Here is a 144,179-nt window from a genome sequence, read left to right on the forward strand (position 1 = left end):
ATACGACTTGACCACCTTATTACATATAAAAAACACTTTACTGCCACAAAGGATAAAACACTGCATACTTTTAGTGCCTCTACAAGCAGCGTGGAGAGGCTTGGCAAAGAAGCTGGGGGGTAACCCGAATATATCTGAATTGCTGTCTATAAGGGGAAACCCGATGTTCCCACCAGGGCTGGAAAATCCGGTCTTTATACAATGGGAGGAAAAAGGCCTTAAACGATTAGAAACAATATTAGATGGAGAAGGGAAATTGAAATCCCCAAGACAACTCACATTAGAGGGAAATTGGAGGTTCACTTTTAGCTATAATCAGATGAAGCATTATATTCAATCCTTGGATAAGGAGGCGGTACAATTTCATTTAGGGGAGAAAATCCAAAAATTTTTTGATGATATCTCTGATGAAGCCCCATCAGTCTCGCAGCTTCAGAGGACATTGTGGACCCTGACGCCGCGAGTGGGGTTGACTCAGCTCCGTCAGCGGTGGGAGGCAGATATAGGAGAAGATTTATCTAACTGGGATGTTGACGCCTACATAAAAAGTATTCCCCGGCTAGTCAGTGGAGCTAATTATAGGGAATGTGCATTCAGGGTATTACATAGAGCCTACATCACACAAGCTCAATTGTCCCGAATGGGAGGAATCCTTACACCAAGATGCTTGAAATGTAATCTTGTAGAGAACACTTTTTACCACGCATTCTGGGAATGTTTAAAGATTCAGAGCTATTGGCGGAAGATAGTACACTTTATGATTTCACTGACATCACGTAGAATAGTGGGTACTCCTCTGCAATTGGTTTTGGACTACCCAGGAGCATTCCAGGGTTTAACAGCAGACGAGACACTTCTATGTCGAAAGTTATGTCTGGTAGCAAAAAAAATGCATATTACAATCTTGGACGTCAGATAAGCCTCCAGACTATTGGCACTGGCGAAACCAGACACATCAACTAATGACATGGGAAGCAAGGGAGGCTAAAGGTTCATGCCGCCGCAAGGCGCGTTTTCTAAAACTTTGGGGGCCATTATTAGACATATTAACTCAAAGAGGACGGAGTCTTATACTTAACACATTATAACCGAGAAGCAGTCGAGAGTACATATGTATGACCTTATTCTTAGAAACACACATTCGATGAGATTTTAGGAGGAAGGGGGTAAGGGGAAGGATAAAGGGATGGGGGGAGGGGGTATGAGCATTACAAGGAATGTTCACTTGTTAATTGGTCAATAAAGTTCCTTTGAGTGTTGGTTTAGTTGGATGATGAGAACATTAAGCTGCTCGCAGCATACCATGTTCATTAAGGTTGACAATCACTGTTGCAACATCCAATGAGGCCAAAGGTTGATGCATACTCCAACTACATGTAAATTGATGGCATACAGGTGGAAACAACACTATGCACAGATTGAAGAACAACTGGCTATTAGAAAACCTGTTGTTTAATTATAGATTCGCAATAGACTTACTAAATAACAGTTTAAAGACTATATAAGACACAGTTTCGTAGTTGTCAGGGTATATGGATTATATACTGTCCATACAGCGAGCAGATAAGGATAACAGCCACATAATAGTTGATTATACGGAACCTCTTGTATTGACTGCACGGAAAACATGTTAAATATTTACCTGAGGTTCAGACCTAACATCTGTAGGAGAACTCTATATATAGTTAATACTAAAGCAAAGTGTACATGACATGGGGACATCTTTCCTGTTAAAGAAGGGGAAGGGGATAAAATGTGATAATTGTTTGGCACTCTGTACTAGCTCAACAAAAAAAAAAGTTTCTTTATGAACATCTGTACCAGTGAGGCTGTATGCATATGGTCAAGTATGTATTTTATTGAAGTGTCAATAAAAATGTTGTAACTAAATTTACTTTTAAACCACTTTGGTGGCCTGATCAATAACGCAGTATATCAAGTTTAATAAACATAAACATACATGCCTGCATGCACTCTTAACTCTTCAGGCAAACACATTCAAATGGACACTATTACTTTTCAAAGAGAAACCCACCATCTCCATCCTAATGTTGTGCCAATGTTCATGTGCTCATTCGGTGGCCACCTTCCCCCCCCCCCCAAAAAAAAACAGGCTTTGCCCACTAATACATTCTTGTATTTGCTGCCAGCTCTTTCAGACAGCAGCACTTCCCTTAATCCTCTTACATTCTTATCCCTTATCAACAACCCTTCCCTTTTCTCCACACAGTACACTTACTAGCTCCTGAAGAGCTCAGTCAATGCCCGCCCCCGCCCTAACACACACACACACACACACACACACATATACATCCGATAGGCCCACAAAATGCAATCAGAGATCCTCCATATATGGAAGGCTGACCTCTAGTAGTAGTAGTGCAAGATTCCCACTAGAGTTTGTGGCAGCCATTTTAGCATATGGAGCCGCTAGGGGCAGGACAAATAGGGATACAGGTGGGACCCGGGGGGGGGGAGCAGTCTCAGGGGGAGCTGATCTTGGAGGGAGCGTTTAGGATGGGGGTCGCAATAGGAGGAGGAATTCAGGATCATGAGGGGGGAGAGGAAAAGGAATGCATCCGACATCAGCCAGAAACTATGCAGGTGCCAGCCGATATTCAGTGCTTGCATCTACACAGCTAAGCGACCAGCCTGCTTTTTATGCAGTCCTATCTGGTTGCTTAACTATGCAGGCTCCAGCACTGAATACTGCAGGCATTCGCTTAGCTTCCAGCTCCTCCCCAACTCAGTCTCTATCCAGCCCACATTGTAAATGTCCAGTTAGTGCCAACAGTGACAGTAAATTGAATATCAACAGCCAAACCCAGAGTGCAATTTAAGTATAAAATTAACCCATTTAGAGACATGGCTCCATAAACCTTTGAGTTCTATATCTTAAAACAGCCTTGCATATTTATAAAGAAAAAAGGAACAATTTTTGAAACATGTTTACCTCCCTCTTTTTACTTATTTCATCTCACGCTGTACTATCCATCCCATTATTTGGAATCTCTGAAGAAAGAGATTTTTGGGAGGCACCAAAATTCACATTACTAGACAGCCTCCTGTCAATTAAGACTGGCTGAGACAATATTGTTTTTTTGTGCCTCTAATTTGAACAGAGAAATCATCTTTATAAATTAACTGTTCATCAAATCCATTCTAAATTTCTCAAGGTGACGTCTATTGACAATTTACGTAAGTAATCACAAGCTATTAAATCTCAGCTGATTGCTATTCAACTCCAGTGGCTGTGGATGCTGGTAAACAAAGATGTTTATAAAATTCAGTTATCAATACTATAGGTCTACTGGCTGGATTACTCATAATTCACTGCTTACTTGTTCACATTTCAAGCTTCCACAGATGCAACCTTTTTATATATATTACCATCAGGCTTATTTTTGAAAGAGAAGGGCCCCCATCTTTCGACACAAATCTGGAGATGGGCGTCCTCCCAGGGTCACCCAAATCGGCATAATCGAAAGCCAATTTTGGGCATCCTCAACTGCTTTCCGTTGCAGGCATGACCAAAGTTCCTTGGGGCGTGTCGGAAGCATACCAAAGGCAGGACTGGGGCATGCTTAACACATGGGCGTCCTCGGCCGATAATGGGCGTCCCTGACAAGCACTTGGCTGACTTTACTTGGTCCATTTTTTTCTTGCGACCAAGCCTCAAAAAGGTGCCTGAACTGACCAGATGACCACCAGAGGGAATCGGGGATGACCTCCATTTACTCCCCCAATGGTCACTAACCCCCTCCCACCCTAAAAAAAAACCTTTAAAATATTTTTTGCCAGCCTCAAATGTCATACCCAGCTCCCTGACAGCAGTATGCAGGTCCCTCGAGCAGTTTTAGTGGGTACTGCAGTGCACTTCAGACAGGCGACCCAGGCCCATAACCCCCCTACCTGTTATGTTTGTGGAGGAAATAGCGAGCCCTCCAAACCCACCAGAAACCCACTGCACCCACATGTAGGTGCCCCCCTTAGGGCTATGGTAGTGTTGTACAGTTGTGGGGAGTGGGTTTTGGGGGGCCTCAGCAAGGTAAGGGAGCTATGCACCTGGGAGCAATTTCTGAAGTTCACTGCAGTGCCTCCTAGGGTGCCCGGTTGGTGTCCTGGCATGTGAAGGGGACCAGTGCACTACAAATGCTGGCTCCTCCCATGACCTAATGCCTTGGATTTGGTGATTTCTGAGATGGGCATCCTCGGTTTCCATTATCGCTGACCATCTCTAAGGACGACCTAAATTTCAAGATTTGGTCATCCCCGACCGTATTATCAAAACGAAAGATGGACGCCCATCTTGTTTCGATAATACGGGTTTCCCCGTCCCCTCGCGGGGACGTCCTGCGAGGAAGTCCTCAGCAAAACTTGGAAGCCCCGTTCGATTATGCCCCTCCACATGTTCAAAATACATCTGAATACTTTTTTTCTCTGTAATTCACTTTAGGTAAGCAGTTAGGGGACCTTTTACTAAGCCACAGTAGGCATTAGCGTGTGTCTAACAAACACAAAACATTACTGCCACCTAATGTGCTGAAACGTCCTGTGGTAATATGCTGATCAGTGTGTACTAATCCTACACTGAAAAATATTTTTTATTTTTCAGCATGAAAGGTGTGACTATGGGCAGAGTGGGCATGGCCTGTGCTAATCAGAAAGTGTGGGCACATTGCCATATACTGCCTGATTATGGCGGGGTTAGCATGGGAGCCCTTAGCGCCTACAAAATGAGGGGTAGTAAGGGCTCCTATGGTAGTGGCCAAGTCGGAAATTAGCGCATGGCCATTAAACAAAAATATACAAATGTGGCCATTTTACCATCTCACTAAAATTGGCTGAAGTGCGTGGGAAATCCACACACCAACAACAGTGCTGGCCACTTTTTAGCACAGCTTAGTAAAAGGGCCTCTATATAAGGCCAGGGTTTTTTTTTTACTTTTTTATTTATGCAAATTTAACATTTACAAACACCCAAGCATCAAGAAAAATAAATAACTCTCTAAATCAAAGTTTACATATGAGGCAGAGCAATCGATAAGGAGAGTTCCAAAAAAACAATTATAAAAGCAAATAATAATAATGCTAACCATCAACGCAACCAAAATAACAGACATTAAGATGGAGCACTACGTACAGGAGCCTGGGCATCACCTTCAGAGGAAGAAGATACAGGGCTTTGACTCGATGATTAAAAAAAAACACAATTCACATTATTATACCATATTGCACATTTACAAAGAAATTTCAAATAAAACTGAGACCTGATTTGTTGGACCCATGGTCTAAGCAGTAGAAATTGTATCTTGTGTGTGGCCCTGGCCACATCTGGAAAAAAAACAAAACAGAATTTTACAAAAAAAGCTCCCGCCTGTACTTGAAAAAACACCTCAAAATCAAATCATGATCAGATATCAAAGCAAATGCGACAATATCCAGCTCATTTTCAAAAGAGAAGGGCGCCCATATTCCGACCCAAATCGGGAGATGGGCGCCCTTCTCCCGGGGGCGCCCAAATCGGTATAATTGAAAGCCAATTTTGGGTGCCTCCAACTGCAGTCTGTCGCGGGAACGGACAAAGTTGACGGGGGCGTGTCAGAGGCATGGTGAAGGCGGGACTGGGGCGTGTCTATCGGCCGAGGAGAGATGGGCGCCCTCAGCCGATAATGGAAAAAAGAAGGGCGGCAGAAGCGAGAATTTGTGCCACTTTTTTTGGACCCTTTTTTTTCACGAATAAGTCCCCCAAAAGTGCCCCAACTGCCCAGATGACCACTGGAGGAAATTGGGGATGACCTCCCCTGACTCCCCCAGTGGTCACTAACTCCCTCCCACCAAAAAAAAGAACTTTAAAAACTTTTTTTTGCCAGCCTGTATGCCAGCCTCAGATGTCATACCCAGCTCCATCACAGCAGTATGCAGGTCCCTGGAGAAGTTGTTAGTGGGTGCAGTGCACTTCAGGCAGGTGGACCCAGGCCCACCCCCCCTACCTGTTACACTTGAAGTGGTAAATTGGAGCCCTCCAACCCCCACCCCAAAACCTACTGTACCCATATGTAGGTGCCCCCTTCACCATAAGTGCTATGGTAATGGTGTAGAGTTTTGGGGAGTGGGATTTGGGGGGCTCAGCACCCAAGGGAAGGGAGCTATGGACTTGGGAGGTATTTTAATGTTTTTTTTTTACTTTAAAAGCGCCCTCTAGGGTGCTCGTTTGATGTCCTGGCATGTGAGGGGGACCATTGCACTACGAATCCTGGCCCCTCCCACGACCAAATGTCTTGGATGTGTTCGTTTTTGAGCTGGGCGGCTTTCGTTCCCATTATCGCTGAAAACTGATACCGCCCATCTCAAATCCGCCCAAATCCGATGCATTTGCCAGGCACCAACCGTATTATCGAAACAAAAGATGGACGCCCATCTTTTTCGAAAATACGGTCTGTCCCGCCCCTTCGCGTACCCGTCCTCGGAGATAGTCGCCCATGGAGATGGGCGTTCGCGTTCGATTATGCCCCTCTATGTGTAGCTGCTTGAAGATGGTCTCTAGATGAGACGTAGCTAGACAACAGATTTTGGGTGGGCCTAGGCAAGAAGTGGGTAGGCACCAAGTGTTCTTCCCCCCCCCCCCCCCCCCCCAACCACCACAAAAAAAAATCTCAGCTGGCGGCAGTCTGCAGCAGGCATGCACTGAAAACTCAGCATGCACAGGTGCCGGTATCACAGAGACTATTTTTGTTACCATCAGGTGGAAGTCTTCAGCTGGCCGAGCTTGGGATCCCCACCGGCTACCGCTAAACTTGTGCTATTGTTGGGTGGACCTGAGCCCTAAGTGGGTGGGCCCATGCCCACCTGTGGCTACGCCACTTGATGTCCCAAATAAAAAATATTTAGGCTATCGATCAGCTCCAGTGAAATTTCAGATTGATCTTCAATTTTCCACTTGACCAAAAGAGGTACATATGTAGGAAGGAAGAAGAAGAAAAGTCTAAACCTCCTTCACATAGCTTTCCAACATCTGTCTAGGAGACACGCCATTCTGCTGTGCAGTCTCATTTTAGACAGGTTGCAAAAGTCAGAATTGAGACATGCAGGCCAGTGCATCTGAAGTTTCACCAGTATTTTAGTACAGAATCTGCTGGCATAGATCCTGTTCTGAAATATAGAAGAAATGGATGTTTATGAACTGGGTGTTTGCAGCATAAACACCCATTTTAGAAAAATAAATGCATAAAAAACTGACGGGTTCAAAGCCGACACATAACCAGTTATGTTGAAAATTAGCAACATAACCGGTTATGTCCGGCACATAACCAGTTATTTTGCAACCTAGGAAACATAACCGATTATTCTGACACTGTCACAGTGACTGGTTTATATTGCCAGTCTGGCATTTGGGGGGGGGGGGGGGGGTGTCAAAAACCACTGGGGGACTAATGGGGGCAACCCCCTCCCAATCTCTCCAATTCAGTGCTCCTCAATAGCAGCTCTTTCCCAAATCCTAAATGTGCCTGGTAGCAGGTCTAACTCCCAATCTCGATGTTTTAGAACACAACATTTAGTCCCCTTACGAAATGGGGAGTAAACATCTGTGAACTTGCTATGCCCTCATCCCGCCAAGACATCCCCAGACCACACCCACTTGCCATGTGCACACACTTGGGTTTGATTCTACCGCAGTACGGTGATGCTGCCATGAAGAGGTTGCGGCAGTCATTTTTAGGTTGCTGCCACTAGGGACAGGAGCAAGGAGGGGTTAACTCCTGCCCCTATTGCACCACCAATGCTCGGAGGTAGGCTCAGGGAGCCTATCGAGTCCTTCGGGGTTAGGGGCAGGGCTGTGGAGTCGGTACACCAAACCTTCAACTCCAACTCCCTCTATTTTTCTACTGTCCGACTACGACCCCCAGTGATGTTAGGCAAAAAAAAAAAAAGGACTTTGAGAAGAAATTAGCGTTGGAAGCAAAAATACATAGTAAAAATTTTTTTAGATACATTAAAAGCAGGAAACCGGCCAAAGAGTCGGTTGGGCCGCTGGACGAAAATGGTGTTAAAGGGGCGATCAAGGAGGACAAAGCCGTAGCGGAGAAATTAAATGAATTCTTTGCTTCGGTCTTCACCGAGGAGGATTTGGGGGGGACACCGGTGCCGGAAAGAATATTTGAAGCGGGGGAGTCGGAGAAACTAAACAAATTCTCTGTAACCTTGGAGGATGTAATGGGTCAGTTTAGCAAGCTGAAGAGTAGTAAATCACCGGGACCTGATGGTATTCATCCCAGAGTATTAATAGAACTAAAAAATGAACTTGCGGAGCTACTGTTAGAAATATGCAATCTGTCCCTAAAATCGAGTGTAATACCGGAAGACTGGAGGGTAGCCAATGTTACTCCGATTTTTAAGAAGGGTTCCAGAGGAGATCCGGGAAATTATAGACCGGTGAGTCTGACGTCGGTGCCGGGCAAGATGGTGGAGGCTATTATTAAGAATAAAATTGCAGAGCATATACAAAAACATGGACTGATGAGACAAAGTCAGCACGGATTTAGTGAAGGGAAGTCTTGCCTCACCAATCTAATGCATTTTTTTGAGGGGGTAAGCAACATGTGGACAATGGGGAGCCGGTTGATATTGTATATCTGGATTTTCAGAAGGCGTTTGACAAAGTGCCGCACGAAAGACTCCTGAAGAAATTGCAGAGTCATGGAATCGGAGGTAGGGTAATATTATGGATTAAGAACTGGTTGAAAGATAGGAAGCAGAGAGTAGGATTGCGTGGCCAGTATTCTCAGTGGAGGAGGGTAGTTAGTGGGGTCCCGCAGGGGTCTGTGCTGGGTCCGTTGCTTTTTAATGTATTTATAAATGACCTAGAGATGGGAATAACTAGTGAGGTAATTAAATTCGCCGATGACACAAAATTATTCAGGGTCGTCAAGTCGCAGGAGGAATGTGAACGATTACAGGAGGACCTTGCGAGACTGGGAGAATGGGCGTGCAAGTGGCAGATGAAGTTCAATGTTGACAAGTGCAAAGTGATGCATGTGGGTAAGAGGAACCCGAATTATAGCTACGTCTTGCAAGGTTCCACGTTAGGAGTTACGGATCAAGAAAGGGATCTGGGTGTCGTCGTCGATGATACGCTGAAACCTTCTGCTCAGTGTGCTGCTGCGGCTAGGAAAGCGAATAGAATGTTGGGTGTTATTAGGAAGGGTATGGAGTCCAGGTGTGCGGATGTTATAATGCCGTTGTATCGCTCCATGGTGCGACCGCACCTGGAGTATTGTGTTCAGTACTGGTCTCCGTATCTCAAAAAAGATATAGTAGAATTGGAAAAGGTACAGCGAAGGGCGACGAAAATGATAGTGGGGATGGGACGACTTTCCTATGAAGAGAGGCTGAGAAGGCTAGGGCTTTTCAGCTTGGAGAAGAGACGGCTGAGGGGAGATATGATAGAAGTGTATAAAATAATGAGTGGAATGGATCGGGTGGATGTGAAGCGACTGTTCACGCTATCCAAAAATACTAGGACTAGAGGGCATGAGTTGAAGCTACAGTGTGGTAAATTTAAAACGAATCGGAGAAAATTTTTCTTCACCCAACGTGTAATTAGACTCTGGAATTCGTTGCCGGAGAACATGGTACGGGCGGTTAGCTTGACGGAGTTTAAAAAGGGGTTAGATAGATTCCTAAAGGACAAGTCCATAGACCGCTATTAAATGGACTTGGAAAAATTCCGCATTTTTAGGTATAACTTGTCTGGAATGTTTTTACGTTTGGGGAGCATGCCATGTGCCCTTGACCTGGATTGGCCACTGTCGGTGACAGGTTGCTGGGCTAGATGGACCTTTGGTCTTTCCCAGTATGGCACTACTTATGTACTTATGTATATAACTTTAGATCCTGGACAAAGATATGTATATATAAGCACAAAATGATTAATTTGCCGTGTGTTATGTTATTTTATTGTTTCTGACTCTCAATCCACAGTCCTGGTTAGGGAGTTTGTGAAGTGGGGGGAGGGTTGAAGGGGATTGCTTAGGTTGTGGGCTGGGGAAGGGGGAACAGGAGAGTATCCTTACTTGGCCGGATTAGCTGTATGGGTCTCGGCACTGTATATTGCCAGCACCTGCATAACTGCCAGTTCCTCCCCAATGCTGCCGCCTGTACTGCTCCTAACTTGCCCACTTTTAACATGGGCAGTCAAAGCCGATATTCAGTGGCACTGCCTGGTTTAATGCCATTGAATATAGGGGGTTAGGCGGCCACTGGAGATTTAAGCAGACAGGAGTCTCTCCTGCCTGTTTAAATCATTTTGAATATTGGCCAGATTTAGCTTTCCTTCAAACCATCAATAGCAAGCCACAATTTTTCTAAGGTCACTACTTGCAGTTTTCTAGGTAATAAAAGAACCACCTGAGAAGAAGGCAATTGATGCTCCATAGCTTCACCTAAGGCCAATCCTCCAAACGCCAACACTGCAAACCTGCCAGATATCCTGGCTGCTGCACCTCTCCCCAATCTAATGGTCTCAGGCTACTACTGGATAGAACCATCTGCTGTTCCTCCTGCCCCTCCACCAGCATAAGGAGGTTGTCTGTGTTCCTCTGGGCTAAATGTGACATCCAAGGCCTGGGGGGGCTGCCGACTCTCCATTTTCCAACAGAGATCCCAACAACCTCCCTGCCAGCGCCTGAGTCGGAACACTGCTGCGCAAAAACCATTAAGCTGATGTACGACCAAAGCTGAAGGGATAGCACTTTCAGTTCCTTGGTGTCATCCTTTCTTCTTACCCATCTTAGTGGAAGGTAACAATAAACAAGCAAACACATGGCTTAAATGGTCAGTACAACTTCCATCTTGCTCCACCCCTGAGCATGATGCAGCAATTAATAACACCAGTTTGATATCCTCTCTCAACAATATTGACATGTTCTTTAATTGATTTTTAATTTAAAATAGCATTGTTTGTCTGGGCATATTCTTCCCTATTCAGAATAGTAATATTACCACTTATTCTATGTAATGGCAATCCATTAAATTCCTTTAGTCTGACATTGTGAGCCAATGCATTTAAGATATCCAGATATGGTATTGCATGCTTTGGAGATGTAATCTTGATTCTCCTATAAAAGCAGAACTGAATGAACATGTCTTTGACATTGAAAACTCTTGAGTCTCCATTTATATTCCAGATGGAATCACTAAGGTCTTAAAATCAGGTGAACTAAATCGGGGAGGGGTAAATTTGAAATGTTGCCAGTATCATTAAATATATTTGGGGTATGGTAGTGTTTCAAGGAAAACTCTGATTACGTAAATTGTTGTTATTCAGCTTTATGTTATGTGGAATATCAGCCCAGTTCTAAGAAACCATGAGATGCTCTCACTGTAGAGACCATATCAATAAATCTGCTTCCTGAGCTGGAAGTCTTGAGGTTGAGATATTAAAAACAGCCTCAAAAGTGGGTTATCAGGCTGGATTTGAGTCTAGTAAGAGACAGCGTCTGGCTAAACCATCTCATTACAAGAAAAAATGTGTAGTATTAAATCATGCTTCATGGTATATTTCAAAGTGATATTTTATGTAGCAGGTTCTTTTGTCCAAGCATATTTTCAGTGAAGCACAGTTATTTATAGCTTTTCCTGATATTCAATGGGGGGGGGGTTCTTTCTATGGCAGAATTTCTCCCACAGCTTGCTGATCTTCTCCCGTTCTCATTTGCTGTGATGACATTGTTCATGTGGTGGGGTTTTCAATGGATCACTTCAAGGTCTGCAGTGTTTGCTGCCTTTTTGAATACTGTCAGCCCCCTTTCAAAGCAGGGACTGCTTGTAATGGCCTGAGATTGCTGATCCTGCTACAACTACATACATGCATGTACGCATTTGTATGTTTTCTCCAGAGTCCATACTGTTGTATCCCCAGTGAGGGTCAAGTAAGGAGCTCCTCTTGCGCTCAATCTCAGCCATCCCCACCAGCTCATAGCCCAGACCCTGTGCTTGACCTAAAACAAGAGAGCATGAAATGGGCAAAGGAGAGCAGACACCTCATGCACATATTTGGGCGTGTGCTTTGAAAGTTCAGAGAGCAAAACATCCAGGTGTTACCAGTTGCCGGCAACTGCAGTCATAATAAAGTACTTTGTCTTCTACTGGCCAAGGGCTTTGGAGCAAAAAGCCAGCAGTCTTTTGTCAAAATTATTGGAAATAGCCCCTGTCTGGACACATACAAGGAGTTTTCTCAATTTTGGCACTCTCAGAGTCGACCTTTGGGGTCCCTGGATCCAGCACATCCTCTGCTGCCTGTGAAACACTATTAGCACCTCTCTATAGCGAAGAGGGGACGAAGAATTCGTTTTTATTTTCCCAGCTTTTCACTGGCAGCTCGAGGTGAATTAAATTCATGGGCAGCGGGACTTTCCCTGACTGAACTCGAGCCCTGGGCCTTCTCCCCGCGTCTCTGGCGGCCGGCAAGGACCAGCTCTGCTCCTTCCCTGCCCTCCACCGCCCCCTTCTCTCTTCTCCTTCCTGTTTTTCCCTTTCACTCTGAATTGTGCTCCTTTTCTTTTCGGTTTCCTTCCCGGAGGCCGCGACCGCCCTCTCCTCACACAACATCGCTCCCTCCCGCCCTCCAAACAAAAGGCAGTGTCTAAGCCCGGCGGAGGATGCTGACATTCCCCGCCTCCTAAGTCCTGCCTCCTCTGCCGCTGCCCATTGGTCGGCCCGAGCGGGCTCTCGGTCTCCCATTGGCCTCGGTGCCCGTCCGTCCGCCGGCCGCCTCGGCTTCCCGTCGGGATTGGCTGGGAGGGAGGCGAGCGAGAGGAGCGGTCACGGTGGGATGAGGAGATTCTGTGTGTGAGAGAGAGGGACGGGAGCCGCGTTTGGCTGAACCACAGGGATAAAGGTAACAAAATAACAAATCTACCAACCGTCAAACTTTCAAAATAGCGGGAAAAAGAAGGAGGAGGGGGAGAGAGAGACGCTGAGAGAGAAAAGGGAGAGAGGCTGAGCTGTGGGAGACAGGAGAAAGGGAGAGAAAGACTGAGTGTGAAAGAAAGGGAGAGAGGCTGAGTGGGAGAGGAGGGAGAGAGACTGAGTGTGATAGAAAAGGAGAGAGGCTGAGTGTGAGAAGGAAGAGAAAGACTGAGCGTGAAAGAAAGGGAGAGATGCTGAGTGGGAGAGGAGGGAGAGAGACTGAGTGTGAGAGAAAGGGAGAGAGGCTGAGTGGGAGAAGGAAGAGAGAGGAGGGAGAGAAAGACTGAGTGTGAAAGAAAGGGAGAGAGGCTGAGTGGGAGAGGAGGGAGAGAGACTGAGTGTGATAGAAAAGGAGAGAGGCTGAGTGTGAGAAGGAAGAGAAAGACTGAGTGTGAAAGAAAGGGAGAGACGCTGAGTGGGAGAGAGGAGGGAGAGAGGCTGAGTGGGAGACGAGAAAGAGACTGAGAGAAGGGAGAGACTGAGTGGGTGAGAGGAGAATTGGTGAGGAGGGAGAGAGACATGAGTGTGAGAGATGGTAGAGAGGCTGAGTGGGTGAGAGGAGGGAGAGAGGCTGAGGGAGACAGGGAAGAGGCTGAGAGAAGGGAGAGGCTGAGGGGGTGAGAGGAGAATTGGTGAGGAGGGAGAAAGGTTGAGTGGGAGACGGGAAAGGAGGGAGAGAGACTGAGTGTGAGAGAAGGGAGAGAGGCTGAGTGGGAGAGGAGGGAGAGAGACTGGGTGTGCGAGAAAGGGAGAGAGGCTGAGTAGGAGAGAGGAGAAAGGGAGTTAGACTGGGTGTGAGAGAAAGAGAGAGAGGCTGAGTGGGAGGAGAAAGGGAGAGAGACTGAGTGAAAGGGAGAGAGGCTGAGTGGCAGGAGAAAGGGAGAGGAGAGAGACTGAGTGAGAGACAGAAAGGGAATGAGACTGAGTGGGAGAGAGGGGATGGAGAGATTGAGTGTGAGAGAAAGGGAGAGGCTGAGTGGGAGAGAGGAGGACAGGAGTGAGAGAGATTTGAATGTGAGAGGAAGAGTGGGAGAGAGGAGGGGAGGAGAGGCTGTGAGAGAGAGAGAGGGATGGCTGCGTAACCCTAGTAGCGCTCTAGAAATGTTAAGTAGTAGTAGTAGTATGGCAAGGAGGGAGTGACTCAGTATGAGAGAAGGGGGCATATGAGGGGGAGAGGCTTGAGTGTGAAAAAGAAAGGGAAAGAAGAGTGGGAGAGGCTGAGTGAGAGAGAAAAGGAGAGGCTTAAATGTGAGTGAGGAGGAAGAAAAGAAGTGAGAGGGAGGGGTCTCAGGAGGAGAACTGGTGGAGAGGAAGAAGGGCTCAACTTATTTATTTATTTATTTATTTATTTGTTTGTTTGTTACATTTGTATCCCACATTTTCCCACCTTTTGCAGGCTCAATGTGGCTTACATATAATCATTAAAGGCGTTAGCCGGTTACGGTTTGAACAAATACATGGTATGAATGAATACAAAGTGATATTGTGTTATAATGAGATATATGTATGGTAGGAAACATTTGGGGGGAACTTAGAGAGGGAAAGGGGGAAGAAGAGTCAGGTAATGTCCATTACGGTCTTTGGTTATATTGTGTCGCAAGTGACTGGTATTTTTATGTTAGGTCAGTGGCATATGCTCTTCTGAACAAGTCTGTCTTTAGTGCTTTCCGAAAACTTAGGTGGTCGAGCGTGGTTTTTACTGCTTTTGGCAATGAGTTCCATAGTTGTGCGCTTAGGTAGGAAAAGCTGGTTGCATAGGTGGATTTGTATTTGAGTCCTTTGCTGCTTGAGTAGTGGAGGTTTAGATATGATTGTGCAGATTTTGTGGTGTTTCTGGTTGGCAGGTCAGTGAAGTCTGTCATATATCCCAGTGCCTCGCCGTAAATAATGTTGTGAACAGTCGTGCAGATTTTGAAGGTGATGCGTTCTTTGATTGGTAGCCAGTGCAGTTTTTCTCTGAGTGGTTTGGCGCTGTCAAAATGTGTTTTTCCAAATATAAGCCTGGCTGCTGTATTTTGGGCGGTCTGAAGTTTCTTTATGATTTGATCCTTGCATCCCGCATAGATTCCATAACAGTAATCTGCGTGGCTTAATTCCATGGATTGAACCAGGTTATGAAATATTTCCGTCGGGAGAAAGAAGGGCAGGGAAAGAGGAAGGATTTGAGATGAGAGAGGAAAGATTCATAGTGGATGAGAGGATGGGGTAAATGGGGAGAAAGGACTCTAGGAAAGAGGAGAAAGAAGGGCTCATGGTGAGGAGAATGCTCTGTGAGGGAGGGGAACGTGGATGATGGGGAGGATAGGAGTAAAGGAGTGAGATGGAGAAAGGTTCAAGGTGTGAGGCAGGACCTGGGGATTAATGAGGGAAGGATAAGGGAAAAGGAGAAAGTTCAGAGTTCAGAGTTGGGAAAGGAGGTGGGTAGGATGTTTTTTGGGGGAGGACTAGTGAATGGGGGGGAAAGGAGGAGGAGGAAGAGAGAATGGGCAGTGCGAGATGAGGGAGAGGAAGGGATCAGAATAGGGAGAGGAATGGGGAGAATGTTCAGTAGGGGAAGACAGGGTGAAAGGGGGAAGATGGTTGCAAGGACTGTGTATGATATGGGGAGAGGAAGAGGAAGGACTCTGTATGTGAGGGGGAAGGAGGTCGGGCTCAGTAAGAGAGAGAGAGGAAACAAGGAGAAAGGGCTGAATGTGAAAAGTGAGACAACAGACAGCCGATGTAATGAAACCACTAAAAAAATCAGTTAAAAAATTTAGTGCAGATTTTGAAATTACTATTAATTTATTTTTTAATTTTGAATATAATATTATGGTGCTTATTTTCCAAAGTTACGTGGAGACATATTTTCAAAGCACTAAAACTTTCAAAGTTCCATAGCTTTGAAAATGACCTTCCAAGTGTTCTGCATCTCATTTTTAAAAATGTGTTAAAATTGAAGTAAAAAAAATTTATTTCAGATGTAGTGCAGAGTTTTAATGTTCAAAGAAGACATCATAACTGTCACGCTAACAGTGCAAATCAATAAGCAGTCACCCCCGTTCTAAAATACTCTCTACCTACCTACCTAAACCTTCTCCTCCCTCTCCCACTACCACCACACACCCTTTGGATAGGTAAATGAATGGGGTTCCAAAACTCAGGATACCCAAGTTGTGAATTTCCTTGAATCACAGACCTGGGGCCCATAGGTCAAGGATTCATTAGAGTGTGTTTCCTGTCTCCAGGGGGTCCATAACTTAGGAATCTCAGGGCTTTAGCTGATTATTATTCAGTTGTGTTCCTGTTGAAGGCACTTGGATATTAAATCTTTACTACTGGTAAAATTAGCATACTTTTCTGCATCAGAAGTAATTTAGTAAGCAGCTTTTCAACAAGCATTATAATGCCCATTGCATTAAGATTAGTACTGCAGTTTACTTTCCTGTTTTAGCACAGACTTTGCTAAATCTCTTCCTTTTATGCCCCAAACTCTGCTAACCCTAAAATAAACCACTGTACTAAGAATAGTTTATGGGGTGGGGAGGGGGAAGGCAGAAAGGGCTTAATATTTGAGAGATGGGAGGGATAAGGGCTCTAGTAAGAGGGGAAGAAAGGAAAGGCCCTCTCACACTGAGGATGTGTCTCCAGGAGCTTCTGCCCAAAAAGGAAGGGTTAGAACAGCTGTTGTAGTTGGTGATTTAATCATTAGGCATGTAGATAGCTGGGTGGCTGGTGGGCGTGAGGATCACCTGGTCATTTGCCTGATGCGAAGGTGGCAGACCTCACTCATCACCTAGATAACATTTTAGGTGCTTCTGGGGAGGAGCCTACAGTCTTGATACATGGGGGTACCAAATACATAGGAAAATGTGGGAGGGAGGTTCTGCAAGCCAAATTTAGGCTGTTAGGTAGAAAGCTGAAATCCAGATCCTCCAGGGTAGCATTTTCGGAAATGCTCCCTGTTCCGTATGCAGGACCTAAGAGGCAGGCAGAGCTCTGCCGTCTCAATGCATGGTTGAGATGATGGTGCAAGGATGAGGGATTTTGACTTGTTAGGAACGGGATAACATTCCGGGGAAGGGGGAGCCTATTCCAAAAGGATGGACTCCACCTTAATCAGGATGGAACAGGCCGCTGCTGCTAACTTTTAAATAGGAGATAGAGCAGCTTTTAAACTACAATGGAGGGGAAAGCCAGCATTTGCCCAGGAGCGCATGTTTTGGTGTAGAGTATCCTCGAAGGATACTATTAAAACAGGATGTTTAGGGAATCCTGATAGGTTTCAATAATGGTGAAAGAAAGCCAGGAGTGTTTAATGGGAGAAAAGAGTAAAGGATGCAAATTATCCCCGTCAACTTCAAAGCAGCTTGTAGATGCTAGGAAGAAACACAGTTTGAAGTGTCTATATACAAATGCTAGAAGCCTAAAAAATAAGATGGGAGAGTTGGAATATATAGCACTAAGAGGGTCTTTTACAAAGCTGCACAAGCGTTTTTAGCTTGCGGTAAAAAGCAGCTGGCGGTAAACCACGAGCTAAAAATGCGCGGCTTTGTAAAAGACCCCTTAAATTAAGAGATATAATAGGTGTCTCAGAGACCTAGTGGAAGGAGGACAATCAATGGGACACTGTGTCAGGGTTCAAATTATATCACAGTGATAACAGTGGATCAAATTAGAGGGGGGTTGCACTATAGGTTAGAGGGAATTGAGTCAATCAGAATAAACATTCTACATGAAACAGATAGCAGCATGGAATCCTTGTGGATAGAAATTCTATGTGTGAAGGGAAAGAGTATACTGGTAGGGCTATATTACCATCCACCAGGACAGAATGGACAGATGAGCAAATGTTTACAGAAATGAGGAAAGCTGGCAAATTGGGCAACATTATAATAATGGGTGATTTCAATTACCCCAATATTGACTGGTTAAGTGTTGCATCAGGGAGCACTAGGGAGGTAAATAAATGACTGCTTCTTGAAGCAACTGGTCTAAGAACTGACAAGAAGGGGAGCTATTTTAGATCTGGTCCTTAGTGAAATACAGGGCATAGTACGAGAGGTAACAGTGTTGGATTTGCTGGGAAACAGTGATCATAACATGATCAGATTTGAGCTGATATCTGGAGTGAAGTCATTAAAGAAATCTACTGTAGTAGCATTCAATTTTCAAAAGGGTGACTATGACAAAATGAGGAAAATGGTTAAAAAAAGCTGAAAGGGCCAGCCGCACAGGTTAAGACTTTAAATCAGGCGTGGACGTTGATTAAAAATACCATTGTGAAAGCCCAGACCAGATTCATTCCACGTATTAACAAAGATGGAAATAATAGCAAACGACAGCCAGCGTGGTTAAAAGGTGAAGTGAAAGAGAGCCAAAACAGCATCCTTCAAAGAATGGAAAAAAGATCCAAATGAAGAAAATAAGTACCATAAGCAGTGTCAAGCACTGATAATGAAGGCTAAAGGAGAATTTGAAGAAAAACTTGCCATGGAGACAAACTCATAGTGACACTTTTTTCAGGTACATCAGAAGCAGAAAGCCTGTGAGAGAATCCATAGGACCATTAGATTGTGAAGGCGCAAAAGGGGCACTCAAGGAGGACAAGGCCATAACAGAGAGATTGAATGAATTCTTTGCTTCGGTCTTTACGTAAGAAGGTGTAAGAGATCTACCTGTACCGGAAATGGTTTTCAATGGTAATGATGCGGAGGAACTGAAAGAAATCTCAGTGAATCTGGAAGATGTGCTGAGCCAAATTGACAAGTTGAAGAGTGATAAATCACCTGGACCGGATGGCATACACCCCAGTGTACTGAAAGAACTCAAACTTGAAATTGCTGATCTGTTGTTAGTGATCTGTAACCTGTTGTTAAAATCATCTTTAGTACCTGAAGATTGGAGGGTGGCCAATGTAACGCTGATTTTTAAGAAAGGTTCCAGGGGTAATCCAGGAAATTACAGACTGGTAAGCCTGACTTCAGTGCTGGTGAAAATAGTGGAAACTATTGTAAAGAATAAAATTACGGAACACATAGACAAACATGGTTTAATGGGACAGAGTCAGCATAGGTTCAGCCAAGGGAAGTCTTGCCTCACCAATTTGCTTCATTTCTTTGAAGGCATAAATAAACATGTTGATAAAGGTGAGCCGGTTTATGTAATGTATCTAGAGTTTCAGAAAGCTTTTGACAAAGTTTCTCATGAGAGACTCCTGAGAAAATTAAAAAGCCATGGGTTAGAAGGCAATGTCCTTCTGTGGACTAGGAATTGGTTATTGGAAAGAAAACAGAAATAAGGGTTAAATGGCCATTTTTTCTCAATGGAGGAGGGTGAATAGTGGAGTTCCACAGGGATCTGTACTGGGACTGGTGCTATTTAACGTATGTATAAATGATCTGGAAAACGCAACAGCGAGTGAGGTGATTAAATTTGCAGATGACACAAAACTATACAAAGTTGTCAAAACGCATGCAGATTGTGAAAAATTGCAGGAAGACCATAGGAAACTGGAAGACTGGGCATCCGAATGGCAGATGAAATTTAATGTGGACAAATGCAAAGTAATGCACGTTGGAAAGAATAATCCGAATCATAGTTACCTGATGCTAGGGTCCACCTTAGGAGTCAGCACTCAAGAAAAAGATCTAGGTGTCATTGTAGAAAATGCGCTGAAATCTTCTGCCCAGTGTGCAGCAGTTGCCAAGAAAGCAAACAGGATGCTAGGAATTATTAGGAAAGGGATGCAAAATGAGACCAAGAATATTATAATGCTTCTGTATTGCTCCATGGTTCAACCTCATCTTGAGTATTTAATTCAATTCTAGTCGCCGTATCTCAAAAAAGATATAGCGGAAGTAGAAAAGATTCATAGAAGATCGACCAAAACTCTTCCTGTATGAGGAAAGGCTAAAGAGGTTAGAGCTCGTCATCTTGGAAAAGAGACGGCTAAGGGGGAATATGATTGAGGTCTATAAATTCCTGAGTGGTGTAGAACGAGTAGAAATGAATTGATTTTTCACTCTTTCAAAAAGTACAAAGACCAAGGGACACTCAATGAAATTACATAGAAATACTTTTAAAACAAATAGGAGGAAATATTTTTTCATTCAAAGAATAGTTATGCTCTGGAACTCACTTATGGTAACGGCAGTTAGCGTATCGGTTTAAAAAAAGTTTGGACAAGTGCCTGGAGGAACAGTCCATAGTATGTTATTGAGATGGATATGGGGGAAGCCACTGCTTGCCCTGGGATTGGTAGCATGGAATGCTGCTACTGATTGCATTTCTGCCAGGTACTTGGGACCTGGATTGGCCACTGTTGGAAGCAGGATACTGGGCTAGATGGGCCATTGGTCTGGCCCAGTATGGCTAGTCTTATGTTCTTTATTTATTTATGTATTTAAAGTATCTATAACACTCTCTATCCTATAATTCTAGGCTGGGTACAAAATAAAACATTCACATTATCAAATCACATAACAAGACTAACAAACATAAAATCTCCTGTAAATCATGACAGACTCACAAGCTGCTTTGTGCTCCACCAGACACCAAGGCATCTATTAATCAAAGGTCTGCACAAATAAGTGAGCTTTTCTGGAAAAGGGCATTACATAGTGTTTTAACTAAATTTCTTCTAATGCATATGTATTGCTATAAAACAATTTTGTAAGTAATTAGATAATAAAGTTTGGTATGCCAATGTATTGTTGTTTTGTTGGTTAGAAATTTTATATAACCTTGCTTTTCATCCTCCTGGCTTAATATGCAAGAGCTGAAATCTAATTAATATACCTCTTCATCATTTTATAAAGCCGCGCAGTAATGCCGGTCACTATGAATGGGCTGTCTCAAAATAACCGCACCAGCAGCCGCTAGCGTAGCTTTGTAAAAAGGGGGGATAGTTGCCTACCCAGTTTTCATTGCAAGTTCTCTTCAAATGCCACATCTGAATTTTTCTCTTCAATCTTGTCACTGATTAAGAAAATCATCAGCCTGTGCTTGCTCATATGGTCAGAATGTGGGAGTCATTGATCTACCTTTTATTTAGTTTCTTGGTCACAATACGCTCTTGTCTAGTGTCTCTAATGTTTGCTGACTGATGCATGGCCAGTGACTGTGCTGTAGAGCGATTTGGGATTCCCCACTTCAAGAGCTGAATGAGAATGCTCTGTGTGCCACATTTCTTCTTTATAAGACTGAATCCGGGTAGTGTATCTAGCTGGCTTCCCTACCAGCTAAATCACTGAGCACTGGAATTAGCTTTGGAACACAGAGCACATTATGAATGTTCACAGCTGGGCAGTAAACATCTAGAACCAAGGCAGTAAGAAAGGTCATACTTTTAAGATTAGCAAGTCCCTAATAGGGTAATGTGGCAGGACATTAACCCCCCCCCCCCCCAATATATATTCTACAGGTTCTCAGCCTCAACCAAGGACCTTCCTTAACTTGTGTGTCTTCCCCTATACTCAAATGCTGAGCAGTGATCATGAGATGTGTGAATTTTTTTTTTTTTTTTGCATTGTTAGCTGATTTCCTTAATCTGAATTAGACTGGTTCCTTCTACTGGTACCATCCTGTGGTTTCCTCTTGTGAAAGTAAGGAAGGACACTCATTTTATGGACAATGTGATGCTAGGCATTTACAAAGCCAGAAAAGTGAGTGTAAAAAAAAGCCTCCCCCCCCTGATATTCAGCCTGTAGCAGTCAGTGTTTTAGACAGCTCCAGGAAATGCAGTCACACCCTATACGACATGCCCCCAAGCGCTCCTGTCACACTCCCATCCCAATCACTTGCATGATGTCAGCAAAGGAAGCCAGTGAATGGGCGCCCTGACTTCCCTTGTGCCCTGGGTGGCCTTACTGGCCACATATAGGGTTTCTTTTGCATAGCCGCACTAGCTATTCCTGCGCAGCAAATGAGAAGAAGCCCATAGGAATTGAATGGGCTTCCTCTCATTTACCGAGCAGGAATCACTAGTGCAGTTTTGTAAATGAAGCCCATAGCTAGCTGCAGCCCTTGACAGTGTTGACTTCTGCAGGTTGATTTAGATCTGGATAGTCAGTACTGAGCCTTCTGGGTAGTGGCACTGAATATCTGAGTATTTGCCAGCTCCCAGAAGTTTTCCAGATAATGGCTGATATTCAATTTTGTATCCAGATAGATAACCATTCATAGATTGCTTTATTTATGGTTCAGCATCCTCGGTTGGTTAGCTGTTCAGGCAGCAACATTGAATATCTGCAGTACTTGGATAACTTCTAGTCCTCCCCCAAACCACTCACGTACTGCTCGGACAGTGCTGCTGTGGTCTGCTCGGATATTCAGTGGCACTGTTTGGGTACAGCCCATTTAGCACAATTTAACTACTACTACTTAACATTTCTAGAGCGCTACTAGGGTTACGCAGCGCTGTACAAATTAACAAAGAAGGACGGTCCCTGCTCAGAGGAGCTTACAATCTAAAGGACGAAATGTCAAGTTGGGGTAGTCTAGATTTCCTGAGTAGTGGTTAGGTGCCGAAGGCGACATTGAAGAGGTGGGCTTTGAACAATGATTTGAAGATGGGCAGGGAGGGGGCCTGGCGTATGGGCTCAGGGAGTTTATTCCAAGCATGGGGTGAGGCAAGGCAGAAAGGGCGGAGCCTGGAGTTGGCGGTGGTGGAGAAGGGTACTGAAAGGAGGGATTTGTCTTGAGAGCGGAGGTTACAGGTAGGGACGTAAGGGGAGATGAGGGTAGAGAGGTAAGGAGGGGCTGCAGATCTCTCCTGCCCAATTAATCATTTTGAATATCGAACTCAAAAGTGTTTTAAAATCCTTTAAAGCGATTGTAGGTCAAGAGGAATGAGAGACTTGTATTTTGCAGTGGTTCAAGAACATAATTCATAGATCTTGAAAAGACAGGAAGATTACTAATAATAAAGTGAACGTGTAAAATACAGACTGTGCTAAAAGAACAAAAGCACAGGGCGAAGGATACTTAAGTGCCATCTCTTCCCCTGTTCTTCCTCATTTTTATCCTGTTTTCCAAAGGGAGGAAGGGTTTTGAGATCAGTATGTCTGATAGGGTATGCATGGCAAGCATTCTGATTTCATTTAGTATTTTGCGTTCTTTCAGCAGTTTTGCTAAAATGCAGAAAGAAAAATTTGTTGGTTTGAATGATAAATGATAGAAAATTAAATAGATAAATGGCAGCTAAATTTACATGCTAGTTGACCATGTAAATTTATAGAATCACTAGCACTTATCTATATACTTTATATATATATATATATATATATATATATATATATATATATTTATCCTAATTACTCCCTTCTTTCTTCCTTTATGTAATCTCTACACATCACTAACTGTATCTGATATCCTGGAACGACAATGTAATAAAACTATGTAAGCCACATTGAGCCTGCAAATAGGTGGGAAAATGTAGGTTACAAATGTAATAAATAAATAAATATACTTATGCGCGTAAGTCCTAGCTGAGTGCTCAACACTATTATATAAATGAGGGGCCCTTTTACAGAGCGGCATTTCCACTCGCTGTTTTGGGACTGCCGTCAGCCCATCGCAGCTGCCGGCGGTAGTTCCACCCGAGTGTGCTCCATTTCTAGGGGAAAAAGAAAACCCCCCGGAAATGGCTTGAGCCCGGGAGCCCATATCACCACCTCGGTGCGTGGTGGTAAGGGCTCCCCATCGCATGGCCATTCAGTAAGAATTCTCCTTCTGCATGGCCATGTGCGCTGGGGGCTTTTTTACCCGCTGCGGCGCGGAAAAAATGTCCCCCGTCTCCAACGCAGGGCCTTTATTTCCGTAGCTTGGTAAAAGGGCCCCTTAGTGCATAGATGTAGGGGACGTTCACAGGGGAGTAGCATAGGCAGGGCCTGCGCAGTACCAACATTTATATAGGAATATAACTTACAGAATACATAAGTTATACCCTAAATTATTGCATTTAGGCATGCCCATTTTTTTCTGCTTTTGACGTGACAGAAGTGGTTGTGCCTAAATATAAGCGTGTTGATGACAATTTATGCTTGTATTTTATAATGGAATCTTGGCGCCCATATTTTATTACAGAATTAGCACTTGCCCCCAGATTCTATATATGGCGCTGAAAATTACGTGCACCCAATTTCCACGTGCAGTTTAGTTGAATAACGAACCAATTAGTGCCGATTATTGGGTGCTAATAATGAATTAATGCTAATTGGCAACAATATGAATTTATGCGTGCCATCTTGTTAGGCATATTCTATACAGATGTGTGCGTAAATTCTAGTGCGCGGATCTGAAAAGGGGGCATGGCCATAGGAGGGACCTGGGCCTTCCAAGAATTTGCACATATTGTTACATAATCCGCCTGATCCATGCTTAATTTAGGTGCAGGGATTTACACCAGGTTTCAGCTGGTGTAAATCCTTAGGTGTGGCTCCTGGCAGTATATGCTACTCTAAAAACAGCACCCAACTCTGAGCGCTCTGTATAGAACAGCATTTATTTTCTCTGACACCATATTATAGAGTCTAGTCCTCTGTGCACAGCATCTAGGGAAAGAGGATGGGATTTGATATACCGCCTTTCTGTGGTTACAATCAAAGTGGATTATGTATTATATACAGGTACTTATTTTGTACCTGGAACAATGCCCGATTACTGCCGCTCAAGCCATTTCCGGGGGTTTTCTTTTTCCCCTGGAAATGGAGCACACTCGGGTGGAACTGCCGACGGCAGTCCCAAAACAGCGAGTGGAAAGCCCGCACTGGGCTTAATGCCGCTCTGTAAAAGGGCCACATCACTTAAGTGACTTGCCCAAAGAGCTGCAGTACCTCTAGGTGCCTACATTTATGGCATCGACTTATAGAATTCACCCTTTGGGATTTTAAAAATGACAGCACATCCTTAATTGTGTGTGTGTGTTCTTCTGCACGCCTGTAACCTTTGTGTTGGGTCTAGCTACACTAATATTTTAGTACGTCATGTTCTCTAGGAGATCTTATAGTCTTATGAATTTCCAAGAAAAAACCTCCCCACAAATGTAGATATGAGTACACATGCATGTCCTGCAAAATAAGGCTCTATTAGTTCTCTGTGGTGGAGCTTCTTGTTTCTTACCCTGTTCTCCATCCATCCCTTCATTTTTCAGTGTCTTCAGAGTAGACATGAGTGCTTTGTTTCAATACCTTTTATAGCACAGTTAATCCACCGTTGCAGAACAGGGTCTTAAATTTGATAATAATATAGCTCCATGTTGAATGGAAGAGTCTGAACCGGTCCTGATTTTTCTTTCACCGCATGCATATAGATTTGTGGTTCCCAGTGGCTTAGACCCTTAGTTTAGTTTATTAAAATTTACTGCCTACATGACAGTTTATAAGCAAATAATAAAAATTTGGTAAAGAAAGCAGTGTTAAACAGTAAAAAAACAAAACAGAAAATACAGAGTAGCTAAGGTAAGTGATAGCCAGTAAAAAGCAATTTTTTTTTGGGGGGGGGGGGGGGGAGTTTTGCATGCCTACTGCTTTCATTGTATGCAGATCTATCTCATACATATTCATTAAGGATATCCTTAAAACCTGACTCATTGACAGCCCTTGACAATTGCACTTAGATTGTCAGACCCTTTACTAGGTTTTTTGCAGTCATTAAACAAGTAGGCAAATCCTACATTTTTTAAGCTTCTGACTATTGTTTTGAACTCTGCACTTGCCACAGTGCCAGAAAAGTGAGCATCACCAGTTGCTGATGCCCACTGTGTTTCAAGAAAGTCTAATGTTCTTATGTGCATAACAGATACTGTCAGAGTACAGAAATCCAGTAACAGAAAGTCAATTATCTATGACTCGGTACAGTGGAGTCCTAATATAGAGGGTCATTTACTAAGACCACATGTTAGCTCCATGAAGGCACTTATTTACAACAGGACCCGTTACAGAAAATGGAACATGTAGCAAATAATGCATGTTAACACCATTAGTGTACACTGTTAGTAAATGACTCCAGTAGTGCACTCGATTAAGCTGCATTTCCTAATACCACTAACGTGTCCTTAAATCAGATTTCCACCTCCAGCATGTTTCAGTGAAGGCAAACTCGATATAATGAATGAAATTCTTATTACTTTGAATCCCCACTGGATAGCGGAACTCATTTAATGAAGAATAATACTCTTCTAATTAATTTTATTATAATTTATCTACCACTTTGATAATCAATCCAAGTGGTTTAGTATAAAATAATGAAAATTTACAGAAAAACAAACAAGATTGTTGTTTATGATTTTGTAATGTATGACTTTATATAAATTGCTTTGGTTGAAATTTTTTTTTGTAAGCCACTGTGAATAAGTTGTTTTTGTGTGTGTTTTTATGTAAACTGCTTTGGATGAATTTTTTGGTTTGTAAAGTGGCATATAAGCTTTTAATAAAGATTAAAAAACATATTAAAGGTAGTATTCAAATGCTATCAGGGAGATAATGCAAGTCAGCATCAAGTTCATATAAACAGTAGTAGCAGACTTTTTATTTTAAATTGTAGTTCCTTTTCACGCTTTTATATTTGTTTATTGTACACCACCTAGATGGTACAAGTTGATGGGCTGTATATCAAATACATAATAAACTTAGACATTTTCTGACTCTCCTACCCAACTATAAATAAATCATATTGGATGTTAAGGATAAGCTCATATTTCTATGGCACAGCAGATTTACATTGACCTCTAACTCTTTTACCTATCGCTGCTAGTTGGATATTAATTTGTCTCTGTAAAAAAAAATTAAATGACTTTAAGGGCAATTCTATAAGGTGCACCTAAAATAAGATGACAGTTGTGCACCAGTGTTTTCAGAATACTGGCACTTGTGCATGAGATTGCTGCCCTTAATTGGCTAGGCACTATTCTGTAAACATTGGCGCACATGTCGCTTAGCATGCAACTGCGAATGGGCCGTACCTGTGGGCGAAGCATTGGTATGTCATGGGTGTTCTGTCTAGTGATGTGCACAACTTACACAATACTATGATCTGCAAGGTGAATTTAAGCACAACAACTTAACACCTACCATTGACATGGCATGAGCTATCACACCTAGATATCAAATTGTCAAGGCCACTTTGTGCTAGTATCATATAATGGGTTAGATGTGCCCTAATACTGTGTTAGAATTGGTTCAACACTCGCCCCTTTGTGGTGCCTATATTTTGCCATGACTTTATAGAATTGCCATCTTAGTGTTTTTTCCAGGCAATCAGAAGGAAACCTTCATTTCAGATTTCAAGCGGTAGCTATTCCATAGCATTGGAGCTGCTACAGAAAAGGTGGTAGCCTGCCAGTAAACACATTCTTGACCCCCTCCTAATGGGACAGTCAACACATATACTTGACTTATCGCAGTGCCCTTCATGGCAGGTACCACTGTAGGCTATTCTTCTGTAAGCTCAGTATGGAAGGAGTCTGCTGCATTTCTGGAATTAGCCATGTTTAGCTATGACCACTAACTCACACAAGATTCAACGTACAACATAAAGAATCATGTCATGTATGAGATGGGGGGAGGGGGGTCAGAGAGGAGCCACCCTTCACAAGAGGATATTGGCTTTTTTTGTTTCATACTAATAACTGCCAACATGTCTCCAAGTCACAGTGTTTTTTTCTGTCCTTATAACAAGCTACTGCTTAGATGCTCCATCTTGGAGAGGCAAGTGCAGTGTATTTTCATCTGGTAACACTGGAACTGAAAAACACCAAACCTTAGTTTAACATTTTAAATCCTTGGAGAACTGTTACCTTAAAATTTGGATTGGGCAAAACATGATTTTTCAAAAACTCCAGCAGGCAGAAGAAATAACGTTTCCATTTAGAAAATAGTTCCCTTTTAAGGTTGGAACTGTTGCTCACTATACTAAATCTGTTACAGACCTCAAACCCACACAGAAGCATTCTTTCCACCAAGCCAAGCAGGCTAGGTTGCATTCTTACTGACCTTTGTATGAACACTGGCTGGAATATTTTACCCAGTATGACAGAGTAAGCAGACACCAGTTCCTTTTTTTAAAAGTGTGTTATTATTTCTCATCATTTGTTTTCCATTTTGGGACACTTGAAAAACACTTTGCGACCCTTCTTCCTCCCCACCCCCCATACCACTCACCTGATGGCACTGTTGTCCTGTGTACTCTTTCTCACAGGTGTAGCTCTCTGCTTCTTTCTGCCGCTGCTGTTCTCTTCCTGCAATACAAGGTGACTAACTGTCACAATCTTATGCTGAATCTGCTGACCCTTGAGGGTTGGAGGAGACATAAGGAAGAATACAGCAGCAGAAGGAGGAATAGGATACACATCACTAGACAGAACACCCATGACATACCAATGCTTCGCCCACAGGTACGGCCCACTTGCAGTTCCATGCTAAGCGCCATGTGCCCATGTTTACTGTCAGGTGAGGGGGGAGAGGTGTGATTGTCGTAAGTGTTTTATAATACCTACTTTTCTTTATTTTTATCTTAGCTTCAGTAGAACTGAAAGGCTTATTAGCTTGTAGTAATATCTGCATATGCATCTCCCACAATCAAAACTGTACAAGTGTCTATAAAGAGTCTAGTTAAGTATAAGGAAAAGACCTCGTAGCTTAACTGTCGAAAACAAGAAACTTTTATCTTGACATCATAGTAGCATGCACCATGTAATTTTAACTGTTGAGCAGTGTCTTCATAGGTCTGAAAAACCTCCCTTTCCAATAACTTCACTTTAATGTAAACATTCAGACATTTTTGTTTATTTTTCTTTAAATATTTTTTAACTTACCTTCTTTACTTAGAAACTAAAGCTAAAACATAGTGACTTATCTGGCTCAATGGCCCCGCTCAATAGAGCGCTACTGTTTCTCTAAGGCTTCTTCGGGAGCTACATCAGTGTATCCGCCAAAAAGTCCTGTTAACTGCAAGTTCATCAAACCGCAGTCAGTCAGCACTCTGCAATTTTAGAAAGGATACATAGGTTAGAAACTGGCTGATAGCTATCCGGAGAAGAGGAATCAAGCGTAGGCTTTTTGAGCAGAGGACAAACCTCCCTTCTTCCAAACATGAGGGACAACCCCCATAGTAAGGCTTTGCAAAACCAAGTGCAGAGCCAGAGGTGCCAGCCTGTGAGAAGAATAAATCAACAGGAAGATAGAGGATCCAAAGCACTAGCGGTAAAATGCATAGAACAAAGCAAAAGAAAGAACTGAGTAAGGGAGGGAAGCGAAAAGGAAGGCCAAGTGGCATAGGCAAGAGGATGTACTGAACACTCAGGAACAAAAGAACATGCAAACCAGTCAGTCGCTAAGGGAGATAAAGGCAGGAGAGAAGTATGTGGCCAAAACATCAGCAGAAGGACATGATGAAGAGCAGTCGGAGGAAGGACGAGATGAGAGCTCAGAAACTACCTGAAACATCTTCCTAGAAGGACACTGAGACTGGGAGATAGTCTTGGATAAATAAGATTTCTTTGCCTTAATGAGCTGCATATGGTAGCACTTGCTTATGGATCGAAAAGAGTGAAGATTGGCTGCTGAGCGATTCTTCCACCAGAAATGCTCAGCTCAAAGAACTTGACAACAAAGAAGATGGAGTCCCTCATGGAACCATAGATGACTCAGCCGTTGAGAGGATGGAATATTTGGAACACGGGAACTGGGCTGATAAAATGGGGTGCAGGACATATTTTCCAAAGGAAGTGAAAGAAATCCATAGGGAACTGCAAAAAGAAGAGCGGGAACTAATTTAGGGTCCTTATAGATGAAATGGGAATGAGGAGTAAGTGAGGAGGAGGAATTAGCCACAGACACAGGATAGAGCAAATGTGAAAAGACAGGCAGAAAATGGTTGGACCACCCCAGTGGCAAAGCCAAAAGGAGGAAACAGAAGAGATAGCAGACTCACAAACTAAGACACGATCAAGATTGTGACCATGGGTGTGAGTAGCAAAATTAACCAGTTGTGCAAGAGAAACATCCTGAAGGTAAGAAAGAAATGCTGAAGAATGAGGAAGGCAAGGAAGATCGACATGAACATTAAAATCACCACAAATCACCAAGTTGTCAAAATGAATACTAAGTTTAGCAAGGGCAAGAAGAAAGGCATCCCATTCAGTATTAGAAATAGAAGGAGGACAATAAGAAACCACAATGTACAGAGAAGAGAAGAGTGAAAGTTTTACAATCAAAATTTTAGCAGAAAGTGAAGCAGGGAGACAGATGGCCAGACTTTCGCCCCTTTTAGTATGTCGAGCTATATGAAATGTAAAACCAGATGGGAGACTGTTGAGATAGGCCTCTTTGCCATCCCTCAACCAGGTAGTTTATTTACAAGATGAGGAACTTGGGACATTCTAAACTGGAAGATTCTACATGCATTTCCTTGTTGTGAGCTTTATTGTGCTTCTGAAATCAGGTGCAGCACGTTTCAGCCAGATCAATAGTTGATTCTGCAATTCATCCCTCGTTAGGCTGTATAATGTGAAAAGTTATGTCGCGTACATGTATGTGTGTGTGCACGCATGCTAAGCCATGAAGCTGTGCTTAATATAAAGGCCAACAGGTAAGGATCAACTGGTTGTGTCAGGACACACTGTAAAAATTTTGGTGACACATCAAACAGTTTTCTTTTACAACATTCGTGCTTTCCTTAACTCTAGTGTGACAGGTTGGGGAGAGTTGAGAACCAGGAAGTCCAGGGCCAGATTAAGTCCAACTGATGCCCTAAGCACAGCTCAACAATGATGCCCCCTTTTAAATCTTCAGTGCTAGCTGTGGTGTCATTAGAATAGCATCAGGTGATGTAGTTTGGAACTGAAATTATTTTTTTAGCCATTCAGTTTTCCTCCTACTTATTTTGGCTTCCAGCTCCCTTTCCAAGCTGCTGCAAAAGGCGACGGTAAGGACTCCCATGCTAACCAGGCAGCACGCAACACTGCCCACTTACCACCAGGTACACACCGGCACTACAAAAAACAGTTTTGTAGTGCCAGATACGATGGTGTGCAGGGGGTGGGAACTACCACCGGGCTGCTGCGGTAGCCCAGCGGTATTTCCTTTTTAGCGAGAGGTAAACCTGCATTGGGCTTTCCGCCACTTTGTAAAAGGGCTCCTCTGTTTCTCTGATAGGACTCAACTCAATCAATGAAAACTGAACCCATCTTGGAGAATCTGTGGTAAAAACCTGCCATAGCAATTATTATATAATAGAGCCCAGCTGAAAGAAAATAAATTAAGGTTCAGTATTAGAAAGTGTGGATGATGAAACCTATAATTTTATGTAGTACTTTGAGTATTACAGTAGCAGATAATTCACCTAAATGTAGACCCTCTAAATAGCTCACAGTCTAAAATTAAACATTAAGGGGGTCATTTACAAAGCTGCTCTACTGTTTTTAGCTCAAGGTAACAATCAGCTGGCGGTAAACGCTGAGACACCCATTATATTTCTATGGGCGTCACTGTTTACCGTCAGCTGATTTTTACCATGAACTAAAAACACTAGCGGGGCTTTGTAAAAGACCCCCTAAGAGTTGGTTAATGTTAGTCAGGGTGGTCTGTGCTCAAGCTATTGAACTGCATATCCAGATCCATTCTGATCACCACTTCTTTAATACATTTGCTTCCTGACATCTTTAATAACGATTTATATGCCTGGATATTTGTTTGGATTTGGCTCATGCCTTTTTCACATGGAGCTCAAGGTGAGTTACCTATTGTACCTGAATGTTATGAGATTCAGTGGAACAGAGAGGAGAGAGTCTAAGAATATATTTTTATGACTCTGTGTGCATTTACATAGACTAACTAATAACTATGCTATATGATCAGGGCAAACTGTCTCTAGTCATTTCACCAAACAGCAATCAGGCTGCTTGTTACGTTTCTCACGCTCTGCTTAGGGTCTACTACTACTACTACTTAACATTTCTAAAGCGCTACTATTGCTTGATATGCTCCCTGGGCATTAAAATGGTTGCCCAAAAAAAAATTGTATTTTTCAGCAATTGTACAAGGCCTATCATGCCATCTCCACCAAAGGAATGATGTATTTAATAAGCCTTACTTATCCGAGTGTGACCATTCAATGATTCTATTTTCCATGCCACCACTGCTTTGGATAGCCTAGGCCAGTTGCCCTAAATACTGTGATCCAGTGGCGTAGCAAGGAGGGCTGCCACCCGGGGCGGATCGCCGTTGCACCTCCCCCCCCCCCGGGTGCAGCACGATGACACCCCCCTCAGCGCATCAACAGCCCCCCCCCCCCGACCCAGTGCCTACCCTCCTCAGCTCCCTCCAACCAGTGCAATTTCGGAAGCCGTGGAGAGGCGCAGCGCCTCGCGCCTGCAAGTAAAAGAAGCGAAGATCGTCATAGGGCCTTCCCTCACGCTGTCTGTCCCGCCCTCTGCTGACGCAACTTCCTATTTCCGCAAGGGAGGGACAGACAGCGTGAGGGAAGACCCGATGACAGTCCTCGCTTCTTTTACTTGCAGGCGCTGCGCTGCGCCTCGCCTCTCCACGGCTTCCGAAATTTCTTTAAAGGTAGGGTGCTCAGCTGGTTGGAGGGAGCTGAGGAGGGTAGGCACTGGGTCGGGGGGGGTGTCATCGTACTGCACCCGGGGGGAAGAGCTGGCAGGGAGCACCCTCCCCCCCCCCCCCCCGAGCTGACACCCGGGGCGGACCGCCCCTCCCGCCCCCCCCCCCCCCCCCTTGCTACGCCACTGCTGTGATCTTTTCCCTCTCAGTCTTTGTTATATAGAGTTCTGCATGCAGCAGTTTCCTAAGAGAATATGCCTGGTTTTGTGCATGTTGTTGCTGTTTTTTTTTCCCCCTAACTTTCTGCAGAGCTGCCCAAAGGATTATAATTATTTGGGGAGGCTCCACTGCAAATAAGCAGGTTTTTCTGGCTTTCAGTTGCCAGGGCAATAGAGAGAGCCAGTTGGAAAAGCCCAAAACAGATTTCTTGTTTAAAAAGAAATTAGGAAAAGAAAACCAAAAATAAATCAAAATTTAAATATGGTTTAAAGGTTGTAAAAAAACAAAACACACAATTTTACTTGCCCAGTGTAGGAAGAGACCATGATTTCTAACACAGAGTCAAATTTACTAAAGCAGAGGTGGAAAATTACCAGATACCTGAACATTGGTGGCGGTTTGCTGCTGGCCCAGGAGGAGCCACTGCAACAGGCCTGGGCTGGAAGAGAGACACACTCCTTGCCTGTGATTAGCTTGGGAAGAGCCATTCTGATCTGGGGCTACCTTCTGCCTGTATAGAAAAAAAGGCCAAAATGGAGACAAAGATAAATAATTGCAAAACTAACAAAGAAAAATTGAACAAATGAAAATGCAAGAGACATAGACAGTGAAAACAAGAATCTGAAATACTGACAGAGTGATCAGTCCAGACAAGGTTTTGGACAAGTTCCAGAGGGAAAGGTCTATAGTCTACTTTTGAGACAGACATGGGGAAGCCACTGCTTACTCTGAGATTGGTAACTTGGTCCTTTTAATAAGGTGTGCTGAAAAGTGGCCTGCGCAGCTGTAGACGCATGTATTGGATGCACGCAGGTCCATTTTTTTCAGCACACCTTCAGAAAAGGCCTTTTTTTTTTTTGCTGAAAATGGACGTGCGGCGGTAAAATGAAAATTGGTTCATGTCTGTTTTGGGCCTGAGACCTTACCGCCGCCCATTCACTTAGCGGTAAGGTCTCACGCGTTAACTGGGCAGTAATCGTCAGCTCGCGTACAGTGCTGATTACCGCCCGGTTCGTGCCACTTGCCAGAAAATAAAATATATTTTCCAGCACATGTAAAAAATGAAATTACCGTCTGGGCCACACGGTAGCCGAGCGGTAGTTCCGAATTGGTGCTCGTAGGCACCTACACGGCTTAGTAAAAGGGCCCCTTCGAATTTTGCTACTGTTTGGGTTTCTGCCAGGTACTTGTGACCAGGATTGGCCACTGTTGGAAACAGGATACTGGACTAGATGGTTCATTGGTCTAACCTAGTATGACTATTCTTACGTTCTTATGGCATTTTCTAGTAGGTATTCACCATATCCTGATTTATGCTATGCCAGTAGCAAGCAACACAGCTTGTAAAGTTTGATTTAACCTTTCATAAGCTTAGTATTTACAAGGTAAAGCTGTAAAATGATATACATAAGGGGATACCTTTTTCAGAAATGGAATTTACATTTTATAGTGAAGAATGTAATTTACCTAATGGGATATGGAAAATGCATTTTGCTTTGGGGGGGAAGAGAGAACACGTGGTTTTAATTTTGAATTTTTCTTTTCTCTTGGTGTAATATGGCTGTTTAGACTGGTTCCTTATTAAAAAGGAGAGATTTCCACAGAGAAGAACGTGGCAAGGATGATAGCACAGAATCACGAGTTTACTAAGCTACGCTATGTCTGCATTAGCGCACGGCAGCCACTAGCACAGCTTAGTAAACGGGGGATTGATAGAGGAAACCTGCAGTAGCCAAGGCAGAAATTCACTGAAAAACACACAAACTGAAATTGTTTGAGTTGTTTCCTAAATCTTCCCTGTCTTAAAAATAAATAAATACATATTATTGCGTGATCCGAAATTAGGATCTATAAAACAGAACAAATACAGTCTGTTAGAATAATGAACTGGAAACAACAGTCTGCTTTGCTTATCACATCACTGTTCTTGGATAAATTGTACTATCTCCCATGGCCTCATGTATCTACTTAGGCTGTAAGATCTTCAGGACCTGAACTCATTATACAGTGCATTTTTGTTAAGTGCTGTACAAATGCAAAATGAATAAACACCTAAAATATGGTAGTAGCTCATAGAGCTGCAGTGTGATAAGACTGTGTGCACTCAAGGTTCGAAGTGAGAAAGGCATGATAGCAAGGCCTGGAATTGACCTGCTACAGACAGCCATTACTTATTGGGTTCATGTTGAATAATAAATTGCAAAATAGTCTCTTAGTTGGAGGGGAGTAGGCTGTAGTTTCACACCTTCTTATGCGCACCCGCACACAAACAGATACACACCCTGAATCATTGCTTGCATGATTCATATCAAGGTGTGTTCACATTTCTCAACTTTTGGCATCTTGCCAGGTCAGTATACATTGCTACAGTATTTGTACACCCTATCATTTTGTATTTTCTTTAAATCTCTTACTACTGAACATTTAATCTGCTTTATGTTCTAGTTTAAAGTGGCAGAATAACATTCCAGCATTTCTTTTTCTTATTTGGAGAAATGAGTAAATATTAAAATGTCTGAAATGTGGCATGCCATTCAGCAGTAAAGCTGTCTGTAGTGGCTTTTCCACTTAGCCATCCTGGTTCATTCAAAAAAAAATTTTCTTGGGATTTGTAAGGGAGAAATAACTGGAACTGTAGTGGTTTCCAAAGATAGCCTTGTTTAAAATCATGTCAGCATTACTTTATTTAGTTGTATTGCATTTGTTTTCTTTTCATTTATGGTATTTGGGAGGTAGTTATTAAGGTGCATTAAAGCCTTAATGTACAATATTTGCCCTTTCAGGAAGGGAAGAGGAGTGGCCTAGTGGTTAGGGTGGTGGACTTTGGTCCTGGGGAACTGAGGAAGTGAGTTCAATTCCTGGCACAGGCAGCTCCTTGTGACTCTGGGCAAGTCACTTAACCCTCCATTGCCTGCTGCATTGAGCCTGCCATGAGTGGGAAAGCGCAGGGTACAAATGGAACAAAAATAAAATAGATACTATTGGAGATTCTACATGGAATGTTGCTATTCCACTAGCAACATTCCATGTAGAAGGCTGCGCAGGCTTCTGTTTCTGTGAGTCTGACGTCCTGCACGTACATGCAGGACGTCAAACTCACAGAAGCAGAAGGCTGCGCGGCCACATTGGTGATCTGCAAGGGCCGACTTCTACATGGAATGTTGCTAGTGGAATAGCAACATTCCATGTAGAATCTCAAAGAGTAGCAACAGTGGAGGAGTGGCCTAGTGGTTAGGGTGGTGGACTTTGGTCCTGGGGAACTGAGGAGCTGAGTTCAATTCCCGGCACAGGCAGCTCCTTGTGACTCTGGGCAAGTCACTTAACCCTCCATTGCCTGCTGCATTGAGCCTGCCATGAGTGGGAAAGCGTGGGGTACAAATGTAAAATAAATAAATATTATGGGGGCATCAGGAGGGGGGTTTAGATATGCCTGGAATAGACTTCCTGAGCCAATATGTCAAGCTCCGTCTCTGGCCGTATTCAAATCTAGGCAAAAAGCCACCTTGTTGAGGCTGCTTTGAACTCTGAACTCCTATTTACTTATTCAGTTCCCATGTATATTTTATTAGTCCCACCATAAGTAGTTCCCTAATCCCTTATTTGTCTTGTTTGTCTGTCTTGATTAAATTGTATCATCATCAGAAACAGGATTATAACCTCTGTATTCCAGATTTAAAATGATTAAACAAGATAAAGTTATACTGGATTTTAGCTCTCATGTGAAAATCTGTGGATCATTTTTTTTTATTACATTTGTACCCTGCACTTTCCCACTCATGGCAGGCTCAATGCAGCTTACATGGGGCAATGGAGGGTTAAGTGACTTGCCCAGAGTCACAAGGAGCTGCCTGTGCCTGAAGTGGGAATCGAACTCAGTTCCTCAGGACCAAAGTCCACCACCCTAACCACTAGGCCACTCCTCCACTGTTGCTACTCTTTGAGATTCTACATGGAATGTTGCTATTCCACTAGCAACATTCCATGTAGAAGTCGGCCCTTGCAGATCACCAATGTGGCCGCGCAGGCTTCTGCTTCTGTGAGTCTGACGTCCTGCACGTACGTGCAGGACGTCAGACTCACAGAAACAGAAGCCTGCGCAGCCTTCTACATGGAATGTTGCTAGTGGAATAGCAACATTCCATGTAGAATCTCCAATAGTAGCAACATTCCATGTAGAACCTCCAATAGTTAGCAACATTCCATGTAGAATCTCCAATAGTATCTATTTTATTTTTGTTACATTTGTACCCTGCGCTTTCCCACTCACGGCAGGCTCAATGCGGCTTAAATGGGGCAATGGAGGGTTAAGTGACTTGCCCAGAGTCACAAGGAGCTGCCTGTGCCTGAAGTGGGAATCAGACTCAGTTCCCCAGGGCCAAAGTCCACCACCCTAACCACTAGGCCACTCCTCCACATATCAAGTGAGCATTTCCACTCAGCTTTACAGCATCAAATTATAAAGATCTGATCTCTTATTTAAGATATATGTTATGTATGAATTGAACTGCATATTGAATAAGAAATAAGAGAACTGGTTTATTTTATTATTCAAAAAAAAAAGGACCAATGAGGATTTGGGATGTTTGAGTAGATTAATACCACACTGAAAAGAAATCTTCCGTTTGTTCTGATGGCCCACAAAAATGTTATACAATATTTCAAGTGCTTGTTTAATCATTTTAGATCCGGAATACAGAGGTTATAATCCTGTTTCTGATGATGATATGGTATAGTGGATAATAATAGATTGTTTTGACCACGTATTGGATTCATTGGTTAAATTGTAAGCTCAGTCGAGCAGAGACTGTCTCTTACATGTTTAGTGTACAGTGCTTTGTACATCTAGTAGCCCTATAGAAATGATAAATAGTAGTAATAGCAGTAAGGTCCCCTGCTTGATGTTGAAGCAAACTCTGGATCCAGGGAAATTTGTCTTGAGCTGCCTGTGAAAATGCTTGCTATAAAAGGAAGATTGCCTAATACATAAGAGAATTGAATTCCAAATAAGGGCAGCCTGATAAGGAAAAGAAGATTCAATAACACACTTACATTTCACTTTAGCGTTGCCATACTGGGACAGACCAAAGGTCCATCAAGCCCAGTATCCTGTTTCGAACAGTGGCCAACCTATGTCACAAGTACCTGGCAAGATCCCAGAGAAGTACAGTACATTTTATGCTGCTTATCCTAGAAATAAACAGTGGATTTTCCCAAGTCCATCTTAATAATGGCTTACCTGGCTCCTTCTTCTCTAAACACATAATATCCAAACCTTTTTTAGATCCCGCTAAGCTAACTACTTTTACCACATTCTCTGGCAGCGACTTCCAGAGTTTAATTACACATTAAGTGAAGAATATTTTCTCAAATTCGTTTTAAATTTACTACTTTGTAGCTTCATCACATGCCCCCAGTCCTAGTATTTTTGGGAAGAGTAAACAAGTGAATTACGTCTACCTGTTCCACTCCACTCATTATTTTATATACCTCTATCATATCTCCCCTCAGTTGTGTTTTCTCCAAGCTGAAGTGCCCTAACCGCTTCAGCCTTTCCTCATAGGGACGTCGTCCCATCTCCGTTATCATTTTTGTCACCCTTCTCTATACCTTGTCTAATTCCACTATATCTTTTTTGTTATACGTTAACCAGAATTGCACACAGTATTCCAGGTGCGGTTGCACCATGGAGCCATACAAATGCATTATAAGATCTTCATTTTTGTTTTCCATTCCTTTTCTAAGAATGCCTAATATTCTATTTGCTTTCTTTGCCACTGATGCACACTGAGCAGAGGGTTTCAACGTATCATCAACGATGACACCTAGATCCTTTTCCTGGTATTGTGGATTAAGAACTAGTTTAAAAGATAGAAAACAGAGGGTTAAATACTGGGGATCAGTACTGGGACTGCTGCTTTTAAGACGTATGAGGAGAGACTTGTTGACCTGAACATGTATACCCTGGAGGAAAGGAGAAACAGGGGTGATATGATACAGACGTTCAAATATTTGAAAGGTATGAATCCGCAAACGAACCTTTTCCGGAGATGGGAAGGCGGTAGAACGAGAGGACATGAAATGAGATTGAAGGGGGGCAGACTCGAGAAAAATGTCAGGAAGTATTTTTTCACGGAGAGAGTGGTGGATGCTTGGAATGCCCTCCCGCGGGAGGTGGTGGAGAGGAAAATGGTAACGGAATTCAAACATGCGTGGGATAAACATAAAGGAATCCTGCTCAGAAGGAAGGGATCCCCAGAAGCTTAGCTGGTGGTGGGAGGCAGGGCTGGTGGTTGGGAGGTGGGGATAGTGCTGGGCAGACTTATACGGTCTGTGCCAGAGCCGGTGGTGGGAGGCGGGGCTGGTGGTTGAGAGGCAGGGATAGTGCTGGGCAGACTTATACGGTCTATGCCCTGAAAAAGACAGGTACAAATCAAGGTAAGGTATACACAAAAAATGGCACATGTGAGTTTATCTTGTTGGGCAGACTGGGTGAACCGTGCAGGTCTTTTTCTGCCGTCATCTACTATGTTACTATGTTTTATAAATGATATGATCTGGAGATGGAATAATGAGTGATCTGATCAAATTTGCTGAGGACACAAAGAGGGGCATAATCAAAAGGAACGCCCAAGTTTGCTGAGGTTGTCCTCGCAAAACGTCCCAATGGAGGGGCAGGGAAGCCCGTTTTAGTGAAACAAGATGGACATCCATCTTTCATTTCGATAATACGGTCGAGGACACCCAAATCTTGAAATTTAGGTCGTCCTTAGAAATGGTCGTCCCTAGACTTGGTCGTTTCTGATTTTCGGTGATAATGGAAACTAAGGACGCCCATCTCAGAAATGACTAAATGCAAGCCCTTTGGTCATGGGAGGAGCCAGCATTCATAGTGCACTGGTCCCCCTGACATGTCAGGACACCAACCGGGCACCCTAGGGGGCACTGCAGTGGACTTCAGAAACTGCTTCCAGGTACATAGCTCCCTTACCTTGTGTGCTGAGCCCCCAAAACCCACTACCCCCAACTGTACACCACTACCATAGCCCTTACGGGTGAAGGGCACCTAGATGTGGGTACAGTGGGTTTTGGAGGGCTCACATTTACCACCACAAGTGTAACAGGTGTGGTGGGGGCTGAGTCCGCCTGCCTTTAGTGCACTGCACCCACTAAAATTGCTCCAGGGACCTGCATACTTCTGTGATGGACCTGAGTATGACATTTGAGGCTGGCACAAAATATTTTTAAAGATTTCTTTGAGGGTGGGAGGGAGTTAGTCACCACTGGGGGAGTAAGGGGAAGTGATCCCCGATTCTCTCCAGTGGTCATCTGGTCATTTCGTGTACCTTTTTGTGCCTTGGTCGTAAGAAAGCTGGACCAGGTAAAGTCGTCCAAGTGCTCGTCAGGGACACCCTTTTTTTTCTATTATGGGTCGAGGACGTCCATGTGGTAGGCACGCCCAAGTCCTGCCTTCACTACGCCTCCGACACGCCCCCATGAACTTTGGTCATCCCCACGACGGAAAGCAGTTGGGGATGCCCAAAATCGGCTTTCGATTATACCAATTTGGATGACCCTGTGAGGACGCCCATCTTCCGATTTGTGTCGAAAGATGGGCATCCTCTTTCGAAATGAGCCTAAAAGTTATTCAAAGTTGTTAAATCATAAAAGGATTGTGAAAAATTGCAAGAGGCCCTTTGAGACTGAACATCGAAATGGCAGATGGCGTTTAATGTGAGCAAGTCACCACCCAGGAACAAAATTTAGAAGTCCCTTTTGAAACACTCTGTTCATTGTGCAGTGGCTGCTAAAGAAGCAGATAGAGTGATAGGAATGGAGAACAAAACTTTGTTTCACTCCGTGATGCAATATTGTTTTTTGAAAATTTTGGTCACTGCATCTCAGATATATAGTGGAATTAGAAAAGGTACAGTGAAGGGTGGCGAAAATGATAAAGGGGATGAGACAACTTCCCTATGAGGAAAGGCTAAAGCAGCTAGGGCTCCAGCTTGGAGAAGAGATGGCTGAGGGGAGATATGATAAAGGTCTATAAAATCCTGAGTGGAATGGGTAGACATGAATTGCTTGTTGTAGGGGGCACCATAAAGCTACGATGTAGTAAATTTTAAATCAGAATATTTCTTCACTCGACGTGTAATTAAGATCTATTTTGGGGATCTTGAAAGGCACTTGTAACCTGGATTGGCCATTGTTAGAAACAGGATACTGGGTTTGATGGACCTAAATCTGTCCGAATATGAAGCTTTCTGGAATACATCCCAGATGCCTCCACTCCAGCAAAACTCATTAGCGCCAGTGTGCTAAAGCAAAGCTTGTGTGACAACACTCTTCGATTAATGTCCCTCACACTCTTGGAATTTGAGAGCTTTAAAAGTTAATGATCCCAGTGGGGCAGGAAATGACAGTTATACCTCTTGCACCTTTGCAATAACTGTAGTGACCAATTTCTGATTGAATTACTGGTAGTCAAACCTTCCTGAATGGGTTATAAAAACAGCATGCATAGTAACACTTACTACTCCTCCTTACCTAAAAACGTGTCTTCTCAGAATGAAATCATAGTGGCATTGTAGATAAATGAGAATGTAAGTGTGGTACTGTAGTAAATATTGCCAGATTTGCAAGATTTCAGACTTGAAGTTACACAGAAAAAGACCGTAGTGTGCATTGTAGCTAGTGTGGTGAATCACTTATAACAAGCAGTGTTACCGCATATATGATGCCATCTTTTGTATTTTATAAATCACATTGGAAGTCCCTTGACACAGGCAACACATTTGTCAAAACACTGACATCAGGACACTGACCATAGAACTGTTGCATTTGCAAAAATGAAGGGGCCCTTTTACTAAGCTGTGGTAGACACTAGTACCTCTCTACAAGTGTGGCCAAAAGCACTTTCACAGGAGGTGCTGAGGCATCCCACGATAGTGTGCTCAAGTCCATGCTAAAAAACATTGCCATGAGCTGCCCGATTACCATGGGGTTAGTGCAGAAGCCCATAGCGCCAACAAAATAGGTGGCAGTAAGGGCTCCCGTGGTAATGGCCTTCGCTTATTGGGAAATTGGCATGTGACCATTAAACAAAGATACAGAAATATGGCCATTCCACCACCGCACAGAAAACCCACGCACTGACAAAAGCACCGGCTACTTTTTAGCTTGGCTTGGAAAAAGGACCCCTAAGTAAATAGTATTGATACGATCCTAAGTAAATTGAAAAAACTGATGTGAATGATTATACCATCCGCTAGATCAACCCTATTTGCAGATTCCTTGCAAGTTTACAGTATGATGCCCTGTGTTTATTAAATTTAGTTTATTACGTAATTACATCAGTTGCTTTAAGGTTGGTATGACATCTATTTCTCAACGGGTTTTTTGTAACGGTTTGTCTTTGGTGTTTGGGATTGTCACTTCTTTTATCTAATTACATTGAACAGAAATTAAAAACATGCAAACTAAAATTTAGGACCTGGACGCAAGGAGGGTAATTTTATAACAGGGCAACTAGGCTAATTGTGCAGTGAGGTGCCTATTTTTCACCTATTTTAAAGAGACACACTGACACCCAGGTGACTTCATAAAATGCTAGCACAAATCCCGCAGAAATTGAGCCTATGTTGAAGATGTAAGAACAGATGTAAGTGTTAACTCGTGCTTTATAGAAACATGCTTGTAAATCACTCCTCCTTTAATCTCACCTACTCTATAATACACATCTCCTTGCATTGTGCATGCTTTCAGGTGTGACCTAGTTTATAAGAGGCCTTTTATGCATGAAAAAGGTTTGTAAAATTTGCTCTGAGATGTCAGAAAAGTTATCAGGTAGCTTCTACCAATAACAACATTTAAAAATTGTCAGCAGTACTTGTACATAAGTAATGCCACACTGGGAAAAGACCAAGGGTCCATCGAGCCCAGCATCCTGTCCACGACAGCGGCCAATCCAGGCCAAGGGCACCTGGCAAGCTTCCCAAACGTACAAACATTCTATACATGTTATACCTGGAATTGTGGATTTTTCCCAAGCCCATTTAGTAGTGGTTTATGGACTTGGCCTTTAGGAAACCGTCTAACCCCTTTTTAAACTCTGCCAAGCTAACTGCCTTCACCACGTTCTCCGGCAACGAATTCCAGAGTTTATTTATGCGTTGGTTGAAGAAAAATGTTCTCCGATAATTTACTACACTGTAGTTTCATTGCATGCCCCCTAGTCCTAGTATTTTTGGAAAGCATGAACAGACGCTTCATATCCACCTGTTACATTCCACTCATTATTTTATATACCTCTATCATGTCTCCCCTCAGCCGTCTCTTCTCCAAGCTGAAAAGCCCTAGCCTCCTTAGTTTTTCTTCATAGGGAAGTCGTCCCATCCCCGCTATCATTTTAGTCGCCCTTCGCTGCACCTTTTCCAATTCTACTATATCTTTCTTGAGATACGGAGACCAGAATTGAACACAATACTTGGTACCTATTGTTTCTCTGATCCAGACTGGGAACACAGTATAGAACTAATTTTTTTCTAGAAAGATGCATTTTAATTAACAAGTAAATCAAATCGGATCAATTCTTGTATACCGCTAATATCCCCTTTCCAGGGTTCAGTGCGGTTTACATTCTAGGTGAGACAAAAGCCAATAATGTTAGTGTGAGGTGTGAGAACAGTAATGCATGAGACCAAAAACATTATAGGAAAGGAACATGGATGATACTAGGAGGTAGAAGTCAATGGATTGGTATGAAGCAGTCTTTGGGAAGAGAGAGGTTTTTAGCCTCATCCAAAAGGATGCCTAGGATGGTCATGGCTAAAGGGTTTTTCCACCCACTCTGTTTTGCTGTCAGTCTTTTCCAACCAGCCTTCTTTCCATGTTTTCCCTCCTACTCTGTATGATAACCCATCACCAGTTTGTAGTATTTTTCTTAGTTCTTCTACATTTTCTCCTATACTAGGATACTATATTGCAGGGACTCAGTATGACCCAGAGACAAGATCCTTCTAGAGCTAATTCCATTGTGACTCCAGACTTACCCCCCCCCCCCCCCCCCCCCCGGAAAGTACCACTAATGAAAATATTTGATTGTCCCTTTCTCCTTAGCTAGGAATGCTGTTCCAACCCAAACAAATGGAACTAGAAATGGGAGTGAAAATATACAGGTTCTTACTCAGTAGCACAATTCTTAAAAGTCTAGGCCTATATTCTGAATTCTTCTACTAAATGTGGTTTCTTTTGCACAGATACTGTTGCAGATCGATAAATCTTCAGTGTTTTGGCCAATGAATTTGAAAACTTCCCGCTACCATTTTTGTTTTTAGAGCAGAATAGGGCAGGATGCACGAGGTGACAAAATTTGTCCCTTTCCCCTTTCAAAACACAACATCTCAGTGGTGCCTATAAATGCATGTATTGATCTGAGCATAATTACATACTGGCTTCCTTTGACCAAATTAAAACTAGCCTCATCTGCTGTTGTCACTTTTTTTATACAAGCAGTGTGTCTGGAATTCATCCGGCCTACAGTGAGCAGATCAAAGAACTCCAATCTTTTTGCCCTATGAGCTTTCCCTCCCTTATGTCAGTGGGCTTGCATTGAATTTTTTTTTTTTTTTTTGTCAGTCTTATGTTTCCCTTAATCTGTCAGCCCTCATTTAAAATAGTAAGAGCCAAACATTTAAGGGGTTTATACATAAATGCTTATTACAAGGTCAGATTATTCCACAGACAGTAAAGCAGTGGTGTAATATGCCGCATTGTACTTGCTTGCATGCCAATAGCCTTTCAGTGGGTAGTTATCTTGCAATTTAGCTAAACCACAGTACCAGGGGAAAAAAAAAAGTATAGGAAATCCAGTGTTGCCAGAGGAAAGAACATGTGTTTATACTGTATGAATGAACAGAAAGGAACAAAACACAGCTAGCAAAGATACAGTGGTGCCAGTTCATTTGCTTACTATATCCGTAAACTGTTATTGCTTCAAACTTAAATATCAATACCTTCCTGGGCTTTTGTTTACTTCTCCAGATAACACGAGGGTTGGACATTTTTGAAAGGGTTTAAGTGAGGCACGCCCTCTGTTTTCTAGGATTCAGGTAATAGTAGGACATTTTTAAAAAGGCAAAATGTGTTCAGATCAGAAACTTTTATATTTTATAAATTGTGCAATTTATGTCCAAGCTAAGTGACTGAAACTATTTAAAAAAAAAAAGTGCACATAAGAGAAAATAGTAAAGGAAACCTGAACAATAAGTGAGAGATAACTTAAAAGAAGAAAAAAAAAGAGTTGAGGAAAACTTACATGTTGAGGTCCTTGAAGGTCTCTGGAAATCTGAAAGACAGGAGAAAAAGTTTAAAGAATCTAGTGTTTTGTAAAATTGAATGTGCTTAAATGATTTATGTACCTAATATTTATACTTATCTGAAAATGCTCCCAGTGTTTCTAAACTGATTTGTGTTGCAAACCTGTAATTGAAATACATATGTTAAATTTGCAAGTTGGTAAAATTTCATTAACATTTAAATATAATATAAATAATAAAAAAAAATATTTTCTTTTTATTGTTAAACTCCCTGGTTGGTGTTGAGTCATTTTGGGGAAACACTGTGACATATTTGGTACCATCATTGTTATACCTTGCTCTGCTACCAGGGGGTTTACACTGTTTCTGGAAGGGAAGAAATTCCACAGAAAAATGTATGCAAATAAAATCTTTTCCAAGGAGTGCTGTGGGATATCTGCCAGAACTTGCTAAGTGGGCAAAAGTATCACAGTTCTTTTTGTGCAAGTTAGTGTTTGAATTTTGTGTGTTCTCATTTTGCACCACTTTATAGCTCCATCCCTCTACTTTCAGCAGAATATTTTAGGCCCGGTTGGGGCTCTTGCTGGAAGGAAGTCTTCTGAGAGACTTTCAGTTCAAATGCAGTGCCAGCAAGAATTTGTACAGCCTTCTTCCTCTCTTCCCTCCCTGCATTCATCATAAGGGGATCCTAGCCATTCTGTTCCTCAAATGCTGTATGCATTATTCAGTGCAGAAAATGTGAAGAAGGGTGCTGTGTTGAGGAGGCAGGCCAAACGCTACAGACAAGAATCATTTCACACAGGCATCGCATTGGACACCACAAAGCCAGGGCAGTGGACTTCTTTCAAGATGGTTCACAGCAAGCATAGAAAAGACAAGAAACATCTGTAGATTCTGATAAAAAAAAATTGTTTGAAAAGGTTACTCATCTTGTAGGTAGCTGTGAAATGCTAATGGAAGAAAATTTCTATATGGACACAAAGTGGCACGTCTCTCATTCATTGTACACTTTGTAAACATTACATCACTATGCCAGAAAAACATTGGGATCATGACTCTGAGAATTGTGGAGAGTGAAGAGGCTATGATAACCTAGGATATCCCCATTCCAACTGATAAAAAGCTGAATGCAAGGAAGCTGGACAGAGTGGTGAAAAAAAAAATCCACCAGGATGGCATTGACCATAGAGGTACTGTATAAGTCCCATGCGATTACGCTGTGAATTGTGTGGGGAGACGGAAGATCGTCAAGTACAAATAAATGCAATCTGAGATCAAGAAAATGTGGCAGGAAAGTACAGAAATATCCTCCATGATTTTGGGTGCCACAGGCTTGATTTAAAAGAATCTTTCTAAGCATATCTGGCTAAGATGTCTATGGTGGTTTTATATTGTGTTCAGTGGCGTAGCCAGACAGCTGATTTGTTTTCTCCCCATCCTCCACCCTCCTCCCAGTGCCTCCCACTCCCCGCCTGAATGCAAAATATAAATACATGAGGTGGTGAGGATCCCCAAGCCCTGCTAGCTGAAGACCACCTCTTCCTTCCTTCCTTCCTTCCTTCCCTCTCCTCTGGTCCTGCGAACAGAACTCTTCAAGCTCTGCAGCAATCAGCCGTATTCCTGAGCTTGAGAATACTGCTGCCGGCTGCAGAGCATGAAGAGTTCTGTTTCGCGGACCAAAGGAGGAGGAGGAGGAGGTGGTCTTCACCTGGTAGGGCTTGGGGATCATCCCCACCATCCACAACAAAGGAGATGGCTAATTTGGGAGAGGGCCTGAGCCCAAAGTGTAGAGGAGGGATGAGCCCCCACCACACCACCACTTCTATGGTTATTGACTGTGTTCAGTACAAAATTAAGCTCATTTCTGTTTTTATTTCTCACCTTCATCCTTTCATCTGTATTTGGTGAAGGTCTGTCTGTGTTGTGTATGTGAAGAAGTCATTTAAAGTTGTTTTATGTGTGGTGGTAATGGCAGGTGGGGAGATTGGGGGGGGGGGCAGGGAAGAGAGGGGATTGAAGCTCCAGCATGTCTAACCGGCCCTGTTTAGATCTGGTTCTTGTCGTATCCAGGTTACAAAAATGTGCTCTGATTGAGCTACCGTCTACTGGAGGTATTAAGGCATGACCCTTTCTTAATCCCCCAATGGTTGCTGTCCCCACTGCTCTAATGATTAGGCTACCCCTCTGCTCTGCATGGATGGCTGTGTGGCCATTTTATAAGATGGATGTTCCTATCCTGTCACACAGACATTCATGTCCTTTTTGTTTTCTCTCGTTCATAGTAAGTGACGGCAGATAAAGACCTGAATGTTCCATCCAGTCTGCCCAACAGATTTAAATCAACAAGAACATGATGTTATATACTTGATCATGGTCTTTCTTTGGTGTTTCTGAGACATAGACCGTAGAAGTCCGCCCGGCTCTGTTGTTGCAACTACTGGAGTTGCCGTCAAATCCCACTCCAGCCTATCCAAATCTATCTCGCCATTTGTGGGAAAAGGACCATAAAAGTCTGCCCAGCACTGTCTTCACGTTCCAAATTACTGGAGTTTCCATCGAAACTCTGTCCAGCCCATCCTAAATCGAATTGCTATATGCTTGACTCAGACCATAGAAGCCAGCCCAGCGCCGGCCTTAGTTGATTCAGCCAGAGTTGCCATCTCTAAACACCACTTGACATGCAAACACATATGCAGCCCTTTAAGTTTTGTTTTATATATCATTCATTTTCTAATTAGAGATACTCTGTGCTCATCCCACGCCTTTTTGAATTCCGCCTCCTTTTTTTTTCTCCACCACCTTCCTCAAGAGAGCATCAACCACCCTCTCTGTGAAAAATAATTTTTTTGACATTACTCCTAAGTCTACCACCCCGCAACCTCAATTCATGTGGTCTAGTTTTACCATTTTCCCTTTCTGGAAAATATTTGTTTCTATATCAATACCTTTCAAGTATTTAAACATAGGACTTGGGGATCACATCTGGAATTCATTGCCAGAGAATGTGGTAAAGGCAGTTAGTTTAGCAGAGTTTTAAAAAGGTTTGGACGGCTTCCTAAAGGAAAAGTCCATAGACCGTTATTAAATTGGACTTGGGGAAAATCCACTATTTCTGGGATAAGCAGTATAAAATGTTTTGTACTTTTTGGGGATCTGGACAATAATTAGAAATAAAACAGGGATGATTACCTTTTTAATTAGACTGACTTGCTATATATTTGACTAGCTTTCAAGGGCCAGAACCTCTCTCTTCAGGTTAGAACAATATGAGCAAAAGATGACATCATAATACACAAGTGAAACATGAAAGCATTCCAGTGATAGTCTCAAGAGTAAAGGCAAGGGAGGGGTGGGAAAAACGAAGAGAGATTGATCAGAAGGTGAGAAAGCAGTATAATGTTATGGTTTATAATGTGATAGGAAACCCAGATCTTTGTTAAAATACTTGAAATCATTAAGAAAGAACTTAACAGTTTAACTTCAAAGATCGTATGTTCCTGGATTGTTTTAAAATTTCCTCTTACTCTGGTTCTAAAGTAGTTGGTACAGTGCTTTGGTACTGAGAAATGCAAAAGTGTCACTTTGGTTTGTTTGGGGGGGGGGGCAGTGTCTCCAAATGGGTTAGTTTTGCACATCCTGGAGGAGTAACCTACTGGTTAGTGCAGTGGGCTTTGATCCTGGTGAACTGGGTTCGATTCTCACTGCAGCTCCTTATGACTCTGGGCAAGTCACTTAACCCTCCATTGCCCCAGGTGCAAAATAAGTGTCTGTATGTAAACTACTTTGAATGTAACTACAGAAAGGCAGTATATCAAGTCCCATTCCCTTACCTGTGACAGTAATGAATCTCACTCCTAAGCCAGGGTATGTGGAGTATGATCTCACAAATTTAAAGTTAATTCTCACCCTAGTACTTGCATTTATTTATTAGGATTTATTTACCACCTTTTTGAAGGAATTCACTCAAGGCGGTGTGCAGTAAGAATAGATCAAACATGAGCAATAGACAATTACAGCAGTAAAAATATTTGAAAACAATACAAAGTATGGCATGGTATACTTATGACTATTGATACACTCAAGCTTACCAATAATTAATTTGAAACTCCAAAACCACAGCTTCACACTCACTGTGTATAACAATGGATATAGGAACCAGTATCACTCTGAACCGAGTAAGAAACAATCAACATATAAAGTGGAGAAAAAAGGGAGTTCAGTAACGCCACCCAGCCAGCCCAAGATCATCAGGCTATAAGGCATGGGACCGACGCAGCATCATATGGCCCAAAAAAACTCCACACTTAGTTGAATGTCCAAAAACATCAAACTTAAACCAATGCCTATATCCAAAGTGATATGAGATATATCTCTATTGTGTGCTTTACAATTCACACGTTACAAGTTAGTGCTCCAAAGACGCTACCGATCACTTATCTTAATCCCACCGCACTGGTGTTGCACTCTCGGTCTGTAGCTTCAGTCATAACCCAACAGGGAGTCCCCGTTTCGTTATTGCTGTCTCAGGGGTTTCACTCGCTTGTAAAATTTTAATTCCAATAGTCTCATCTGCTGCCGTTACAAGACCTCTACATATTTCTGTGTCTCGTTTGCTGCACTCCGAAGACGAGCCCGTCTACTTATGCCATAGAGAGATTTCCTCAGGGGTTCGTAAGATGTAACATGTATAGCATAGTCACCAATATTTCATAATTATTGGGGGTGCCAAATATAATACTAACCACCCCTCTCTGGACACAAAGGAGTTTGCTCAATATTGGGGGTGCTCAGGACCAATAGCATTCACAGAGCTGGCTCCTATGATATGTGGAGTGGCATTTTAGAAATGACATCCAATTCAGAATATGGACATCCATCTCACGCGTATTTTAGCAAAGATACATCCTATTCAAAAATACATGCGAGATGGATGTCCATATGTTGGAAACATCCAGCACGAACATCTATTTTACAAATTAAGCGGAGTGGAGGATCCATTGCTGCTCCTTGTGATCTTAGGCAAGTCACTTAACTTGAATGTTTGAGCTGTCCACTGTCTGTTGAAGGCATGGTGTGAGAACATACGGTAATTGCACATTCCATGAGTCCTGCAGACCTGAGCATGTCTGACATAAAAAGACAGCCAACTATATTACAGTCAGACTCCTATAGTGCTCCATTTCTATACCTTCCTAATCACAAGGGGACAAAAGTAAGAAAATTAATTGAAAATATAATATTGTTGGTAACTCATGATGGTCCCATTGACTTTCCATGGAACTTGGTTACAGAAATAAGAGACTTGTGTATTTGATTGTGGCATACTTACCCCACATTCTCTGTACATATTAACCGATTTGCCTGCCTAAATCCACAATCTGCAGTTTAGTCTGTGTATTCCATTTTCTGATTTATTTTTCCTAGGCATTCAGGATGAATCTGGACAACCTCAATAAATCAGAACTACTGACCCTATTCAGCATCCTTGAAGGAGAGCTTGAAGCAAGAGACCTGGTCATAGAAGCTTTAAAGGTACGTCCACTCCAAAACCCCAATAAAATTGTCTCCATGTAGACCTCATGTCTGAAACTAAACTGCTCTTACTGTCAGCTCCTGGAAAATAATCAGCTTGCTACGAAGGAACTTTAGAGGTCTGATTTATTATGGCATTTTAAAAAATGTGCATTACTTTCAAAAACCCACTTACCAATTCACAACCAGATTAGTGTAAACACAGTTTTGTTTATGCTTGGACTTTCTTCTGAAAAATTAGAGCTAGTAGTTTTCAGTGCTAAGAGCATTTTATGTTGAGACTTTTTTTGAGCCGGGGGAGGGGGGATGTATAAGGGACTTGATTTGGATCTTTGCAGAATAAAATAATAAACATTTTGGTCTCAGAAGAAGCCAGTGAGCTGAATGTGTGTGCCTGTAAAATTTATATTAGGCAAGATATGTACTATCATAATAAGTTCTCCACACTGATGCCAAGAAGTGACAGAGATCAACCGTAGCTTCTGAACATCATGCTGCAGTAATGTGATTAATGATTATACCTAATGTTACACTCAGAACATCAACAAGCAATCCCACCCCAAAGCACTACCCAAAAAAACTACTACTTATCATTTATGTAGCGCTACTAGACGTTTGCAGTGATGTACACTTGAACATGTAAGAGATAGTCCCTGCCCGACAGAGTTTACAATCTAATCAGGACAGACAAGTAAGGGAATTACTTAAGGTGGGAATGATAAAACAGACACGAGTACTGAACAAGTGAATAGGGGTTAAGAGTTAAAAGCAGCCTCAAAAAAAGTGAGCTTTTAGCCTGGATTTGAAGACGGCCAGAGATGGAACTTGACGTACTGACTCAGGAATACTATTCCAGGTGTATGGTGTAGCAGGATAAAAGGAACGGAGTCTGGAGTTGGCAGTGGAGGAGAAGGGTACAGATAAGACAGATTTACCCAATGAACAAAAGCTCCCAGGGAGGGATGTAGGGAGAGATAAGAGTGGAGAGGTACTGAGGAGCTGCAGAGTGAATGCACTTGTAAGTCAATAAGAGAAGTTTGAAGTCTGTGCGGAAACGGATAGGGAGCCAATGAAGTGACTTGAGAGGGCTAATATGAGCATAGTGACACTGGCGGAATATAAGTCGTGCAGCAGAATTTTGAATAGATTGAAGGGAAGAGAGAGATGGCTAAGTGGAAGACCTGTGAGAAGCAAGTTGCAGTAATTAAGCAAGAGATGATAATAATGTTGATAAGGGTTTTGGTAGTGTGCTCAGAAAGGAATGGACAAAATTGTGGTGATATTATAGAGAAAGAAACAACAGGTTTTAGCAGTCTGTTGGATATGTGCAGAGAGAGAGGAGTCAAAGATGACCCCAAGGTTACGAACTGATGAGACAGGGAGCAAGAGAGTGTTATCTACAGCTGACCCTCCAGCTCCTTCCCAATGGACATTCCACTTTGTTATGCCCCTTCAGGAGTGTTCTAACCTCAGAAGTAGGCTCTGAATTGATATCACTGGGGCCAAAACTGTAGTCCGTAGGGAGACAGTTCCTAGCATGGGAGCACCATAGGTTATGTTTATCTGCTGCAGTACACAAGCCATTATATCACACTGTGCTGCAGGTCTAAGAACTGAGTATTATGTATTGTCCTGTTAGCACTTCAGAACTGAATGTTCCTTAGCGCCAGCAGCAGATGAATCCAGAGACTATTGGGTTGTGACAATCTACCAGCAGGTGGAGGTAAGAGAGTGCTGAACTGAAGTGCCTCCTTGGCCAATCAGTATTCTCTATCACCAGCAGGTGGTTGAACGGTTTCTAACATGCTCCTGGCTTCATCAGGTGTTAACTCCTGTTCTGCTTTCAGTTCAGTGTAGCTTTTCAGTGCCCTTCTCCACCACCGCCAACTCCAGGCTCCGCTCATTCTGCCTCGCCTCACCCTATGCTTGGAACAACCTTCCTGAACCCTTACGCCAAGCCCCCTCCCTGCCCGTCTTCAAGTCTTTGCTTAAAGCCCACCTCTTCAATGCTGCGTTCGGCACCTAACCCTTACCGTTCAGTGAATCCAGACTGCCCCAATTTGACTGCCCCTATCGGACCGACCGTTCACTTGTCTATTAGATTGTAAGCTCTTTGAGCAGGGACTGTCTCTCTTTGTTAAATTGTACAGCGCTGCGTAACCCTAGTAGCGCTCTAGAAATGTTAAGTAGTAGTAGTAGTAGTAGTAGCGACTGAGCAGTGCCGCCTTTAGGGACCTGTCACCCGAAGTCCCTCTCCCACCCTGTGTCCCTTTCCAGCCCTTCCTTCCTTCTCCTTCCTCACAAGTTTTTAAAAAAGACTCTTCTCAGTCAGTGTTGCCAGTCTCTGGCTGCATCACTGACTTACTAGCAGGAGGAGGTTTGGTTTCCAGACTTTGGACACAGTGGGAGAGAGTTCTTTCAAAATTTGCAGCAGCTCCAAGTGCCATCAGGCAAGGCCCCCCCGACGACAGCGTTTGCTATGTGAGTGTGCCTTTAATTTGAGCTGTACTTCGATGCTCCGCTTTCGCTTTCATTAAAAAAAAAAAAAAGCAGAAATGGCAGCGGAGCTTGTTAAACGCTGCTCGCACTGTGGGAAGCGGAGAGCAGCATGGGATCAGTGTGCTGGAGGTTGTGCCGGCTCTCCGATGTCGGAGGAGGCCAGGAGTGCTGAGGCGGCGGTTGTCTCCTGCATGTGAAGCACGTGATGTGTCCCCTTTTTCTGCTTGCAGCCTCCCAGCAGCCATTTTACAGCGCGAATCTGGGACCACGCTGCACAGCTGACTGTGGGTTCTGAAGCTTCGGGGGTTTGCACTGGGGGAGGTGTTTCTGAGCCCTTCTCTCCAAAGTTTGTGTTGCTGCTACAATAAACCTATTTGTTAAAGATGTCTGGACAGAGCATAGGCAATTCCCTTTTGAGTCCCGTGTTGGATCAGGCAACCTTGTCACAGCGGTGAGGGTCTTTCACAAGGAAGAACTGGCTTTCTTCATCACTAAAGTCTTTCCAAGTTCTCCGTATTGACTCCCCTGACCATCCACTCTGTATATAGCCTTACTGCAGCGAAGAGTAGCTAAGATCATCTTTCCAAGGGAATGTTTTCATTAGGAATTAGGACTGTATTATTGGTTGTTTATTTGATTGAAGGGCTGTTTGTTTTACATAACTTCTGCTTGTGATTTGACGCACTGATGGTCCCACTTCTCTTCCCCTCTCAGTTATTAACACAATGTATTAGTTTTGTATATTGATGACCAGAGCTAAAAGCAGCCCTGCATCACTAATAGTATATGTCACTATATAATACACTTGAGGGTAATAAAGTTGATAGTCCCACGGTAATGTGATAACTCCTTGGCTTCAAGTACTGAAAGCCTACAGTTGTTTGAAGGGATCACAGTAATTATATGTAATGCAGTTTAAGGTGGTAATATATTGAATCCTTTATTCTAAGTTTGTAGAAAGAAAACTAAATATAACTTCACCCCTCTCCACCCCCCCCCCCCCCCCCCCCCCCTGATATTCAACCGGCAGTGGGCAGTGCTTTGACTGCAGACATTCAACCCAGATATTCAGTTCTGGTCTGTTTCCAGTGGCTGGTATAGAACATCAAGGTTTTGGTTAAGTCAAGGCCTGTTTTATATACAGCCTTTTTTGGCTGCAAAGCCTGGCCGGTTAAGTCACACCTTCAACATCGCTAGCTTTATTTTTGGCCACTGAAAATGGCTGGTTATCCACCGAGATGCAAGTTAACCAGTTGGCAGCAATTCCCGGCTGGTAACTCGCTTTGAATATCGGGCCCAAAGAGGACTAACATGGCTACCACACCATTTGTGAAATTTGCTAATGGAAAGCTAAAAGAAATCCATTTTGTCCTGATTTCCTAGAAATGTCACAGGTATAATAGGATTACATTTACAATTAGATCACATACGTCCCCTTTGTGTTGGGCTTTTATTGGTTGCCTGGGTATAGCTTGTTGGTCTTCTCTTCCATCTTTGTCACCATCAATACAATAGTAATATATTCCTTTCCGTACGTTTAAATAAACCCCTCTACCAACAACAGGCAAGGGTGACGTTCCTTTGCTGGCTGAGGGAATTGTTCAAGAGTGAAACCATGGTGCCATTTCAACAGGAATCATCACAGTAACTGGCCACCAACGTCCCTCCCTCCTCCATGCTCATTTGTCATTGCCATGATGCACCCAGCAAAAAGACTGTTGAGCATATAAATATCTCCATTTTAATGTTTTAATGGGGGTGGGGGTTAAATGGATTTTGAGCTTGTGAAGGGCAGCTGACCAGGGGTGCAGCCTGAACTCATGATACTATAATTAAGCCATTGGGCCTACCTGTAATTACATTATAAATTATATGATGGGTACTGTTTACATTTCCCAAGGTGTGTTTATAGTTTAACTGTGAGCACAGAAAGGTGGCATGTCTTGTTTAAGGTAGATGGAGGAGTGGAAAGGTGATCTCCAGATTTCACAACCTGGTGATTTTTATGCTGTAGCAGTGTTTTGGCTCCCTTCAGAGCTGTTGCACTTACAAGAAGACCTCATTTCAAAAATTGCACTTTTTTTTTAATATACACTGCTAGCAAGATAAATTCTCTCAATTTTCTTCTTACCAGAGGAAAGACTTCAGATACTCTGCATTCACTCCCTCTTTATATTCGTGTGAATGCCTCGTATCCCTTGCAGGCGATTTTCTGCTGTAGTAGGATACGATGCAGGCTCCTCATAAGTCTGAAAACCTCCACTTAGTAAATTTAATGCTGTTAGCTGCAGTTGTGTTTTAGCATAACTATTTTACAAATAGAAAGTTTTTTTTGTCACTTAATCGATTGGGTACGCTCGACAGAGAGCCCCTGTTTCTCGAGTGCTTCTTCAGGAGCTGTGTCCTCGGCTACTGATTCTGCCCTTCCTGAGCCCAGCTTCTACAGCCCTTGTTTCTCGAGTGTATGTATGTTCATTAGCAAGTTCCATATGCAGAATTAATTAACTTTTTTTTTTTGAAATGGGATATGATGGAATGGGAATGATTTGACTTGTTCATGTTTATGGTCTTTTTTTTTTTTTTAAGCAATTTTCTCGTTTTGAGTTGGGACAGAGTCTTCAACTGATATATCCCATTTGTTAAATGCAGAAATAAAGTTTTATTCACCAAAACTTACCCATACCCACTGTTCAGCCCTTCCAGCATGTAGACTGCTGACTACAGATCAGATTACATGGAGGCTTAGGATGGCCCTGTGATCAGGAGATTTAAAAAAAAAAAAAAAAAAAAAACATGCTTTCCTTCAGTTGAAAAGGTACAAATGAAAACAAGAAAAAATATTTTGGAACAAACTGTAGTTATCAGCACATTGTTGGTTTTCTCTTCCTTGATGTCTCTAGTTTACATTTTGAGCCTATCATATGTTTTCCAATCTTTTATGCTGGCTAAGTCTGGATTACAAATTAGTGCCCTGTTAGTTAAGGAAAGAAACAGGGGTTATGAAGAGAAGTGTGCTCATGGTAAGCAAAGGCAAATTTTCTGACAAAGTTAACTATAGTGTAGCTGTGTCCTCGGCAGGTCAGACTTTCATTGCTTTCTGAGTGGTTGCTTTCTAATCTTTCAGCTTCAAAAAACACAGAGGGCTCCTTTTACAAAGTGGAGAGATGCTGGGCTAGTAATTAGTGTTGCAACAAAGCCCATTCAATTCCTATGGGCTTTGTTGCATTTGGTGCACTGTAATCACTACCGTGGCTTTGTAAAAGGAGTCAGAGTGAAGAAAATCTTTTTTTTTTTTTAAATCAAAATATCTAGTTTTTTTTTGTTGTTGTTACATTTGTACCCTGCGCTTTCACACTCATGGCAGGCTCAATGCGGCTTACATGGGGCAATGGAGGGTTAAGTGACTTGCCCAGAGTCACAAGGAGCTGCCTGTGCCTGAAGTGGGACTCAAACTCAATTCCCCAGGACCAAAGTCCACCACCCTAACCACTAGGCCACTCCTCCACCTAGTTCTGAAACACCCCCCCTCCAATCCCTCCCAAGAGAATAAACTTCTTCTGTCTTGCTTTATTTTACACATTTCATTTTCAAAGCACTTAGACTTACAAAGTTCTATAGGTTACTATATAACTTTATAAGTCTAAGGGCCCTGTCGACTAAGCTGTGTTATAGGCATGTTAGCAGTATGACATCAGAAGTCTATATGTCAAGGCCATAAGGCTGTGTGAAGCACAAAATAAAGAGTTACTTAAAAATTCCACTTTTAGAATATGAGGAAGTGTGATTTAATACAAACGGTAGAGCCAGCATAAAGAGAAACCTGAGTGTCACCACTGATTCCTGTTCTTCTGCTTCTTTCAACCACTGTTGCTTTTTTAGTTAAGCTTGATTCTAGTAAGCAGTCATATGTTCCGACAATATAAAAGGGACTGTGGAGAAGAGGAAACTGGGGAGGGGGGGCCTTCATCACTGTGACTGAAAAGAAATCTCCAGAAAGGAAACGAGCATCAGCGTCTGTGGGAAATATCCAAGCATTGATGGAGACCGACAGGCTTATTTTCTAAAGAGAAGGGAGCCCATCTTCTGACACTAATCGGGAGATGGGCGTCCTTCTCTCAGGGTCGCCCAAATCGGCATAATCAAAAGCCGATTTTGGGTGTCCTCAACTGCTTCCCGTTGTGGGGACGACCAAAGTTCATGGGGGCATGTCAGCACCGTAGCAAAGGCGGGACTGGGGCGTGATTAAGAGATGGGCGTCCTCGGCCAATAATGGAAAAAAGAAGGGCGTCCCTGACGAGCACTTGGCCGACTTTACTTGGTCCATTTTTTCTTGCGACCAAGCCGTGAAAAGGTGCCTGAACTGGCCGGACGACCACCGGAGGGAATCGGGGATGACCTCCCCTTACTCCCCCAGTGGTCACCAACCCCCTCCCACCCTAAAAAAAACTTGAAACATTTTTTTTTTGCTGGCCTCAAATGTCATACCCAGCTCCATAACAGCAGTATGCAGGTCCCTGGAGCAGTTTTAGTGGGCGCAGTGCACTTCAACCAGGCGGACCCAGGCCCCCCCCCCCCCCCCACCTGTTACACTTGTGTTGGTAAATGTGAGCCCTCCAAAACTCACCCGAAACCCACTGTACCCACATGTAGGTGCCCCCCTTCACCCCTTAGGGCTATGGTAGTGGTGTATAGTTGTGGGGAGTGGGTTTTGGGGAGGGCTCAGCACTCAAGGTAAGGGAGCTATGCACCTGAGAGCAATTTGTGAAGTCCACTGCAGTGCCCCCTAGGGTGCCCGGTTGGTGTCCTGGCATGTGAGGGGGACCAGTGCACTACAAATTCTGGCTCCTCCCACGACCAAAGGGCTTGGATTTGGTCGTTTTTGAGTTGGGCGTCCTCGGTTTCCATTATGGCCGAAAACCGGAGACGACCATCTCTAAGGTCGACCTAAATGTTGAGATTTAGGCGTCCCCTACTGTATTATCGAAACAAAAGATGGACACCCATCTTGTTTCGATAATACAGGTTTCCCCGCCCCTTCGTGGGGCCGTCTTGCGAGGACACCCTCATGAAAACTTGGATGCCCCGTTCCATTATGCCCCTCCACGTATCCCAAAGGGCCAGGCTGCGTATCTGCACGCCGTAACAAAATCCCTTTAGCCATTCCAAACGATGCCCATCAGACCACAAAACCAGGAAAAATGTCTTTAAGCGAAAAACAGCAGGCTTTGGTTGCAAGATACTCTGATTTGACCTGAGCAAATCCAGCCAGCTGCTGGTATGACTGGCACAACTGCAGGAGCAACTTTATGTCCAAAGAGAGAGACATGAAGAAAAAACCACATGCATGGATGATGATGATTTTGAGCAAGGGGACTAAGCACACAGAGGATGCCCAGATCCATTTGTATCTATCAACACAAGCCACGCAACCAGCCGAAAAAAATCTGTGCTCTCCCTTCCCAAGTTGTATTGATGTCCAAAATAAAAATAGCCCACTTGGAAAGAATGTTAACCACTACAAACTGTGTAGTCTTAGTTGTTTAAATAGATTACATAACAAATGTTTTATTTATCACTCAAGGCGGTGTACAGTAAGAATAGATCAAACATGAGCAATAGGCAATTACAGTAGTAAATATATTCAAATTTCAATGCAAAGTATGGCGTGGAGGGGCATAATTGAATGAAAACGTCTATCTCCATGGGCGTTTATCTCCGAGAACGGGTCCGTGAAGAGGCGGACCGAACCGTATTTTCGAAAAAAATAGACGTCCATGTTTTATTCGACAATTTGTGAGCTGGGCGTTTTTGTTTTTCAGCGATAATGGAAAATGAAAGCGCCCAGCTCAAAAACGAATAAATCCAAGGCATTTGTTCGTGGGAGGGGCCAGGAGTCGTAGTGCACTGGTCCCCCTCACATGCCAGGACACCAACCAGGCACCTTAGGGGGCACTTTTACAAAAAAAAAAAAGGTAAAAGAGCTCCCAGGTGCATAGCCATTACTATAGCCCTAAGGGGTGAAGGGGGGCACCTACATGTGGGTACAGTGGGTTTGGGGGGGTTGGACGACTAAGCATTAAGCAGCACAATTGTAACAGGTAGGGGGGGGATGGGCCTGGGTCCACCTGCCTGAAGTCCACTGCACCCCCTAATAAGTGCTCCAGTAACCTGCATACTGCTGCCAGGGATGTGGGTATGACATTTGAGGGTGAAAATAAAAAGTTGTGAAACATCATTTTTTGTGGTGGGAGGGGGTTAGTGACCACTGGGGGAGTCAGGGGAGGTCATCCCCGATTCCCTCTGGTGGTAATCTGGTCATTTAGGGCACTTTTTGGGGCCTTATTCGTGAAAAAACAGGGTCCAGGAAAAGTGCCCTAAATTCTAGCTACAAATGCATACTTTTTTTCCATTATCGGCGAAAGGCGCCCATCTCTGTTCGGGTGATAACCACACCCCAGTCCCGCCTTCACCACGCCTCCGACACGCCCCCGTCAACTTTGTACGCTTCCGCGATGGAGTGCAGTTCAAAAACGTCCAAGTTTGGCTTTCGATTATACCGCGTTATTCGTTTTTGGGAGATAAACGCCTATCTCCCGATTTAGGTCGCAATATAGGCGTTTTTGTCTTTCGATTATAAGCTGGATAGTATACTACTTACAATGTCAACACAATACATAATAGAGCACTTTAATTGACAGTGAAGGGTATAAGCAAAGATGGAACATATAGATAGGTAAGAGAGGAAGAAGAGTTAGAAAGTAAGGTGGCTAATTTAACGAAAGATGCACATGAGGTCAGAGAGATGGTTAAATATTATCTCAGCTAGGATAGGCGTGGATAAACATGTCCTGCTGCAGTATGTGCAGCCCATGTCATTCCTTGTGTGTTTGAGTGAGATTAACATGTTAGTTACTTCTTCCATTAAAGGCGTGGTTGAAGGGCCAAGCTTTCACCTACTTCCTCCAGTAGAGATAGACTTGTGTTAAGCGGAGCCTTTCAGGCAGTGCATCTCAGAGTGTGGGGGCTACTCTGGAGAAGGCTCGCTTGCAGGTATCACATCATATAATGTCTTTTGGATAGGGTGTGGTAAGTGATAGTCCTTGAGAGGACCTTAGTGTCCTTTGCAGTGTGTAGAGGACCGTCCAATTCTTCAGGTACTCAGGGCCATTTCCTTTAAGGGCCTTGAAGATCAGACATAAGAGTTTTAATTTTAGCCCTGTATTATACTGGTAGCCAATGAGGTTTTTGCAAAAATAGTGTGATGTAATCACTTTGCTTGCAACCTTCTATGAATCTTGCTGCAGCATTCTGAATCAACCGGAGCTGGTGCATGGATAAGACTTATCTTCTCGATGCAAGTAAGTCTTTGACAGCCTACTTTCTAGGGCATTGGCACAGGTGGGTCTGGGTATACTCCGGCTTAACCTACCCCCCCCCCCCCACCCAACTTTAGAGTAAGACCCACTCAGTCAATAACAGCAGCGTACACTAGTAAGGGGAGAAATGGAGGCAGTCTCATCATCTGTATTGGCCTGGTGCTCACCCATGTTAACCTCTGGCCCTGTCAGAAAATCAGTTCTGGCTATGCCACTGCTGCTTCAGTAGTGTTCTCATTTGTTCAAAGACAAAACGGCTTTAATCACCAGGGACTTGATTTATTAAACTTCCTTTTCATGTTCTGTGAATATGGGAGAAAAAATGCAGGCCCCAAGTTTTATTCTTACCCTTTTGCATCTCTCCCTCTGTATGTGCTGCTGTACAATTTTTTTTTTAAGTCTCTTTCATACACATTCATACAGTGAACTCTCCCATGCTCCCATGCAAGTATTCCATTTCCTATTTACTGTTCTTCGTATCATAAAGGCCTTATTTATGCTCTGTTACGTGACATTTGACATTTTACAGTGCTTTTGAAACCCATTTAGTGTACAGTTCTGTGGGGTTTCCTGGACATGTTTTTCCTGTTGACCTCATGCACACAGAGGTTCTCTCTCTTCAATTTGGTCTCCTCTTGCCTGCATAAGAGAATTATCTTTCGGGCCAGTCACACTACCATGCAGAAGGACCTGGGTTTGAATGTCAGCCATGGCTGGGAATGTTGCAGAAGCAGCATTTATAGCTGTAACCTAGTGATTAGAGCAGCCGGCTGAGCTCAAGTGAAACCAGGGAAATTACCTATTATATCCTGAATATAACCTTCCTTTACTACTGGAAAGGCATGAGCTAAATCAATCATGTGATGCAGCACCCAGAAGCTGAATTTAGGTCCAAGTTTATTAATATTTGAAATGCTGCCTAACAAAAAGAAACTAAGGGAGTCTTTTACAAAGCGTCGGCAAGCCCAATGCGCGCTTACCAAACGCTAATTCGGGACTACCACCAGCCCAACGCGGCACCTGGCGGTAGGTCTGCCCCGAGCACGCACCATTTCCGAAGGAAAAAGTAAACCCCTGGAAATGGCTTCCGTGGTGGTAAACAAACGTCACCCGGTTACTGTGGGAGCCCATATCGCCACTTCAGTGGGTGGCGGTAAGGGTTCCCCACCACATGGTCACACAGTAAGAGTTCTTTTACTGCTTGGCCATGTTTGTCTGGGGGCTTTTAACTTACTTCAATAAAAAAGGGCCCCCGTCGCTAGTGCAGGGCCCTTTTTCCGCAGCTTGGTAAAAAGACTCTTAAGTGGTGTATAGTAAATATTCCAAAAATAAAACCAAACGTTCAATAATTATATGCATATCAGAATAACAAAAATAAGTTATCAGTTAATCAGAAACAGTGCTACCTGTGTTGCTGTATCGCAGGCCCGGTGCCACCCCTCCCCCAATAGAAAACTAGGGCAGTTGTTATAAAGACAGAACTAGTTCAGTTGAGTGGAATATAAAATAGATGAAAAATTCCCATTTGATTGCGAATGAAGGCTCATAGCACCAGATTTCAGCACTGGTTTCAAACAGGAGACTATATCGTGCAACTCTGTATTCCCAATACAGGTTTTGATCAGAAGGAAACTGTTACATCAAAGAAAACTAAAGAAAATAATCTTCTGTACCCAATATCCAAATCGCACATTCAAGGTGCATCTTTTAGTAGCCTCCTACTGATATGCCACTTTTATGAACCCTAACGTGGATACTTGTATCCTGGGGCTCTTGGGGAAATGTACACTTGACTTCCAGTTTCATCCTCCTTTCTTTTTCTCCAACCTGTCCCCCTGCCATGCATGACCCAATAGCTGAATTATGGTTCAGAAGGTCACAACGTTTATTATTTATTTATTTATTGCATTTGTATCCCACATTATCCCACCTTTTTGCAGGCTCAATGTGGCTTACAATTCAACATGAGTTGTGGAAATCTGTTTGAGAAAATACATTTAGTATAGCAAAAGGATCTTATGGTAAAGGTGGTAATAATAACACAAGATAATGTCTTAGCAAGTCTTAGAGTAGGACAGTTCTAGTTTCATAAGGAGGGTTCACGTATTAATCTGTGTGGTATGTTCTTTCGAAGAGGTGGATCTTCAATAGTTTGCGGAAGGTAGTCAGTTCATAGGCCGTTTTTAAGTTGCGTGGCAGTTCATTCCAAAATTGTGTGCTCAGATAGGAAAAGGTTGACGCATGAATTAGTTTGTATTTTAGACCTTTGCAATTAGGGAAGTGAAGGTTAAGGAATGTGCGGGATGATTTTTTGGCATTCCTTGGTGGTAGGTCTATCAGGTTATGCATTTGTAAGGAAGAATCATAAATGTTCCATAAACAATTCCAATGAGATCAGAGCGGTTTGGGTAATAGCAATTAGTTCATATTTTTTGTCAGAACTTCCTGGCAGCCTGCTAGTTTGTGTTTGCCCATCCTTGTCCTTTCATTTAGGGACCCGCATGTTTTGCTTCCTTAATTGTTGCCTGCACTTGCCAGTCAGCTTGTTTGTTATCTGAGGGTTATTTCTGTTAATCAGAACCCAATCACTTTCCTTCATCCTTCCAGGGACAGACCATGCAAATGAAGGTGTCAGTGTGAGTGAGTCACTCTCCAAGCAGGCCGGAGAGCAGCTTAATGGGAACCAGGCTGTTTCACCTAGCCTTCAGGCCAGTGCTGAGAGATGTAACATTAAGCCAAACAGTGGTTGTTACTTCTCCCTGCTGGCTTGGATAAATAACTCCATACTCTGTCCCCTGCCCCCACCCCTCTGCACTGCATTCCAGTCTGCTACCAGTTATTAGAAGGAAGGGTGAGCTGTTCTTCCAAGTGGCATTGGACCCTCAAGCCTTCATCACCCCCTCCCCCCAGAGCAGAGCACTGGTTGCTAGACATGTTAGGGCCAGCTCTGCTCAGTTTTAAAAAAAACTACATTGCCAGGGATATGTGACCATCTCTGGGAAAAGGTGACCTAAAGTTACAGAAACAAACAAAAAAAAAAAAGAATGAGGTTTTAATTCTGTTAGAGCAAACAATTTATAATACAACAGTCCAATCCCCATCATTTTATGTGGGAAAAAAAAAGTTACAGAAGTTCAAACATGTAACTTTTTCAGACTGCTTGTAGACCCATGACATGAAAAATCAATCATGCTCAACATTTTGGATCTGCTACTTCATTCACCTTTTCCTAGACATGGTCACATGTGTTCCAACTGTTAGCTGTAGATCGCCAGTAACTGTCCAGACTTACATGGAGCTCTCCAATACTTGTACTGATTGTCATATCAAAGGTGAGACGGTTGCTTTTCTGCCTCACATATGAATCTGAGGCTGACATACTGTCTTCTGGGATTGGCTTTAGGTTTTTTGCCACCCTAACAGGTTTTTCTAACTGCAGAAATTTCATAGAGTCGGTCAGATCAAGCAGAGTTTCAAACTGCCTCAGAGCTATCTATTCCTAAAGAAGAAGAAACAATGGAGATTGCCACAGAATAAATTGTGCCAGCAGGTTTGTAGTAACTGCACACCGAACACTGAAGGCAGACGGGCCGGACCGGGCTGATGGCACAGGATGAGCAGCAGGAGAGAGGAGACGGGTCGACATCCGAAGGAGCTGGAAGAGACGACTACACTGTGAACCACCGCTGTGGGCAGACTGGAGAGAAACCAGCATTCCTGGGGATTGGCACCCTGTGGGAAGTGGGACAGCCATCACCTGATGAGAGCATGCCAGCGCCAAGAGCAACGGAGAGCATCCGAGGGACAATAAAGACGTCTGTCTGCATGAGCAGCCAGAATGAAGGAGCAGCCAAGAAACTTCATCAACCTATTAACAGCCAAGGTAGATAACTAATAACTATCTAACCCACACACACACAGAAATAAAAATACACACACACCCTGACCAGGAAATATACCGAAATGGAGAAAAAACAGAGAGAACTGCCCCCCTACTCCTAAGGACCCATATCCCTATGCTCCCTGCATGATGGCCAACCTATGAATATGGGTTGTCTACTACATAATAGCATCATGGACACAGGGGATACCAGCTATGTCACCCAAAGAATGGAACAAAATTTCTATCACCACCAGATGACGCTCATACTAACAACTGGAAGAGCTTGATCACAATCCCCGCAACAACATAGAAGCCAACCCAACAACCAACAACACAAAACTAAACCAGTACAATAATCAACAAGGCCACAGCATCAAAATGGACAAACAACGCAGACAATTGCAAACAGTCAAACACACCAACATCAAATATGAAAAATACGCTCCGATACCCATAAGATATATAAATACAAGATCGACAGTAAATAAGGCAACATTACTCAGAGATTGGATAAAAACAGAGAAACTAGGTTTACTGCTCATAACAGAAACATGACTACACCTCAAAGATGACCCAGCACTGAATGAACTATGCCCACCGGGATACAAAAGAATACACCTCAACAGAACGAAAAAGAAGGGAGGCAAAGTTGCAATAATATACAAATCCTCCTTTAACTAGTCGCTAAACATATATCCCCAGCAATAGAAATCTTGGCATGCAAAATCACAGATACAACACTAGCTGATCAAATATGCATCACACTGTTTTACTGCCCACCAGGAAGCTGGTCAAACGCACAAGCACAAGACAGTTTCATGGACTTCATATTGAACATTCGCACAAATCAACCAAATGTCATAATACTAGGAGACATCAGCCTGCGTCTAGAAAAACAAAACAACATCAACACCAAGTCGCTAATGAACTTCATAAACCAATGAAACTTCACAACAGTGCAAGGCACCTCAACTCACATGAAGGACAACCTACTAGACATACTTGCGTACAGATTTGCAACAAACAAAAACCACATACTAAAAAACAACAAATGGGAAGAGGAGCCATGGTCAGACCACAGCAAGCTCACATGTACACTACAATGGAAAGAAAATGGCAGGAGCAGAGAACCAAGGAACCCAATCATGTTCATTACCAGAGGGAAGGTGGACAATCAGACCTTCTGGACAACAATAATGAATGAAGAAAGAAACATATCACCGAAGGACATTCATTTTATGAAAAACTGGGATGAAATAAACGAAAACACACAAAAGAAAATAGCACCAGTCAAAACGAAAACAAAGAACCAAAAACAACCACATCCCTGGTTTTACAATTAACTACTACAAATAAAAAAAACTATCTTACTGAAAACTCATGATTTTCTAGTATCAGCCGAAACACCACCAACGGCAGATGAGTTTGTACAATACTTTGAACACAAAATAATGAAGACAAGATCAGATTTAACAAAACCACAAACAACCATCATAGACTTCCTACAAGAATGCGAAACAAAAGACATCCAAACCACAGCACACAGAATATGACTGTCTTTCAAAACACACAAACCAGATACATATGATCACTACTAATAAAATATGCACACACACGATGCATACTAGATAACTGCCCTAACTACATATGAAAGACCCACCAGACTGGTTCATCAAATGCTTTACCAAACATATCACACACGTTTACAAAAAGGCAATTCCCGACAGACAAAGGAAACATAGTACTCGCCCCAATACCTAAAAACACAACTAGCAAAATCAGCGTCATCACAAACTACAGACTAATGTCCTCAATACCACTACTGGCCAAAACAATGGAGGGCCTAGTAGCACAGCAACTAACAGAATACCTGACACAACTCCCAATCAGGCTTCAGACCACAACACAGCACGAAGATGGTCCTAACCACCCTGATAATGAATTTCAGAAACCTAATAAGCCAAGGACAGAACATTTTGCTACTACAATTCGACATGTCAAGTGCGTTCGATCTAGTAGACCACACAACACTTATGACCCTCCTTGACAACATGGGAATATGTGGGGTAGTCGCGGCTTGGTTCAGTGGCTTCCTAAGAACCAGAACTTACATCGTAAAGATGTGCAATCAGTTTTCAGCTTCCTGGATCCCAGAATGTGGGGTACCACAGGGATCTCCAATATTGCCAATACAGTTCAACATAATGATGGCACCACTCAGAAAAAATTGGAAGTAAAGGGCTTTAACCTATTCATATGCACTGATGATGTAACAATCTACATACCTTTCAACAATAGCATCACTGAAATACTGGATAAAGTCAAAACTGGCCTGGACCTCATGGAAAACTGGGCAACAACATTCAAACTTAAACAGGGACAAAACTAAATTCCTGGTTCTAACCAATCTGCATAGCCCCACAACCTACCAAAAATTCACAATCAACAATCAAACTTATCAAATCGAAACATAAGTAAAAATACTGGGAATCGTTCTAGATAAACATCTATCACTGGAAAACCAAATATCAGCGGTAACATCAAAATGTTTCAAAACACCTTGGGGGTCTTTTACTAAAGCTTAGCTTGAGTTTTCTGCAACAGGGCCCATAGGAATAAAATGGGCTTGCTGCAGATAACTCAAGCTAAGCTTTAGTAAAAGACCCCCCTGTGGAAACTAAGAAGGATAAGTGACTACTTTCCCAGATAATCATTCAGGATAATGGTACAAGTGATGATACTATCCCACCTAGATACTGCAATGCAGCATAAGTGGAGGGGCATAATCGAATGGAAATGCCTATCTCAATGGGCGTTTATCTCCGAGAACGGGTCCGTGAAGGGGCGGGCCGAACCGTATTTTTGAAAAAATGGACGTTTTTGAGCTGGGCATTTGTTTTTTTTAGCGATAATGGAAACTAAAAACGCCCGGCTCAAAAACGTCCTAATCCGAGCCATTTGGTCATGGGAGGGGCCCGGATTCGTAGTACACTGGCCCCCCTGATATGCCAGGACACCAACTGGGCACCCTAGGTCAGTGCGGTGGACTTCATAAAAAGCTCCCACATGCATAGCTCCCTTACCAAGGGTGCTGAACACCCAACCCCTCTCCCCCAAAACCCACTACCCACAAATGTACAACACCACCATAGCTCTTAGGGGTGAAGGGGGCACCTACATGTGGGTACAGTGGGTTTTGGAGGCCTCCCATTTACCAGCACAAGTGTTACAGGTGGGGGGGGGGATGGGCCTGGGTCCACCTGAAGTGCACTGCGGTACCCACTAAAAGTGCTCCAGGGACCTGCATACACCCAGGCCTCTAGGACTGGTTGCTGCTATGTAACATTGGCACACCAGTTGACACCTGAAGACTAATCTCTCTGAAAACGTCCTTTATTGGAATAACTGCGTTTACTCACAGTTAACTGCAGATCAGAGGTTGTGCCCCACTGGCAACAAGTCTCCCTGGTACTGAGATGAGCAGTAGGTCAGAGCTGGCAGAATGCTGTACAATGCCCTCTTTCAGCCACATTCAAGGGAAGAACTAAGTTGTCTAACGTGGCTAACACAGGAAAGGGAACTAAAACTGGCTTACAAAAATGGTCACTACCGCATGGACTACAACAGGAAACACAACAGGGCACACTCTGACCCAGTAGGCAGGGGGAAAAGCACCATGGGAGAAGAGCCTACCAACACCAATATCGTGAGACTGTAACACAAGCTAATGAAATCACGGAGCCCAATACCCTACACCCACCACAATGCAATCCTGATGTGACCCTGTACTGCACCTGAGAGCCACATCTGACCCAGGGAAAGGCGGTGACAGGATCGAACACATTCTGCTGTCATGGAGATGGGTACGGCATTTGAGGCTGGCATACAGGCTGGAAAAAAGTTTGTAAAGTGGGGTTTTTTTGGTGGGAGGGGGTTAGTGACCACTGGGGGAGTCCGGGGAGGTCATCCCCGATTCCCTCCAGTGGTCATCTGGGCAGTTGGAGCACTTTTTTGGGACTTGTTCGTGAAAAAAAGGGTCCTAAAAAAGTGACCCAAAATCGCGGTAAAAACGCCTTTTTTTTCGATTATCAGCTAAAGACGCCCATCTCTCCTCGGCTGATAACCACGCCCCAGTTCCGCCTCCACCATGCCTCTGACACGCCCCCGTCAACTTTATTCGTTTCCGCGACGGAGTGCAGTTGGAAACGCCCAAAATCGGCTTTCGATTATACCGATTTGGGCGCCTTTGCAAGACAAGTCTATCCCCCGATTTAGGTCGCACTATAGGCGTTTTTCTCTTTCAAAAATAAGCTGGATCGGGTGCACGGAAAACGCACTACAACATTACAAACCATCCAAAACACAACAGTGAGACTAATATTCAAAAAGTTGAAATATGAAAGAGCAACTCCACTACTCGAAAAACTACACTGGCTGCTAGCACCCTCATTTTCAAGATACTATTCGGAATGGCACCAAAATACATGCAAGACCTGATCGGACTATCTCCAAGAAAAGCAAACCCAGAAACCAGAAGCTGTCTACTTCTCCACCTACCCAACTGCAGAAACACAACTTACAAAACCATTACATAGCAGGATTTAGCTACCTGGGTTCCAAATGATGGAACTCAATACCAAAAGTCATTAGAAGTATCACTGACAATCTCCTGTTCAGAAAAGCTATGAAAACCTACCTATTCAAAACATTTACAACTAACCACATAATCTATGGACAACCTTCCTATGTCACAAGTGTAATACACTAATGTAACTCCTGTAACTCCACCCAAATGTAAACTGCAAGCTACTTTGAACTGAAACTTGTTTTTGGATAACAGTGGGATACAAGAATGCATAAATAAAATAAATAAATTAGAACTTTTTAAAAGGACAAATTGTTTATATGCTTATTAACTTGCAGATTAACTGACATTAAATCAATTTAACATGCTCTAAAAATTTTTAAGGCATGCTAATATATGCACATCCCTATCCTTCACTCATTAAGACAATGGCCAAAATGATACTCCAGGAAATGTGCTGCCCAAGCACGTGTTTGCTTTACTGGTTCCTTGAGTCAGCGATGTTGTCACCCTTATAATCATCAGATATGGCGAGACATAACTTGCTGTTTCAGTAGATTTTCCTCAAAGTGATTGCTTAAGTTTATCACTAAGCTGTGGTGTTTTATTTTTAGGGTTAAATTTGGGAACATAAGTCTATAGGTTGTTTTTCATAGTTATGAGACAGTATCTTTCATAGTGGAAAAAATACTTTGGTCAACTCTGTGTGTAAGCTGCTTTGAATGTTTTTTTCTAGGAAGGTAGTAAATTTAAACATATATATGTGGGTGCTTAGCACCCCTAATATTCAGCAAGCTCTTTCATTGTGTCCAGGGAGGGGTAATTTGTATTGCGTTTGACATCCCCAGTCATTCTCAAATGGTAGTTCCTCTGTGTAATGTACAGTATAATGTATATAAACCAGGGCTTTTTTTGAGGGGGTACTTGGGGGTACCGGCACCTTTTCCATTGTCTGCTAAAATTGACCCAGTGACCCCAAGTTTTAATGAAAGAGCTCAGGTTCTACATACCAATTCTGCCTTGTCATAGATTCTGTGACTGGTTGCAGGGGTCCTGGCTATTGTGGGATGGGTCCCTCTGTGATCACCCCACCCTTGAAGGGTGGCCTGGCATTTGAGTACCGGCACCTTTTTTGCTAGAAAAAACGCACAGATATAAACACATAGGAGCCCTTTTACTAAACCATGTTTGGACCTTAATATGCATTTAGCTTGGGAAAACAGGCTACCGCAAAACATGTTAAAGTATTGTATAGCATTTTCCCCTTTTATGCACACTAAGTACATATTAATTATTTTTAGAGGGGCATGTCATGGGTGGAGAATGGATGTGGAAATGTTAACCATCTAGCGGGTTTAGATTATTATATACTAACCCTGGGATTCTATATGTGGCCCTTAATTTCCATGCAGAAATTGAAACATATACTATATCAATGCGCGTAACTTAATTGGTTAATTAGCTAATCAGCACTGTTAATTGGATGTTAACAAGCAATTCTCAGCACTAGTTGGCATTAAGATTTATGCACACAACTCGCTAAGCGTATTTTGTAACATGGTGTGCCTAAATTCTAAGTCACATAGTTGAAAAAGGGGCATGGGCGTTTCTGAAATCTATGCGCATTGTTAAAGAATACACCCACTCTGCGCCTAATTTAGGCATTATGATTTACGCCATGTTTGGTGTAAATGTCCACAACTACATTTGGTTGCATAGAGAGGCGCTAGGCGCAGACATTTTAGCCTATTCTATAAAATTTAGGCATAGCTTACAGAATTCGCCTAGGCGTAATTTTTTTTCCACACAGAATTTTCAGGCTCCATATAGATAGAATTTAGCTGTAACTGGCTAATGCAGAGTTAATGCGAGAGCACTTAGTGCCTCTTAAATAGGAAGCGCTAACTGCTCCTGTGTTAACTTTTTACAGGTAATTTGCACTAATGTTCACATTGGTGTATGACCTGGGAAAAAAACGTAAAAAGCCTTAAATGTGCTGCAGTAAATCTGGGCCTAGCATGCGGACAAGTCCTGTGTTAGAACGTGCTAAACCCAGAAAAGGCCCCTTACTTTTAGTATCTTATTTTCTAATAAAATGGTTTGCTTTATAACTGCATAATTACTATAAAAATCATCCCCAAACAGCTGTTTCCTGCAATTCATCCAACTGATAAAGTCCAATTCATGCACTGCTACTCTCCCACTTCCAAGACTCAGCTTTTTCCTTCCTAGTTGCTATTCATATACCAAAGAGTCTTGAAACTGATCGCACCCAGTCTGCCCTGAACACGTCTTTACACCCTGAATGGATATTCTTTTGATGCTGCTAAACAATTCACAGAAATAAGCTATTTGTTTTCATAATTTTCAGTCCTGCATCCTCCCTTGAGAAAAGTATACAGCAAATTAAAATTAGGTTAGTTTTGTAGCAGAGCTGGAAAAATAGCAGAAATGTATTGCTCATCGTTCATGTTAGTTTTATATGGTCCAGTCTCGTACGAGATAAATGCCCAAGAGCATAAAATTACGATAGGAAACCCGAATTCTAAAAGAGCATCAGACCTGTTCAAGGATGACTTTCAGGCTTATTTTCGAAAGAGAAGGACACCCATCTTTCGACACAAATCGGAAGATGGGCGTCCTTCTCCCAGGGTTGCCCAAATCGGCATAATCGAAAGCCGATTTTGGGCATCCCCAACTGGTTTCCATCACAGGGACGACCAAAGTTCCCGGGGGTGTGTTGGAAGCGTAGCGAAGGCGGGACTGGCATGTTCTTAACACTTGGGCGTTCTCGGGAAAAAAAAAAGGAAAAAAGAAGGGCGTCCCTGACAAGCACTTGGGTGACTTTACTTGGTCCATTTTTTTGTTATGACCAAGCCATGAAAAGGTGCCCAAACTGACCAGATAACCACCGGAGGGAATCGGGGATGACCTCCCCTTGCTCCCCCAGTGGTCACTAACCCCCTCCCACCCTAAAAAAAAACTTTAAAAATATTTTTTGCCAGCCTCAAATGTCATACCCAGCTCCCTGACAGCAGTATGCAGGTCCCTCGAGCAGTTTTAGTGGGTACTGCAGTGCACTTCAGGCAGGCAGACCCAGGCCCATCCTCCCCTACCTGTTTCACTTGTGGTGGTAAATGTGAGCCCTTCAAAACCCACCACAAACCCACTGTACCCACATCTAGGTGCCCCCTTCACCCCTTAGGACTATGGTAGTGTTGTACAGTTGTGGGGAGTGGGTTTTGGGGGGGGGGGGTTGGGGGGCTCAGCACACAAGGTAAGGGAGCTGTGCACCTGAGAGCAATTTATGAAGTCCACTGCAGTGCCCCCTAGGGTTACCGGTTGGTGTCCTGGCATGTGAGGGGGACCAGTGCACTACGAATGCTGGCTCCTCCTACGACCAAATGGCTTGAATTTGGTCAGCTTTATCGTTCATTTACCAAGAACTGCCCTCAACAGAGTTCGTTTTGCCCCCTCTAGAACTGGTCCCCAAAGGTTTAAGGTTTAATTAAAACTTGATATACCGCCCACCTTTTTCAGATCAGAGCATATGGACACAAAAGTTTCTGTGGCATAGACACAGCTGGGTTTTTGCTACAACTGATTTGAGAGGAAATGTCCTGACAAGATTGTGTGTCTAGGTAGCTGTGAACATGCCCTCGCTTGCCAAGCAGGACAGAAAGCAGACAACAATTATTATAAATCCAGGCTCAGGTAGCAGTGTTAGAAGAAATACAAAAATGGTAAAGACAGTGTGAGCTAAATTCTATACATAGAAATGTATGTTGTCCATACCATTGTTTTTGGGAAACAATTTGCATTAATCACAGCAAACCTAATTCACTTAGACTGTCCAAGCTCCTATGTATCTTCGTACATAGAAATGTTCTATTAGCTTCTAAAGCACTAAGCACATACGTTTTAAACCTGAAAATAGTCAAAAGAACTCTGCCCTGAAACATTTGTCATCAAGTCTGGAAAGAATAAGATAGAGGGATGTAACCTACATGGACTGGCAGATACAAGCCTAGCCACCTCTTTCTGCAGACTGAATGGACCATGTTGGTCCTTATCTACCATCATTTACTATGTTTTGTAAAGACAGTGTGAGCTAAATTCTATACATGGCACCTAGAAATTCCACGTGGAAAAAAATACACCTAGGCGTATTCTGTAAAGTCCGACTAAATTTTATAGCATAGGCTTAAATTTCCACACGGTATATAGAATACACCAAGCACCTTTCCATGCGACCAAATTTAGTCGTGGCCATTTATGCCATGTTTTATTTGGCATAAATCCTGATGCCTAAATTAGGTGCAGAGTGGTTTTAGTCTATAACAACACACACAGATTTTAGAAATGCCATGCCACGTCCCTTTTTCAACTATGCAACTTAGAATTTACGTGCACCACGTTACAGATTAAGCTTAGCAAGTTGTGCTTGTAAATCTTCATGCCAATTAGTGCTGATAATTGCTTGTTAACATCCAGTTGACAGCGTTGATTAGCTAGTTAAATTAAGTTACATGCATTGTTATAGAAGATACTTCAATTTCCATGCGGACATTAAGACGCGATATATAGAATCCAGCAGTATATGTTTAAAATTATGCCTTTTCTTAGAATGTGAACTCCATTGTGGATATAAAGGAAAATAAAATGAATCAAAGGAGTGAGGTATTATCACACAACTGATGATATATTTTTTTAATTTGTTTATTGATTTTTATTATTACAAGTTACACAAACTTGCAAAAGAAACACAGAAAGAAACAATCTCATGTAACATTCCAAATACACATTACTATCAGAACGGATAGAAATACATTCTTCCTTAGACCTCAATTTCTAGAGGGAGGCGTTAAGAAATATAAGGAGATAATTTAACCAAAGTTTTTTTTAAATAAATCAGCTTAACCTTATTCCCACGTATTTTCTTTTTAGTTGATAGCTGATGTTAATACGGAACGGTTGTCTAGTCTTTTCATCTCTAAAAATGTTTGTAGCTGGGAAGGATCGTAAAAAACATATTTATTCCCCTGAAAGTTAATCATCATTTTTTAACAAATCAAAGTACATTCCAATTCCAATGTTTTGCTTAAATTGATCACCAAGCATCCTACTGAAAAAAAGTGTAGTATGGATGTTTTCAGGTTGACTTTCCTAATTAATGTGAACCATACATCATAAATGTTTGGTAAATCCTGTGAATTTTCCCTTTTGTGTTTTATATTAAGAACATGAGATGTGTGTACTGTGTCAGGCTAAAAGGCATCAAGCCCAGCATCCTGTCTCCAACAATGGCTAATCTAGGTCACAAATACTGGCAGGATCCCAAAAAGTAGATCCATTGCCTGTTGTTAAGATCGCTTTAGATATTTGAACCTTGAAGATTTCATGCCTTCTTTTCAATTTTTGGTGAGCAAGTTATGAAATACACAGGTGGAGTTATATTAAGAATCTGGATAGACAGGTGTGTTTTTGTACTTGCATGACCTAATTGTATGAAGCTAAAGGGTAGGGCATATGTAAGCTACAATTTTTTTTAATAGGACCGTTCTAATCTTTGTTGTGCTGTACAAAGTTAAATAAGATTATTAATGCATCTGATATGTTTTTTAGCTTTTATTCAGTGCTAAAAAAAAAAAAAAGAATAATTGCTGTGTTCTAAAAATAAGCAGCATATGGTGGTATGTTCAGTTTTACAAATGCAAAATTCTCTATTGATGATGCCAAAATGTAATAGTGAGTCACACCAGATTATTCTGGCTAATTTTGTAACCATGTTCCAGTTAAATCACTGCAAACTTTAGCATTGTTACTTCTATATCCTAGTCTTTCCCAATTTCATCATGGAATATCAACCTTATCAGTCAGGTTTTCAGTATATCCACCATGAATATGCATGAGATTGACTTGCATACCCTGCTTCCATTGTATGCAAATCTTTCATATATATTCATTGTGGATATCCTGAAAACCTGACTGGCCAAAGGGGTATTCCAGGACTGACTTGGGGAAACACTGCTGTATGCAGAGCCAGTGCCTGTAGGCATATGAACTGAAGAAGGGGGTGGGTGTTACGATTTATATATAACATTTTTAACAGAGGAGAATCCCAAAAGCAGATAATTATACTTGTAACTTTCTGTAAATAAACCAAACAAATTAATCAAAGGGACCAATCCATTGGGACAATGACCTTCTAAGGTTTTGAAAATCGGACACACCATCTTAAAATGTATTCAGGCCTGCACCAAGAGCCAATGTGGTTCTCTATACAGTGTAGAGTAGTGGTTCCCAAACCTGGTCCTGGGGGCACCCCAGTAAGTCAGGTTTTCAGGATATCCACAATGAATCATTATGAGAAAGATTTGCATACACTCACTCCACATCTCTCTCATAAATATTCATTGTGGATATCCCAAAAAAACTGGCTGGGGTGCCTCCAGGTCCAGGTTTGGGAACCATAAGTGTAGATAAACTTTGCAGCCGTATTCTGAATAAACAAAATCATATGTACTAATTTAGCAGAAATACCTAAATAAAGAGAATAGTCAGTAAAGAGAAATTACACTGGCTCCCACTTAAAGAACGCATCATGTTCAAAATATGCTCACTAGTTCATAAAATCATTCACGGAGACGCACCAGCCTACATGTCAGACCTGATCGACTTACCACCCAGGAATGCCAAAAGATCATCCCGCACATTCCTTAATTTTCAACTAATGCACGCATCAAACTTCACCTACTTGAGCACACAGCTATGGAACGCATTGCCATGCAAATTAAAAACGATCTACGAACTAATGAACTTCCGCAAACTACTGAAGACCCATCTGTTTAACAAGGCTTACCACAAAGACCAACCAGTGTGAATATACACAACTACTCCACATTTATTCTGAATTGTCTAATAATACTTGCTTGTTATACTATTATCATGTTTTTTTCTTCATCATGCTGCCCAAGATCCTTCTGTAACACTAAATGTCTATTTTCTAATATATGTCCACCATTCATGATGTATTGTATGCCACATTGAGCCTGCAAAGAGGTGGGAAAATGTGGGATACAAATGCAATAAATAATAATAATAATAATTAGTGACAAAATTGACTGCTGGACAGTGATTTTATACTGATCAGGAAGAAAACATGAACGCACTAAGCGTAATTGTTTATTGAAAAAAAGCTTTCTGGACCAAACTATTAACCTGAGGCTCCATTGTCAATGTAGAGTCCAAAATCATTCCTAGGTTCCTTACTGTTTTTTTAATGCTAAATTTTGTTCCCTCAGGGTTTGGGATAAACCTTGGAATATTATCATATTCAGACCAAACCAAAGAATTTTGGTTTTGTCTATTTTTTTTAAATTATTTATTTATATCATTTTACATTTATTTACATGGTATAAATGTAAGAGAAATACTGAAAATACGAATAAAGAAAAAAAAACAAAATTATAAGGCAATAAAGTTCTCTATTAACTTTGTCCACTATTCATTCATCCAAGTACCAGGAAAGTAGAAAATATTAATTAACTAATCTAAATCAAAGAAACTTGAAGAGCAGAAAATCCTGCTAGCCCACTTATAGCGTTTTTCACTGGGTTACCATTCAGGGCTTAGCAGCTCTTTCATGTGAATCAGTAAACTGTTGCAGTTTTACGGGGTCAAAGAATACGTAATTATTGGCATTTAGGGATATCAAACATCTGCAGGGAAATTTTAGTTGAAAGATAGCACCTAAGTTGAGACCTCTTGTTTTATAAGACAAGAACTCTCTCCTTCTCTTTTGAGTACCCCTTGCTAGATCAGGGAAAATTTGTATCCTTGAACCCATAAAGCTTGCATTTACATGACGAATATAAGTCTTAAAGATGTTATTACGGTCTATCTCCAAAGCAAAGGTAACAATTAGAGTAGTTCTTTCGGTCACAATTTCCAGAGATGACTCCAAAAATCCAGACACATCAAAGTCCGGTTGAGCTTGAGATTGTCCACCAGGCTCTTTTTTTAATCCTGTAATGTACTGGGCCCTAGCAATAGGGGGGAACCCCTCTGCTGGTATTCCCAGGACTTCTCCAAAGTATTTTCGCAGCATATCAACAGCAGGAATTAATGGGGATTTGGGAAAGTTTATGAATCTCAAATTGTTCTTGTGACTTTGATTTTCAAGAAATTCCATTTTACGATATTGAACTTCTCTCTCCCTGATCAATGTGGCCGAAACATTTTGTAATTTATTGACCTCCATTTCCAAAGTTGCTACCTTATTTGTATTATCTTGGACTTTTCCAACAATTTCTTGATAGTTTTGTTTCAAATCAGTTACTTCTCCCGTCAGGGAGTTTAAATTCATTTGTAAAGCAGTGCTAATACCTTGAATGGCGTCCCAGAGCATTTCAAACGTAATCACAGCAGGTCTTCCTACACCTCGAGTTTCCACAGGAGCAGGAGCACGATCCATAGAAGAGGTATTATCCTCCGTTGTTAGTTTGGTCGGCGTCGAAGCGCTAACGGGTCCTCCTGGTTCAGACGACAGGGGTTGTATTCCACCAATCCCTCCGTCGTTCCGAGCCTCCGTCAGCGTCGTACCTGTTCCTGGCCTCGGGGGGGGGGGGCTGTGTTCGAGGGCGTACTAAGCGATACGCCCTCAATGCTATGATCCGCATCAAGAGAAGCCGATCCCGTGGTCGAAGGTAGCTGCTCTCCGAGTGCCCGAACTCCAAAAGCCTCCAGCACAGTTTGGCGCACAGCGAGGTTCATAGCTTGACTCGAGGAGGTAAGAGTCTTCGCTTTCCCCTTTCTCTTCCCCATGCTGTTTATTCGGGTCTTCTGGCGTCTTCCCCTGCTAGAAGCTCAGGGGGTCCGACGCTCACATCGTTTCAGGCGCCATCTTGGATTCTGTCTGTTTGGTTTTGTCTGTATTGTCGACAGAGTGTAGAAGGCCACAGACAGGCCGAAATTTGGAGGAAGCAAATTTTAATGAAGACCCAATACGGCCCATATTTTGTCTATTGCCTGAATCAGGGGCATAAATTTCACAGCTGGACAAAACTCTTGGGTCAATTACACAGTCACAGTTTGTCGACTAGATGAAGACAGTTTGCCAATTTTGTCAGTTCAGCTAATAACATTACTATAAGTAACCTGAAAATCCTGATGAACTAAAACCAATAAAAAAAATGTCATGGATATAAGATAATTGCTCACCCAAATTCAGTGCACTTTGACCAAGTGAGCTCATATACTACTACTACTACTATTTAGCATTTCTATAGCGCTGCAAGGCGTACGCAGCGCTGCACAAACATAGAAGAAAGACAGTCCCTGCTCAAAGAGCTTACATTCTAATAGACAAAAAAAAAAAATCAAATCAATTAATGTGTACAGGAAGGAGGAGAGGAGGGTAGGTGGAGGCGAGTGGTTACAAGTGGTTACGTGTCAAAAGCAATGTTAAATAGGTGGGCTTTCAGTCTAGATTTAAAGGTGGTCAAGGATGGGGCAATACGTAGGGGCTCAGGAAGTTTATTCCAGGCGTAGGGTGCAGCGAGACAGAAGGCGCGAAGTCTGGAGTTGGCAGTAGTGGTGAAGGGAACAGATAAGAAGGATTTATCCATGGAGCGGAGTGCACGGGAAGGGGTGTAGGGAAGGACGAGTGTGGAGAGATACTGGGGAGCAGCAGAGTGAGTACATTTATAGGTTAGTAGTAGAAGTTTGAACAGGATGCGAAAATGGATAGGGAGCCAGTGAAGTGACTTGAGGAGAGGGGTAGTATGAGTAAAGCAACCCTGGCGGAAGACGAGACGGGCAGCAGAGTTTTGAACCGATTGGAGAGGAGAGAGGTGACTAAGTGGGAGGCCAGCAAGAAGCAGATTGCAGTAGTCTAAACGAGAGGTGACAAGGGTGTGGATGAGGGTTTTGGTAGAGTGCTCAGAAAGAAAGGGGCGGATTTTACGGATGTTGTAAAGAAAGAAACGACAGGTCTTGGCGGTCTGCTGGATATGAGCAGAGAAGGAGAGAGAAGAGTCAAAGATAACCCCAAGGTTTCGAGCTGAGGAGACAGGGAGAATGAGAGAGCCATCAACAGAAATAGAAAATGGGGGGAGTGGGGAGGTGGGTTTGGGGGGAAAAATGAGAAGCTCGGTTTTGGTCATGTTTAATTTCAGGTGGCGTTGAGACATCCAGACAGCAACGTCAGACAAGCATGCTGAAACTTTGGTTTGGATGCAAGGTGAGATATCAGGGGTAGAAAGGTAGATTTGGGAGTCATCAGCATAGAGATGGTAGGAAAAGCCGTGGGATGAGATTAATGAACCAAGTGAAGAAGTGTAGATAGAAAAGAGGAGGGGACCAAGAACAGAACCCTGAGGTACGCCGACAGGCAGAGGGATAGAAGTAGAAGAGGATCCACCAGAGTGAACACTGAAGGTGCGGAGGGAGAGGTAGGAAGAGAACCAGGAAAGGACAGAGCCCTGGAATCCAAGTGAGGACAGGGTATCGAGGAATATGCTGTGATCGACAGTGTCAAAAGCAGCGGAAAGATCAAGAAGAATGAGGATGGAATAGAGACCTCTGGATTTAGCCAGTAATAGGTCATTGGAGACTTTAGTAAGCGCAGTTTCGGTTGAGTGGAGAGGGCGAAAACCAGATTGTAGTGGGTCAAGAATAGAATGTGAGGAGAGAAAATGAAGACAGCGGTGGTGAACAGCACGCTCAAGTAATTTGGAGAGAAAAGGGAGGAGGGAGATGGGTCGGTAATTAGAGGGACAAGTAGGGTCGAGTGAAGGCTTCTTAAGGAGAGGTGTGACCACAGCATGTTTAAAGGCAGTAGGGACAGTTGCAGTGGAAAGTGAGAGGTTGAGAATGTGACAGATAAAAGAAATAAGAGCAGGTGAGATGGCATTAAGAAGGTGGGTGGGAATGGGATCAGAGGAACAGGTGGTACATTTTGACCTTTTTGGTCCGGTTATGATCATCAGGAACCTTCTGCTGATTGTCTAGATTTTCTAGATCATTGGCAGAGGGTGAGTGTTGAAATTCTGGATCAAATAGCACCGATTGTAATAGATCAAGGCAATCTCACACTTCAGTTAAGTGGTTTGATGGGGAACTTTTAAAACTGAAGCAGTGTTGTCACCGGATTGAGAGAAGCGTTAGGAGAAGAATGGAGATCAACATTTCGGGTCTATAAACAGGCATTAAGAAATAAAAGAAAGAATTATTATTCTAAGTTAATTGGGGAAGACATTACTGATGTGAAAGCATTATTTAAATTGCTACATAATCTTACAGATACTAGTAATTGTTTGGATCATTTTCAGAAGGATAAGCCATCTACAGAACAGTTAGCACATTTATTTTGTTTAAAATTGTTATCTTATAGGCAACCCTTAGTAAGGTTATTAGATATGGTTGTAGATGATTTTCTACCTGATGGAATCAAACTTGAAAATGTTGCTCCTTCAGTATGACTTAGCTGGTGCTTTTTCTTTGAATTTTGAAATTCTCCTACAGATACTAGTTGCACTGGGAATCATAGGAAATGTTAAATCTTGGTTCGAAGTTTTCTCCTGCATAGGAGACAGAGAGTTAAAATGTCAACTAACTTCTCCGATAATTGGAATAATGTTTGTAAAGTTCCACAAGGTTCTCCACTACCCCCTCTGCTTTTCAGTTTCATTCATTGGGATTTGCTCTGGAGAGTCTTGGGGTTGTATCTTTTAGTTATGTAGATGATATAACCATTCTCCCAATTCATTCAGAAGTCTCTAAGGAGTTGCCAGTCTTGCCGATGGTGTTTAGTACTGTTGAATGTTGGATGATGGCCCTTAGCTTGAAATTGAACGCTGAAAAAAGACAAAGATATGGGGAACCTGCAGAAACTAATATTGTAATTAACCATCAAAATTATATTTTTCCCCCTCAGTAAGGATTTTTGGGGTGTTGTACCATGGAGCTTCAAATCAATAAGGTAGTATAGAAAACTTTCCTTTTAATGTGCCGATTGCATTGTATTCATAAATATTTTGAAGTTCATCAGTTTCAGCTATTGGTCCAAGCATTGTTACTTAGTTCTTTAGATTGTTGTGCTACTAGGAAAGAAGGCCCGTTTCTCTGAGCAATGAAACGGGCGCTAGCTTTTTTTTGTGGGGGGGGGGGTGACTCACATACGGAGATCAGTGGCGATTTTCCTGTGCCACTCCATGGCTCGTGGCGGTTGTAGGTGGTTCGTTTGCCGCCGCTGTTGTTAGCGTTGCTCTGTGTGTGTGTCAATTTTCCTGTGCCGCCCTCGACGTCATCGCGTTTTGACGCGAGGGCGGAGCACAGGTACAGTAATAAAACTCACCCTCAACGTTTGCTCCGCCCTTGTTGTCATGACGTTTGACGCGAGGGCGGGGCCTGGTGGCTTCACCACCACGAACCTTTGAACCTGAAGGAACTGTTGTCAGTGGCTTGGCTTCACTGATGTCAGTGTCCTCAGAACGTTGAGGGTGAGTTTTATTATAGTAGATAATCTATCTAGGTTGCTCCCAAACATTATTGCGAAAATTACAAATAAATCAAAATACTGCACTGCGGTTGACTTATTCCTTAAAATGCGCTGATCATCTAACTGTATTATTCTAAAGTTCATTGGTTGCCACTGGCAGCTCATGTTGTTTTTAAATTAACCTGTTTGATGTACAAGGTTCCTATGTTTATTTTAGTTACATTTGTACCCCACGCTTTCCCACCATGGCAGGCTCAATGCGGCTTACATATACAGGTACTTATTTGTACCTGGGGCAATGGAGGGTTAAGTGACTTGCCCAGAGTCACAAGGAGCTGCCTGTGCCTGAAGTGGGAATTGAACTCAGTTCCTCAAGACCAGAGTCCACCACCCTAACCACTAGGCCACTCCTTCACTATGGTCTAGCTCCTTTATATTTGACAAAATGTTAAAGCGCGAGACCTGTTTTGTCAGTTTCATGTCCTTTCAGTCTTTAAGGGGAAAAGTAGGAAAGAAAATTATAGATTCCTTATTATCTTATCAGGCTGCCAAATTGGGTAAAGACCTTTCTTCATTAATAGCATGGGCATCAAGCTATAGACATTTTAGACGTCTATTGTAGACATATTTGTTTTTGAGTTTTAGTAGGAATTGATTGTTAGTTTTTAATTTTATGTAGCTTTGTACTTTTGGATTGTCCAGTTCTTGGTTTTTTTTTTTTAATTGTAACCCACATTGAACTGCGAGGTATTGTGGGCTATAAAAATAATTTTTATGTTACATATAGATTATACAAAAGTGGAGAAATGAATACATATAGATTATAACAGTGTTTCCCAAACCTGATCCTGGAGGCACCCCAGCTAGTCAGGTTTTCAGGATATCTACAATGAATATTCATGAGAGAGATTCGCATGCAGTGGAAGCAGTGCATGGAAATGTCTCTCATGAATATTCATTTTGGATATCCTAAAAACCTGACTGGCTAGGGTGCCTCCAGGACCAGGTTTGGGAAACACTGGCTTATACAAAAGCGGAGAAATGGAGGATCCTTGTGAGATACCGCAAAGCGGTACCCAAGGAGTCGAAAAAACTTTATTCTTAAGCACTAAATATTGCCCGTTTTATTAGTAGCAGATTTAAGCCCTTTATTTTCTCTTAGGTTTTAGGACAGTCAGGTGCCCCTTCCAACAGGGGACAGGGAGGAGGGATTCCCTGCAAAGATCATGAATTATGGCAGACTTAGAGGCATCTCCTCCTCAATGTTGAGTCTGCTAACCTAAAATAAGGACAGAGTCACCACTTCCAGAGAAAGAATGACCTTCCAGTGGTAGGGCAACTGCCCTGGGCAATTGCCTGCTCTACCGGTGGGGAAATGTGTCCTTGCTTATCAGCATGTGTAACCAGGCGCCTCTCTTGCGCAGCCAAGGATAGAACAATCTCCTCCAGCCACAATGAAGAAATAGATGTCCACCAGTAACTTCAATCTTAAGGACTTTTATTCCATGCAGGTTTCTAGTACACAGTTCCAACAGCAGCATAGCACATACCAGGATTCAATACAGGCTTCAGTCTGGGCTCTTTATCCAGTGCACAATAAACAGTAATTCAATTCCCAAGACAAACAGTTCTTTCAGTTCATCATCACAGTTCAGTCACCAAGCAGCAGTTTCTACCTTCTATCCTCTTTACCTTCAGGAGAGTTCAATATTTTAGGGACTCCTACCCAAGGGTTTTCCCCTGCATCAGCTTCATAGTGAATTCAATACTTTTGGGACTTCCTCTCACCCAAGGAATCTCAGCCTGCTTCAGTACTTTAGGGACCTCCCTGCCCAAGGATTTTCAGCCTGCAAATACTTCTCTCCTTCTGCTTCTCTCTCCTGAACTGAACTCCACTCCTCTCCTGCCTAATCAATCCCTGGCTTCAGCTACCACCACCAATCATTCTCCTTCCATTAGCTTCCTCACACCCAAACCAGCTGAGTTAAGCATTAGACTAATGAGACCAATGATGAGCTCCTGCACACAGGGTTTCCTAACTCTCTTTCCGCCTAGTGGCAGCCACTCTACACAACCTGCCAGCTTACACCCATGTCTTCCCTGATTGCAGCTAGGAGTCCAGTCCGGGTTCTTCATCTCCCCCTCTGGCTCCTTGCCTGCAATGCCTTCTGGGACTTGTAGTTCAGACTGAAACTGCCTTAACCCAACTATCCTGGAGGTGACTTTATCACACATGTTAAGAGTTCCACCTCCTTTTTTAGCCATCCTCCCTGGTTTTTTCAGCTTCTGCATTTGCTTCCTCAAGGGGCTGCACACAGTTCCATTCTTAACTGATGCTTTCTGTCAGGGCTTTGACTGTTTACTTTTAAATAATGCTTTCACATGCACATTGTTTCTCTCAAAACAAGAAAATCCCATTCTGTGCTAAAAAGTTTCAGCGGTGCAGAATCATAATATAGAAAGTGTCTGTCAGAATCCTGATTTGATACCAGTGTGAGGGGAAAGGGGATAGGATTTGATACACCGCTTTTCTGTGGATACAGTCAAAGTGGTTTATGCAAATAGGTGGGAAAATGTGGGATACAAATGCAATAAAATAAATAAATAAAATATTATATACAAGTACTTACTTTGTACTTGGGGCAGTGGAGGGTGGTTAGGTAAGTTGTCCAGAGCAACAAGGAGCTGCAGTGGGAATTAAACCCGGTTTCCCTGGTTCTCATGCCACTACACTAACCATTAGGCTACTCCAAAATATGTCTTACAGGACAAAGTAAGCAAAATTTATATATAGACATTAGCAAATAACAGCAAGGAACTGAACAAGATATGTTCCTGGTGTATGCTTAATCCCGCAGAGAGGAAGTTAGTTATAAAGTAGTGCAGCTTGAGTATTATAGACCTAAATACTGAACTGCATTAACAGACATTAACTGCACTGTGAACAGTAAGAGCCCATACTGTTGTTGTAGCATGTTCAGTATGAGGAAAAAAATAATTTGGGGGCAGGAAGTGATCAGGAACAGCATCTACAGTTAGCCAATAATGTGGAGCTGTTAACACTACCTTAAGGGGTGTAGCTGACTTTATCACACATGTCCCATGTGGCTAAGAACAAAAGACTTGCAGTACTTGGTCAGACCAAGGTTCATCTAGTCCAGTACCCTGTCACAACCCAGGTCACAAGTACCCAGTAGAGTCCCAAAAAGCTGATTCCATGCTACTTAATCCCAGGGATAAGCAGTAGCTTTCCCCCAGATCTATCTTAATAACAATTTATGGACTTTTCCTTCAGGAATTTGTACAAAACCTTTTTTTTTTTACCGAGTTGTATTAACTGCTTTAAGCACTTTGAAAGAGTTCAAAGCTTAACTATACATTGAGTGAAAAAAAAATGTTTTCTCTTATTTGTTTTATATGTGCCACCATGTAAGTTCATGGAGTGTCCCCTAGTTTTCCTACTTTCTGATAGAGCAGACAATCGATTTTATAGACCTCTTATCGTATCTCCCCTCAGCCGTCCCTTCTCCAGGCTGAAGAGCCCTAACTTCTTTAGTCTTTCCTCGTAACAGAGTTGTTCATGTGTGGTAGTAACTGTATGGTGGCTCTCTCCAAAATGCTGGGAATATTTCCAACCATTAAACACAGAGGTTTTGCAGTTTCAACACATTAAGTTTTGACACTATAGTAAATAGGAAGACCTACTACATACAAAAAAAATCCTAAAAACTTCCATTAATCCATTTTACAGCAGTATTATTGAATCCAAATATATTCAGATCAATAAATCTGAAAAGGATTGTCTTCACAATGCAGCAAAATCTATAGGTATCCACAAGGGCAGAGAACAGATCAGTATTTGATTAGAACAATTTCCTTCTATCCAATAAATTTTCTTTTCCATGTTTTATTTTGTTCTATTTCTATTGATTACCTTCTATCCAATATAAAGCAGGCACAGAAGTAATGTTTTTGTTTGTTTGTTGTCTAACTCGCTGAGTCCATAAAGGCAGGACCACTTGTAATTCTCTATCCGGAAATGGCGATCGCCATTACGGCATTAATGTAAGCCACATTGAGCCTGCAAATTGGTGGGAAAATGTGGGATACAAATGCAACAAATAATAATAATGAAGTAGGTTACTTTCCATATTATAGCTATTCCCACACTGAGCTAGAGAAGATTTGCAGTGAACTCAAAGCTAGGGGCCAGTGTCTTACAAAAAGGCCTGTTGTGGAGAGAGCGAAAATGTGCTGAATACATAAGTATTGCCATACTGGGAAAGAGCAAAGGTCCATCAAGCCCAGCATCCTGTTTCCAACAGTGGCCTATCCAGATCACAAATACCTGACAAGATCCCCAAAATGTACAAAACATTTTATACTGCTTATCCCAGAAATAGTGGATTTTCCCCAAGTCCATTTAATAACAGTGTATGGACTTTAGGAAGCCGTCCAAACTCCGCTAAGCTAACCAAAAACTCCGCTAAGTTCGTGTGGCTTTTAGTGTGCGCTAACCATAAATGCAGGCCTGCACTAATAGATACTACATGCTAAAACAGCCAGTGCAGTGAACATTCCACAGGATGAAAATTGGGTGTGTACTGCAGTAAGTGCATGGTAGGTCCTTAAGGTAGCGTTAGGTACTTCCAAGTTAACTGCTTTTGACAGTAGCGTGTGGTAGTGAATGTGTCTTTCAAGAAACTTCAGAAGAAATGCTGAACATGCCCCAAAAAGTTATCACACAGCCTTTGCACTTGTGCAGGAGTGGCCTAGTGGTTAGGGTGGTGGACTTTGGTCCTGAGGAACTGAGTTCAATTCCCACTTCAGGCACAGGCAGCTCCTTGTGACTCTGGGCAAGTCACTTAATCCTTCATTGCCCCAGGTACAAATAAGTACCTGTATACAATATGTAAGCCGCATTGAGCCTGTCATGAGTGGGAAAGCACAGGGTACAAATGTAACAAAAATAAAATTAATTTTGGCTGTTGATGCATAGGAAATGCAAAACCTATCACACTTTAGTAAACAGGGCCCTATGAGAAAAAGACATGAATTCCTTTAAATCTGGATGTCCTTGTAATAGTTATCACCAAATCCATTAGTGCAGCTTCTTCAATTAACAGTAAAATTGATGAGTTCAGGCGCACTGTTTGGGGGGCTGTTTATTGTTACTTGTTCATATCTGCTGCTGTTGGCTGCACCTGGAAAATTTCATAAACAGGCATTTAGGTTTCATTTTCTGAACATTGCTTTCTCATTAGGCTAGATGCTATTCTTTGTTAACTTATTAAATTCTCTCATAGTACTTGAAAGGACTGACAATTGACTTGCCATACTTGGAGTTTTGTGTAAAAAAAACCTCAGTATACATCAGAAAGAGCTCATTTCATGCTACAGTTACAAATATTAACCTCCAGAAGGTCGCATTTCTGTCCTGACCTGAAGCAAACAGTTAAAGAGCCATCCTTCCCTTTAGGAGTGGGCTTATTTCAATAGTTTATCCTAGTAAATAGATCTTGTAGTTCCCGATATGAGCATTTCCTAAAGGGAAACCTGGTGGATAAAAACAAAACCAGAAAGGGCCAAGTTTTATTGTGCTTGGATACTGCTGGCGCAAGTACTGTAACCGAGATCAGAGAAGAGTTGTAGCAGAACTCGTAGTTCTGAGTAGATCGACAATTATTGGGGAAGGGAAAAAGTGGGGGTTATTTATTTATTTATTTACATTTGCTATACTGCTTTTGCTAACTCACAGATCAAAGCGATTTACAATCTAAAATCAGCAAAGAGGGGAAAGGAACTACATAATTTGACAGGAAAGAGTAATCATACACTCAGAAACCAAACAGGCCTAATGATATAGCAGACAGTAGGGAGAACAGAAGAACAGAACAGGAAGGGAAAATGAAAAAAAAAATCACAAAAATTACAAACCCAGTAATAGGAGATTGCAACCAGTCTAGATAGAGTCAAAGGCACAGTTTAAAAGCCAGGTTTTTAAAGCAGATTTAAATTTTTCCAAAGTAATTCAGTTTGAATAGACAAGGGCAAGGAGTTCCACAAGAAGGGAGCAGCAAAAAAGAAAGCAGGGTGTCTAGTAGATTCCAATTGGGCTTGTCTTGGACTGGGCAGCAATAACTGATGGTCATTGATAGAACAAAGTGTACGAGTCTGGGAATACGGAATTGTGAGAGATGACAAATAAAGGGGCAGAGCTACCCTAACAGCCTTAAAAACAAGCATGAGAGTTTTAAATAGTATCCACTGTTAGATAGGGAGCCAGTGATGCCTTTGGAGCAGGGGGTAACATGATCATATCGTCATCCATGGCCAAGGAGCCCTGATAGCTGTTCCTACTAAACTCTTGCAGTAACCTTAAAGTTTTAAAATTTAATTATATGCATTTTTTTTTTTGTCAGGCCCAACACAAAGACACATTCATTAAAGAGCGTTATGGGAAATACAACATCAGCGACCCTTTATTGGCACTGCAGCGAGATTATGAGACACTAAAGGTAGAAAATCATGGGGTGAAGCAACCCACATGCACCAACCCTCTCTTTATACTGAAAGAAGTGATGAAGAAGTGCAAAAATATGCAGGAAAGAATGTTATCACAGCTGGCTGCTGCAGAAAGCAGGCACCGAAAGGTATGTGGAACACAGTTCTCTTATTTGGGGGGGGGGGGGCTGTTACATGTAATTCCCCATCTGAACCTCTGTAGACAGCATGACTGGATGACCCCAGATTACTTGGTAGCCATGTCCTAGACATAAGTGGCCTCCTAGACTAACCCTCAGCATTGCACAGATGGTAGTTGCTAGGACAGCCATCTTAAAAAGTTGATGCACTTCTCTTCCTTCTGGAAGACCTCTAAAATAGCACTACCTCTTGCATTCTCTGGATGCTAATCTGCACTAGGCATGGCCTGTCTTTTTGTAAATGTGAAACTATGCTCTGCTGTCTTATCAACTAAACCAGCACTGGCATTAATTTGTAATGGACATCCATAATTTGCATTGCAGGATTAATATGATTCCAGCAATCAAACTGACCAAAATTATCTGGATATCATAGCTGAATATTGCCCTTATCTAGATCGGTGATTTTCAACATTTGCTAAGATCCATTCCACCCCTGCAAGTAATCTCCTCCATCAACACCTGTACCTGTAGCTTTCAGAAGTAGTTATTTCATTTACTGATGCTACTGAAATACATTAGAGCACCAGTATACATTTTGCTGGGAAACTGGATCAAGATGGACTGCTACAGATGCCTACACAGACACCACACGCCAGCAGAATCCTTCGCCTCAGTTGCAGATGTAGAACAGCTCTCACCTGATACAAAATAGGGAACCACAAAAGAACATGCAGACAAAAACTGAAAGCAGAGATACTGGACTCTGTATGTTATGCAACACCAAAGAAATAGAAAGAAATGCATGTCCTCCTGTACAGTGTTATATAAAGCCAAAAATTATTATTCCAATCATCTGGTTTGGTTCTGCTTTCCTCTATGTGTGGGCTTAACTCTGTTTCCAGGGTTTCCTTTCCATTTGCTATTTCTTTTCTCATCTCTTGCCCTATGTCTGATACTGATCTTTCACATTCAGCTTTTTTCAATTTCTCTGCCTCCTTCTCAAATCTATCTTGTTTTCCCTCTCTCTTCCCTTCATGTGCGGCATGTCTCCCCTCTTCCCTTTCCTTTCCTTTATGTACAACATGTTGGCCCTGTCACTTCCCTTTATGTGCAGCCTATTTCCCTTCATATTCAGCCTGTCTCCCCTCTTCCCTACCCTATATGTGCAACATTTCACTCATTTTCCTCTGTGGTATTTTCTCTCCCTTCTTTCTCCATAGGTCCTGTCACCTCTCTCCTCCTCCCCCCACCCCCCCAAGTCCAGCACCTCTCCACGCTCCCTGTCTTCCTTGCCCACCTCATTGGATCTCTCTCTTCCCTAACTGACCTTGTCAGCACCGCTCTTCCTCCTTGCTCCCCCTAATGCACACCTCTCCCTCCTTGCCCCCATGTAGAACTGCTTTTCTTCATTCTCACACCCCCAGTCCAGCACCTCACACTCCTTCTCAAGATCTCCAACCCCAGTCCAACATCTCTCTTATTATTCTCAGATCCACAGCCCCAGTCCAGCACCTCTCCCTCATTCTTAACCCCCCCTCATTCTTAAACCCCCAGCCCAGGATCTCTCCTTCATTCTTAAACCCCCAGGCCCAGACCAGTATCTCTCCCTCATTCTTAACCCCCAGCCCCAGACCAGTATCGCTCCCTCATTCTTAAACCTCCAGCCCCAGACCAATATCTTTCCCTCATTCTTAAACCCCCAGCCCCAGTTCAGCACCTCTCCTTCATTCTTAAACCCCCAGCCCCAGACCAGTATCTCTCCCTCATTCTTAAACCCCGAGCCCCAGACCAGTACCTCTTCCTTATTCTTAAACCCCCAGCCCAATATCTCTCCTTCATTCTCAAACCTCCAGCACCTCTCCCTCATTTTCACACTGCCCCGGTCCAGCACCTCTTCCTCATTCTCAAACTCTGCACCTCTGCATCCCACCTTCCAACTTGTCTTTGAGGTTTCCCACAACAGGCCCCACCGCTTCCCTTCTCCAGCGTCCTGCCCCTTACTGATAATAATTTCCTTTTTGTAACGGTAGGGTGGGACACAGTCAACTGAGAGAAATTATCAGAGGGATCAGGGTGCTGAAGAAGGAAAGTCACGGGGGATCTCAGTCATGATGAGTTCGAAGGTTGGATGCAGGGTGGGAGGCGCAGTTTGGGATTGAGGGAAGAGGTGCAGGATCACGGACAAAGAGGAGAGGGGGAGATATATTGGACCGGGGAGAATGTGAGAGATGGCAGACCACTGGGAGGGAACTGGTCCCTGAATGCATGTGAAGGGTGCTCGGTATGTGAGAGCAGCCGAATGCGTGTTGACTTGCCAGGTCCCCACCACCACCACCCTCTAAACAGCGTGTCAGAGGGGGTGGGTCCCAGCAGACAAGGACAGAACGGGTCAGGGCAGGGACTCCATTCCCTACAAGACGAAACAGTAGCGGCTGTCAAAAATAGAACTGCACTCTGTTTTAAGTTCTTTCAGTCTCTATCTGCGAAATCCAGTGGGTCCGACAAATCTGTGGTTTGCAACCCCCCCCCCCCCGCCCCCGCAGCACACCTGGGGAGCCGCTGCAGCACACTGGTTGAAAAATGCTGATCTAGATAATGGTGGTAGTCTGTATAGTATCTGGACATACAGCACAGATATCTGCATAGAGGCCAGCACTGAATATCCAGGTCTAACGTTAATTGCCATGGCAGAGTTGAAATATTGTCCCACGTTTATTAGTGCTTTGTAAGCTGTCATTTTTGCCTGCGGCAGGTGATCATGGATCTAGAAGAAGAAAGGCAAAGACACGCACAAGACACAGCTGAAGGGGACGATGTCACCTACATGCTGGAAAAGGAGCGGGAGAAACTGACTCAGCAGGTAGACACCAGTAGCATTTTTACCTTAATTGAGCAGTCTGGATGGTTTAGATTAACTAGACCTGCTCTTCTACATTTGCTTAATGCCAAACAACACTTTAAATTCATTATCGCTCTGTATGTACCTATTTCCACTTGTCTTAAGCCAGTCAGAGGACATGAAGTAACAATATCTAGCAGCTGTGGCTTCTGCTTGTAGCATATAGAGCCACACAGGGCATCTCTCTTTTGACTAAAGTACTCATACAATTTGGAAACCAGGAGCTCTGTAGCTTAAAATGGTTTTGAATCTGGTTTTCCAACATAAAGGATCTTCAGCAGTCACAAATTGCATTTGAAATTGGAAATCTGGTTTCGTATGGAAAGTAGAAAAGCTTTGCTCTGTATGTAAACATACATATGCGGAGAAAGAGAGGTGGCTATAAACAGCTACAGAGGTAATGCACATACACAAACATACTTTGCATTGCTAGTCTTTCTGTTGCAAGCAGCAAAACGTTCCATTGGTTTTTTGTGATCACACAGAAGGGCACCGTGTTTTCTTCAGCTTTCAGTGTGCAGGTTCTCAGATTTTGTTCAGGACTGCATTTCTCAGCCCTGTCCACGTTTTCTTATATCAGACACCAATGCTGCTTGGCCTGGAAATTAAGTAAGAAAATACGAGCTATGTTTACTAAGGAGCACTAAGCCGTTAACATGGGTTTTAGCATGCGCTAACCTAATTCATGTTAGCCCATGCTAACATCTAGTGTGTGTTAAAGCAACCAAAGTGTTGTAAGTCCTGTGCTAACTGCCTAGTACAGGATGCTGTGAGCAGTGGCGTAGCCAAGGGTGGGCTTGGGTGGGCCCAGGCCCACCCAGTAGCAGCATACCTATGATGTGGCTTGCAGGGATTCCCACGTCCCACCAGTCGAAAACTCCCAACAACTGTCCCTCCTGCATACCTTGTAAATAGCAGATCTTCGCCTGCAGCGAGCAGCAGCTGATACATAACTACTCACACCAGCCCCACAGCCTTCCCTCTGACGTATTCCTTCCTATGCGGAAACAGGAAGTTGTGTCAGCGGAAGGCTTTGGGGCCAACACGAGTGTATTAGTTGCTGCTCACTGTCGGTGAAAATCTGCTATTTAAAAGATATGCGGGAGGGGGGGGGGGGGATGTTTTGAGAGACCATATAGCATGCAGGTGAGAGAAGGAGAGACCAAATCACCTGTGGGATGGGGCGGGATTCTTCTGCCCACCCATCTTGGGCCCAGGCCCACCCAAAATTGGGTGTCTGGCTACGCCCTTGGCGGTGAGGACTGGGCAGAGATTGGGTGTGGACTGCACTTTGCAGCCAGTGCATGGTAAGTAGCGCATGCTAACCAGCAAATGTGCAGTTAAGGCAGTTTCATTTTCTACCATCTTAATAGGTTGCATTAGATGCATCTGTGTTGCTAGTGCCTGACAGTAAGGCGCATTAAAGAACTGGTCTGTGCGGAAAGTGCAGGGGGAATGCTGGAGATGCCCCAACAGTTTCCACATCATTGGAGCAAGACTAAGCTTTATCAGGCAAATGTTTTTTTTTTCACAGTTACCATGTTGTAAGTACATTTTTATGTGATTTGTATCATTAACTTTGAAACAAAACTGTTTTCAGTTGGAATTTGAGAAGTCTCAAGTAAAGAAGGCGGAGAAAGAGCAGAAGAGACTTTCCAGTCAGTTGGAGGAGGAGAAATCGCGCCACGTGCAGCTTTCATCCATGCTCATGAAGGAATGTAAGAAAGCCACCACCAAGTTGGCAGAGGAGACCCAGCGGGCAGAAGAGCTAAGCCTGATGCTGGAGAAAGAAAGGAGCAAAGCCAGTAAGCTGGAGGAGGAGCTAGCAACTGAAAAGAAGCGTGGCCTGCAGATGGAGGCACAGGTAGAAAAGCAGCTGTCGGAGTTTGACATTGAGCGGGAACAGCTTAGGGCAAAACTGAACAGAGAAGAAAATCGAACAAAGGCCCTAAAAGAGGAACTGAAAGGTCTAAAGCAAGCAATGGAAGAGCTTGAGGCTTCCAGCAAAAGCAGCGGCAACATTCTGCAGCCAAAGCACAGTGCAGCCGTGGGGTCCTCAAGCTTTGGAACTGAGAAGTCTCCAATGGTGTCTGTATCTTGCCAGACAGAGAGCTGTCAGAAAGAGAAAAGAGATATGGATAACATAGGCAAGGTGTCACATGTAACATTAGCCAGTTCTCCTGTGCCATTTCACCCACATGCAAAACTAAATGGGTATTGCACCACAGGAATTGAACAACATGAAGAGTCTATCCAGATCGATGTGGGAGAAAACCAGAGAGAGAAACTTGTTTTAGCACATGATAGTCTAGCTGAAAATGGAGGTTCCCCCATTAGAATGGAATCTCCCATCCACATGCCACCATTGCTTCCTTCAAGTAATGTCTCCTTGTCCCCAAGCAGCACAGCTGGCTCATCATTAACGTCCTCCCCATGTTCCTCACCTGTGCTGACAAGGCGCTTAATTGGAGCATCTGCGAGTAGTCCTGGATACCAGTCGTCTTACCAAGTTGGCATCAACCAGCGTTTTCATGCTGCTCGCCACAAATTCCAGTCCCAAGCGGAACAAGACCAGCAGTCAAGTGGCCTTCAAAGTCCACCATCAAGAGATTTGTCTCCAACTATGGCTGATAATTCTGCTGCCAAACAGCTAGCTCGTAATACTGTCACTCAGGTGTTGTCCAGATTTACCAGTCAACAAGGGTCAGTGAAGACAGCCAGTCCCAACAGTTCACCATTTGGTACAGACTACAGAAACTTGGCCAGTCCCACCCAGAAGAATGAGTCCAGCCACTCGCCAAGTGCAAGCAAAGTGTCCAGCCCACTAAGTCCACTGTCCCCTGGGATTAAATCGCCAACCATACCCAGAGCAGAGAGAGGAAACCCTCCACCAATTCCTCCTAAGAAACCCGGTCTGGCTCAGTCCCCTGCCTCACCCGTCTCACTGACCAAAGCACCAATCCATTCATCTTCCTCGGACATCTCGAGCAGCTGTTGCACTAATAATTCCATGGTAGCAAACAGTAAAGAAATTGAAATATTGTTACCAAGCAGTAGCTAGTCACAAAGCACTCCGTTATCAAAAGTCCTTTAGCCTCAACTAACACTGTCGTTTTGATCAAAATTCATGTTATTTATTTTAGTAGTAGAAGAAACTGTATTATTTAGTATATTGTTTAATTTTCTTTAATCTTCTGAATTGTTTTGTTCTACATCTAAAACAATACAAAAGTCCGTGATACCTTACCTCGCTAATAATGTACCTGAGGGCTGTAGGTTTGTCTTGGATTCCTTAACTTATTAATATTTCCCATGATCCCGGACCTTACCAAAAATATTTGGGGGCAGGGGGTGGGGGAGATGTAACAATCTTTCTGAGGTTTGACAATTTTGCTGCTTGGAATACTCATCCACCTGTTACTCATAGCAGCAACTTAACTGTCTAAAATGTTAACAGTATTTGGAAAAGATCTTGCCTGTTTCTAGTTTCTGCAAATATGCCATCCAACTGCAAAATAAAGGCAGGTTTGCCACTTGAAACACATCCGTCCACACACAGCAAAAATGCCAGACTTCCAGGATTTTCTACCAGGATGTTAAAGTTTTTACAGTCTCGCAATGATTAATCCAAGTTTTTATTTAAAAAAAAAAAAAATTACCATGACAGAATTACAGCCCTATCTGAATGTCCTGTATTTTAGTGCAGAAAAATCTATAATTTTCTTCTATAACGACTGGTATGTGGGACTTAAAAAAAAACAGTACTGATTTAAATTATGTAGAAATAGTTTGTGCAAATTCCAGTTCAGCCAAACACACAAGAAGTGCCTGTACTAATCTTGCAATAAGAATGTTTGTTTTCTGCACTCACACAACTTCTTAACAGTTTCTACAATGAATCATGAATGTAAAAAAAAAAAAAAAATACTATTTTAATCGCATTTTAAAATTCGCTGCATAAATTCTAGCCTTTTGGTAATCAATGCTATGAGATAAATGCTGGCAAAGCATTAAATGCACATGCCCAAGCTATAACACCAGCCCATGTAGCCTCCTCTGGAGTGCTATGAAAACTGTGTTAAATATTAAATAGTTAAGTCTCCTTCGCTGGCCAAGAGAAGATACACTGAGGGACCCTTTGACAAAGGGTTTGCCATGTGCCAATTCGGAGCTACCACAGGAGCCCGGTGATAGTTCCCACCCCCAGTGCCCCCCCCCCCCACCCCATTTCTAGCACGACAAAAAATATTTTGTATTTTTGTAGCACCAGGGCTTACCCTGCGGTAATTACCGGGTAAGTGCATGAGCCCTTACCGTCGCCAAGCCCTGTGATTAGTACAGGGCCATTTCCTTTAAAAGAAAAAAAAAACCCCAGCCTTTTACCTGCCCTCAGCACACATCAAAACCACGTACGGCAGGCCCCTTTTTACCACAGCTTGGTAAAGGGGCCCTAAATCTTAGTGGCATCAGCTGTCCATGTTTTGTAACGAGCCTCTCGACATGGCACCTATATGCTAGCAGCATAGAAAGTCTGCCATGCAGGTGAATGCAGCACTACAGTAGAGCACTATATACACTCAAAAGCAAGGATTTAAAATTCTTAAAAGTCACTACTTCTGCAATTGTACATTAACATTTATGGCACTTCTGTCTACTCTACTCTCATCTCATCTCTGCCCCCCCCCCCCCCAACCCGTCTTTTTCAGGAGCTGAGTAATTCCCCAGGGACTTGGAAGCGCTACCAGGCAGGAACACCTCCTCCCCCCCCCCCCCCCCCCCCCCCCACTACCATAGAACAAGCAAAACAACTCCAAAAGGTTTTTCTCCTCCTGCAGCTGGAGAGTGCTGTCTGTCTTTGTTTAGCATTTCAGCCTCATTAGTGCTCTTGAGACACTCACACTGAAGAATGTCTTTAAGAATAACCTTCTTGCCACAGGTGGGAATGCAGGTTTAAGAATCCCCCTTGCCGTGACTACAAGATGACCACTTTTTTGCTAGGAAACAGCTGCCCTTTTTAAAGCAGCATTACTAACTAGATTTTTCAAAAATATAATGTTTCCCCCTTCCTCGGCATAGCCATTTATTCACTGTGCTTTCTCTCTTCATCCTACCCTAATTTACCCTGTTTCCCAGAAAGTAAGACATCCCCTGAAAATAAGACCTAGTAGAGGTTTTCCTGACTTGGTAGATATAAGGCCTCCCCCGAAAGTAAGACCTAGCAGATTTTTGTTTGAAAGCAGGGCCGCTGAGAGCCAGACAAGGCTGCCCCCCCCCCCCCCCACCCACCCTCCGTCGCTCCCGGAACTAACCTTAAACGCCTCCTTTCACCTTCGCAGCAAGCAGCAGCAGGGCAGACCTCTCCTTCCTTCCGTGCCCCGCCCTCGCGGATGTTACGTCAGGCGAGGGCGGGACATGGAAGGAAGGAGTGGCCTGCCCTGCTGCTGCTTGCTGCGAAGGTGAAAGGAGGCGTTTAAGGTTAGTTCCGGGAGCGACGGAGGGCGGGCGGGCCAACCCCGATCCAACCCCGATGTTTCCCTAGCGCATTTTGGGGGGCAAAAATTAATATAAGACAGTGTCTTATTTTCGGGGAAACACGGTATGTCTTACGATGTTTTGAACTAGGGGCACAGTCCCTCTAATTTAAAAGAAATGCTTCTTAACCAAGTTTCAACACTCCATGCTATATTCTCACCTTCATGTCCACACATGGTTGTTAACTCAGATTCATCATGTTGCACAGCGGCCAAGGAAAAAAAAATACTATCTGTAATAATCTCTCTGCAGAAATTTACATATGAATCCATACAGGGGGATAAAAAAGAATCTTAATCAAACGTGTATACTTCTAATTTTCAATCAAATGATGAAAGAGGCCTGGAGTAAACTTGCACATCCCCTTCTGTTACCAGTGCAGTGGACTCTGGATGCCAGTTCATCTCTATCAGGGTGGGTGTGGCTGCTTCATCGCAGTCTATGGTCCGCCTCACCAGAGAGTTTTATGGCATCCAGCCGCTTATACTTGCAGTAAAGTCAAAGCATGCATTAGCTGCTGCAGCTACTGGAACCAAATCATTCCTCTCATTTGCATATACGTCTGAATAAAATTATATTAGATGCTATAACAATAGGTTATGTTAGGAAGTGCACTGAATATCGATTTCTAGGATGCAGGATGGGGCTGAGGAGTTCAGAGAAAGTGTGTAAATATATAGATTTTTTTTTTTTTTTTTTTTTGTTACTGTCTCACCTGCCAGAATAGGAACGACACAATAAGCACAAGCTATTGAAATAACTGCTAATTAATTGTATAGTTAGTATTTTAAATGTAATGTAGGTTCTTTATATGCACAAATAAACCTTTTTTTTATATGGAAAGTTTATGTCAGTGGTAATTTAGAACTAGAGCAGTGGTTTTCAACCCAGTCCTTGGGACACACGTAGCCAGTCGGATTTTCATAATAACATAGTAGATGATAACAGGTGAAAACCAACATGGTCTATCCAATCTGCCTGGAAAGGTGGCCAGGGTTGTACCTGTCACTGCATGCAGGTTACACACACACACACCCCTTTTATTTTAAGGGTTGTTGATACCACTTCATACAGGTTACACCCCCACCACCTTTTTATTTTAGGGGTTGTCGCTACCACTTCTTGCAATGTTGCCCCCTCTACGTCTTTTTGGTGGTAGCCGTGTTAGTCCACTCTTAGGTTATCAATAGAAATCAAACAAAATAAAACATGGAAAAGAAAATAAGATGATACCTTTTTTATTGGACATAACTTAATACATTTCTTGATTAGCTTTTGAAGGTAGCCCTTCTTCGTCAGATTGGGTCTGCTACCACATTTGCTTATTTCCGATCTGACGAAGAAGGGCAACCTTCAAAAGCTAATCAAGAAATGTATTAAGTTATGTCCAATAAAAAAGGTATCATCTTATTTTCTTTTCCATGTTTTATTTTGTTTGATTTCTATTGATAACCTTTTTTAAGTGTGAAAGTCATTTATGTTTTGCTTTGAGTGGAATTACTCTATACATTTTCTCCCATCCCCTTTCCATATAGGGATTCTCTGTGTTTATTCCACATCTTTGTGACTTCTGTTACTGCTTTTGTCCCCACTGTCTCCTACAGAAGAGCGTTCCCAGTATCCACCACCAGGTTTTCATAAAAAACACAATGAATATGCATGAAAAAGATTTGCATAAAATGGAGTAGGGCATGCAAATTTATCTCATGCATATGCATTGTAGATATCCTGAAGTCTTGACTAGCTGAATGTGCCCCCCCCCCCCCCCCTTCCCCGGACTAGAGGAATGCTGTCAACAAGTGAATGCACACTGTAATGTACCTGCAGAAGTTTTCTTTATCTTGCTTGACACAGAAACCCCTAATTAAGCTTGGTCATTTTCATACTGTCTGCTTGACAACTTTTGTTCTTGTGTGGCTGTCTTTGAAATGTAAAAATGCCATTGGGAAATGTTAGAACCTGATAGCTTCTTTTGGGTCCTGTTTTTCACCTGTGGCTCAGAAATTTTTGATTTGCTCAATACAGGCTTCTTGTTACACTCAATTTCAAAAGTACAAAACCATTCCAAAGCTAAACACCAGTTGTGTAGAACTGCAATCCTAAACATGAGGGATGGACCCGACTGGTTTCAAAAGCTATGTGTGTCAGTCTGCAAAGAATTTAGTTTTTCTCCAACTGCCAACACAGTTGTAATTTTGCATTGCAGAAAAATGTGTGATATTTTAACCTATAATTAGTAATGACCTGGAGATCACAGAGCAGTCACACACAAGCCAACTCAATATATAGATTTTTTTCTCCAAAGAGGCTACTTTATCCACCACTTTTATCCACATACGTGGAAAACTAGTTCCCTTTTTTCAGGCATAAAATCAACTATTCTACATTAATATCTCCAAATAAAATAGATGTATCTAGTGTGCAAATTATACAGTAATAAAATGTATGGTATACAGGGCTGAACAGTGCACAGAATATGAATGCTTTCGGGTCCAGCCTGGGACCTGAAATAGTGGGACTATGTCGCAAGACCCTCTTCTCTGGGACGCCTGAGCTAAACAAGGACTCTACCAAGGACCTGTCAAGTACATTTCCACTCTAGCCTACCCCCACTTAGGGGTTCCTTTTACAAAGGCGCGCTGAAAAACAGCTTACGATAGTGTGGGCGCAAATTTTGGACACGTGCCGATCCATTTTTCAGCACGCCTGTAAAAAAGGCCTTTTTTAAAATTTTTGCCGAAAATGGACATGCAGCAAAATGAAAATTGCCGCATGTCCATTTTGGGTCTGAGACCTTACCGCCAGCCATTGACCTAGTGGTTAAGACTCACGCGGTAATGACCTATGCGCCCCAAATGCCACTTGGTGCGCGTCCGTTACGCTCACCACAAAATAAAAAATATTTTTCAGACGTGCGTATCGGACGCAGAACAAAAATGAAATTGCCGCAAGAGCCATGCGGTAGTCGGGTGGTAAGTCTATTTTGGCGCACGTTGGAGGCTTAGTAAAAGGACCCCTTAATGCAGTAACTGACAAAGAAGGGCAACCTTCAAAAGCTAATCAAGAAATGTATTGAGTTATGTCCAATAAAAAAGGTATCATCTTATTTTCTTTTCCATGTTTTATTTTGTTTGATTTCTATTGATTACCTTTAAAAGTGGACTAATGGCTACCACACCTCTCTACTTAAATATACTATAAACTGCAAGCAACACTTCAACACTGTTCAGCCTATGGGCCCCATGTATTGTGTATTTTTCACATAAATTCATGGGGGTAATTCTCTAAAGAGGGCACATAAATATCCTGAATTACCAATATATACACAAAAGTGTGTACAGATGTGTGTCAATACTGATATTCTAGGTACTGTATATGCTATTCTGTAAACTGCTGCCTAAATACAAGGATGATAGATGTTTTTCTTTTTCTGAAAATAAGTATATTTCCTGTTTGGTTTTGGTATGTTTAGCGCAAAATGTCCAAAGTCGGACTTGGATGTACTATTGAAAATGCCCTGCACATAACTTTGTAAGTCTAAGTGCTTTGAAAATTCGCCTCCAAACCTTAGACTCCAAATCCTTTATTTTTCTACTGCCCAAATCCAGATCCTACTGATAAAATGTTTTTGTTCTGGATCTAAAGTACTAATGTGTGTGTGTGTGTGTATGTATGTATGTATGTATGTATGTATATATATATATATATATATATATATATATATATATATAAAATGATAAACTTACCATATATCATAATGTTGTAAGTTTGTATTTTGAAGCTGGATTCGGAATTGGTACATTTTTACTGACACCAACTCCATCCAGAATTCCTTCCAATTCTGACTCCACAGCCGTGATTATAGCATTCTATAATTTACATTGCTGTGTGCCCCTCCCCCTTAAAACTATGCTTTAAATAAAATTACCATTTCGAAACAAGGTTTTGTGCTTTGCATTTATTTTTTCAGGCCATTTTCAAAAAGTAAAAAATGCACAAAATCAAGCCATTGGGGTGTAGGAGAGGTGAGCATTTTTAGCAGACTGGTCCCCCAGACATCCCAGGAAAGCAATGGGGCACTCTAGGGGGCAGTGCTGTGGACTTCATATAAATGCTCCCAGGTACACATTCACCATTCCTCCCTTATATGCTGAGCCCTCCAAAACCCACTACCCCCAACTGTACACCACTACAATAGCCTTTATGGTGCAGGGAGCACCTATATGTGGGTACAGTGTATTTCTGATGAGGTTTGGAGGGCTCACAGTTTCCACCTCAAGTGTCACCTGTCTGCAGTTCATCCCGAACCTTCCTTAACCTCCACTTCCCCAATTGCAAGGGCTTGAAATACAAAGCGTTACACGCGTCAACCTTTTCTCACATGAGCACGCAGTACTGGAACACAATGCCGCGCAACTTAAGAACAATCAACGAGCAAGCTTCCTTCCGCAGATTACTGAAGACCCATCTTTTCGAAAAGATTTATGGAAAGAACCAAAACACATAAAGTCCACACTTACTGTTCAATAATGCATCATACATTCACCTCTGAACTCTCATTCCCGTATTATCACATCATTCATACCTTTACTCACGGAAAGATATATACCATATGTCTTCATGCCTTTTTATCGCCCTCTAAGCTCCCATTGTTTCCTTCCAAAGTTTCAATGTTTGTGCTCCATTGTTACATTCCTTAACGAAACCTCAATTGTTTCGCATAACTCTGCACAATGTAATCCATAACCAATCTGTAACAAATTGTATTTCCAACATTTAACTCATATTGTAAGCCACACTGAACCCACAAAAAGGTGGGAAAATGTGGGATACAAATGCAATAAATAATAATAAAAATAATTGCACCCACCACTACATTAGTCCAGGGACCTACATGCTGGCTATAACTTCTGAAACTGTCATAGAGGCTGGTGAGTACTATTTTTATTCACATTTTTTTTTGGGGGGGGGGGGGGGGAGAGGGTCAGTGACCACTGGGGGAGTAAGGGGGTCATCCCTGATTCCCTGCAGTGGTTGTCTGGTCATTTAGGGCACTTTTCTTTAAAAAAAACAGGTCTACACCAAAACATTGACGTTTTCGCCTTACACATTTTGATTTTGTTCCATCTAACTATATAAATGAGAGGTGACGACTCACCCGCAAATGCACAGTAGAGAGCAGCTGTTCTGCGCATCTGCGGCACGTCACAGGTCTCACGACATCAGCTGATCATAACCGCAACACCTACTTGCGAGGCCACCGCTGGAAGTCTCGGCGGCCATTTTGAAGAGCGATCTGGCAGCAGGCAGGCAAGACTGAGGATCTTGCCTGCCTGCCCCAAAGAATTTGCTGGACAACCTGGGTGGCTGGAGGGGGGGCAGGGGAGAGAGGAGAGTAGCTGGACATGGGTGGCTGGAGGCGGGGCAGGGGAGAGAGAGGAGAGTCGCTGGACATGGGTGGCTGGAGGGGAGCAGGGGAGAGATGAGAGTTGCTGGACATGGGTGGCTGGAGGGGGGGGGGGCAGGGGAGAGAGGAGGGTCGTAGTATATAAAAGTGTACTGTAGACATCCACTGTCATTTCTTGCTTTGGCTATTTCATTACATTTTTCACAACAAAAATGTTGCCCGTTTTAACGGGCTTTACGGCTTGTTATGGCTATAAAATATCCAAGTGCTAGGCACGCCCTAATCCCACCTTCAAAACACCCCTGACAGGCCCCCTTATGACGTCTGCAAAACAGGTTTTGAAAATACAGATTTGAATGTTTTGAAAAGAAATCTGTCCAAATGCTGCTTTATGACACTTTTTTGGACATTTTTCTGTTTTGAAAATGAGCCCAATAGTAACCTATGGAACTTTGTAAGTTTAAGTGCTTTGAAAATGAGCCCTTGGTATATCAAACAGTGGAATATGGGAGGGGCACTAGATGTGGCCCTAAAGTGTCTGGTGGGTTAAAAACTGGTTAACTGGAAGGAGACAGAGGTTCTCCGAGGACAAGCAGGCTGCTTGTTCTCACGACTGGGTGACGTCCGCGGCAGCCCCCACCAACCGGAAATAAGCTTCGCGGGACGGTCAGCACGCAGGGCACGCCCACCGCGCATGCGCGGCCGTCTTCCCGCCCGTGCGCGACCGCTCCCGCCAGTTACTTTTTTTCCGCGACTGAGAGAGTTGTGTTTTCCCCTCTCTCTCGTTTCAGCCGCCGGATTTTTTCGACCGCGTTTACGCGGATCGTCGCTTTTGGCCTGTTCGGCCTCTTCTTTTTCTTCTTTCTCTTTTATTAAAAAAAAAAAAAAGAATTTTGCGCGTGTGGAGCACGCGCTCCTTCTTTTCCCTCGCTTTCTAGCGGGGACGCCTCGTTGCGGCCTAGTGGCCGCTCGGTCGGTTACAATTTTCGTGGTGTGATTTTAGCCACCATTGCCGACTTTGACTTCGCCGACGTGATTTTTCCGTCGATGTCCTCGAAGGTCCCGAGTGGATTTAAAAAGTGTGGTCGCTGCGGCCGGCCGATCTCGCAGACCGACACCCACGCTTGGTGCCTCCAGTGCCTCGGGCCGGAGCACAATCTCAAGTCGTGCGTTTTGTGTCTCGGTCTCCGGAAACGGACTCAGGTTGCGAGGCAAGTTCTGCGGGACCGTCTTTTTGGAACTTGTGCCGGCCCCTCGACGTCGACCTCGACGGCATCGGTATCGAAGACCGGTTCTTCGGTACCGGTATCGATGCCCGAGACATCGGCACCGATGGCAGCGACCCCAGGAGAACAGGTCCCGTCGGCCCGCCGGTCCGCCGGCGAGAGTGGGGTAGAGAGACCGCGTGGGCAGTCGGCCCCGGTCACTCCCTCAACTCGTGAGCCACGGGACCGAACCCTGTCGGACCCGGTACCCCGAGACCGAGGGGGATCGACCTCCTCCTCCTCCATGCCCTCCGGCACCGGTGACGTGCACCGGAAAAAAGACAAGAAGCGCCGTCACCGGGAGCCCTCGGTGCACCCTGAAGAGGAGTCGACGCCGAAGCGTCATCGCAGAGAGGAGAGATCTCCGTCGGTGGTGGAGGTACCGACGCGTCGGGGTTCCGGCACCTCGGTGCCATCTCCTGGCCCCCAGCAGCTTCCGGCACCGACACCCTTACCGGCCCCACCGCCTTTCCCGGCAGCGGGCCTGGACGAGTGCCTCAGAGCCATCCTTCCGGGGATCCTGGAAGGGCTGATGCGCCAGGCTGTGCCGGCGCCGGGGGTGCTTGCGCCCTCGGCGCCGATGACTGTGGCGCCGGCGAGCTCTAGCCCGGCGCCGGGGCAGTCGACACCGCCGCCGCTTGCGGTGCCGGTCTCGACAGCCACGCAGGTGGAGTCCCCGTCGACGTCGATGGAGGGAGCTCCGTCCCCGCCGGCGCGGGAGTCCACCGCTCGACGACACCGAGACCTTGGTGCCTCGACGTCGAGCCGGGCCCGGTACCGGACTCTGCTACATGAGCTAATGTCCGATACCGAGGACGAGGACTCGTGGGGGGAAGAGGAGGACCCGAGATATTTCTCCTCCGAGGAGTCTACAGGCCTTCCCTCGGACCCCACGCCGTCACCGGAGAGGAAGCTCTCACCTCCTGAGAGTCTCTCCTTTGCCTCCTTTGTGCGGGATATGTCTATAAGCATTCCCTTTCCCGTGGTCTCTGTGGAAGAGCCGAGGGCCGAGATGCTCGAGGTCCTCGACTATCCATCACCACCTAGAGAGTCCTCCACGGTACCGCTGCACAATGTCCTGAAGGAGACGCTGCTCCGGAACTGGGTGCGACCACTAACTAATCCCACCATTCCCAAGAAAGCAGAGTCCCAGTACAGGATCCACTCTGACCCAGAGCTCATGCGGCCCCAGTTGCCCCATGACTCAGCGGTCGTGGATTCTGCTCTCAAGAGGGCACGGAGTTCGAGGGATACCGCCTCGGCGCCCCCGGGGCGGGAGTCTCGCACTCTGGACTCATTTGGGAGGAAGGCCTACCAATCCTCCATGCTCGTGACCCGCATCCAATCTTACCTGCTCTATATGAGCATCCACATGCGGACCAATGTGCAACAGCTGGCGGACCTGGTCGATAAGCTCCCGCCGGAGCAGTCCAGGCCTTATCAGGAGGTGGTCAGGCAGCTGAAGGCGTGCAGAAAGTTCCTGTCCAGGGGGATTTTTGACACCTGTGACGTGGCATCTCGTGCTGCGGCCCAAGGTATAGTGATGCGCAGGCTCTCATGGCTGCGTGCCTCTGACCTGGACAACCGCACCCAGCAGAGACTGGCTGACGTCCCTTGCCGGGGGGATAACATTTTCGGTGAGAAGGTCGAGCAGATGGTGGACCAACTGCATCAGCGGGAAACCGCTCTCGACAAGCTCTCCCACCGGGCGCCTTCAGCACCCGCCCCCACGGGTGGGCGTTTTTCCCGGGCACGGCAGGCTGCACCCTATTCTTTTGCAAAGCGTAGGTACAACCAGCCGGCCCGAAGGCCTCGTCAGGCACAGGGACAGCCCCAGCGCGCTCGTTCTCGTCAACAGCGTGCGCCTAAGCAGCCCCCTGCGCCTCCACAGCAAAAGCCGGGGACGGGCTTTTGACTGGATCCACGGGAACATAGCCGCCCTACAAGTGTCCGTACCGGACGATCTGCCGGTCGGAGGGAGGTTAAAATTTTTTCACCAAAGGTGGCCTCTCATAACCTCCGACCAGTGGGTTCTCCAAATAGTGCGGTGCGGATACGCCCTGAATTGGGCCTCCCTGCCTCCAAATTGTCCTCCGGGAGCTCAGTCTTTCAGCTCCCATCACAAGCAGGTACTTGCAGAGGAACTCTCCGCCCTTCTCAGCGCCAATGCGGTCGAGCCCGTACCACCCGGGCAGGAAGGGCAGGGATTCTATTCCAGGTACTTCCTTGTGGAAAAGAAAACAGGGGGGATGCGTCCCATCCTAGACCTGAGAGGCCTGAACAAATTCCTGGTCAAAGAAAAGTTCAGGATGCTTTCCTTGGGCACCCTTCTGCCAATGATTCAGAAAAACGATTGGCTATGTTCCCTGGATTTAAAGGACGCATACACTCACATCCCGATACTGCCAGCTCACAGGCAGTATCTCAGATTCCGACTGGGCGCACGGCACTTTCAGTATTGTGTGCTGCCCTTTGGGCTCGCCTCTGCCCCACGAGTGTTTACCAAGTGCCTCGTGGTGGTAGCGGCCTATCTACGCAAGCTGGGAGTGCACGTGTTCCCATATCTCGACGATTGGCTGGTCAAGAACACCTCGGAGGCAGGAGGCTTCCGGTCCATGCAGTGCACTATCCAACTTCTGGAGCTGCTGGGGTTTGTGATAAATTACCCAAAGTCCCATCTCCAGCCAACTCAGTCTCTGGAATTCATAGGAGCGCTGCTGAATTCCCAGACAGCTCAGGCCTACCTTCCCGAAGCGAGGGCCACCAATCTCTTGACCCTGGCTTCGCAGACCAGAGCGTCTCAGCAGATCACAGCTCGGCAGATGTTGAGACTTCTAGGTCATATGGCCTCCACAGTTCATGTGACTCCCATGGCTCGTCTTCACATGAGATCTGCTCAATGGACCCTAGCTTCCCAGTGGTTCCAGGCCACCGGGAATCTAGAAGATGTCATCCGCCTCTCCACCAGTTGCCGCACTTCACTGCTCTGGTGGACCATCCGGACCAATTTGACCCTGGGACGCCCATTCCAAATTCCGCAGCCCACGAAAGTGCTGACGACGGATGCATCTCGCCTGGGGTGGGGAGCCCATGTCGATGGGCTCCACACTCAGGGTCTGTGGTCCCTCCAGGAAAAGGATCTGCAGATCAACCTCCTGGAGCTCCGAGCGATCTGGAACGCACTGAAGGCTTTCAGAGATCGGCTGTCCTGTCAAATTATCCAAATTCGGACAGACAATCAGGTTGCAATGTATTACGTCAACAAGCAGGGGGGCACCGGATCTCGCCCCCTGTGCCAGGAGGCCGTCGGGATGTGGCGTTGGGCGTGTCGGTTCGGCATGCTCCTCCAAGCCACGTACCTGGCAGGCGTAAACAACAGTCTGGCCGACAGACTGAGCAGAGTCATGCAACCGCACGAGTGGTCGCTCCATGCCAGAGTGGTACGCAAGATCTTCCGAGCGTGGGGCACCCCCTCGGTGGACCTTTTCGCCTCTCAGACCAACCACAAGCTGCCTCTGTTCTGTTCCAGACTTCAGGCACACGGCAGGCTAGCGTCGGATGCCTTTCTCCTCCATTGGGGGACCGGCCTCCTGTATGCTTATCCTCCCATACCTTTGGTGGGGAAGACCTTACTGAAGCTCAAGCAAGACCGCGGCACCATGATTCTGATCGCGCCCTTTTGGCCCCGTCAGATCTGGTTCCCTCTTCTTCTGGAGTTGTCCTCCGAAGAACCGTGGAGATTGGAGTGTTTTCCGACTCTCATTTCGCAGAACGACGGAGCGTTGCTGCACCCCAACCTTCAGTCTCTGGCTCTCACGGCCTGGATGTTGAGGGCGTAGACTTCACTGCGCTGGGTCTGTCTGAGGGTGTCTCCCGGGTCTTGCTTGCCTCTAGAAAGGATTCCACTAAAAAGAGTTACTTTTTCAAGTGGAGGAGGTTTGTCGTGTGGTGTGAGAGCATGGCCCTAGAACCTCGTTCTTGCCCTGCACAGAACCTGCTTGAATACCTTCTGCACTTATCAGAGTCTGGCCTCAAGACCAACTCAGTAAGGAATCACCTTAGTGCGATTAGTGCTTACCATTATCGTGTGGAAGGAAAAGCCATCTCTGGAGAGCCTTTAGTCGTTCGATTCATGAGAGGCTTGCTTTTGTCAAAGCCCCCTATCAAGCCCCCTGCTGTGTCATGGGATCTCAACGTCGTCCTCACCCAGCTGATGAAACCTCCTTTTGAGCCACTGAATACCTGCCATCTGAAGTACTTGACCTGGAAGGTCATTTTCTTGGTGGCAGTTACTTCAGCTCGTAGGGTCAGTGAGCTTCAAGCCCTAGTAGCTCATGCTCCATATACCAAATTTCATCACAACAGAGTAGTGCTCCGCACCCACCCAAAGTTCCTGCCGAAGGTGGTGTCGGAGTTCCATCTTAACCAGTCAATTGTCTTGCCAACATTCTTCCCCAGGCCGCATACCCGCCCTGCTGAACGTCAGTTGCACACATTGGACTGCAAGAGAGCATTGGCCTTCTACTTGGAGCGGACACAGCCCAACAGACAGTCCGCCCAATTGTTTGTTTCTTTCGACCCTAACAGGCTAGGGGTCGCTGTCGGGAAACGCACCATCTCTAATTGGCTAGCAGATTGCATTTCCTTCACTTACGCCCAGGCTGGGCTGACTCTTGAGGGTCATGTCACGGCTCATAGTGTCAGAGCCATGGCAGCGTCAGTGGCCCACTTGAAGTCAGCCACTATTGAAGAGATCTGCAAGGCTGCGACGTGGTCATCTGTCCACACATTCACATCTCATTACTGCCTCCAGCAGGATACCCGACGCGACAGTCGGTTCGGGCAGTCGGTGCTGCAGAATCTGTTTGGGGTGTAAATCCAACTCCACCCTCCAGGACCCGAATTTATTCTGGTCAGGCTGCACTCTCAGTTAGTTGTTCTTCGTAGGTCAATTTCTGTTATACCCTCGCCGTTGCGAGGTTCAATTGACCTGGGTTCTTGTTTTGAGTGAGCCTGAGAGCTAGGGATACCCCAGTCGTGAGAACAAGCAGCCTGCTTGTCCTCGGAGAAAGGGTATGATACATACCTGTAGCAGTTGTTCTCCGAGGACAGCAGGCTGATTGTTCTCACCTTCCCTCCCTCCTCCCCTTTGGAGTTGTGTGTTTCATATTTTTTGCTAGTCATTCAACTGGCGGGAGCGGTCGCGCACGGGCGGGAAGACGGCCGCGCATGCGCGGTGGGCGTGCCCTGCGTGCTGACCGTCCCGCGAAGCTTATTTCCGGTTGGTGGGGGCTGCCGCGGACGTCACCCAGTCGTGAGAACAATCAGCCTGCTGTCCTCGGAGAACAACTGCTACAGGTATGTATCATACCCTGTAGTGGTAAATGGAGTTCAGTTTGCGGAAAAGGATGTTATCAGTGGTGTGCCACAAGGATCTGTCCTTGGGCTGGTTCTTTTTAACATCTTTGTGAGTGATATTGCGAAAGGTCTGTCCTGGTAAGGTTTGTATCTTTGCGGATGATACCAAACTCTGTAATAGAGTAGACACCCCACAGGGTATGGATAGCATGAGTAGGGATCTAGCAAAGCTTGAAGAATGGTCCAGAAATTGGCAACTAAGATTTAATGCGAAAAGATGCAGGGTCATGCACTTGGGCTGCAAAAGTCCAAAGGAACGGTATAATATAGGGGGAGAGGTAGTTCATTTATTTATTGCATTTGTATCCCACATTTTCCCACCTCTTTGCAGGCACAATGTGACTTACAATACATCATGGATAGTGGAAATAAGAAGAGAATAGACATTTGTTATTACAGAAGGATTTTGGGTTACATGGTAATGGAATACATGATAGTAATATAACAGAAGGCATTATTAAACATTTCTGGGTATATGTGGGGAGTTTCACATGTGTTGATCTTTGTGCTATATCTTGTCAAAGAGATGGGTCTTCAATAGTTTGCGGAAGTTCCGTGTTCAGATGAAGAGCGGGACTTGGAGATTATTGTATCTGATGTTCTTAAGGTGGCCAAACACGGTCAGAGGCAAAAGGATGCTCGGGTGCATAGGGAGAGGTATGGTCAGCAAGAAAAAAGAGGTGATAGTACCTGTGTATAAGTCTCTGGTGAACCCCATTTAGAATATTGTGTACAGTTCTGGAGACCACATCTTCAAAAAGATAAATCCAGGATGGACTCTGTCCAGAGGGTGGCTACAAAATTGGTCAGTGGTCTCTTGTCATAAAGCATATGGGGACAGACTTTAGACCTCAATATGTATATTCTAGAAGAAAGGCCAGAGAGAGGGAATATGATAAGAGACATTTAAATACCTCCATTGCATTGAAGTAGAGGAGGTGAGCCTTTTTCAAATGAAGGAAAATTCATTGAATGCGGAATTGTCCTGTTGCATACACGACTACTTTGTTTTCCCTTTACTATCGTAGTGTTTCTGTTCTCCCAACTTGGTGGGTTTTTTAATGCCTTTATCAAAAGCTCAAGGTAAGTAACATTAAGGCAGGGGCGTGCAAACTCTATCCTCGAGGGCTGAAACCCAGTTGGGGTTCCTCCATTGTAAGCAAATAGATCTCATGCAGATTCATTGGGAAAATCCAGAAAACCTGACTGGGTTGTGGCCCTCTGCAATAAGGTATGCTAAGTGTTTCCCTGTTCCCAATGACTCACAATCTAAGGAGATTATTCTGTAACTGGGTGTCTCCAGTTGAGTGTGCCAATGCCATGATGAGCAACACTTTTCATAAAATACTAACCTAAGCGTTAGCATGCCTAAAGTTAGGTGCAATCATTTACACCAGGTAAATGGCTGGCAAAAATAAGCACACCTAAGTGTTCCGTGCTATGCGTGTAACTAATAGTATTTGATAGGTTACTTGTGGTCAAGGTCACAAAGGAGCTGCAGTGGGATTTTAACTGGGCTTCCCTGGTTCTCAGCCTGCCACCCTAACCATTAGGCTACGCCTCCACTGGAAATCTAAAAAGACCTGGAAAAATAGGCCTAGGTTGGAGTAGATATGGGGAAGCAGCACCCTCCCCCCACCCCAAACAAATGAAGCAGGCAAACTGCACATGTTTCTGGATCCCCTAATCCAAAGAAACACAGAGGACTTGTGAACCCCCACTTCCACCTAATGATCTACCTACCCTTTATTCATTGACTAAAGAGCCACATCTTTAGAGACATAATGAAACTAAAGACCGTAATGGACATATCCTAACTCCCCCTCCTCTCAAAGTTCCCCCATGAATCTACCATACATGAACCTTTACCACAATATCACCTTGTATTTGTTCAAACCGGAACCGGCAAACGCCGTTATGGCATTATGTAAGCCACATTGAGCCTGCAAATAGGTGGGAAAATGTGGGGTACAAATGTAATAAATATAATCCCAGATATCCATATTAAAATGCAATACATAGGTTCCAGGGAACATCGTGGGATCCTCTGCACACTTTAACACACAGGAGACAACTTTTTCAAAATGAGCAAAGGTGCTAAACTCAACCCAAATTACCCCTTCGTGGAAACAGTGACACAGTTGACTCAACATTTGAGGTGCTGAAGCACCCATAGTACTGGCACTTCTGCAAGGAATACATTTTCCCAGTTAACGTCTTTTCAAAGTGCTGCTCTCAGACCTGGCAAGTCTGAGTGCCTTTGGGGGTTATTATCATGTGGTAAATACTTTGAGGAACTTTCACAAGGATATTTCCTCAGATAGTTATAATTTCTACAAATCAAAAGTGACTTATTTTCATCCTTGCTTTCACAGAGGTTTAATTCTTCTGTCTTGGAAGGAAGCAGTTTTGCTGGTACAGCAGGGTCATGCTCTCCCTCTAGCACCTCTGTTGCTGTTTTTGGTGATAAAATATGGAACAGACACATGCTAGGATAGGGGGGAAAGGACAGGGCATTTTGTTGTTTTATTGAGGTGCAGGTGGAGTTAAGTGTCTTTTTGCGTGTTGGTATCCTTGCAGTCTGCAGTGAATTAAAATGTTTGCACCCTCTGGTGGCTTAAAGTGATGTAGCATTATTTGCACACTGTTGCAGTATGGTACAATGCAAGGCATGGGATCCCATGGCAGCTCTTGGAGAACTCTGAGGCAGCTCCCATCGTCATTCTGAGTTGTTTGTTGGATTTTTGTTACTCTGCCTCTCTTCCCAAACTTGTGACAGAAAGGGGGAAATGGATGGGGGAGGGGAGGGAAACGATATGCTGGAAGGACAATGCATGAAGAGAATGCATTTGGAAGTACCCACCTCCTTGAGGATACCCCCAATGAAACATTTGAAGGTGGATTAAATATCATTGTCAGATGCTGGTCATCAGTGTGCCAGCAGTTATGCAGTCACTGGCCATTATCAGTGCCAGTGTCCACATAGAGAAGTAGGCATATATAGGACCGCACAGAAGGCAGGTCCCATGTTTGTCTGCTTAGCTTTGTGGTTGTCGACACCGAATATTGAACAAAACCTGCATAAACTTCCAGTTCAGTGACTGACCCCAGATATTCAATGCTGGTGTCCAGACATGGCCCAGCTTTTAAGATTTGGACTTAATTCTTTCCATGGCTTTCAGCAGCTTTAAAAATGCTGACCACGGCAGCCTGAATTTTGGTTCTTTCCAAATGTATGATCCACACAAGGAATCCTATATAATAAAACTCACCCTCAACGTTCTGAGGACACTGACGTCACTGTCAGGTCCTCAGGGCACTTCCTTCCGGTTCGAAGCCTTCGTGGTGGTGAAGCCACTGAAAACACAGTGTTAGGGCCCTGCCCTCACGTCAAACGTGATGATGTCGAGGGCGGAGCAACGTCAGCAAATTAAAGGTGGCGAGCTGAGGTCAGCAACAATGGCGGACGAACGCCGATGGGGTGAGGTGGGGGGGAGGTCCGGAAGGAAACCGTGCTAGCGCCCGTTTCATTGCCGCAACAAACGGGCATGTTTTACTAGTGACAGAATAAAACAATTTTATAAAACAACATCTACAACAGTTTTGTCCAAGTTGGTCCTGGAATACCCCCTTGTCAGTCAGGTTTTCAGGTTATCCACAATGAATATGCATAACATCGATTTGCATACACTGCCTCCATTATGTGCAAATCTCTTTCATGCATATATTCATTGTGGATAGCCTGAAAACCTGACTGGCAAGGGGGTATTCCAGGACCAACTTGGAAAACCATACCTATTAAAACAACATTAAAGAATAGTCTACAGAATAAGAGTAACCCCCAAAATAAAATCCACAGCTATAATAATACCAGAGTCAAATCAAAAATTTTATGTTTTTGAAATGAATAAACATTTTAGTTTCCTAAAAACCAGTTGGTCCTGAAGTCAGACTTCCAAAAGGAGCAAGCTTTGTGAGATATTGCCCCTGTTGAGGTCAGATTTATCTATACAAAACCTGTCCAGCCACCCAGATATATGAGGTTAAATTTATTCTATTCTTAATGTTATCAATAGAAATCAAACAAAATAAAACATGGAAAAGAAAATAAGATGATACCTTTTTTTATTGGACATTAAGTTATGTCCAATAAAAAAGGTATCATCTTATTTTTTATTGATAACCTTAAGAGTGGACTAACACGGCTACCACACTCTTCTATTCTTAAGGAAAGTTCATTTGCTCTCATTTGTTACTTAAAGCAGTTTCCCAACATCACACTAGATGGCGCTATTACACTTCAAACTTCAACCATATCCTCCTGGTGCTGCCAGATATAGCAAATAGCTGGTGAGGCAACGTGGGATGGGGCTAGGGTGGTATGGCATGGGGGTTGGCAGCAGTGGCATAGCCAAGGGGGCCTGGCCTCTGGTTTTGCTGGCAGTGGTCCCCAACCCCCACCAGCTGAAGCGTTGTCAAGTATACTCAATTTCACTAAAAGAAGCGTGAAAGACGTGAGGGGAAGACAGAGCAGGGCAGGCAATGTGGTGGTGCTGGACAACACTTCAGCTGGCGGGGGTTGGGGACCCCCGCCAGCCAGGGTATTTGCTGCGACAGTGGGTGGGGAGCGGCGGGGGGGACGTGAGGCAGCATGGGTGGTGGCGGGGTGGCAGACCAAAATGTGCCCCCCACCTCAGGCTCTGGCCCCCTCCCACCGTGAGGTCTGGCTACGCCCCTGGTTGGCAGAGCAAGTTAAGGGGTCCTTTTACTAAGCTGCAGCAAAAGGCGGCCTGCGCTGGCATCAGCGCATATTTTTGACAGTCACTGAGGCCCACTTTTACCACAACGGGTAAAAGGCTGTTTCAGGGGGAGCATTGACCACCACCCATCCTGCGCTAAACCAGAAATGGCGCCCGCTGGGGGTGGGAAGTACCGCTGGGCTGCTGAGGCAGCCCGACGATACTTTCCAGTTTGCGCTGGGCTTACTGCCGCTTCATAAAAGACCCCCTTAAATTCTTTAGAGTGGGGGGCAGCCCCTATGTTGGCAGTAAAGGAATAGTGGGGGGCACTTTTGAACACAGCACGGAAGGAATCCTTCACTGTGTTGCTCTAGAGCAGCTACACCAATTACCTACACTTCACGGAATAATGTTCCAAAAAATCAAAATAGTGCACCAAAATCTATCAATCATATTAAACTGGATAGTATTTACAGTTTCTGGAAATAATGCATATACAAAAAGTGCAAGAAGGCAAACACCTACATAACACCTTGCTGCCATACCAAAGATACTATAGGACTGGTGAATGCCAGATCAGATGCTAAGAAATCCTCCGTGGTCCATGATGTCATCCACGAACAACATCTTAGGAATAAGTGAAACCTAGCTATTTATTTGGATTTTGCTCACACCTTTTTCAGTAGTAGCTCAAGGTCTTTCCCTGTCCCCGAAGGACTCTACTACTAATACTACTACTACTAATTAGCATTTCTATAGCGCTACAAGGCATACGCAGCGCTGCACAAACATAGAAGAAAGACAGTCCCTGCTCAAAGAAGAAGTTTGAACAGGATGCGAAAACGGATAGGGAGCCAGTGAAGGGTCTTGAGGAGAGGGGTAGTATGAGTAGAGCGACCCTGGCGGAAGATGAGACGGGCAGCAGAGTTTTGAACCGACTGGAGAGGGGAGAGGTGACTAAGTGGGAGGCCAGCAAGAAGCAGATTGCAGTAGTCTAAACGAGAGGTGACAAGGGTGTGGATGAGGGTTTTGGTAGAGTGCTCGGAAAGAAAGGGGCGGATTTTACGGATGTTGTAAAGAAAGAAACGACAGGTCTTGGCGGTCTGCTGGATATGAGCAGAGAAGGAGAGAGAAGAGTCAAAGATGACCCCAAGGTTTCGAGCTGAGGAGACAGGGAGAATGAGAGCGCCATCAACAGAAATAGAAAACGGGGGGAGCGGGGAGGTGGGTTTGGGGGGGAAAATGAGAAGCTTGGTTTTGGTCTAATTGTGTACCTGAGGCAACGGAGGGTTAAGTGAGGACCTTCACCCACTCTCCTATAGTGTAACCTGTGTAACTTCCTGTTATGATGACTTTTTTTTATAAATTTTTATTGAATTCAGAAAAAAAGTCATGTACGTAAAATTCTGAAAAAAAAAAACAGCATTCACTCATCTGAGAGGATTCCTTTATTCCTTATCGATGTTAAGCCACTGGGGAAATGACAGATTACGTTTTCACGGAGAGAGTGGTAGATTCCTGGAATGCCCTCCTGTGGGGATGTAGTGGAGATGAAAACAGTAATGGAATTCAAAAATGCCTGGGAACAAACACAAAGGAGTCCTGTGTAGAAGGCGTGGAACCAAAAAGCTTAGCAACACCAGTAATTGGGAAGCAAAGTCAGTATTGGGTTTATATTATGTAATTTATCTTTAAAATCAAGCATGGAACCAACCGTAAGATTGGAGGGTGGTCAATGCAATCCCAGTTTAAAAAAAAAAAGTGTCAGAGGTGATCCGGGAAATTATAAACCGGTGAGCGTGACGTCGGTGCTGGGCAAAAAGGTAGAAATGATAAAGAACAAAATTACAGAGCATATTCAAAAGCATGGATTAATGAGACAAAGCCAAGATGGATTTAGTGAAAGGACATCTTGCCTCACCAATCTACATTTCTTCGAAGGGGTGAACAAACATGTGGATAAAGGTGAGTCGGTCGATGTTGTGTATCTGGATTTTCAAAAGGCATTTGACAAAGTACCTCACGAAAAACTCAAGAGGAAATTGGAGAGTCGTGGGGTAGGAGGTAGTGTTGTAATGTGGATTAAAAACTGGTTAAAAGATAGAAAACAGAGAGTAGGGTTAAATGGTTAGTATTCTCATAGTAAAGGACGGCAGATAAAGACCTGAACGGTCCATCCAGTCTGCCCAACTAGATAAACTCATTTTACATGGCATGTGATACTTTATATGTATACCTCAGTTTGATTTGTCCTTGCCATTCTCAGGGCACAGACTGTAGAAGTCTGCCCAGCATTGTTCTTGTACTAAAAGGTCTGAAGATTCTGGAATCCTAAAGAGTTACAAGATTCCGGAATCCCAATTAGTAGCAACATTCCATGTAGAACCCCAAAGAGTAACATAGTAAATGACAGCAGATAAAGACCTGAACAGTCCATCCACTCTGCCCAAGAAGATAAACTCATTTTACATGGTAAGTGATACTTTATATGTATACCTGTTTAATTTGTCCTTGCCATTCTCAGGGCACAGACTGTAGAAGTCTGCCCAGCATTGTTCTTGTACTAAAAGGTCTGAAGATTCTGGAATCCTAAAGATTTACAAGATTCTGGAATCCCAATTAGCAGCAACATTCCATGTAGAACCCCAAAGAGTAACATAGTAACATAGTAAATGACACCAGATAAAGACCTGAACGGTCCATCCACTCTGCCCAAGAAGATAAACTCATTTTACATGGTATGTGATACTTCATATGTATACCCGAGTTTGATTTGTCCCTGCCTTGATTTGGCTGGTGGCGGTTACTTTTTTAATTTCATTGGATTTTGTTCACATCTTTTTCCAGCAGTAGCTTGAAGTGAGCACCATCAGATATTTCCCTATCTCTGGGGGACTCACAATTTAAGTTTGTATCTGAGGCAATGGAGGGTTTTGCGAAAGATCGCAAGGAATAGCAATGGGATTTGGATCAGAATTACCTGGTTCTCAGCCCAGTGTTCGAACCAATAGACTACACCTTCAACCTGTTGTTTTTCTACCCCAGCCCTACACTTACACAAGAAAGCATCCCATATTTATGGACCCTTGTCTGGGTCCAGGGAATTGACAGCTCTCTGGAAACTGATGCTTTGTTAGACTATAAATGGAGGATACTTTTGTTTCAAGTTCACATCTAAGACCTCTGCCTACCTTTTTTTTTCTCTCTCTCTTTTGGTCCATGACCCCATTTTTCAAACTGTAGATTTAAAACAACACTTCCAACCTACTTTCTGTTTATTTTCCCAGTGACATCATTAAATCCTTGGAAGATACACTCTCCTCCCCATAACCCCCATCTCCCTAAACAATGCTGATGTTAACCCATAAAACAAGTGATTATTTTATCTATCCTCTTCGCCCCGCATTCCAGAACTGTGTTTATAGGTAGACTAAACATGCCCAGACCTTGTATTATCTTGAGGCTGTGGACAGACATTCTAATGGATCTGTGGAAAGGGTGTTAAAGCATGGACCAAGATGGTGACAAATGTACTGTTTTGTGAAAATCAGATAGTTCCAATGACATTTTATTTCTATTTTATTAGGGTTTATTAAACACCTTTTTGAAGAAATTCACCCAAGACGGTGCACAGCAAGTATAAGTCACACAAAGGCAATAGACAATTGCAACTGTAAAAATATACAAATAACAATACAAAGTATGGCATAGTACACTACTTACAGGGAAAAGGATGGTTGGGAAAAGTACCACGGACTCAAGAACTGAGGAAAGGAAACGTGATACTTAAAAAAAAATTATTGATCGAAGACTCGACGTGGTACCATGTTTCAGCCTGGGGCCTGCTTCAGGAGTCTTTTGATAATGAATTTTAAAATTCCAATATTGTGTCTTTTCAAACTTTTGATACCAAAGATAGCCGAAACACGTTACTGTGTCGAGTCTGCGATCAAAAAGTATCGTTTTCTTCCCTCATTTCTGGAGTCCATGGTCCTTTTCCCACCATCCTTTTGCCTTTACTATACCCCATGGGATTTCAGACTTCTTTGCTTGGGTGGATTTCTATTGGATAGTATACTACTTACAACATATGAGATAGGTTCATCAGTCTAGAAAGAAAAGCTATTTTTTCTCCGAGGACAAGCAGGCCACTTATTCTCACATGTGACATCATCCGATGGAGCCCCAGTGCACTCCCAGTGGTCACCAATATCGGAGCAGCCATGCAGGTCAATGCCGACGGTGTCGAAGACGATGGCCCGGCCTTGGAAGAGCCAAAAAGCTTCTCCTATTGAACCAGTCGCACTCTTCGTGTCCTGGCCTGCATTTGAAGACAAAGATTACAAATTGAGGGGTCACGATTTGGCCTAAGGCATCCAATGCACCAGTTTTGCAGGTCCTTGAGTGAAGTAGCGCGGCAACATTTAGCACACCGCTTAAAGCCACTGGGAACCGTCTGGGACGTCAAAAAAAGAATTTGAGCTAAATGAAACTTCTCAATCTTGAACAATTTAAAAAAGGGGAGCATTCAAATTGATGTTGGGGCAGCAGCCTAATTGCGCAGTCACTCGTGAAAAATAAAGGAAACCAAAAAAAGTCGAAAAAGCTGGAGAAAAATACAAGGAAGGGAAAAAAGAAGAACTAATTAAAAAATTATGATTACCTACAAGGGAAAGCACTCACAATAGTGAAAAAATACTTTGAAAAACATAGCATGAGAAGAAGACTACGCAAACACGTCCTCTCATCTCCACAGAAAAAAAGAGTCTAAGGGACCCACACTCGAGCATCAGGAGGAAATGCACCAGTGCTTGTGCACTGAGACGCTGCTAGAATGTTCTTTAGATCTAGAGATTCAGCGTCCGCACCCGGGCTCCGCTGGATGATGTCACATGTGAGAATAAGCGGCCTGCAGTCCTTGGAGAACACCAGCTACAGGTAGGTATCTTTGCTTTCTCTGTATTACAAACTGAGGGGCCTTTTCACTAAACCATGTTAAGGGCTAACACACTCTTGGGGGCCCTTTTACAAAGGCGTGCTAAAAAGTGGCCTGCACTACTTTTAGCAAGTGATCTTCCCGCGCACTCAGGCCACCTCTTAGCGCGTCTGCCATAAAGCTGAATTTCTATTTTCAGCAGTAATGGCCAGGTGCTAAGTCCAAAATTAGCACCTGGCTATTAACCCTGTGAGCCTTGACCACCTCCTTGATGGTGAGTGCTCACGTACTAACCCTGCGGTAATCAGGTAGCACGTGGCAATGTGGCTATGCTGCTGATTATCTCCAGGAACACCCCTGTGGCAGAAAACAGAAAGTGGGCTGATCTGGTGTGCACTACCCATTCAGTAGCCCTACCGCGCCTCTGTAAAAAGGGCCCTTAATGAGGGAAAAAGGTCTACCCTACCACCAATGAACTCTAACGTAATACCACCCTTTCTCCAATTCCGAATATGAACTCTTTACACTTGACTGCTTAATCTACTATGTCAATTATGATCCTTAATGTAATACCTGTATCTCTCACTCTGGAAATGGCGATCGCCACGACGGAACAATGTAAACCACATTGAGCCTGCAAATAGGTGGGGAAATGTGGGATACAAATGCAATAAATAAATAAATAAATAAATAAAAAAGGCCTACTGCAGAACGCATTTGAGTTGATTTATTTATTTAACATACCACATTTATGCCCGAAGGCACCAAAGTGGTTTACAATATTTCAATTACAATTCAAAACATGTTGAATGACAATAATAGCTTTGATATCAGTCAGCCACATACATTACAAAAAAAAGCCCAACCTCGACCATACTAGTGTCCAAAAGTACTGACATAAAGCCAAGTACCTTTCAAAATTATAAGTAATTGCCCAAACACCTAACATCTCAACTGGTTCCACAATGAAGGACCGAAATAACAAAAAGCCCCTTTCATAGTGGTTGTGAACATAACCGTAGAGAATGAGGGAAGTTCCAGTAAAGTTAACTGAAGTACTTTTCCCCTTAGCGTGTGCTATTTCGTTTTTTGTATCTATTTTGGGGAGGGAGTGTAGCATGGGCAAGGAGTCCAGCTAGAGCATGCACATTAGAGCACGGTAACTGGATAATGTGGACCTACAAAGCAGCGATAAGCCCACTAAATACCAAAAAGAAAAGGGAAAAGAGACGACCATTTCTGCCAGACGATTTATTGGGGAATGTTGGGTATGATCTCAGTCTCTCGAGTTTACTGCTAGTTCTCACCTTAATTCGTACTTTTTGTACCAATGAGAGCTTCCTTCTGGATGGAGTTCATAGGATGTGATATGTGTAGGTAACCTCTCAAGGTGTACTTTCCCTCTGTCTGGAGAAGGAAGTGTTCTAGAAGTTTCTGTGATGTACAGCATGTAGTTATTGGCACTGTTTAATTGTACTATGATGGTTTATTTATTAGTGACCAGTTGCATTACACGCTCTAGCAGAGACCTCACACAGCAGCTGGGTTTGTTTAAAATGCTTCTATAATCCTACAAAACTGAAATACAAGCAGCTGGACTTCCAATAGGAAGGTTCCCTATTATAGTTGGGGAGGGGGAGCTGCTTAAGACAATAGATACAGCCCAACAGTTGTTGGGCTTTTCAAGTAGCCCAAGTGTTGGAGAACAACTCCCCTAGGCATTAGGATATACAAATACTTATAGACCCTATATAATACTGATTACGAGGTTCAAGATATTTTACAGCAATTACACATCAACCTGTGTTATATCCAGTCTATTGTATAATATGTAATAGTAAATAAATAAATAAAGCTATGTCCAACACTTGACTGTATAATAAGTGATCCTGCTTTATATGAAGCCACATTGCATGTATCTAAGGCCCTAGGGAAACCTTCAGCTCTCTGCTCCCACCCCCAACCCCACCCCACCCCACCACAGCAGCTCAAGACCATTCACCATCTCTTCTTCCCTACCCCCTCCAAGTGCCCATCCTCTCCCCCTTCCTTATCACCTTCTCCAACAGGACTGTAGTAAAGAACCCGCTGTAGCCACAAAGGGTGGAAGAGGCAGGAGCACCAAAATTGCACCCCGTCCATTACCTACCCCATTCCTCTCCCTACACTCCCACTCCCAGCACCCCCCCCCCCCCCCCCCCACCAAACACATTCCTCCCCCTTGCTTTTGGTTTCAAAGCACATATAATTTGAATGTCATTTCCTTTGAGCATTGAAGAGCTACGTTTTTGAGCTGTTCTTACGCTATGGGGGTTTGCACTGTTGGCTTTAGCACCGGATCTTTGAGCATCAGGGCCCCAGAAAGGGCAATTTTGGGGGTAAAACAAGGAAAAGGCTTTTAAAATTGCTCATCTTATCTATGGGTGACTCAATGCACTTGAGACTTCTAAGCACATGATTTTGCCCACCACCCTGGGGGCAGGGTTAGGGCAGGGCCCCGCCACCGCCCCCCCCCCCCCCCGAGGCCGCCGCCCCCCCCAATCGCTACCCAGACCGCCGGCGCTGCAGTCCCCAGTCTCCACCCGCCCACCCCCAGCCCCATCGACAGCCCCCCTTCTTTCACCACCGGGCCCCCTGCATTCAAATCGGCAGCACTCACCTCTGTGTGAAAGCACAGCGGCAGATCGCCTCCCTTTGGGTCTTCCCTCCCTGTGTCTCGCCCTTGCGGAAACAGGAAGTTACATCAGATGAGGGCGGGACACAGGGAGGGAAGGCCCGAAGGGAGGAAATGTGCCGCTGCACTTTCACACGGAGGTGAGGCACTGCCGATTTGAATGCAGGGGGCCCGGTGGAAGACGGAGAGGGGCTGTCGACGGAGCCAAGGGCGGGCGGGTGAGACCGGGGACTGCGGCGCCAGGCCCCCCCTTGGAAGCCCGGGCCTGGAGAATTTTGTTCCCCCTGCCCCCCCTCTCGGCGACCCTGGGTTGGGGTGAGGTTTGGAATTACTTACATGCTTTGCATTTTCAAAAATATGAGCCTAATGTTCACCAAGACACTATGTACACGCATTCACAGGAGTAAATGTAAGCAGGTCAAGGTTATTTTCAAAGGAAAAATAGAAGTAATTTACTTGCAGGCTTCACACATGTGTAGCCTTTTACAAATTTACCCCTTTATATACCAGCCACAGAGATGCTCCGAGGGACACACATATACATATCTCTGCCTCCAAAACACCCTCCTCATCTGGTGCACATCTGGGAAATCATGGCAGGGTGCTTTGCTGCAATATGGACACTTCCCAAAGTTCAAAGCAAGCGTCAGTCTCTTTGTTTCACTTCTCGTCTCCCACCCCCCCCCCCCCCCATGAGCTTGTCTCGCTTGTATATGAACTCACAAATATAGGAATCAAGCTGTAATTTCCATATACCTCCACCTTTTTATTTATTTTTTAATCAATAAAGCAAATGTATTCGTAGGCCAGATATACTACCCCACAGGACAGGTACAGACCAGGTAATAGCATTGCAAGATTTCAAACACACACACAAGCATACACAGTATCCTACAGATCAACTATAGCACAGGTAATAGCAGTAAAAGATCCACACACACACACACACACACTATTTCACAAAAAAGCTACAGCACAGCCATCGGCAGTGCAAGATTACACATGCACATGCTATTCCAACACAGACAGGTTACAACCTAGACAGCAGCAGTTGAAAATCTCACTCCCAACCAGGAGTGTCCCAAGCCCGAAATGCATCCTGTGCAACCTGCCCCCTCGCTCTCCTGCATCATTCACAGCCAAACAGGGGACGCAATGGAGGAGAGCAGTTTTGTCACCCTCACCTCCCTTGCGCCCTATAGGGCTGTACCACCCACACATGGATCGCTACAGCCCTGCTCCCAGCACACATGCAAACACACATACCCCTCCCCCCAAGAAGAAGTACAGTACAGGCAGCAGCAGTGCAAGCCTCCTTCACATGCTGCCTTCCATTGTCCCTTAATCCTGTTATTGAAAAGCCAGACTTATTTTTGGTAAGTCGCGGTTTGAAAGCACAACACCTCTCCATTTAAAACTTAATTGGCTCCCTGTTATGGAACGAATAAATTTCAAAGTCCACACGATGATTCATAAGATTATCTACGAAGAATCCCCAGCCTACATGTACAATCTGATTGACCTTCCAGCCAGGAATCGCTCTAGATCTTCTCGAACGTATCTAAACTTACATCTTCCCAACTGTAAAGGAATCAAGTACAAAACATATTATGCATCCAATTTCTCCGTTATAGGCAGCAAGCTCTGGAACGCCTTACCAAGATCGATTCGAACAGTCAATAACCATTTATCATTCCTGAAGCTGCTAAAAACTTACCTCTTCAAGCAAGTCTACACAAAGGACTTGACTTAAATTAAGATCCTTCTGCGCCTCCCGGATCCGACCTTATGACAGAACCTGAAATACGCTTCCTCTTTTACCCCTTTTTGATTTCATCCCTCTTCCAGCCATCATTATACATTCTTCCTTAATTACAACACACTATCCCAATTTACACCCTCTTCCCACCCACCTTCCTCCCTTACCCATCTTACTTACCCACTTTTTATTGTCCACCTCGTTATATACTATATTCAGCTGTTTTATCCATTTTCTGTTATCTTGTAAACCTGTTATATTTGTAAGCCGTATTGAACCTGCTAATAAGTGGGAAAGCGCGGGGTATAAATGTTACAATACAATCTCTTAACAGGGTAATTCCATCTCCATACCTGTGTAGGTTTGGGCCTTTCTGCTCATATTGTCTGAATTTGTGGCAGTGGCAACTTAATACTACTACTACTACTACTACTTAACATTTCTAAAGCGCTACTAGGGTTACGCAGCGCTGTACAATTTAACAAAGAGAGACAGTCCCTGCTCAAAGAGCTTACAATCTAATAGATAAGAGTGAGACAAATATAGGACAATCAAGCCATTGTGACATCACTGATGAGGTTGGCTCAGGCATTGGTGGAATGAGGCATTATGACATCACAATCTCAGCTCTGGATACCAGAGACAAACTCTTCACACTAAGGGGGGAAGTGGGCCAAGTATAGGACAGTCGAGCCATTGTGACATCACTGATGAGGTTGGCTCTTAGGCATTGGTGGAATGAGGCATTATGACATCACAATCTCAGCTCTGGTTAAATCACTGCTATATGTAATACTACTACTACTTAACATTTCTAGAGCGCTACTAGGGTTACGCAGCGCTGTAAAGTTTAACAAAGAGAGACAGTCCCTGCTCAAAGAGCTTACAATCTAATAGACAAGTGAACGGTCGGTCCGATAGGGGCAGTCAAATTGGGGCAGTCTGGATTCACTGAACAGTAAGAGTTAGGTGCCGAACGCAGCATTGAAGAGGTGGGCTTTAAGCAAAGACTTGAAGACGGGCAGGGAGGGGGCTTGGCGTAAGGGCTCAGGAAGGTTGTTCCAAGCATAGGGTGAGGCGAGGCAGAATGAGCGGAGCCTGGAGTTGGCGGTGGTGGAGAAGGGTACTGAGAGGAGGGATTTATCCTGTGAACGGAGGTTACGGGCGGGAACGTAAGGGGAGATGAGGGTAGAAAGATAGTGAGGGGCAGCAGACTGAGTGCATTTGTAGGTAAGAAGGAGAAGCTTGAATTGAATGCGGTATCTGATCGGAAGCCAGTGAAGTGACCTGAGGAGAGGGGTGATATGAGTATATCGGTTCTGGCGGAATATGAGACGTGCAGCAGAGTTCTGAACAGACTGAAGGGGGGATAGATGGCTAAGTGGGAGGCCGGTGAGGAGTAAGTTGCAGTAGTCCAGGCGAGAGGTAATGAGAGCGTGGACGAGAGTTCTGGTGGTGTGTTCAGAGAGGAAAGGGCGAATTTTGCTGATGTTACCAAATGCATCTTCATTGGGGCCTAACCTGAGGTCACCAACTTCATTTCATACAGGCCACCAAGGGGTGAATTGTCTGAATTGCCCCTAAAAAATCGGCGTGGAAAAAAAAGCACTTAAGTGCTATTCTATAAGCTGCACCTAAAGTTAAGCACAGTTTATAGAATAGCACTTATGCGCAGGGGTCATGCGTAAATTTAGGTGTGTCCATTTGCACTAATGAAAACATGGTGTGAATGCCCTGCCTAAATTTTACACGCGGGAACCCCCTTATTCTATAATTGCATATGTAATTTGAATCCATGCCTATTTCCATGCCCCCTTTTCCAGGATGCCTATTAGAATTTTTGGCGTGGATCATGTGTATAAAAGTACACACATACATATTGATTTCAATTAGCATCAAAATTGCTTGTTAAGCCAATTATTGGCACTAATTGGCTCATTATTCAATTAAGTTGCGCGCACAATTTTTGGCAACTTTCATAGAATTAAGGAGCAAATGCCTAGCAGATCATTTATGGCACTGCTGAGCTACACGGGGTATTTCTTTGCACTTGTCTTACTCCCGTGATCGAGGACAGAAGATGTTTTCAGAGGGAGAGCAGCCATGCACAGATGTTTCACAGAAAAAGAGAAGGTTGTCTCTTAGCTACAGTTGGGCAATAAATTAGTGACCCATATGCTTGAAGAAATACCAGCTTTCTCCTTCACAAAAGACAAATGTGGCTCATACATAGCTGGATACTGTGCTTAAAGGTAAAAGTCGAGTAAGAAGTCCAAAAAAGTCTTGTCTACTGAAGAGACCTATGGCTATGTAACTTCTGGCTCATATCTGCTCAACTGAAAAATCACACAGTCAAGGCAGGCCCAAAATTGGACAAGACTAGGCAGTCGCCTAGAGAAGTAGCTTTTGGGGTGGGGTTAGGGGAAACGGACAAAACAATCGATCCTGACAACCACACAAATACAAAGAAACACCAGGATAGATTTCTAAAGAGAGCGAGCAGTTTTCCAATGGCTTATTTATCCAGGAGGGCTGGTGTTGGGGTGATTATGGTTGTTGGGTGATCAAGAGACCTAAAGGTTAATTGGGGGGGGGGGGGGGGGGTGAGTGCAAGGCTCCAGGTTTCCTTAGAGCATAGAGTATCATTGAACCAGCCCTGCAGTCACTGCAGAGTGAGCATATATTACAAAGTTTAGGATGTGTTCTTTGTTCATCACTAGGTAATCACAATCTTCTGATAGGATGACATTGGTGCCACAGGCAAGACAGCAGAGCTTCAATAATCCATTTTCTCTGTTCAATAAGTATTCCATTTGCAGCTAATTAAACCTGTGTATCTAGATTGTAAGCTCTTTGAGCAGGGACTGTCTTTTTGTGTATGGTGTACAGCGCTGCGTATGCCTTGTAGCGCTATAGAAGTGATAAGTAGTAGTAGTAGTAATGTAGAAGCCTGTCCTTGCAGATCACCAATGCGGCCACGCAGGCTTCTGTTTCTGTGAGTCTGACGTCCTGCACATACGTGCAGGACGTTAGACTCACAGAAACAGAAGCCTGCGCGGCCGCATTGCTGATCTGTAAGGGCAGGCTTCTAGATGGAATGTTGCTAGTGGAGGAGTAGCCTAGTGGTTAGTGCAGTGGAACATAGGATGTTGTTACTATTTGAGATTCTGGAATGTTGCTATTACTTGAGATTCTACATGGAATGTTGCTACTATTGGAGATTCTGTTGCTACTATTTGAGATTCTACATGGAATGTTGCTATTCCACTAGCAACATTCCATTTTTAGATTGTGAGCTCTTTCAGCAGGGACTGTCTTTTTTGTGTATGGTGTACAGCGCTGCGTATGCCTTGTAGTGCTATAGAAATATTAAATAGTAGTAGTAGTAGTAGATAGTTGATCTGGAGTTCACAGAGCAAAAAGACAAGAGGCAGCGGACACTACATTTTGAAAATCAGATGTTTTCAGAAGCAACATTCAGAGTTAAAGTAAGCAGCAACAACAAGTATCAGGATGCTACTATTCCTTTAAAAGAACCTTTGAGTTTAAGCATTCAAAAAAACAAACAATGCGTCAGCACTTGAGAGGTTAAAGGTTTTCTATCCCACCACAGCTTGTGGCCAAAAAAAAAACTAAACTAGAGGAGTGGAGAGGGGTTGTTTAGTGCAAAGAAATTTGTTTTACAAAAATCTGAGAATTCTTTCCCTCAAAACACACTGAAGTGCCAAGTGAAAAGTTTGTTTAAACTGAGTGAGCAGCGATATGGCTGGGTTTACACTATGAGTCTCACAATAAACAGATGGGCCCTGAGAAGTATGCAAACACGGAGTGATGTTGTGAAAAGTTTTCATGCAACACGCTTGATACAGGTAAACATGCGAAAAGGGAGGTTAAAGAGCGCCTTCCTGCCTGTGTCAGCGCCGTCAACCTGAAGGCGATTGTTTTTCCATCACCAAGCACCTACTGTCTCTGCTCCTAATTGCTTTCCCAAATTCTCAGGACGCACACTTGGAAGGATTAAAAGGGGGAAAAAAATACATATATGTTTTGTAAAATGTGAATTTACACCATTCTGTTTCAAGAAATCTGAGCTCTAAGAGTTACAAACCTTGAATGTCTTCTTCAGCATCTGACTTGGGATATTCAGAAAATTGTTGTATGTGTCTTGACTTGATGTAAGCCCTATGGATCAGTGACTGTCTCTTATGTGAGCCTGTAGAGCTATAGAAATAGTCCATAGCAGTAGTATTCGTAAAATGATCTGTTTCATTCTATAATTCTTGTTGTACTGCTTTGCTTCGCTAGTAGCTGGTTCGCCTCAGTGCACTGGAAGAGGAAGGACTGGAAGGGGAGAGCACTGAGGAATTTAAGAGAAAAGACAAGAGGAATGAGGAGAAAGGACAAATAGGAAAACCTACTTCTCCTTTCCTTAAAGAGTTGAATTTCCTGGGAATTGATGGATTAAAATCTATTAAGAACAAAGAAGTTATGGCTTCTCCACCTCCGCCAACTCCAGGCTCCGCCCTTTCTGCCTCGCCTCACCCCATGCTTGGAATAAACTCCCTGAGCCCATTCGCCAGGCCCCCTCCCTGCCCATCTTCAAATCCTTGCTCAAAGCCCACCTCTTCAATGTCGCCTTCAGCACCTAACCACCTACCTCTACTCAGGAAATCTAGACTGCCCCAACTTGACATGTCGTCTTTTAGATTGTAAGCTCCTTTGAGCAGGGACTGGCCTTCTTTGCTAAATTGTACAGCGCTGCGTAACCCTAGTAGCGCTCTAGAAATGTTAAGTAGTAGTAGTAATTAGGATAGAAATGTGACATGACGTTCATGGTGCAAAACTGCGGTGCTCCACCAGAGAGTGTCCCGGGACAGTTCCTAGTTCCCTGCTTAGACAACTTCAGCTGTGGAATGAATCACAAGACATTCCCTCCACAGACCATTTATGAATCTATTAATGCCAGCCAGGCCAATCTCTGCCCATTCACCATACCACCTTCCACCCCCTTCCCTTAGACTAGTTCATCCTCTGGGGCAAGCAATCTCCCTAGGAGAAAGGAAAGGATGCAGTATCTAGACCCATCAATTGGATTCTGTAATGCCTCTATTCCACCACTTTGTTCCAAAGAGAAAGGACTTTAATTCATATAGGGACCCTTTTACTAAGCTGGATAAAAGAGTGTACGAGTGCCCAACGCACGCCAAAATGTAATTACCGCATGGCTCTTGTGGTAATTTCATTTTTGGCGTGCATCTGATACGCATGTCTGAAAAATATTTTTTATTTTCGGGCGTGCGTAAAGACACGTGCAGGTCATTACTGCCCGGATTCTTTACCACTAGGTCAATGGCTGGCGGTAGGGTCTCAGACCCAAAATGGGCGCGCAGCAATTTTGATTTTGCTACACATCCATTTTCAGCAAAAAAAAAAAACGGCCTTTGGCGCGCTAAAAAATGGATCGGTGCACGCCCAAAATCCATGCCTACACTACCGCAAGCCATTTTTCAGCGCGCCTTTGTAAAAGGACCCCATATTTTCTTGGTTAGATTTAAAGAGTTGGAAGGGACTCAAGAAGTCAGCTGAAGGAGCTGAGATAGAAAGAAAAATTTGTTCAGATGGCTCGATTTGAACTCAAGGTAGAACACCTGGTTTTCATTGCCGATCAGTGGTAGGTAGATCCCAGGCCTGACTGAATCCAATCAATCCTCAGGAGCATCTCGACTTGGGATCAGATGGCTTCCAGGCCCCCAGGCATAACATTCTTGCATATGTAAAAAGCCACTTTCAGACTGCACCCTTTCACCCACCACTAAACTGAACGCAAACAAACCCTTTGAACCCATACACTTTTCTTTTCTAAAACCTTTTAAACTCAGAGCTGTTTTCCAGATTTAGGTCTGACTATAAACTGGCACATTTCTATAGTGACCAGCGGTGCCCTTCCCATCGCTCTCTATAGACTCAGAAATGTGTGTCTCAGTGGGCAGCTGTTTAGATGGGGAAGAGGGGTATGAGGTGTGTGTGTGTGTGTGTGGTTTGGGGGGAGTAAGGGGGCAGATGAGCATGTGTTACGGGAACTGTGTGTTTGGGGAGGCAGCTGCAGCTGGAGTTGCTTTGCTTATATTTTTAAACTAATCAGGGAAGGATTATTTTGGATCCCCTAGAATTGGCCCCTGATGAAACGTGATCATGTTGGGCACTTTTTACTAATAAATCCTTTTTTTTATACTATCTGTGGATCTGCTTTGTTTGTCATTTGCAGATTGCAGCCTCGCTGTGTTTCTGCTCCCAGTCAGCTCTCACATTCTGCCAACATTAAACATTATTAATTTACATTTTTGTTTTGTTTTGGGGTTTTTGTCGGGTTCTTGAGGCTTGGATTGGCCACTGTCGGAGACAGGATGCTGGGCTTGATGGACCCTTGGTCTTTTCCCAGTATGGCGGTGCTTATGTTCTTATGTGGCCAATGGAACCTGCAGCCAGATTGCAAACAGGGAAATCCATATGGTGACAAGAGCAAGCTCATATAGACCCATAACTTGTCTAACTACAGTGTGTATCAGCTATTCACTGCAATAGATGCTAATAGAGGTACCCGGTCAAAATAGCCCTGACAAAAAAGCTCCAAACAAAAAAAGCTCCCGACATAATAGCCCCTGACATAACAGCCACTGTCAAAACGGCCTGCCCACAATATAGCCCCTGACAAATAAGCCCCCTGACAAAAGGGCCCAATCAGGCTGCCCAGAATATAGCACTACATTTTTTTCTAGGGGGCTATTTTATCTAGGGCCTATTTTGTCAAGGGTTATTTTGTTACAGGCTGTTTTGTCAAAGGCTATTTTGTTACCAGGCTGTTTTGTTGGGGCTATTATGTCGGGGTGCTGCTAATAGAATATATGATCATATAATCTCCAATAACATTATGGCAATAGAGCAGAAGGGCAATAGAAAGGGAGTATATGGAAGCAAAGACCAGTTAATGCAGCTTAAAGCCAATATTGCCAGTGCTAAGAACTGCAGAAATGTCAGCATGGCATGAATTGACTATAAGAAAGCCTACATGATCCTATATTTCTGAATAAATAATTTGCCGTAAAATATGCAAAATACATCCTGGATTGATTAGTTAAGTACATCAAGTTCTTCATGAAACCACACTTTATGTGAAGTGTGAAGATGGACAGTTTGTCATTTTTAACTGCAAGATCCAGTGAGCCATATTTCAAAGAGACTCCCTGTTGCCAATTTTGTTTTGTATGGCACTTAATCCATTCTTATTAACTCTTTGAACTGTGGTTTAGTCTTAATCATAAAGATGGTAAATAATCCAGAGGTTATATCACACTTACTATTTGACTTGAAGCTCTACAGTTCTAGTGACCAACAAGTACTGAAATAAGTATGTGTACTGAAAAACTTCTCAGGTGACATCAAGACGACTTTTGCTCTAGACAAATGTGCTAAGGCATATTTCCTAAGAGGAAATTGAACAGAACTGAAAACATCCTTCTGATTGAAGACTATGAGATAAAGGAACTTGAACAGGAAGCTGTATATAAATATCTGGAAGTATAGGAAAAAATGGCAATCAAGTATAAATCAGTGAGAGACATGATCGATAAAGAATATTATAGGAGACTAAAATTGATACTGTTGAGTGCTTTAACGTCACAGAATAAGATACAAGCAGTAAGTCGGCTTGCAATTGCCACATTCTCATATAGCTTTGAAATTGTAGACTGGCCTCTTGAAGATCTTGAAAAACTGTATATATGAACAAGAAAACTCCTCTATGCCCACGAGGTCATATATAAGAATCACTGTGGGGTCTTTTACTAAAGATTAGCTCAAGTTATCTGCAACAGGGCCCACTTTATTCCTATGGGCCCTACTGCAGATAACTCGAGCTAATCATTAGTAAAAGACCCCCTAAATATCAAGAGTGCACATTCCACAAGCTGAAGGAGGAGTGGGACTCATACAACTAGATTATAAATATCAAGCTATTATTATAGGCTTCTAGGCTTACATCAACATCGTCATCAGATCCATATATGCAAAAAGGTATTGAAATATGAAAGTGAATGTCTAAAATCCAACTCGATCATTAAAACTGGCAAGTGTTCCAATGAGTAGAGAGAATGGATTATGGTTTAATCAGACTTATAGGAAAGAGGAAGAAGAAAAAATTACTAGATGCATAGGTAGAGTCAGTCAGTCCTGGAGCCGCCAGTCCAACACTTAGCTGTCGAAGTAGCCCTTTTGAAAAAAAGATACATTTTGAAAGCTGCTTTGAATTTGGGGAATGATAGCGTGGTGTGCATAGACAGAGGAAGAGAGTTCCAGAGAAGAATGAATAAGAATCCACTGGTATCAATAGGTAAGGAACTTAAGGAAGCAACAGAATTTAAGAAGAGAATAAAAAACTCTTCAAGGAATTAGATTGGTAAATGAGAGAAAACAAGAGGCAAATGCATGCATACAGTGGGAAATAAAAAGTCTTAATCCAGAAACCATTCGTTGATTGAAACCAAACACACGAATGGTTACAGAGTGGTGAATTGAAACCTAAGGATGAGCAATTAATAGTTGCAACCCAGAACAGCGGATTGTGGATGAGATAGTTTACAGCATGCATGAAAATTGGTACAACAGATATCTGTAAATCCTGTGAGAAAAAACTGGAACTGGTTACTTATCTCGTAGCAGGTTGCAAAGTTCTGATGGTAGAAAATTTCCATACATAAAGGCACAACTTTTTAAACATTACAACACTGTTGCACCAGAACATCACTGGGATCTTGGCCTGAAGAGGTTATGATCACCTGGGAATATCTCCATTCTAACCAATAAAAAGCTGGATGCAAGGAAAGCGGACAGAGTGGTGAAAGAGAAAAATACCAGGATGGCATTGATCATACTGGTGTCAGTCCCAAGTGATTACTCTGTGAATCATGTGGCTAGAGAGAGAGCCTCAAGTACTAACAATGCAGCCTGAGACGAAAAAAATGTGGCAGAAAGATACAGGAATATTTCTCACAGGCTTGATTTTAATTCATAATTTTTATTAGTTTTATACATACTTTACAGAAATTATCATACTGCAAAAGTATAATACAGCCCTTAGAAAATAATAATACAGCAAATTATCTAAGTAAAATCAAATATTGGCTTCCTTAGACCTCAATAATAGGGGGGCAGGAAATAGTGAAGTTATACAAATTCGTAACATTATAAATGAAAATTTGGTTCCGTCAGTCCCATTATAATTCTAACTCTATCGTTGTTTAGTGTCTAGAAAAGTCTGAAGCTGTTCAGGGATATAATATATATATTTAACTTGATTCAACCTGATGACACATTTGCATGGGTAAGCCAGGAGGAAAGAGCCTCCCAATTCCAACACCTTTGACCTCATAGACAGAAACTTTTTACGTTTTTCTTGTGTGGATTTAGTCACGTCCGGGTAGAGCCAAATCTTTTGGCCTGCAAATTCTCGTTTAGTAGATTTAAAGTAAAGGCGCATAACTGCGTTTAAATCCTGTTGAAATACAAAGGAAATTATCAATGTCCCCCTTTCTGGTGATTCCTCAATTGTTTGCTCCAAAATAGCTGTAACATTTTGTAAATCAATAGAATTTCCTGTCCGAACTTTTTTCATCGTACTTGGTATATAGTAGATTTTATCCAGAGGAGGAAACACTTCTTGGGGGAAATTTAAATTTTCTTTTAAATATCTCTGAAACAAATCCTTTGGAGATTCTCCCAGTATTTTAGGAAAATTCAACATTCGAAGATTCAATCTCCTATTGAAATTCTCTACCTGCTCCAATTTTCTTCTAATTTCCATATTGTCTTTTACCACTGCTATTTTAAATTCTTCTGTTTGCTTTGTCTCTGTCTGTAAGGCCTCAATCTTTGAAGTAAAATCTTGTTTTGCCAAATCTAGGGAACCTTTCACTTCCTGGATGTTAAGATTTAAAGTCTTTACCTCATCAGCAGATTGTCTCAAAGTTTGTTCAATTTCCAATAATTTCAGCCAGATCTTGCCCAGGCTCACCTCCGTCTCCTCTGCAGCTGCAGTTCTCTTTACAGAGCTAGGCTCCCCTCTGGGCTCCCCGGGATAGCCCTTTCCGGGCTCCACGAGAAACCCCGACTCGCTCAGAGCAGTTGCAGGGCATGGAGGCGTCGTAGAAGGCGGGGAGAGAGAAATTTCTATTTCCTGCGGGGAGGTCGCTTCACCGACCCCACCCGCTAAGGACTCCGCACCGCTTCTTCGGGACAATGCAGGGAAGAAGCGTTCCAAACCTCCGCTTGCCGGTGTGGACGTCGCGGGGTGAAGGGGAATCCCCCGAGTCGTCCCTTTACGCTTGGTATGCGGCATTAAGAAAGCAGGTATATAATTATATATTCTACAAGCAGGCAAAGGCAGGAGCTCTCCTTCAACACGTCTGCTCACGGCGCCATCTTGACACGCCCCCCACAGGCTTGATTTTAAAAAATTTCCAAGCACACCTAATTAGATTGCCTTCACATATTACATCTTATAAACTCCAGAAGGAAGCTCTCATTGGCACAATGCAAGTACTACAGTGAGTGTTATCAGTAAATTTGAGATACTGAGACCAAAAATATCACTCCATGGTGCGACTGCACCTTGAGTATTGCGTTCAGTTCTGGTCGCTGTAGCTCAAAAAAGATATAGCAGAATTAGAAAAGGTTCAAAGAGGAGCAACCAAAATGATAAAGGGGGGATGGAACTCCTCTCGTATGAGGAAAGGCTAAAAAGGTTAAGCTATTCAGCTTGGAAAACAGACGGATGAGGAAAGATGTGGCCTAATGGTTATTTTAGCGGGCTTTGATCCTGGCAACCTTCGTTCAATTCCCACTGCAGCTCCTTGTAAACTTGGGCAAGTCACTTAACCCTCCATTGCCCCAGGTACAAAAACTTAGATTGTGAGCTCTCTAGGGACAGAGAAAGTACCTGCAAATAATGTGTACAGTGCTGCGTACATCTAGTACGGCTATAGAAATGATTAGTAGTAATAGATATGATTGAGGTCTACAAAATCCTGAGTGGAGTAGAAGTAAATTGATTTTTTACTCGTTCCAAAAGTACAAAGATTAGGGGACACTCAAGGAAGTTACATGGAAATACTTTTAAAACAAATAGGAGGAAATATTTTTTCACTCAACGAATAGTTAAGCTCTGGAACTCTTTGCCGCAGGATGTGATAACTGCGGTTAGCATATCTGGGTTTTAAAAAGGTTTGGACAAGTTTCTGGAGTCCATAGTTTGCTATTGAGATGGACATGGGGGAAGCCACTGCTTGCCCTGGGATTGGTAGCATGGAATGTTGCTACTCTTTGAGATTTTGAATGGAATGTTGCTACTCTTTGGGGTTCTACATGGAATGTTGTTACTATTTGAGATTCTGGAATGTTGCTACTAATTGGGTTTCTGCCAAGATCGGGAGGCGGGGCTGGTGGTTGGGAGGCGGGGATAGTGCTGGGCAGACTTATACGGTCTGTGCCAGAGCCCGTGGTGGGAAGCGGGACTGGTGGTTGGGAGGCAGGGATAGTGCTGGGCAGACTTATATGGTCTGTGCCAGAGCCAGTGGTGGGAGGCAGGGATAGTGCTGGGCAGACATATGGTCTGTGCCAGAGCCAGTGGTGGGAGGCAGGGCTGATGGTTGGGAGGCGGGGATAGTGCTGGGCAGACTTATACAGTCTGTGCCAGAGCTGGTGGTTGAGAGGTGGGGCTGGTGGTTGGGAGGCGGAGATAGTGCTGGGCAGACTTATACGGTCTGTGCCCTGAAGAACACAGGTACAAATCAAAGTAGGGTATACACAAAAAGTAGCACATATGAGTTATCTTGTTGGGCAGACTGGATGGACCGTGCAGGTCTTTTTCTGCCATCATCTACTATGATACTATGACTTGTGTACTGGCTTGGCCAGTGTTTGGAAAGAGGATACTGGGCTAGATGGACCTGCTACTCTTATGTTCTCCATGTACCCTAGCCTAGCAGTGAAGTTCATTACAGTCACAGTATATACAAAACTAATACATTTGGAAACATGGCTACATGAAGGAGTTTCTAGATCTCTGTGTTCATTCTAGAAATCTGCCTGCTTTATTTCTGGAAGGAACTTCTTGTTTTGAAAAAGTAGGCATTTGTTTTGTATTACGTTTTAATTATTGTGGGTTTATCTGTATTACTTTGGATTGTTTTTTCCTATGTTTAAATTATTACATTTTTATGTTGTTTTTAGTGTTTTTGTGTACTACCGCGTGCAGGATCTAGTTAATCCCAGGAATGAAGTCCATAAATTGTTTTTTTTTTTTTTTAAATAAATAAATTGAAATTTTAAAATGATTTGCTTAGTAGAACAGGGCCTCTTTTATTAAACTACGTTAGCAGTACCCGATGCGGTAATACCGACAAAACCTATTCACTTTGAATGGCTTTGTCGGCATTGCCGCATGGGAACCGCTAGCATGGCTTGATAAGAGAGGCCCTTAGAGAACTGATGTGGAAATGAATATTCTTTTACAACCTGAAATTATAGAAAATTAAAATAAAACTTATAGATTTTATCTATCTTTAGCACTGGATAAAAAGTCCGTATAAAACAACTGCCATCCACAAGATGCAATTAAATTAATGTCATTAGAATTAATGAAAAGAAATGTGTGGCCATTAACCAAGCATCCCTATCCACCAAATCACCGTATGTGTTCCTGCTGCTTCACATGGTTCAGTGCCTGAAATCCAAATACTGGTTGTATAGTAGCCATTGACTCCAAAACTCTCTACAGCTGCCTTGCTGTTTACAAAGGATTAATTTCATTTAATCTCAGTCTTAAGATCCAAAATGCTGTATGTGGTTAGCAATGTTCCCAACTCCTAGTTATTAGAAAGCTCGCTGTGACCCAGGAGACAGGCTTTACTTCCACAGCTGGATCTCCTCTCCAAGAGCCTCATAGTCAATGGGGAGGGTAAACCCCACCCCAGTCATTAAGAAGACACATCCTAGACAACCTACAGCCGTTTCCATCATCTCCCTATCAAGCTCTTTCTGTTTGGTAAACTATGAGGCAGCACATCCTGACTGACACAGCTACGAGAATGACCCCCCCCCCCCCCCCCGTATCACTGTCCAATTCTGATAATGCCAAACACTTAGCACACAGAGCAGTTGCGTTTCATCTGGGATGATGATACCATCAAGAATATTCCTTTATCTTGTGGTGAGATCACTTGAGTTCAAAGGAAGAGTGCGTGAATGATTATTGCTCACCGGCTGGTGGCCCCAGCTTCAGCCTTTTGCCACCCCAGGGAGAAAATGTTAACAAGTTTGGGCCAGGCCCAGGAGGACAGTCAATTAGCTGAAATTCTGCAGCTCTTCCTTGGAAGGTGGCGGGGGACATAAAAGCCAGCTTTGTGGGTACAATGGGTACTAAGTACCCCAATATTTTATTTGTTTATTTTATTTATTTATTGGGATTTATTAACCGCCTTTATGAAGGTACAGTTTAACAATGTTGTGAACAGCATAACAGTAGTAAAATAACCTCATATAGACTGGCGCCTTCATCGGGCCAGCAGTAACGTGATAGTAACATAGTAGTAACATAGTGAATGATGGCAGATAAAGACCTGTACGGTCCATCCAGTCTGCCCAACAAGATAAACTCATTTTACATAATATGCGATACTTTATATGTATACCCAAGTTTGATTTGTCCCTGCCTTTCTCAGGGCACAGACCATAGAAGTCTGCCCAGCACTGTTCCTGTACTAAAAGTTCTGAATTTAACGTTGCAGCCCCTTAAAATTTACACTCCAGCCCATCCATATCTATTTAGTCACGATCACGTCATAGATCTTAGAAGTCTGCCCAGCTTCCATTTTGTTTCTCAATTACCGGCGTCACCACCCAATCTCCGCTAAGATTGCGCAGAACCATTCGTTCTAAACAGGGTTCCTTTGTGTTTATCCCATGCACGTTTGAATTCCATTACCATTTTCATCTCCACCACCTCCCACGGGAGGGCATTCCACATATCCACCACCCTCTCCGTGAAAAAATACTTCCTGACATTAGTCCCGAGTCTGCCCCCCTTCAACCTCAATTCATGTCCTCTGGTTCTACCGCCTTCCCGTCTCCGGAAAAGGTTCATTTGCGGATTAATACCTTTCAAATATTTGAACGTCTGTATCATATCACCCCTGTTTCTCCTTTTCTCCAAGGTATGCATGTTCAGGTCGGCAAGTCTCTCCTCGTACGGTTTGCAACACAAATCCCAAACCATTTTTGTAGCTTTTCTTTGCACCGCTTCCAGTCTTTTTACATCTTTAGCAAGATACGGCCTCCAAAACAGTAGTTCCGTTTTGCCTCGTGGCAAGCCTGTTGCTGCACGGCAACCCTTTCGTAAAAGGGCCCCATAGGCACCTGTTAATTAATGACACCTTTGATGCATCTAAGTGGCACTTCTAGGCACCAGTTTATAGAATTACCCTGTTTGGTAGCAAACAGAAAAAAAATCTGTGGAAAAAATCTGGTGGAAATGAAAACGGTAACAGAATTCAAACACGCATGGGACAAACATAAAGGAATCCTGTTCAGAAGGAATGGATCCTAAGGAGCTTAGCCGAGATTGGGTGGCAGAGCCGGTGGCGGGAGGCGGGGATAGTGCTGGGCAGACTTATATGGTCTGTGCCAGAGCCGGTGGTGGGAGGAGGGGCTGGTGGTAGGGAGGCGGGGATAGTGCTGGGCAGACTTATACAGTCTGTGCCAGAGCCGGTGGTGGGAGGAAGGGCTGGTGGTTGGGAGGCGGGGAAAGTGCTGGGCAGACTTATACGGTCTGTGCCAGAGCAGGTGGTGAGAGGAGGGGCTGGTGGTTGGGAGGAGGGGATAGTGCTGGGCAGACTTATATGGTCTGTGCCAGAGCCGGTGGTGGGAGGAAGGGCTGGTGGTTGGGAGGCGGGGATAGTGCTGGGCAGACTTATATGGTCTGTGCCAGAGCCGGTGGTGGGAGGAGGGGCTGGTGGTTGGGAGGCGGGGATAGAGCTGGGCAGACTTATACGGTCTGTGCCCTGAAGAGGACAGGTACAAATCGAAGTAGGGTATACACAAAAAGTAGCACATATGAGTTTATCTTGTTGGGCAGACTGGATGGACCGTGCAGGTCTTTTTCTGCCGTCATCTACTATGTTACTATCATATCTCCAGGAGGTAGGCAGTTATTTAAAGCAGTACCTTGTTCCCTGGCTCTGCTGCTTCCTGTTTTGTCTTCTTCTTTGTTCTTCTTTATATGCCCCCAATGTGTTATCTTAGGTTTTCCACACTTATTTGGAATTTTATCACAGTTATTCCCTCACTGCCACTGCATGATCAGCACAGTAGCACCTTGATTTACACAATTACATAGATGGTGTGGGCTGCCATGTAAGAAGGACTTATTTTTTTAAAACCTACTTTAAACACTGATGCTGCACAAAGAATGAAACAGCAATCAGGATTCTAAAAGGGTAATGAACGTAACCCGGCCTCGGACTGAATCTACTCTGCACGGTGTTTAAAAATCAGAGGCAGCGTCTCATCTTTTTCCTCGGGAGGGGCCAAAATAAACCAGTCTCTGTCCCTGCCTCCTCATATCCCTGGTGCTGATGCTGTGTGGGGTAAATGTTTGGTAAAGCCATGACCCCTGTGGCCCACTCCCTTTTTCACTGACCAAGTTAAAAAGTAGAAGTCCCTATTTTAAGGCATTTGGTTACTGAACAATAAACTAGGTGAAAGCATTTTCTTGCCCATATATGGGGAAGACTAGGAGACTCATTTTCAAAGCACTTAGACTTACAACGTTCCATAGGTTACCACGGGGCTCATTTTCAAAAGAGAAAAATGTCCAAAAAGTGGCATAAATCTGCATTTGGACATTTTTCTCACCAAAACGTCCAAATTGTTATTTTTAAAACCAATTTTTAGACATTTTCCCCTACATTTGTACCCCACGCTTTCCCACTCATAGCAGGTTCAATGCGGCTTACATATTATATACAGGTACTCAGTGCATTTTTCTAGCAAAAAAAGTGCCGGTACTCAAATGCTAGGCCAGCCTTCAGGGGTGGGATAATCAGTGAGGGACCCACCCCACAATAGCCAGACCCCTGCAACCAGTCACAGAATTTATGACAAGGCAGAATTGGTGTGTAGAGCCTGAGCTCTTTCATTAAACTTGAGATCCATGGGTCAATTTTAGCAGACAATGAAAAAGGTGCTGATACTCAGTACCCCCTTAAAAAAAGCCTTACAGGTACTTATTTGTACCTGGGGCAATGGAGGGTTAAGTGACTTGCCCAGAGTCACAAGGAGCTGCCTATGCCTGCAGCGGGAATCGAACCCAGTTCCCCAGGACCAAAGTTCACTAGGCCATTCCTCCACTCCATTTTCTATGAAGTCCATCAGAAGTGTGCTCAAAGCACAAGAGGACATGTCAGGGGCATGTTAAGAGCGGGATTTGGGAGTTCCTAACACTTGGACGTTTTTTCTGCCATACTGGAACAAAACAAAAACATCCAGGGCTGTAAGTTGGACGTTTTGGTCTAAACCTGTTTTATTAATGAATAAGCCACAAAACAGTGCCCTAAATGACCAGATGACCACTGGAGGGAATCAGGATGACCTCCTCTTACTTCCTCAGTGGTCACTAATCTCCTGCCACCCCCCAAAAATGTGATTAAAGACATTATGAGGTCCATTAGAACAGCATGCAGGTCCCTGGAGTAGTCTAATGGTGGGTGCAGTGCACAAGAGACAGGTGGACCCAGGCCGAATACTCCCCCTACCTGTTACACTTGTGGAAACTGTGAGCCCTCCAAAACTCATCAGAAACCCACTGTATGCACATATAGGTGCCCTCCTCACCCATTAGAGTGGAGAAGTGGCCTAGTGGTTAGGGTGGTGGACTTTGGTCCTGGGGAACTGAGTTCAATTCCCACTTCAGGCACAGGCAGCTCCTTGTGACTCTGGGCAAAGTCACTTAACTCTCCATTGCCACATGTAAGCTGCATTGAGCCTGCCATGAGTGGGAAAGTGTGGGGTACAAATGTAACAAAAAAAAAATTAGGGCTATTATAATGGTGTACAGTTGGGAGTAGTGGGTTACGATTACCCACTAGCACTGCAGTTAGAGACCACACAGACCCCTTTTTCAGATGCCCCTAGAATTTCTTTCACAACTGGCCAGGAAATCAGCTTTCTCCTACACAAGGCTCGGGCAACCTGTGGCCTGCCACTGAGATTTTTGTGACCCGCAAGGCATGGGAAGTATATATAAAAAACCGCATTTGAGTTATGAACATAAGAATAGCCATATTGGGTCAGACCAATGGTCCATCTAGCCCAGTATCCAGCTTCCAACAGTGGCCTATTCAGGTCACAAGTACCTGGCAGAAACCCAAATAATAGCGTCATTCCATGCTACCAATCCCAGGGCAAGCAGTGGCTTCCCCCCATGTCTATCTCAATAACAGACTATGGACTTTTCCTCCAGGAACTTGTCCAAACCTTTTTTAAACCCAGATATGCTAACCGCTGTCATTACATCCTCCGGCAATGAGTTCCAGAGTTCAGCTATACTTTGAGTTAAAAAATATTTCCTCCTATTTGTTTTAAAAGTATTTCTATGCAATACTTTGTACTTTTTGAAAGAGTGAAAAATGGATTCACTTTTACCCGTTCTGCACCACTCAGGATTTTGTAGACCTCAATCATATCCCCCCCCCCCCCCCCTCAGCCGTCTCTTTTCCAAGCTGAAGAACCCTAACCTTGTACAGCAGGAGTTCAATTATTTCCGTCGCTCTTCTTTGAATCTTTTCTGAGATACAGCGATTTTAAATACTGCATTTTGCAAATATTTTCAGAATGGCCACTCTAGCAGTTTGTTGCCCATCATTTTAGTACAAGTTTTACTTACTTATTTATTTATTGCAGAAGGTCTATGGAGCTCTGTGCATTTCCAGTACTGACATCATGTAATGTTGTGACCTGCCAGGGATAATATTGACATTCGCGGGGCCCTCTTGTGTATAAAGGTTGCCCTCGACAGATACAACCACACCATGCCAATTTTATAACCATAGGATGTCAGTAACCAAGAATTCTGCTCTTCTCTTTTGCCAGTATCTGTAGCCCACAATATGAAGTTTTCTAGTTGAATCTTTCAGTCGTCCCTTTCTTCTTTTGCTTCAACATTAGATCAGACAGATTGGCTAGGGACAGACAGAGAAATGCCTTCAGGATGTGGGCAAGTTTAATTAGGGGTTAATTTACTAAGGCTTCTCTCCCACGTTTGGTCCCTGGGAAAAAAATGCTTTGTAAAGCAGGATCCTTAAACGAAGCAGTACTGTCTGTATAATGACTTTCTAAAGGTGATAATGTTTAATTTGGCTCTCAGTATACCGATTTTAACCAAAAAAAAATAAAACAGTAAGGGGTCCTTTTACGAAGCTGCGGCAAAAGGGGAACGCGCTGGCATTGGTACATGCGTTTGATGTGCACTGAGGCAGGTCTTTGGTTTGTTTTTTTTCAGGAAATGGCTGTGTGGCACGTGAGGCACTTGCCATGTGATCATTTCGGGGGGGGGGGGGAGCACTTATCGCCACCCATTGAGGTGGTGATGAGGGCTCCCGTGCTAACCCGGCGGTAACCAGGCAGTGGGGAGCACTGCCTGATTACTGCCGGGTACACACCGGCGCTACAAATCTAAAAATATGTTTGTAGCACCAAATGTAACGCACGCTGGGCGTGGGAGCTACCGTCAGGCTGCTGCGGTAGCCCGCCGGTACTTCCCTTTTAACGAACGGTAAGCCCATGTTGGGCTTACCACCACTTTGTAAAAGGACCCCTTAATAATTAGTCATAAATGGCCATGTTTACTAAGGGTTGCTAGCATTTTTATCATTTGCTAAGCATGCACTAAATGCTAGAGACACTCAGAGGAAAATATGGATGTCTTTAGCATTTGGTGCACGCTAAAAACGCTAGCACACCCTTAGCACTGCTTTGTAAACTACTACTACTACTACTTATCATTTCTATAACGCTACTAGACGTACGCAGCGCTGTGCACTTGAACATGAAGAGACAGTCCCTGCTCGACAGAGCTTACAATCTAATTAGGACAGACAAACAGGACAAATAAGAGATAAGGGAATTACTAAGGTGGGAGTGATAAAATAAGGGTACTGAATAAGTGAGTAAGGGTTAGGAGTTAAAAGCAGCATCAAAAAGGTGGGCTTTTAGCTTAGATTTGAAGACGGCCAGAGAGGGAGCTTGACGTACTGGCTCAGGAAGTCTATTCCAGGCATATGATGCAGCAAGATAAAAGGAACAGAGTCTGGAGTTAGCAGTGGAGGAGAAGGGTGCAGATAAGAGAGATTTACCCGGTGAACTGAGTTCCAGGGGAGGAGTGTAGGGAGAGTGGAGAGGTACTGAGGAGCTGCAGAGTGAATGCACTTGTAAGTCAATAAGAGGAGTTTGAACTGTATGCGGAAACGAATAGGAAGCCAGTGAAGTGACTTGAGGAGAGGGTTAATATGAGCATAGCGACACTGGCAGAATATAAGTCGTGCGGCAGAAGTTTGAACAGATTGAAGAGGAGAGAGATGGCTAAGAGGGAGATCTGTGAGAAGCAAGTTGCAATAGTCTAAGCGAGAGGTGATAAGAGTGTGAATAAGGGTTCTGGTAGTGTGCTCAGAAAGGAAAGGGCGAATTTTGCTGATATTATAGAGAAAGAAACGAAAGGTTTTAGCAGTCTGCTGAATATGTTCAGAGAAGGAGAGAGAGGAGGCGAAGATGACCCCAAGGTTAGGAGCTGATGAGACAGGGAGGATGAGAGTGTTATCCACAGACATAGAGAATGGGGGAAGAGGAGAGGCTGGTTTAGGGGGAAACATGGTCCTAAGTCTCTCTTCATTGCTGTCAGGGACATTTATATGTTGAGTGCATGTCAGATGCAGAACTAAGTCACTCTTTATACAAATTGCAAGGCATTACCTTGTAGAAATGCTGCCAGAAAGCTTTTATCTTAAAGGAAATGTGCTCCTGAATAAAACCTCTTTGATGCATCTATGTTGCAAATAATCAGACATTTCACACATGTTGCCTTTACGTGGGAAATGTCTATTGGTCCAGATGAGGATCCAGAATTAATCTGGGGCTGGTATTGTAGCCAGCATCCAGATGGACTGGTAACTCAGCACCTCCTCAGAGCGCAGTCAGATTAGAAGTCAAGGTTTCTTGTTAAATATGTCCTTGTTACTCCACCCCCCACCCACCCCCTCATACACACACACACACCACCACCACCAGACTAAAATTAAAGACAGTTAAGTACCTGGTTCCCTAATACATTCTGCAAGAGCATACACAAAGCATACCAGGAAAATATCACATATCCATCAGCTAATCTTGTCTTGCGGAGAGTACATCCTCCTGGGGTTTAAAGGGCTTAACTTAAGCACTGTTCACCCACAAGCAAACATTCACCCTCACTAATTTATGAGAGTGATTGAGAGGATGCTGTACATCAGATACCAAACTGAATGACTGCTACTTATGAGACTGCTGTGAAAGGATGAAACACATTTAGAATTCGATACACCTCTCTTTGGTAGAATACAGAGAAAAACCTGCATCTGATAAACAGATTAAAATGATACCATGACTTATGAATAAAACAAACTTATAAAATGCGGGAGGACCACTGAAAAAGAAATGGTGATGTCTGCATTGTTTTTTTATTTTTGCAATTTTCAAAATACAGACCAGAAACACACTTGATATTAAAAAAAAGATTGAAAAAATATATATTATTGGGTCAGTATTCAAAGTGAATTCCGTGAAGCCTCTGGATCAACCACTAAACCTGGTCTTTGACATAACAGCACCAGGACCACAGAGAAGTCTGAACAGGTAATAATGGTAGAAGGAGGGACCCCAGAGTCAAAATTCTCATCCTTCCCTTTCATTCGACCATCGTGGAAAACAACGGAGCAGAAGGAAAACAGTGGAGAAGCCCTGGAGGCACCTGGAGAATCCAATTTGCCACCAACTTGATTCCCCAACACAGCATCTTTTGAAAACTCTTAGGACATCCTAGTTGTTAAATGACAAGCATTCAGGATCAGCCCATCCATTAGGCATGACTAGGCGGTTGCCTAGGGTGGCAACCTCTTGGAGGAAACAAAGAGCAGCTGCAGTCAAAGGAAAAAAAATAGGTCCTGACAGACGCATTAACTCAAAGAATCATCAATGCATATTCGAAGCTGCATTTTTACAGGTGTTTGTGTGATGATCATGATTGTTGAATTTAAATATCAAAATCTTGGGGAAGGGGCTGCAGACTAGGGGCCTGTTAATTGAGGAGGGTGTAAGGATGAAAGTTTGCCTAGGGTGTCCTTT

The 144,179-nt window shown here is 43.6% G+C and overlaps 1 protein-coding gene across 3 annotated transcripts; it reads left to right on the top strand.

Moving 5' to 3' along the window:
* The first annotated feature begins 12,819 nt into the window (after window positions 1-12,819).
* CTTNBP2NL (CTTNBP2 N-terminal like) lies at window positions 12,820-95,178 on the top strand. Of its 3 annotated transcripts, none has more exons than XM_030221506.1 (5): window positions 12,820-12,898; window positions 50,471-50,578; window positions 87,846-88,076; window positions 90,823-90,930; window positions 92,570-95,178. In XM_030221506.1, exons 2-5 carry the CDS (start codon window positions 50,480-50,482, stop codon window positions 94,028-94,030), a joined length of 1,899 nt encoding a protein of 632 aa, XP_030077366.1. In that variant the 5' UTR covers window positions 12,820-12,898; window positions 50,471-50,479; the 3' UTR covers window positions 94,031-95,178. The 3 variants fall into 3 exon arrangements, with proteins under 3 accessions (XP_030077366.1, XP_030077365.1, XP_030077367.1); XM_030221505.1 differs by lacking the exon at window positions 12,820-12,898 and adding an exon at window positions 28,192-28,342; XM_030221507.1 differs by lacking the exon at window positions 12,820-12,898 and adding an exon at window positions 46,702-46,757.
* Window positions 95,179-144,179: the final 49,001 nt, after the last annotated feature.

This window comes from Microcaecilia unicolor, chromosome 12 (genome assembly GCF_901765095.1).
Source record: "Microcaecilia unicolor chromosome 12, aMicUni1.1, whole genome shotgun sequence".
Taxonomy (NCBI): Eukaryota; Metazoa; Chordata; class Amphibia; order Gymnophiona; family Siphonopidae; genus Microcaecilia; species Microcaecilia unicolor.

Excerpts from the sequence above, each read along its gene's own strand:
- CTTNBP2NL (XM_030221505.1), top strand. The coding sequence starts at position 28,220 with ATGCTGAATCTGCTGACCCTTGAGGGTTGGAGGAGACATAAGGAAGAA. Across the intron at positions 28,343-50,470 it reads TACCAATGCTTCGCCCACAG|GCATTCAGGATGAATCTGGA; the intron begins GTACGGCCCACT and ends TATTTTTCCTAG. Across the intron at positions 88,077-90,822 it reads CAGAAAGCAGGCACCGAAAG|GTGATCATGGATCTAGAAGA; the intron begins GTATGTGGAACA and ends TGCCTGCGGCAG.